General features: G+C 46.1%; 1 protein-coding gene across 1 annotated transcript; it reads left to right on the forward strand.

Annotated features, from left to right (window-relative positions):
- Window positions 1-53,310: 53,310 nt before the first annotated feature.
- On the forward strand, window positions 53,311-90,288 carry LOC309803182 (uncharacterized protein C14orf132). Its single transcript, XM_082619081.1, has 2 exons — window positions 53,311-53,526; window positions 89,313-90,288. Exons 1-2 carry the CDS (start codon window positions 53,500-53,502, stop codon window positions 89,535-89,537), a joined length of 252 nt encoding a protein of 83 aa, XP_082475207.1. The 5' UTR covers window positions 53,311-53,499; the 3' UTR covers window positions 89,538-90,288.
- The last annotated feature ends 53,891 nt before the right edge of the window (window positions 90,289-144,179 follow it).

The raw sequence follows: 144,179 nt of genomic DNA on the forward strand, positions 1-144,179 counted from the left end.
AGGAGTGCTTTCAATGCAAACTGAAGCATGAAGCAGGAGTAAGAGTTTGATTCTTACACCTGCTCTGTGGCAAGGACTGAGGCATAAATTTTTATTCATTTATTCATCCAACCACCCAAACTAATGTTTAATAGCTTCCACCAAGTGCCAGACCTCACATGAGTACTAGTGAGTACCCAGCACATCGCACCAGCCTGGGGATCTCCCCTTGAGCTCTCGGCTCTCCGAAACTCCTCCACCAAGAAGTCATCTGCTTTCTGAGGCTAGCCTCAGACCCTGATAGGGCACTTCTACCACCTGGCACCATCTCCCTCTGCCTCCGAATATTAGTGGATTTCCCAGACTCGTCTGATTTTCCAAGGGGCCCTTGTATAACCAAAGTACCACAGTCTGACCTCTGAAAAATTACTGGAAAGTCTCTCCCTCCTCCTCCAAGCATGGAAGTTCATGCAAGGTCATACAGAAGATGCTCTGATGAAGTAGCTAGATTGTGTGGAATTCATTGCTGATGACAGCCAAGTCCAGAACACATAATCCTGGAGGAAGCATCGGAACTGATTTGAATCTCTCTTCACAAAGAGGGGATCCAGAATTGAGAGTGTGACCTTGAACAAAACTCCAGTTTGCTCCTGGACTGAACATCCACTCTGCGTAATTAACTGAGAACATTGTCCTTATGACTGACAGGCTGGAAGTGATTATTTATCTTAATATTTGCTCCAGGTTCTGGGGATGTGCAAAGCGATTAAAGAAGGGGTTTTGGAAACAGTGACTTGTAGGTTCTCTATCCCTAATTGTTTGCTAACTGATTCACCATAATTACATGTAACATCTCCATGCTCCCTCAGGTAATACTTGCATAATATGGAAGCAAAACTGAAATTCCTAAAGTACAAATTCTGTGGGAGTTGAAGGCAAGCTGAGAAATTCCAGAAGGCATCACATATGTGACCTGTCAACCCAAGGCTCCCATCTCTTATATTACCCTGATTTGTATACTAACACGAGAAAAAGCAGCCCACATGGAATTTTTGAGCTGGGTCATTTCACTGTAGGATATCCATGTGTGGTTAAGAGGCAGACATGTGACAGTGGGTGAGGCAAAGAGTTAACTCAGTTCCATCAGGAAATCTGGGTTCTAAACGTGGTATTGCCACATCGTCCCTGAGTGTAGGAAAGGAATCTGGGACACAGAGAGTCTGACTGAGTCATCATGGATCTTCCTGAGCCAAGTGCCCTGACCCATCCCTCAGGTCTCTCGGATGCTGGACCCCAGGTTACTTGCAAGAAGAGGAAAACAAAGTCCTGGTGCTGCTGTCCTCTTCTACTAGGCAAAGGGAGCCACAGCCTGGCACTCGCCATTCAGCTTCCACAGCTCGCCCCTCCAAGCAACTGCTGAGCTTGGAATAGGTCGGTTGATTGGTATGGGGAGTAATAGAGAGCCTCTGAGACACATGTTGGGACTCTCAAATTCCCAGAAACCCCCATTCTGATTTGTCTTCTTTATGACTCAGCACCACGGAGAGCGACAGCTCTGGTTCTGGAAAACAAAGGACAGGAGCTGTAATGACCTGAAAGGTCATGAAGTCTAGTCCTTTACACGTGAGGACTCTGTGGCCCAAGAAGCAGAGGGGATTTTCCAGCATCAAGCTAAATCCAATTGCCCAGGGCAAGCAGTATTCGGCTGTTCCTCTGCCTGGATTCTGGGTTCCCTGGAGGCAGGGGCTGCCCCTAACTCATCTGTATCTCCAGAATCCAGCACAGGCCAGTCACAGAGGAGGTGTTCAATGAACACAGTTTTAACTTCTCTGTCGATCCAAATCCTCCCAGAAGCATCACCATAGGCCAGGCCAAGGAATGCCTCCCTGGGGCTATGGCCCAGCCATGGTTGAGATGGTGTCGTGCTTAGAGTTGGCTTTACTATTTCACATGACAAACCTTCTGTGTGTTATTGTGGCTTCTTCCCAACTATGTAAATTCTCAGCAAAAAGACTATAAGTTATAAATTCATATCCCCTGAATCTTTATTAATGCTTGACACAGATATTTGTAGGGTATCCACATGAAATGCTGCAGAGAGGGAGACAGAGGGTCAGCTGGAAAGACAGAGACTTAGAGAGACAAAGATACTAAACAGAAAATAAGCAGAACACTGTGCATCACTGAGTCACAACAATTATTCAATGGCCCACAAAGCAAAAGAGGACCCCTTTGAGCAGGTAGGGCTCACAGGTCAGAATTAAGACTGTTCTTTATTTAGTCTCATCAAGAGGAGAAAGTAAACATCATGATTCACTGTTGGCTTAAAATCAATTCCCCCAAACCCATACGCAAGACAAGTATTGATTCTATTAATCTTCTCTCCAGCGTACGCTCTGGGCAACACCATTGAGTCCACACATTAGTCACTGGTTGTCACTTGCCTGCAGTGGAGGAACATGCTACTAAGTAAAGCCTCACAGCAGAAAGATTTACATCAGGTTTGCAGAAGCACGCATGTGAGTCCCAGCCCTTGTGCCTGGGCCTCTCCTGCAGATAAGCTATTTGGTTGACACGTGCCAGAGTTGACCAGCCGAAGGATGACAAAATCAGGAGAGATGAGCCTTCTTCCACCTTTAGGAGACTCCCACCTGGAGGGTCAAATAAGGGTCTTCAGGCTCCCACAAGGAAGCGTGGTTTTGTAAAAACACTGATCTGACTGTATTTGGTTACTATTGGAGTCCACATGGCTCTGCTTGGCTCACCAAATCAAGCCCAGGCTGCTTAACCAGAATAGCAAGGCACCAAGGTCTGAGTCATCCTGCCACTTTAGACTTGCCTTCTACTCACCTTAAGCCATATCCTTGCTCTGTGCTCAATGAACTTCTCAGGCATACGCAGCACGGCCATTCACACCTCTGCACCTTTGCCCCTGCTCTTCCTTCTAGGAATGCCTTTCTACTCTTCCCTGGCCCCCTTCAACTCCCTAGTCAGCTGGGGACTCTCAGGCATCTTTCAGGACCCCAGTCTGAGTCACACATCACTCCCCACCCCAGAGGTGAGCCTCATGTGTGCCCCCACCATAACTTCCTAGATTAGATGAAGTTACTCACTGCCTCCATTAAGTTGCAAATCCTGAGGACAGAGGGTCTGTGTACTGGCTGATTGCCGAATAGCTCCACCATCCCCTATCCCCCTGTTTTACAACAGAATGAAATCTTAGAAAGTGATTCCATGTCCAGGGATGGGCATATATTAGTCCAAGCTGTTGTGGTAACTTCATCCTCATTAGTGACGATTGGTCGTAAACCCAGGGCTAACCTCCGTGCATGGCATGGCATTGCCCTGGAGAAGGTTGCTGGTTCAGAGGCAAGCACAAGAGCTTGCCCAAGAAGAAGGAAGACAGGATCTTTACCTGTAGAGTTGGCAGGGAATCTCTCTCTCTCTCTCCCCTTCCCTCTCCCTCTCCCACTCCTTCTTCATCTCTGTCTCCATCCCTACCTCTCCCTCTCTCCTCAACTCAGATTGGCCATGAATGAGGAAAAGCATTGGCCCAATGGCTCCCTGACCATGAGGAAAACCAGCCTCAACGTGTATGCAGCTTCATGGATGCCAGAAGACAGAGATGGGAGAAACCACATCCTCCATGACACTGTGAAACCTCTTGATCTTCCACACATGGGTTTCTAATTCTGCCAGCAATGCATTTCCTCACTATGTGAACCAGTCTGGGTTGGGTTGTCCATCACTCATAGTTGAAATCCCTGAGTGATCCAGTGTAGTCACCTTTGTATCCCAGTGCCCAGCACCCTGCAAGAAGCATGGTAACTGCTCAAAAACAGAAGTGTCAGCATCGCATGGTCAAGTTCTGTTGCTGCTTAAGGAAAGGAATGAATGAGAAAGAGGAGATAAATCAGCTGAGTGCAGTGAGTCCATCAACCACCAGGCTGGGATGGATCAAGGGCAGATAATAACAACGTCCTCACACAGATTCAACAGTGGAGCTAGTGCTCACCATGGGTTCCAAGTGCCTGGCTTATTTCTACCTTTGGTCCCATCTGGGGGCCCGGAGCACATGGAGGGCATTATTGGGACACACTGTGTATTCCATACTCGAGGTTCTTTATCAGGAAATTTTTTAAAGGTATATTTTAGTACTTGCCCAAAGAATATTATTTTGTATTCTTCTTTGTGCATCAGAGTTACAAAAAAAATAAAATAAAACTCCATTATCTTAACAAAACAACCAGTCTTATTTCTCCAGAGTCTCTGTTGATCATTATCAAGTGTCAACATTGTTTTAATGCCTTTATGTCTTTGTAATCAATATCTCTTCCTGCTTCCTAAGTTTTTTCACTTACCTCTTTCATTCACAGGGAGGTGAATGAAATCACTGTGATTTATCATATAAATATGATAATCATCATTTTTGATGTCTTGTAATAGCTTGACTTTGCAACCTCTGCTGTTGGGCATATGGACTGCCCCTGGTTTGTCACTGGAACAATCCAGTACTGATAGAACAGCTACTCAAGATGTTAATCCGCCAGTATTTTTTTTTTTTTTTTTTTTTTTGGTGACTGCCAGAGGATAGAATGTAAAATAGGGATCTTGCGTCCCTGCCACCCATTGGTTTCAATCAGGGTGCATTTGTTTGCAAGGACTGAAACTCACTCAAGTCAGCAGAAGTAAAGAGAGGGGAATTTTAGTGTAGGGATAGAGGAGGACTCTTGGGAACCAAGCCTCAAGGGAGCAGCTAGGAACCTTCTTTACATTTTTTTCTGTTCTCACTATGTCCCTTTTTCTCTCTCTCTTTGTTTTCTCTCTTTCTCTACCTGTCTGTCTCTCCTTATCTGTCCCTCTGTCTCTATCTCTGTGTCTGTCTGTCTTTGTGTCTCTCTCTGCCTCTCTCTCTCCTCTCTTCTCCCTGTATCTCTTTATCAATCTGTCTCTCTGTCTCTATCTCTATCTGTCCCTCTCTCTGTCTCTCTGTCTCCTCTCTTCTCTCTCTGCTTGTCTCTCTCTTTGTCAATCTGTCTCTCTGTCTCTTGAGTGTCTCCATTACCACCAGCTCCCCAATCCACACTGCCCTTCTGATCCAGTCCCATCATCAACTGACCCGGGGCTGAAATTCCTGGGGGATTGTGCTCATCTGTGGCGGACATGTAGTGAGGGGAGTCATGTGTTATAAACCAGCCCACCAACTTCTGTCTCTTCAACCTGTACTAAAGGCGGGGCAGTTTCCTTCCAAGGCTGGACCCTCGGATTTGAACCTGGCTCTGCCACCCACTGCTCTCTGACCTTGGGTAAATTGTGCCTCGGTAATGAGCTCCCTGTCACTAGACATAATCAAGCTGAAAAACATCCACTGACTGTGCTTATCGAGCATTTACTATATGCCAAGCATAGTATAAGCACTTTACATGAGTTAACTCAGTGAATATTCACCACCTCCTAAGATGAGGAAACTGAGGCCTAAGTAACCAGCTCTGGACCAGACAACTAGTGTCCAGTACTCAAGGAGGTGCAAATCTAAATGAAGTACCACTTCCACTCCTCAGACTGGCAAAACAAGAACATTGGGTGATATAAGTGCAGGCCTGGATGTGAGCAAAGTGATGCCCTCATGAGGCGCTGATGTGAGTGGGATGTGGAATAGTCCTTCTGTGGAGCAGAAGCCTGGAGTTGTTCATCCTCGGGAGTTTCTATTCAGTGACCCAGCAAGTCCACCTTCATGCTCAAATCCCAGAGGAACTGTCCACAGAGACTCAAGGAGGCAAATTCAAAGATGTTCATTGCACTGTTGCTTACAGTGGCAAAGGGCTGAAAGTAGCCCAGGCTCCATCACTGGAGGATGGAAATGAACTTGTATTGTACACATTTACGTAGGAGTTGGCTCGATTTCTAAACCAGAAAGTAGAGTGAAAAGCGTGGACTGGGAATAGAGGATAAAGGAGGAAGAAAACTTGAAATGGGATGAAATAAAAATTTAAAAACTAGGAATCATCCTGAAAACTCAACTGCCTAGGGCTTCTGAGGATCACCCTGGGCAGGTGCAGAGAACTGCTGTGGATGCCAGATCGTTCCCTCTGAACTGGAAGAGAAGGAGCCATGCAAGGCCTGCCATCCCTCCATCCTTCTCTGAAAGAGGCATCTCCAAATCTCTTTGCTGTGCGTGCGTGGATGCTGCATCACATTCGTTCTGGACTTTTATCCATGTTTGGAATATTTACAAAACACTTAAAAATCTTCTTGGTACTTAGGAAAGGATGGAAACAGCTCATTTTTCACATTTTATTTTCTCTGTTAGGTCTGGTGGGAATAAAAGCCTAAGGGGAAAATGAGATGGGTTGAAAAAGAACCTTTGGGGAGCTCTGTGCTGCTCACACCCAAGGGACCCCTAACACTATGAGAAACATTGTCTGCAGGATGCACTCGGCTCTCTTCCTGCAGGAGGCAAAGCCAGGCCCTGACCCCAGGTCCGCAGCATCTGTCAGCATCAGCACCTGGTGCAGCCCCCATGGCACAGTTGGTGGAAGTTGAGGCCCCAAGAGGGGATGGGAGTTGCAGTGGGTTGAATGGTGGTCCCCTCCCTCAAAAGCTATGTCTACTTGGAAGCTGTGAATGTGACCTTCTGAAGCCCATTCATGATGACTAGTTAAGACGACCTCAGAAAGCAGAGAACAGAACGCCGGGGTAGATGGTCTCACTGAGCCCAGTCCCTCCTTCTGTGGACAGAGTTCTCATCACAGGGCCGTAAGGATCCTGCTGCCTGCAGCAGAGTCCAACCCTCAGCCTGGCATGCAAGGCCCTGCTGATTCAGAGACCCTGCAGGTTAATACCCACCTCCCTGCAGCTTCTCTCGAGAGGATCACTGGCCACCCTCTGGCCCCAAAGACAGCTCCGTCTCCACTGGTCTCTGGTACCCTGTTAAAGGTCAAATGCCCCAGAAAGGGAGCATGGACCAAGGCTAATGCAAGTGGAGAGTGTTACCAGATTTTATGAGCATTAGGACCTTGAAGCTGATTAATTACAGAGAGAAGAGAAGGCGTCTGCTTAATTCCAGTTGGTTTTGCCCATCCCCCCTCGTGAATCAAGCTACCACAGACATCTTTGTCTACATGAGCTGCCATGCTAGTGGCTTTATCATTATGAAATATATTCCCCGGAATGGGGTTGCAAGGTTAAGGTTCATATGAATTTTTAATTTTAACAGATGTTGGCAGATTGCTTTCCTGAAAGGTTGTAACAACTCACACTTCCACCCACAATGTATGAGAGAGCCTTTCTTCCTGAATGCCCTCTGGCAACAATTATCACTCTACCAGGCTTTGGGGGATAAAGTGCTATATCACTGTAACTTTAATCTGCATGTTCTTGACTGCCGGTGAATTTCCATACAATTTTTGGCCATTTGGAGTTGCTGTTGTAGACATCATTTCTTCATATAGGTGGTTCTTTTTTTCAACTGTGTTGTTTGTTCTGATCAAATTTTAAAGCACTGTGTATATATTGTATATATACACCTGTGTTACACATTTTTTTCAAATCTACCTTTTTTTTTTTTTTTTTTTTCGGTACGCGGGCCTCTCACTGCTGTGGCCTCTCCCCATTGCGGAGCACAGGCTCTGGACGCGCAGGCTCAACGGCCATGGCTCACGGACCCAGCTGCTCCGCTGCACGTGGGATCTTCCCAGACCGGGGCACGAACCCGTGTCCCCTGCATCGGCAGGCGGACTCTCAACCACTGCGCCACCAGGGAAGCCCTCAAATCTACCATTTTTATGTCTACTTTGTTCACGAGAACTTTCTTACCATATATGTTTAAAATTTTTATGTACCCAAATACGTCTACATTTTCTTTTATAGCATCCAGATTTCTGGTCTTTGTTCGGAAAGTTTCTCCCACCCCTAGATGATACTTAGAGTTTATCTTACAAACTTTTAACTTACCTTTTGAAACACAGTCTGTAACTGTGTTTCAAAAGGTAAGTTAAAATGTTTTGTATGATCTAAAATGTTTTGTATGATCGAAAATAGCAATTCAATTTTGTTTCCTTCTAAATGGAAAGCCAGTTGTGTCAACATCATTTGTTCGAAAAATCATTCTTTCCACCATACTGAGACACCGTTTTTATTATATATTAAGATCTCATACTAAGTGGGACCTATTTTTTGCATGCTCATGCAAGATTCTGTTCCCCTGTTCTATTGATGTAATCCTAACCCAATATCAGATTGATTTGGTTACAGTGGCTTTGTAGATATTCTGACGTCAGGTAAGATGAGTCATTCATTCTTCACCTATACCTTTGATATATCTGGTGGGTCTTCTTTTCATGCCTACATCCACGTTCTATATGTGTGGGGACAACTATTAGGCATTTATTTTTCCACAAAAATTTATATATTATATTATTCAATAATGTACCCCAGGGAGGGAAAAAGACTTTGACATTCTAATTGAAATTTTATTTCATTTACATATTTACTTTAGACAAACTGACATTTTTATGATAAAACATCCTTTTCTAACTCACAATATTCTTTCATTTGATCAGATCTTGACTTTATTATATATCCCTCAATGAGATTTTCTAATGTTCTTCATATAGATCCTGTCCTTTCTTATTATATTTATTTCAAAATATTCTAGGGCTTCCCTGGTGTCACAATGATTGAGAGTCTGCCTGCCGATGCAGGGGACACGGGTTCATGCCCCAGTCCGGGAAGATCCCACATGCCGTGGAGCGGCTGGGCCCGCGAGCCATGACCGCTAAGCCTGGGCGTCCGGAGTCTGTGCTCCGCAACGGAGAGGCCACAACAGTGAGAGGGCAGCGTACCACAAAGAAAATAAAAAAAATCTAGAGGTTTTTTTATCACTTTTGCAAATGAAATATTTCTTCTTATTTCCATCTCTAGATGCTGATTATTGGAAGAGACAAAGCCTACTGATTCTTGTATTTTTATCTTGTAACCATTTCATCTTTGCCATCTACTTTATTTTAAATATTTATTACTGGTTAGATTTTATTTTTTTAACCCAATATGAAAGCCTTCATCTTCGAGTGTGAAAATCAAACCATTCAAACTTAGTGTAATAGCTGATAGATTTTATTCTATTCCTTACAGTTTATTTTATGCTTATTATTTGTTTCACCCTGTTTCATTTTTCCATTTTCTTATTTTATTTATTTTTTGTTTGTTTGTTTGTTTTTGTTTTGTTTTTTTTTTTGCGGTACGCGGGCCTCCCACTGTTGCGGCCTCTCCCATTGCGGAGCACAGGCTCCGGACGCGCAGGCTCAGCAGCCATGGCTCACGGGCCCAGCTGCTCCGCGGCATGTGGGATCTTCCCGGACCGGGGCACGAACCCGTGTCCCCTGCATCGGCAGGCGGGCTCTCAACCACTGCGCCACCAGGGAAGCCCCCCATTTTCTTATTTTAAGTCACATGAATAAAAAGCTATTATTCATTTCTCCCATTGTTAATTTGGAAGCTCTCTTATTCTTTTCCCTTCCATCAGTGCCTACTTATCCTTTGCCTGCTCTCTTCACCATGTACATATTTGCTACAAATATTTGGAACTAAAATGTTAACTAGTCTCCTTCCCACCAAAGATGCACAATGTCCCCACCAAGATGCTCTGTGTCACCCATACTTCCTCCTCACACAGTGAGATGGGTGCTGGAAATGTCTTCAGTTTCCTCTTCTATTTTTCTTTCCACTTCACATAAGACTGTGAGGGTGCTTTCACTCTTCCCCCTCACCCCACTGCTCCCAGCTCTTAGGTTTTGCTGAGTTGGTTTTATATACTCTCAGTTGAGTAACATACATTTATGTACTCTCACCTGAGTAACATACATAACATACACACATACAGGCATAGCCTGTCCTTTCTATTTCAGAAGTCTTTATTCAACAAACATATTACATACCTCAGATAGTTTAAACTTATTTATTTATATTTAACTACACACAATTGTATATATAATATATTTTATTACACATCACTGTTCACCATTGCTTCCTTTGTCTTCATCTCCTCCACCCCGAGGTCTCTTTTTGAGTTCATTTATTATTTAATGAGTGTCATTTTTCAGATGGATCATGTGGGTATACACTTCTGGTGAAGGATGTCTTTGGTGGAACCTAGGATTTGTGTCTCCATCCTTTGCTCTCAACTGTCTGTAGATGGTACTCCACTGTATTTAATCTTCTTGTTGATGCAGAGGAGAAGTCCGATGTCAGCTGGATTCTTTTTCCCTTATAGGTAATTTGTATTTCTGCCACAAAGCTTGTAAGTGTTCTCTTTATCTTTAGAGTTGGAGGACTTTAGCAGGATATGCTTAAGACTGTGTCTTTTCTTATTAATCTGAACTGGAACTTGGCAAACCCTTTCAATCCACAGACTCAGGAGAGTTTTTTTGACTCATAGAAGTTGTCTTCTGTTATTTGTTCATTGATTATCTTTTCTTCATCTACCCCTTTGTCACTTTTTGAAGTTCTTACTGTTCCTGTGTTAAGTTCTCTGCATCTCTCCTCCTAGTCTTTTATCTTTTCTCTCATGATTTCCAAGTCTTTATAATTTTGTTCTGAGAATACAAATATTTTGAACACCTGCTCCTCTGAGCCTCTAACTTGGGTCTCAATCTTAATCAACATCTCCTATTTGTTTTTCAACCTCAAGATCACATTTTTCAGTCCCAGAGAGTCTTAGTCACATTATCACCTACATCTCATTATGTTACTTTTTGTTTTAAGATTCAAGTTGTCATCTGTCTCCGCCAACCCTCCATTTCACTAGGCATCTGCTCCATGTATCATGACTTACCTCCCTCTCTCTGGCTCTGGGTCCCCTAGATAGGTTATTTTTTGTCACTCTTTAGAACTTCTGTTTAGTTTGATTATTAATGTGTCCTAAGCAGCAGAAGTTTTGCAGGTGAGAAGGTAGAGCTGGCAGTAGACCAATGAGCAGCCCCCTGCTAAGTAAGGCTCCTGGATAGAGGAGCCTCCCTGACCTCAAGCCTTCATATGCTGTCCCAGCATCAAGGGCAAGGGGCGTTAGTCCATTGTTCTATTAATTCTTCAGCACTTGATTGCCAAGGGGACCAAGCCCATACAAGTAGGTGAATGTTGGCCTTTCCTTCATCCTCCCAGAGTCCTCAGGTCTCAAAGGGCCAAGCTCTTCCCACTGGGCATCTTAAAATGTCCAGTTCTCACCCTGGAATTCCCATAAGGGGGTCTCTACGTCCTTGCTTGATCCCACAAGGCATAACACGTGTAATTGCCACAAAGCCCAGGGCCCCATTGGAATTCAGCTGTCTCTGGACTCCACAGGTGAGGCAACTAGAATGGAGAAGGGAGAGAAGGGCCCCGTCAGGTCACATATTTCCTGATTCTACCTCTTTATCATTATTTGTATTAAATATTAGGAGGAAGGATGGCACAAAGATATTAGCAGAAGGGAGGAGCATTTGGCAATTCATCAAGATGTGAAGGAGGACTTCCCTGGTGGTGCAGTGGTTAAGAATCCGCCTGCCAATGCAGGGGACAGGGGTTCAAGCTCTGGTCCAGGAAGATCCTACATGCCATGGAGCAATTAAGCCCGTGCACCTAGAGCCCGTGCTCCACAACAAGAGAAGCCACTGAAATGAGAAACCTGTGCACTGCAATGAAGAGTAGCCCCCACTCGCCTCAACAAGAGAAAGCCCATGCACAGCAATGAAGACCCAACACAACCAAAAATTTAAAAATTAATAAATAATTTTTTAAAAAGATGTGAAGGAATTTGGGACTAATATTTATTGAGCACCTACTATGTGCCTACAGGCAGACATCAATGCTTTTGTACATTATCTCATTTCATCCTCCCATCAAACTTAGAATTAAATACATTCATCCCTAATTGTCTCAGTCAGCTCAAGCTGCTATAATGAAATACTACAGACTGAATGGTTTAAACACCAGATGTTTATTTCTCACAGTTCTGGAGCCTGCACAGTCTGAGATCAAGGAGCCAGCTGATTCAGTTCCTGGTGAGAACTCTTTTCCTGGCTTGCAGATGGTCATCTTCTTGTTGTGTCCTCACATGACAGGAAGAAGCTCTGGTGTTTCTTCCTATTCTTATAAAGGCACTAATCCCATCATGGGGGCCCCACTCTCATGACCTCATCTAAATCAAATTATCTCCCAAAGGCCCTACCTCCAAATATCACTATATTTAGGGTTAAGGTTTCATCATGTGAGTTGAGGGGGTGGGGGGAAGGGTACACAAAGATTCATTCCATAACACCATTATAGTGAGAAAAGTTATGAATAAAAGATTCAAGTAGATTAAATATTTTGTTCAAAGTTCAGCAGCTAGAAGTGGCAGCGACAAAATTGAAACCAAGGTCTCCCTTATTCCAAGGGTCATGATCTTTGTGCTACACCATGCTGAGCACAGACTTTCTTTTTAAAATTTTTCTTAAAAAAACAAACCAAAAAACCCCAAAAATGCTCTGTCCAGGACTGCTGGTTACTTTGTAAGGCTTTATAGCATTTGTTTCTCCCTGTGGTGATGCTACTTGGAATGAACTTGCTGTTCCTGAGCAGAGACAGAATTCATTTTCCTCCTCTGGAATCTGTCAGAACTAAGAATAGGCCAAGGATGATCTGTGTATTTAATAACACTCTGAGCCGAGAGCATCAGCCTGGTGAAGCATCACCTTGGCTAATGGGATGAGACTGTCAAGGGAGGCAGAGAGAGGCCTATGGCCACTTTGCTGAGGCCGGGCGGGGGATCACCTGGGCTTGCCTCTCAGAGGTGCTGGTCAGGCACACACTCACATATACACACATATACATACATGCGTGCACATACATGCATACATACACAAATGCACATGAATTCACACACATATGCACATATCCTCATGCACACATACATACACACATATGAACATATACACACACCATACACACACAACACACACACACTATACATTTTAATACCTTCTGCAACGTGAAGTATGCTAGACTCTTTTATGAAACAGCTTTAATATGGAAGTAAAAAAAAAAGCACTTCCCAGTTAACGCTTAAAAAATTGCCTTTTTAAAAAATTCCTGATTTGTATATATTGCACAAGCAGCTTTATGCTAGCAATAAAGGAAATGAGAAAGAAGGGGAAACATTTGGTCAGAAACCCTCTAGTCCAGCCTAACACTTTGTCTTAATTCCCCCATGTTTCTCTGCATATCTTCCTCAGATGGAGAGTATTTTGGCAAAGCTTCAATCCTTTCTTGCTCAGTCCTTTCCTGCTTTGCAGATTACTTTCAGAGTTATTTTTGTTATCATCCAGAGTTTAATCCCACAGCGTGGGATTTCCTAATTTGCTTTGTTGTATAAATATCCCTACTGCTGTATCTTTTTAGTTTGCAAATTTTTGCCACCATATATAACAGCACAGAGAATACTTTTGTGAAGTGGGGTTCTACTGTTTTTAGAATATGTCTTAAGGATGAATGGATGGTCACTGGGTGGGTGATGGGAAAGGTTGGGTTAAAACTGTGTTTATAAACTTCATCTTTGTGGGACCCTCAGGGAAATCAAGAGATGGTATGCTTGCTGCATACAAGAAAATGAGAGGTCGAAAGATGGGCTGAGCTGGGAGAGTCTAGGCAACCCCACCTCCACTTGAGGTGGAGCCTTGCTTTCTTCTTCTATGTGTTGGACTCCTGCAGTCCATCTTGTTTCAATAAAGGGTGGCACTGCTAAACACATGTTTGAACATTGGAGGTCAAAATTATTCCTAAGAATATTCCTATTCAGCTTTCATTTGTTCATTAATGCATATTCTCATTCATTTAATAATCCATGAGTGGGTATTTTCATGTATTTAATCATTCAGCACTTTTTGAAGATCCTTTATGTGCCAGGCTAGACATCAAAGGTAAAACATGATTAGCAAGCCCCTGCTATAGGGCCCACAATTTACTAAGAGAAAGAGAGAGACACCAGATACTGATTATGATGAGGAAAACTCAGGAGCCACCAGAGCATTAGCTTACTTAATTCTCACAAATGCCTTCTGGGGTAATACTTGTGATATCCCCACTTTATAGATAAGGAGAGTGAGGCTTAGTGACAAGTCAGAGATCACACGGCTGATAAGTGTCATGTGGGACTCAAACTAAATCTCTCGGACCAGAGTGGGAGCTCTCTACCACCATGCAGCCCTGCATCTCTTAGAGAGATGAATAATCAAACCACGTGACAACTACTATACAGTATAAACCATGGGCTATAAGAGCTCCAAGAGAAAAGGGGAAAGTTGGGGAGGCCCAGAGAGGGTAAGTGACTCCAGCGAAATTGCGCAGCTAAGTTGGGAGAGAGCTGAGGTGGAACACCAGGCTTCTTGACTCCCAGTCCAGTGCTTCTTCCTCATCAACCAAAGGACAGGTCCTCAGCTCTTTGCCCTTAGGTGGGGTGGGAGAGAAGCCATGGAGCTTCCTGGGAAGTGATGTGCTGTCCAGGGCAAGGACAGCAGAAGCGAAAACAAGGGGAAATTTCCCTGGCAAGGGACAATGGAAATGCAGGCTTTTAAGCACATCAAATCCTCTCGGGCTCTTTGAAAAACTGGGTCAGCTCCCAATGCCGCATGCCCTCTTTGCCTGGAGTTTTCTACCTGGAACAGCATTTCATGCACCACAGACATCATTACTGTCCCCCAAGGGACTGAACAGTCTGACAATGCTCCCCAAAGTTAATGACAAAAATTATTCAAAATCTCAGGGAGAATGTTCCTCACCTTGCACCACCCTCCTTCCCTCTGGGGCTGAAGTTCTAAGGCATGAAAACCAATCTACTTTAACACACACCTCATCGCTTCTGCACAGGATGAAAGGGTGCACTTGAAAGGGATGACAGAAGGCAGTGCAGGCCTTCTGGGGCTCAGCTTTATCACTACTACAGGTCGCAGAAAACGTTTCATTTAGGGAACAACAGTGCCCAGGACTGTGGGTCTGGATTGCTGAGATCCAACTGCCAACTCAAAGTGTGACTTTGGACATGTCACTTCCCCCCAGTGGCCCTTAGTCTCTCCTCACTTGTCAAATGAAGGCATTAGACCAGGTGTATCAGCCAGGGTTCTCCAGAGAAACAGAACCAATAAGATACATGAATCTTTATACATGTATACATGTTTATAAATATATCCTTACATAGAGCAGAAGCAAGAAGAACTACAGTCCTGCAGCCTGTGGAACAAAAGCCACATTCACAGAAAGATAAACAAGATGGAAAAGCAGAGGGCTATGTACCGGATGAAGGAACAAGATAAAACCCCAGAAAAACAACTACATGAAGTGAAGATAGGCAACCTTCCAGAAAAAGAATTCAGAATAATGATAGTGAAGATGATCCAAGACCTCGGAAAAAGAATGGAGGCAAAGATGGAGAAGATGCAAGAAATGTTTAACAAAGACCTAGAAGAATTAAAGAACAAACAAACAGAGATGAACAATAAAATAACTGAAATGAAAAATACACTAGAAGGAATCAATAGCAGAAAAACTGAGGCAGAAGAATGGATAAGTGACCTGGAAGACAGAAAAGTGGAAATCACTGCTGTGGAACAGAATAAAGAAAAAAGAATGAAAAGAAATGAAGACAGCCTAAGAGACCTCTGGGTCAACATTAAAAGCAACAACATTCGCATTATAGGGGTCCCAGAAGGAGAAGAGAGAGAGAAAGGACCCAAGAAAATATTTGAAGAGATTATAGTCAAAAACTTCCCTAACATGGAAAAGGAAATAGCCACCCAAGTCCAAGAAGCGTGGAGAGTCTCATACAGGATAAACCCAAGGAGAAACACACTGAGACACATAGTAATCAAATTGGCAAAAATTAAAGCAAAGAAAAATTTTTGAAAGCAGCAAGGGAAAAATGACAAATAACATACAAGGGAACTCCCATAAGGTTAACAGCTGATTTCTCAGCAGAAACTCTACAAGCCAGAAGGGAGTGGCATGACATATTTAAAGTGATGAAAGGGAAGAACCTACAACCAAGATAACTCTACCTGGCAAAGATCTCATTCAGATTCGATGGAGAAATCAAAAGCTTTACAGACAAGCAAAAGCTAAGAGAATTCAGCGCCACCAAACCAGCTCTACAACAAATGCTAAAGGAACTTCTCTAAGTGAGAAACACAAGAGAGGAAAAGGACCTACAAAAACAAACCCAAAACAATTAAGAAAATGGTAATAGGAACATACATATTGATAATTACCTTAAACATGAATGCATTAAATGCTCCAACCAAAGGACACAGGCTCGCTGAATGGATACAAAAACAAGTCCCATATATATGCTGCCTACAAGAGACCCACTTCAGACCTACAAACTGAAAGTGAGGGTATGGAAAAAGATATTCCATGCAAATGGAAATGAAAAGAAAGCTGGAGTTGCAATACTCATATCAGATAAAATAGACTTTAAAATAAAGAATGTTACAGGAGACAAGTAAGGACACTACATAATGATCAAGGGATCAATCCAAGCAGAAGATATAACAATTATAAATATATGTGCACCCAACATACATAAGGCAACTGCTAACAGCTATAAAAGAGGAACAGTAACACAATAATAGTGGGGGACTTTAACACCTCATTTACACCAATAGACAGATCATCCAAACAGACAATTAATATGGAAATGCAAACTTTAAATGATATAATAGGCCAGATAGATTTAATTGATATTTATAGGACATTCCATCCAAAAACAGCAGATGACACTTTCTTCTCAAGTGCACATGGAACATTCTCCAGGATTGATCACATCTTGGGTCACAAATCAAGCCACAGTAAATTTAAGAAAATTGAAATCATATCAAGCTCTTTTCTGACCACAACACTATGAGATTAGAAATCAATTACTGGGGGAAAAAAACGTAAAAACAGAAACACATGGAGGCTAAACAATACATTACTAAATAACCAAGAGATCACTGAAGAAATCAAAGAGGAAATCAAAAGATACCTAGAGGCAAATGACAATGAAAACATGATGATCCAAAACCTATGGGATGCAGCAACAGCAGTTCTAAGAGGGAAGTTTATAGCAATAAAATCCTACCTTAAGAAACAACAAATATCTCAAATAAACAATATAACTTTACACCTAAAAGAACTAGAGAAAGAAGAACAAACAAAACCCAAAGTTAGTAGAAGGAAAGAAATCATAAAGATCAGAGCAGAAATAAATGAAATAGAAACAAAGAAAACAATATATCAATAATAGATCAGTAAATCAATAAACAATAGATCAAAAAAACTGAAAGCTGGTTCTTTGAGAAGATAAACAAAATTGATAAACCATCAGCCAGACTCATCAAGAAAAAGAGAGAGAGGACTCAAATCATTAAAATTAGAAATGAAAAAGGAGAAATTACAACAGACACCGCAGAAATACAAAGCATCCTAAGAGACTACCACAAGCAACTCTATGCCAATAAAATGGACAACCTGGAAGAAATGGACAAATTCTTAGAAAGGTATGACCTTCCAAGACTGAACCAGGAAGAAATAGAAAATATGAACAGACAAATCACAAGTAATGAAATTGAAACTGTGATTAAAAATCTTCCAGCAAACAAAAGTCCAGGACCAGGTGGCTTCACAGGTGAATTCTATCAAACATTTAGAGAAGAGCTAACACCCATCCTTCTCAAACTCTTCCAAAAAAATTGCAGAGGAAGGAACACTCCCAAAGTCATTCTATGAGGCCACTATCATGCTGATACCAAAACCAGACAAAGATACTACAAAACAAGAAAATTACAGACCAATATCACTGATGAATATAGATACAAAAATCCTGAACAAAATACTAGCAAGGAGAATCCAACAACACATTAAAAGGATCATACACCATGATCAAGTGGGATTTATCCCAGCAATGCAAGGATTCTTCAATATGCAAATCAATCAATGTGATACACCATATTAACAAATTGAAGAAGAAAAACCATATGATCATTTCAATAGATGCAGAAAAAGCTTTTGACAAAATTCAACACTCATTTAATGATAAAAACTCTCCAGAAAGTGGGCATAGAGGGAAGCTATCTCAACATAATAAAGGCCATATACGACAAACCCACAGCAAACATCATTCTCAATGGTGAAAAATTGAAAGCATTTCCTCTAAGATCAGGAACAAAACAAGGATGTCCATTCTCACCACTGTTATTCAACATAGTTTTGGAAGTCCTAGTCACGGCAATCAGAGAAGAAAAAGAAATAAAAGGAATCCAAATCGGAAAAGAAGAAGTAAAGCTGTCATTGTTTGCAGATGACATGATACTATACATAGAGAATCCTAAAGATGCCACCAGAAAACTACTAGAGCTAATCAATGAATTTGGTAAAGTAGCAGGATACAAAATTAATGCACAGAAATCTCTTGCATTCCTATACAATAATGAAGGAAAATCTGCAAGAGAAATTAAGGAAACACTCCCATTTACCACTGCAACAAAAAGAATAAAATACATAGGAATAAACCTACCTAGGGAGACAAAAGATCTGTATGCAGAAAATTATAAGAGACTGATGAAAGAAATTAAAACTGATAAAAACAGATGGAGAGATATACCATGTTCTTGGATTGGAAGAATCAATATTGTGAAAATGACTATACACAAAGCAATCTACAGATTCAATGTGATCCCTATCAAATTACCAATGGCATTTTTTACAGAACTAGAACAAAAAATCTTAAAATTTGTATGGAGACACAAAAGACCCCGAATAGCCAAAGCAGTCTTGAGGGAAAAAAACATAGCTGGAGGAATCAGGCTCCCAGACTTCAGACTATATTACAAAGCCACAGTAATCAAGACAATATGGTACTGGCACAAAAACTGAAATATAGATCAATGGAACAGGACAGAAAGCCCAGAGGTAAACCCACGCACCTATGGTCAACTAATCTATGACAAAGGAGGCAAGAATATACAATGGAGAAAAGACAGTGTCTTCAATAAGTGGTGCTGGAAGAACTGGAAAGCTACATGTAAAAGAACGAAATCAGAACACTCCCTAACACCATACACAAAAATAAACTCAAAATGGATTAGAGACCTAAATGTAAGACCAGATACTATAAAACTCTTAGAGGAAACATAGGAAGAACACTCTCTGACATAAATCACAGCAAGATCTTTTTTGATCCACCTCCTAGAATAATGGAAATAAAAACAAAAATAAACAAATGGGACCTAATGAAACTTAGAAGTCTTTGCACAGCAAAGGAAACTACAAACAAGATGAAAAGACAACCCTCAGAATGAGAGAATATATTTGCAAACAAATCAATGGACGATGGATTAATCTCCAAAGTATATAAACAGCTCATGCAGCTCAATATTTTAAAAAAACCCAATCAAATAATGGGCAGAAGACCTAAGTAGACATTTCTCCAAAGAAGACATACAGATGGCCAAGAAGCACATGAAAAGCTGCTCAACATCACTAATTATTAGAGAAATGCAAATCAAAACTACAATGAGGTATCACCTCACACCAGTTAGAATGGGCATCATCAGGAAATCTACAAACAACAAATGCTGGAGAGGGTGGGGAGAAAAGGGAACCCTCTTGCACTGTTGGTGGGAACGTAAATTGATACAGCCACTATGGAGAACAGTATGAAGTTTCCTTAAAAAGCTAAAAATAGAATTACCATATGACCCAGCAATCCCACTCCTGAGCATATACCAAGAGAAAACCATAATTCAAAAAGACACATGCACCCCAATGTTCATTGCAGCACTATTTACAATAACCAGGACATGGAAACCACCTAAATGCCCATCGACAGATGAATGCATAAAGAAGATGTGGTACATATATACAGTGGAATATTACTCAGCCATATAAAGGAACGAAATTGGGTCATTTGTAGAGACGTGGATGGATCTAGAGACTGTCATACAGAGTGAAGTAAGTCAGAAAGAGAAAAACAAATATTGTATATTAATGCATATATGTGGAACCTGGAAAAATGGTACAGATGAACTGATTTGCAGGGCAGAAATTGAGACACAGATGCAGAGAACCAATGTATGGACACCAAGGGAGGAAAGTGGAGGGTGTGTGTGTGTGTGATGAATTGGGAGATTGGGATTGACATGTATACACTAATATGTATAAAATGGATAACTAATAAAAACCTGCTGTATAAAAAAATAATAAAATACAATTCAAAAAACATATGGGAATTATGAATATAATAACTTTATTGTAAAAAAATTCTTTTTACTCTAAGGGTAAAGATTTTAGAGACAGATTTTGATTTTTATTCAGTAACCCCAATATGGTAGGTATAATAATAATATATATATATGTATCTCCTTATATATATCCTTACATATATCTTTATATATCTATCTACATATGTGTATATATATATATCTTTATCCATACATATATCCATATATCTATATCTTTATATGTACCTTTTATATATATATATGTCAATATTGATATATAAGGAGATTTATTTTAAGAAATTGACTCAGATGGTTGTGGAAGTTGAAATCTGTAGGGCAGGCCCGCAAGCTAGAAACTCAGGCAGGAGTTGATGCTGCAGTCTGAAAGCAGAATTTCTTCTTCTCCAGGAAACTTCAGTTTTACTCTTAAGGCCTTCAAATGATCGAATGGTATTATGAAGATGATGGCATGATGGTGCTGGTGGGATGATGCTGCTGATGATGCTGATGATATTGATGGAATGATGAAATGAAGATGATGGCATGATGGTGGTGCTGGGATGATGATGATGATAATGATGAGATATGATGATGATATTGATGGGATGATGAAATGAAGATGATGGCATGATGGTGGTGCTGGGATGATGATGTTGGTGGTGGTAGGATGATGATGATAATGATGATGATGATGACATGATATTGATGGGATAATGACGGGATGATGAAGTGTGTGCGTACCCATGGATGCTGCTCTAATAATACACAGTTTGGACAGAGACAAAGATGGGCCGAGAAAGGATACAAACTTGATGTGATCACGTCTGAGTTCTCATCCCAGTTCTATCACATTATAGCGAGTAGTTTAACCTACCTGAGCCTCATTCTTCCAAGATATTTAGACAATATTTACCCAAAGAGCCAAGGGATAGTCAAATTCTGCCCCTGACTGGCTGAGACTCCCCAGGAAGTCTTTGAAGAAAATTTTGGCTCAGAGAAGAAGCAGACAGAGAAGGCTTTATGACCAGCTACACGAAGAAGGCAAACAGTCACCTACACCCAGTGAACTTCTTTCCTGAGCTAAGCTGACTTGACTGACCTTGAGCTGATGTGGGTTGAGAAGCCTGCCCTGCTCCTACACCTCACAAGCTTGTGTCTGGTGTCACCTCCCTGCCTCCCCTGACTTCCCCTCAGACTCCTTCCCTCTGAGATGTCACCTCCCCCAATTCTTTCTCTGCTTCCACCAGCCCCTCAGTTTCCAAATACAGCACCCACACCTTTATAATGGCTTTAAAATTTTTTTCTCTTTCTGCATGGTTTCACGTGCATATATACTTTAATTATTGAATTACCATGAGCTTAAGAGTTTGAATTCTGCTTTTCCACTGATATCATGTCCATTTAACATCAGCACTTGTGTTTATTTGGTGCATGTTATTTCTAATACCAACAAATACCCTGGCATGAGGGCTGATTGAACTGTGTATCCACACTCAGAGTGTCAGAGGTGGGCACCATGCCAGGTCCATCTCAGCTTCCAGGGAGAGTGCAGCCTGATTTTACAATTTCATGCCCACACTTACTCAAGTATTCACTGACATTGGATGCTTGGGTTCATTCAGATTTCCCCTTTTGTAAATGATTCTAGGATTAATATCTTTGGGCATGGAGGTTTTCCCAATTTTGGGTCATTTATTTCTTGGACCATTTATGGAGCACCTCTGCACCATCAGGTGGTCTATTTCAGCTTGGCAACACCTTCTTCTGGTTTCTCCACTGCATCTCAGGGGAAATGCACACAACCAATACTCCCAAAATCCTCTTCCAAGATGATTCCTATTTAGTTTCTGCAAAACAGAGGCCCTCTCGAGAATGAAAGGGAAAAGAGAAGAATCCATTATTATTTGATACAGTTGGGATCATCAGTACCAAATGCTCTTCACTTCAGGTGTCCACTGGAGTCAGCCTGCTCCAGTGCTGCAAGCAGCTAGAGTCAGGGATGGTGCCTTCCCTGTAACACCAGAACCTTCATATCATCTCAGATGGACAATATGGTGTCCCCCGTATGTCGCCTCTTCAAGGATGATAAACACATCCCCTGGATTCGGATGGCTTACAGCTGTGTCCTTCACTGGGAACTGCCCTCCAAGTTGGGTAAAGCCATACCCAAGTTTTTGTCCTCTCCAACGGATGGTCAGTGCCTAGATACATAGGCCCTACTCTCTTGCTCCAGTTTGGGACAATGAAGGGCCATCCCAGCTCCAGAGTTCCCCATAGGACAGGCTGAGGCCTCCAGGTAACCACATTACAGGTTAACTTCTCCCTCCACCTGACCCTTCCTTCCTCACTTCCTTACAGGAGTATCTCCCCAAAACATCCTCCTATGGAACCTCACATACAACTCCTTCTCAGAGCCTGTTTCCAGGGAACTCAACCTAAGACATTTGTCTTTGCTGCCCAAGACTTTATAATGGTCATGTAAGTGGAGCAACCTCAGGGTTGGTTTGTTGTGGCAACGGGCACTAATTATCCTAACTACAAAGGAAATTGGGACAGGAAGTAGACTTCTGCTGGAGCAACAAACCTAAAATGTGTGACTCTTCCTTAGTGGTAGGGTGACGGGCATTGCGGAAAACTAAGGCTTAGGATGGAAATATATCAATTCATCATATTATAAAACAGCACAACATAGGGTCAAACTGTTGCTTGCAGTTACCTGGGAGGCAGACCATGGGCTTACTGAAATGGCAACTCCAGGGCAAGGATTGGAAAAATAACATTAGTGATACATGTTGGTTGCTACTGACTGGATTTGACAAGATATTATAAGAAGAGATGAGCTCAGCCAAAAAGAGGGCAATAGAGAGTCCAGAAAATTGGGGCCTTTCAGGGATGAAAAAGCCAACTCTTTCTAGATCCAAAACAGGAAGAGATGGGATCAAAAGAGCCTTTAAGGTACAAAGTCCAGCCAAACGTCCCAGGAAAGGTCAATCCACAGCAAAGATCAGAGTAAGGGTGTGGGTTGCCAACCTGCTGCTCCAGATAACCTCACTGGGGCCTCTATTAAGTTGGGTGTAGCATGGGGCAAGGGAGCAAAGGAATAATGCAGACTGGGAACTAGTTTCAAAACAAGCTCTAGGTGCAATTACTGATTCATGGACCCAACTGGAAGCAAATATATCAGTAATGTACTGTCTTTGAGGATCATATTACCAAAGAACTCACAAACAGCCAGGCTGAGGAAGCCTTTCACTGTTCAAGTCTTAAAACAATCCTTATGCCAAAACTTCCAAAACACCAAGTGGGCCAGGGAGCCAAGCAGTCCCCAGAGAGGGCTTATTTCTCAATGACCACTTCACATGTTACCAAGAAGGCTCATAAGAAAAGAAGAGCCTCCTAGAAGGTTCTTCTAGGACTAATAGAGAACAATGAACAAGGGAGCAGCTCCCAAAGAGCAGAGTCATTAAAATAGGGGCTTTGATGGGTCTTCCCAGTGGGATTTCAGAGCCATGATGGACAGAGACTGCTGGGTACCTCCCATCCTCCTTGTCTTCTGATGGAAGTGCTTATTGAGGTCATATTTTCCCAGTTCCAACATGATATCCTGGGTGTGGGATTGGCAAGTGACTAGTTTTTTCAGTTCAGAGATCCCTGGACCAGGAGGAAACATGTAGACCTGATGGGAAAATGGCTGAACATTTTCAGGAAATCCTGGGCTTAAAACTGGATGTAGCAACTGGAAGAGATTTTGGAGGAGGGGTTAAGCGGGTTGTGTGTAGGAGGGGAAGAGACCAAAGGGGTATTTGGAGCCCAGAGAGCATACTCAGTAGAGACAGTGCTCACCATGTGTTTTGTGTGCTTTCCTACACTCCCCAGCTTTCTTTGCAGTTAGACTGGGGCCATGTGACTAGTTCTGGCCAATGGTTGGTGAAAGAAGTGATGTGTGTCTTTCTTGCAGGGGAGTATGCACCAAATGACATAGCTACAAGGTGCAAGAGGGCCCCCTGAGCACATTGAATTTCACACAAGAAACAAATAGACCTTTATTGCATTAAGTCATAGAGATTCCTAGGTTTATTTGTTTCTGCAGCGGAGCCTAGGCTGTCCTGACTAATATTCCTACAATGTGCTATTTTCCTCAAGTCACTGAGCAGTAACAGTAGGTAAAAAGGTAATGCATTTAAGTAGTTAAGAAATTTCCAAAATCTGATGCTGCTGGTCCCTGGACTTCTGGAACTTCTTCTGAACAAGTCCACAGGTTTGTTTGGATTCATTTTCTCTGTTGTTATTTCTGAGGAGTGAGGGGGGCTGGAGGACTCACTGATACCCTCCCTACTCTTTCTGACTCCAGCCCTTCCACAAACTGTGTGGCCCAGACTCCCCTGTGAAGGGCCCTCTCCCACTGTTTGTCTCACCAGAAAAGAGTGACAGATTCCCAGACAATGATCATTACCCTTTCTGAAGACAGTCAGTCTAGGAAATAACCCACTCCTTGGGTCCGCAGCCCCACCCAGAGCCAGACTTCTTAGGGCCTTTCTCTCCACACTGTTATAGCTTTGTTCCATTGCATTTAGACCAAGAGACTCTGAACCTTTTTGGGACATAGAGCTCTTTGAGGAGCATCTGTTCCCCATTCTAAGGATCTCTTTACCTAAAGTTAAGAATCTCAGGATTTAGAGCCTTAAACATGAAAGCCTGAAGGTATTTCTTCTTCCCAACTCTGATATTTAGGAGTGTGGAAAGTACAGGGGAATGATCTAGGCTTAGCTCCAGAAAGTGTCCAGGTCAGGATCCAGGCTCTGCAGATACCTGCCATATCTGGATTGAGAAGCCTTATCCATTTCTGTGAAAGACGGTTTCCCCCTGAAGCCAGCCATCAACTGGCATGTGGTTTAAACAAGACTTTCTCATTCCTCCCTGAATAAACTTTGGCTTTTGAAAGTACAGAATCATCTAACTTATCCAGTAGTTCTTAACCTGTGTGTAAACCTGCCTTTAGTTTCAGGATGTTCAAAGGTTCCCTAAAGCCCTATCATGGGCCTCGTAGGGAATAAAAGGTTTTACCTAGAGAGGAAAAAACCCCCTCATATTTTAGGCTTTTTGTTAAATATATAAAAGGTCCTCCAAAGACTTTCTTGATGATGCCAATTTGGACCTTCTTTATTATTAAGCACGCAACTTCAATCCATTAAACTTGGAATCGTAGTGTTTCAGCAGTAGGGATGCTCTTAGGGATCAACTATCCATGAAACAGGAGAGTGTCTGAAGGAGTTGCAGTGACCTCAAAGCCGTAATGAGGTACTAAGTATGCTGGGAGTCTCATCTTCTAGTTATTTCAAACAACTGATTCATTTTGATCTCTTTTATATTATGGAGGACCACATAAGGTTCTCTTGAGGCGGGGGTGAAAATATAGTTTAGCTGCTCAGCAATTAAATTACTGATCTCATTTAAATGACCTTCAACTTACTAATGGAGAAACTGAGGCTCAGACTGGGCTCTAGGATAAAGTAAGCCTTATTTTTTAGGTCTACTTTGTTTTATATTTTTTATTTATTATAAACAATATTTGTTTACATATAAATACATTTATAAATGTATTTATAAATAGTACTATTTTCAAAGACAAACTCAACCTAGTTTTCATTGCACTCTCTACTCCCACACTGGGTTACAGTCAGGTTTGAGGTTTCCTGTGAAACCAGGTTGTCTCATTTCTAAACTTTTGCTACACTATTTCCTCTGTCTGGAATGCCTTTCCTGACATGTGCTTGCTTCCCTGCCTCTCCATCCCCCAAACTCACCTGATGCACACGAGTCCATTTTTTCAAATGGGGCTTTCTCTTTGCTTCCAGATAGAATAGACGACCTCTACCCTGAGCCAATGGAGACTTCTGTCCATCAGCTTCTCATAAGTACTGCCTTGCCTTCTCAGCTGTGAGCTCTCTGAGCCCAAGATCTGTGTTTCACCGTTTCTGTATCCCCTGAACCAGAATATATATCATTTTGAGTTATTCACGAGCCTTGGCTTGTGTGACTTTGGATTTAGGAAGAAGAGCCCTTTTTACTTGAAGATGCCTGGTATGTTGAGAGACCATGCAAAGTGGGCAGCTGGGGCTACACTGGTCCTCAGGTCTGGGCAACCAACCACACCCTGCTGCAATTCCTTGCTCTCAGGGAGTCTTGTCCTTAAAAGTAAGGAAGCCTAAACCGCACACTTCTAACATAGGTCAAAAATGAATCTGAAAAGAAATTTTTCAATATTTTGGATTAAATGAATTAAATATTAATATTAAACTTAATATTAAAATATTATTTTTAAATATTTTGAATTAAACTTATGAAATTTATGGGATGCAGGAAAATCAGCACTGAGAGAGAAATTTATAGATTGCATACAAATGTTAAAAAAGAAGAAAGAGGGCTTCCCTGGTGGCACAGTGGTTGAGAGTCCGCCTGCCGATGCAGGGGACGCGGGTTCGTGTCCTGGTCCGGGAAGATCCCACATGCCGTGGAGCGGCTGGGCCCGTGAGCCATGGCCGCTGAGCCTGCGCATCCGGAGCCTGTGCTCCACAAAGGGAGAGGCCACAACAGTGAGAGGCCCGCATACCGCAAAAAAAAAAAAAAAAAAGAAGAAAGATCTAAAATCAATAATTTATGTTTCCACTTTAGGAAACTAAAAAAAGAAGAGCAAATTAAGTCCAAAGTAAGTGGAAGAAAAGAAATTATAAGAATTAGAGCAGAAATCAATGAATTTGAAAACAGGAAATCAACAGAGAAAATCAATGAAACTGAGAGCTGGTTCTTTGAAAAGATCAATAAAATTGATAAGCCTCTAGCCAGCCTAACTAAAAAACAGAGACAGAGAGAAGACACAAGTTACTAATACCTGAAATGGAAGAGGGGACATCACTACAGATCCCACATATATTAAAAGGATAATAAACGAATACTATGAATAACTCAATGCCAACAACTCTGATAATCAAGATGAAATGGACCAATTCCTTCAAATATACAATCTGACAGAATTCATACAAGAAGAAATAGACTATCTGAATAGCCATATATATATTATAGGAATTCAATCAATAATTAATAATCTTCCAAAACAGACAGCATCAGATCCAGATGGGTTCACTGGTGAGTTCTACCAAACATTCAAGGAAGAAATTGTACCCATGCTCTACAATCTCTTTCAGAGGATGGAAACAGAGGAAATACTTCCTAACTCATTCTATGAGACCAGCATTACCCTATTACCCAAACCAGACAGAGACATTGTAAGAAAACTACAGACTAATGTCTCTCATGAATGTGGATGCAAAAATCCTCAACAAAATATTAACAAGTTGAATCTATTACAATATAACAAGAATTATACTCCACAACCAAGTGGGATTTATCCCGGGTATGAAAGCCTGGTTCAACATTCACAAGTAAGGGAGCCTAGAAAGAAAGCTGGGAAAAGAAACCTAAGAACTAAAAAGGAAGGATTTCCTGAATGAGCTCTCTCTTTGGAAATCCTCATGGAATAGGACAGACCCTGGAAGACACTAATTCTGCCAAGGTTAGACATCTGAATATGGTGGGCAAACTAGATTTATACTCGAGCTGTTCCCTGTCGTTGCCCCTCGACATTCAATGAAATCTTTGGAATTTCTTATGGTCTCAGCTCAGGAATTCAAGAGCAGGGGCTTGGTCTTATGCAAGCTCCAATATTCAAGGGTGAAGGCATCCATATGGGAACCTTAATCAGAGGGAAGCAATCAGGGATGGAGCGATGGCTGCAAGGTGGGATGTCACCATCCTGCACTTCGGTATGTTTCAATAAGAATATCTTTCCCCCAAAAGGCTCTTACTAAAACCAATATGAAAACAGAGCTTGGATGTATACTGAGCTGTGGCCATCTCCCTTACATCCACACAGACAAAGGAGGCTCTTCATATACTAAAGGCTACAGTTTACTGAGCACCTACTCTGTGCCAGGCACTTCATAAACATATTCCAATCATTCCAGCAATGGTTGAGGTCCCCAACTCTGATTATGGAGGAGAAATCTGAAGCTCAAAGAGGTTAAGTGACTGGCCTGAGATCCATAGCAAATAGCAGAGCTGGGATTTGAACCCAGGTTTGTCGGATTCCAAAGCTTATGCTATTTCTATTTCCAGTTTCGCTTTGCACCTGCTGCTTTGTCCCCTCCCTGTTAAAGACAGCTCCACAGTATTCTAATTTCCCCACTCACTCAGCCATTACCCCACTGCCTACTGTGTACCAGGCACTGTGTGCCATCAAAAATCTGGGACAACCAAGGCATGAGAGACAAAGGGCAAGAGAACGAACTTCCTGAAATTTGCACCATCCAAATTGCCAAAGATGGTCTCAGTTGAATGTGAGATAAAGGCCAAGATGGTCAGGGTCCCCTTCCCATTTCAGCTTCCCGCTTTCACTTGCCTGCAGTTGCAGCTTGTGTCTGCCAGTGGAAGAACTGGGGTTAGAATCCACACTCCTTCCCTGCCCACACTGCCATGGCCACGGCCATTTATCTACAAAAGTGTGACGGCAGAAAAGTCATCTCTGGCTCTAAGCTCTAATCTGACCTTCAAGGCCCGGGACTGGTCAGCTGGTGGAACCCCTGCTGTTCTTCCTGCAGAGCATTTTAACTGAATAAAGAACCCTTGGGAGCCAGTAGAATAAATCCATGATGATGTCAAGGCAGGTGCTACAATAAGGTCCTTCTGCCAAGCATCAAATTACTGGGTCACTGCTGAGAAAATTTCATCAAAGAATGTCATTAAGTGCTTTGCATTTTATAAACTCAAGTACAGTAGCTTATATAAAGGCACCCTGGAGTGACACTGATGGTGGGACTTCGGGTCTCTGAAATGCTAATGGAAACATTTCTGGAACCTCTGTCTGAGCCCTTCCAGTAACAGGAAACTCACTATTTAACACAGACTCTTCTGTATAGGGATGCTTGGGAGTGCAGTTCCATCTCCTTCTCCACCAGACTCTTTAGGCCCTGGTCTTTATACCCCGGACAGCAGAAAGAGGCCTCTTTCCCTGGGCCCCAGCCAGAAGCTGGAAGAGTCTAGCTCCTTCTTCATCAGAGTTCATTTTGTTCACCGAAAGCAAACTCTTTATTGGGGAAATCTAGCTGGTTAGCAGAGGCCCATTTCTTATGCACTAGAGCTCCCTGCTGGCTACATATGAATCTTGCTGGTCCTTGAACATTCTAAGTTAGAAAGCTCCCAGTTTAAGATGTTCAGACTTTTTACTTGTGAAATCAAACCACACGCCATTCAAACTCCATGGAGAAGAAGGTGGTTTATTCCATAATGAGTGCTGAGGGTGAACAGTATGGAGGGGAGTGGTGGAGAGGATTTAATTAGATTCCACATTACACTGGCATGAATTCCAGATGAATTAAAGAGTGACATATAGGTGGGAGGGAGGGAGACGCAAGAGGGAAGGGATATGGGAACAGATGTCTATGTATAACTGATTCACTTTGTTATAAAGCAGAAACTAACACACCACTGTGAAGCAATTATACTCCAATAAAGTTGTAAAAAAATAAATAAAAATAAAAAATAAAATAGAAAGAAAAGAGTGACATATAAAAATATGGTCTACTAAAGAACTAGGAGAAAATATGCACATTATCTGATTCATGGTGGAAAATGCTTTATAAATACAGAACCAAAATAAGATCTCACAAAGGAAAATATTAATAGATTTGACAAGGAGAACTATGCTCGTTTCCTCATGGCTGTTGTCTTGGATTGAAACAGACATAGGACCGAGATTTGGTTTATTGCGAAGGGCTCTCCCCTGTCAGGGAAGGAGTGAGACAAGCAAGACTGGCAGAAAGAAAAGTTGAACTGCAGTGTAACTGCAACAGAGATGACCACACAGGGAGTTCTAGAAGTAGGAGGGAGCCTCCAGCTGTCCTGAATCAAGGCAAAGGGCTCAGGCTTCTGTGCTCCCATATGGACCAGTCACTGGATGTGAGATGCCCTAGGAAGTCAGTTCCCAGGTGGGACAGAGCTGTGAGCCATCCATCAGCAGCCCTCCTAGCAGCTGGGGAAACGAGTGCCTCTATCCTGCCTTGGGAATCTGGGTGGCACACTACAGCATCCAATACACCAATATTTGACTTGTCCATTTCATCCTACCCTTGGCAACATTAACAATGGATATTTTAAAATCATTGTCAGTTTCATGGGTAAGAAATTGAAGAGTGTTTTAATTTACATCACCTTTTTGTTCCTATATTTACTGATGTTCCCCATCTGATGTGACATGCCTAGTCAAATGCCTTGCTCTTTTTCTACTAAATTTGGCTTCCCTATAAAGTGGAACAACCAATCAACAGAGGTAACGTGAGAGCAAACTATGAGTGGAAGAAGGCATGTCGTCTTCCGTCATCATTTGTTGTAAAGCTTTAAGTGTATTCTTAAGAACAGAAAAAATTTACATCCACATTTATTCTTACCCTCCATTCCAACCAGCTGTATTTCTTTTTGATCCTATTCTCTTCCTTTTTGTTAAAAGCCCAAAGGCAACAACTTTGATGAATCCTGGCTGTCAACTGCTAAAATGATAATCAAGTTCTTTTGAGAGAAATTTATCTTCTAGCAAAAAGGCACTTAGCTCCTTTCAGATATTCCAAAATCTAGATTTGATTACCAAATTTTTGTAGCCCCCAAAATTGTATGTGTGTACTAGCCTCTTAAAAAAAAAAAAGTTTTGGTTTTCTTTTTAAAGGCTTACCTTCTGAGCAAAAAATATTATCACATTGTCAAGATATGAGACTTTTCTTTATAACGAATATAAATTTCACATGTTGGTATAGTAAAAGTGTTTTGAGAAGCGCTCTTGTTAAAATAGGCTTGGTGAAGTTAAAACTTTGAAAATCACCTCTCTCTGAGAAAGAACAATAGACAATTCCAGATAGAAACAATGACACTTCCTGTTGTCACAGCAATTTAATTCAATTTCACAAGTGACTGCTGAGTCTCTGCCATCTGGAAGGCACCTGGCTAAGTTTGGGTGCTTTATGCCCACACTCCTCTATACAGCAACCAAGGACCTTCCATGCTCCCGCACAGCCTACCATTTTAGACTTTTCTCCAGCCACACCCACCATGCCCCATAAAGTGCAGCCACATAGGACCCTGATATGGTCCCAGACGTGTCTCCCTGTCTCCCACCCTCCATATTGTGGATGAGGTTCCCTCTCATATCCTCTTTCTCTACACAGTGAACTACTGAGACCTCAGACTGCAGCTCAGATCCTCTTTCTGTGTAAACTGTTCTCTCGCCCTCTGTCCCCAACAAAGTTCCTCTTCCTTCTCTAGGTTTCTGCGGTACTTTGTACAACGCTGACCACAGTCTTTCTGCAGTTTTTGACAGTTGTTCTTTCCCACCATCTATAAGCCTACAGGTTCTTCAAAGGAATGAGCTGTGCCCTCCAAGTTGTGCAGACATTGTTAACACAAGTTTGTGAATGGGCACATGAAGACATTTGGAAAGCAGTTAGTATTTACAAAACGTTTTCACAGAGTTGAAGTGATTTAATCATTAAAACAGACATGCAGGCTTGATACTGTGTTATCCCATTTTTTTTGTTTGGAAATAAAGAAGTTGAGAGACAGAAGGAGAGTGCAGGGATGGGGACAGGGGAGAGAGAAAGAGAGAAAGAAAGAGAGAGAGAATTAAAGAAGTTCCTGCCCTCAAGGGGTTTACAAGCTAGTGGGGGAAAGAGATAATGTAGCACTTAATAGTAATAGAAGCCTAAATAAGATCTTCAGAATGGGTCTTGGAGATCAAGAGGTAAAAGAGAAGAATTCCAATTTAAGGGGAAAATAATGTTCACTTTGATTTCCCTCCGAGTTAGGAAAATCCTAGCAGTAACTTAAAGACACCACACAGGGGCAGAAGAAGCTCATTAGAATTAGGATTTAATCCTCAATCAGTTTGCTGCTGTTCATGCTTCTACATCGGGTAAAGGCATGGAAGGAAGTTAGGTCCCTCACATTATTGCGTGCCTACTACGTGCCAGAAAGCTTACAGTTAATCATCTAGGGCAACTAATCCTGTAAGGGACTCTTATCTGTGCCTTCAACCCCCAATTCCCTCCACATCCCTACACACCCTTCAGCCTCAGGGCTGATGTGACTTGTCTAAAGTCACACATATGGTCTGCAGGGGAGTTGAGCTTCAAACCCATGTTGGATTCCAAAGTCTGTTTTTATTCCTTTCCTTTCCTTTCCTTTCCTTCCTTCCTTTCTTTCCTTTCCTTTTTTTCCTTTCTCCTTTTTACACTTTCTAGATGACACAAATAATACAAAAAGACATTCTCACTGTTAACAAAGATGTTCAAGATAAAACATATGTCACTCTTGACTCCCACCCAATCCCACTCCTCTCTCAAGGATAAATGCTTATATCAGTTTGTTGTGTCCCTTTCCAGAATCCTGTCCATGCATCTGAAAATATAGAGATATTTATTTGAACACAAATGAGTTCACACTGAATTGTTATTTCACTGATGTGGTATTTTTATTGATTTAAAGTGTATCTTGTACTGACATATTATACTTGAAATTTGATGATTTATAGGATTTGCTGCAAAATAATCCACTGGAGTGGAAGGAAACGAGATGAAACAAGAGGGGTCTTGAGTTGATAATTGTTGTAGTTGGGTGATGAGGTTCACTGTACTGCAATTTATCATGCTAAACATTTCTTATAGACTCATAAACTCTCAGGCTCCACTTAGGATGTAGGAGAAGGGAAAGAGCGCTGCTTCCACCTTAACAAGAACAAAAACATGTAAGACAATCTGTAAATTCATAGCTTTTCTCGAGCCCTCAGAGCACTGAGGTCAGACGGTGACCATTTATTGTCACAGGGCAATAAACCCTGTCACCCTCAGGGCACTGGTGAAAACCCATCATCGCTAAGGGAAGGAGACCAAACAATGCCCTCTACTTTTGGGGAAGGTGCATGGTGACTGTCCATTGACCAGACCTACAGCTGGAGGTGGGTGGGATGACTGAGAAGGCCATATCTCCAATACCAAGGGACGGAGTCTTGCCTAAAACTGAGGCTTAGTCAGAATAAGAGCGAATGCCCCCCCAATTCCCACCAGAGGCAGGGATGACTTTATGGGCATGTGACCTGTATAGTCACGTGGCCCATGCTCAGAGTGTCCTGCACTTTGTTTAACACTTTGCTGTTGCCATCTTAAAATTTTTGATAGTTTTTTGTTTGTTTGTTGTTTTTTGTTTTTTTTTTTTTTGCGGTATGCGGGCCTCTCACTGTTGTGGCCTCTCCCATTGCGGAGCACAGGCTCCGGACGCGCAGGCTCAGCGGCCACGGCTCACGAGCCCAGCCGCTCCGCGGCATGTGGGATCCTCCTGGACCAGGGCACGAACCCATGTCCCCTGCATCGGCAGGCGGACTCTCAACCACTGCGCCACCAGGGAAGCCCAATTTTTGATAGTTTTTGACCAGGGTGCTCCACATTTTTATTTTTCACTGGACCCTTCAAATTGTGTTGTTGATCCTGCCACCAAGTGTCAAGTATCAAGTAACCAGCAGAAGAAACAGTAAACTTCAAGATAGTTTCATAGGCATTATCCATTCTGAGGAACAGAAAGAAAAAGGAGTTTTAAAAAAGACTAAGGTAAATGAACAGAGTTTCAGAGACTTATGAAACGTCATCAACTGTGTGTGCCAATATGCACATCCTGGGGTATAAGAAGAAGAGAAAAGAAAGAAAAGGACAGAAAGTGTATTTGAAGACATAATGGACTAACACTTGCTGCTAAAATTTGATGAAAAACATTAATATGCCCATCCAAGAAACTTAACAAACTCCACATAGGATAAACTCAAAACTTTCCACACCTAGACACATTACAATCCAACTTTCAACATCCAAAGACAAAGAGAGAATCTTGAAAGCAGCAAAAAGAAGTGACACATCACATGCAGGTAATTCTCAATAATATTAGCAGCTGATTCCTCATCAGAAATCATGGATCACTAAAGGCAATGGGATGATATACTCAAAGTGATGAAAGCAAAAAACTGTCAACCAAGGATTCTGTGTCCAGCAAAGCTATGGATATAATTTTGCTATAAAATCCAAAACTATGGATATGAAAGTTAAGATATTATCATATAAACAAAGACTTAGACAATCAGTCACTAGCAGCACTTCCTTATGAGAATATTAAAAGGAATCCCACCAGCTGAAAGGAAAGGACATTAGACAGTAATTCAAGTCCACATGAAGAAGTAAAGAGCTCTGGTATAGGTAACTGCATAGTAACTAAAAAGATGGTATAAATTTATTTTTTTATAATAACTCTTTTTTCCCCTTCTATCTGATTAAAGAAACTGCAGAAGAGCCAAAATTATAAATCTGTGTTTATGGTAATAAAATGTATAAAGATGTAATTTGTATAATAATAGCACAAAAGTGGGGGATGAACAGAGCCAAATAGGAGCAAAGATTTTGTGCGCTATTAAAATTAAACTGATATTAATTTGAACTAGATTATTATAAATTAAGATTTTAGTTATAATTTCCAGGACAGAAAATATCTATTTGATACAAAATAATGGAGGAATAAAAAAGACCTAAGACATATAGAAAACCAATACCAAAATGACAGACATAATTCTACCCTAACAGTAATTATATTGTAAATGGATTAAACACTCCAAACAAAAGGCAGACATTGGAAAATGAATAAAAAACATGGTCCAAGTACATTCTATCCGCAAACAATACACTTTAGATTCAAAGACACAAACAGGATAAAAATAAAAGGACGGAAAATGATATAATATGCAAAGAGTAACCAAAAGAGAGCTGAAGTGGCTATACTAGACAAAATAGACTTTAAGACAAGAAATTGTAACTTGAGACAAAGAAGGACATTATGTAAGAGGGTCAATCCATTAAAGAGACATAAAAATTATAAGCATATATGCACCTAAGAACAGAATCCCAAAATACATAAACCAAGAAATGACAGAATTGAAGACAGAAATAAATAATTCAGCAATAATAGCTGAAGACTTCAATATCTAACATTCAATAATAGATAGAACAACTATACAGAAGACCAACAAGGAAATAGAAGACTTGAATAATACTATAAGCTCTACTGGGTCTGTCCCTGAGAAAGACAAATGTTCCATGTAACATTTTTCAGAATAAATCATAAGTTTAGGCCATAAAATAAATCTTGACAAATTTAAAAGAATCGAAATCATACAAAGTACTTTCTCTGACTAAAATGGAATGAAATTAAAAGTCAATAAGAGATGGAAATTTGGGAAATTCATATATGTGGAAGTTAAACAACATGCTCCTAAATAATTAATGGAGTAAAGAATAAATCACAAGGGAAATTAAGAATTATTTTGAGATGAATGAAAATGGAAACATAATATACCAAGATTTGCAGGATGCAGCTAAATGGTGCTAGAGGGAAATTTATAGCTCTAAATGCCTAGATGCAAAGCAAACTAAACCCAAAGCAAAAAAAAAAAAAAAAAAAAAAAAAAGGAGTAAAAATTAGAGTGGAAGTTAATAAAATAAAGAATAGGGGCTTCCCTGGTGGCGCAGTGGTTGAGAGTCCGCCTGCCGATGCAGGGGACATGGGTTCATGCCCCGGTCTGGGAAGATCCCACATGCCGCGGAGCGGCTGGGCCCATGAGCCATGGCCACTGAGCCTGCGCGTCTGGAGCCTGCACTCTGCAACGGGAGAGGCCACAACAGTGAGAGGCCCGCGTACAGCAAAAAAAAAAAAAAAAAAAAAAAAAAAAAAGAATAGAAAAACAATAGAGAAAATTAATGAAATCAAAAGGGTTTTTTTTGATGAGATTCACAAAGTTGACAAACTTTTAGCTAAACTTATCAAGAAAAAAGAAGACTTGGATTATTAAAATCAGAAATGGAAAGAGAGGGAACATTACTGCTGACCTCTGAGAGATAAAAAGAATTATAAGGGAATACTATGAACAATTGTATGCTAACGAATTAGATAACCTAGATGACATTGACACAGGTCTAAATCTTTGTGGTCTTGGATTAGACAGTAGTTTCTTAGATATGACACCAAAAGCATGAGCAATAAAGGAAGAATATCGGGACAGGGGAGGGGACAAATCCCTTTTCACTCTTCCTGAAGTGTCCTCAGCAACCAAAGAAGCCCGACACCAGCTGATTTCTCAGTCACCCTGTTACAAATGTTTTACCCATTGGGTTTTTTTTTTTTTTTTTTGAGCAAAGTACCATGCTAGAAATAAAATGGTTAAATCAACTGGAAATTGTCTGCATTTTACATATGAGAGACCAAGCGTTTCCCCAAGATCTCTGAGCCCCAGAGAAGTTCATCAGAGTTTCCAGTGTTGTCCCACTTTAGGTTCAAAAGCCCAACAATTGCTAGATCTTGATTTAAACATCAGTCCCAATGAAGGAAACCAAGACTTCTTTGAAAAATGTCTGGTCCCCAAGCTGGTCCAAAAAAGTATGAGATGGGTCCATAGCATCAAATTGTATCTTAAAAGTAAGTAAGTGCTAAAAAGAAAAAAATGAGAACATGTAAAAAGGACACAGAAACCAACTTGAACTAACCTGAAGGGGAGGGGCTCCTAATGACCAAATCTGAGACAAGGTGAACATCAAAATAATGTAGTTGCTTTGGATTAAGTTGTATCTCCCCAAGTCCATATGTTGAAGTCCTAAACCCCAATGTAATGGTATTTGGAGGTGGATCCTTTGGAAAGTAATTAGGGTTAGTTAGGTCATAAGGGTGAGGCCTTCATGATGGGATTAGTAGCCTTATAAGAAGAGACACCAGAAAGAGCTTGCTCTCTTTTCCACTGTAGTAAGGCAGCCATCTATGAGCCAGAAAGCAGGCCTTCACTGGCCACAGAATATGTTGGCACCTTACTCTTGGACTTTCCAGCCTCCAGAACTGTGAGAAAAATATTTCTGTTATTTATAAGTCACCCATTCCATGGCATTTTGTTATAGCAGCTCAGAAGAACTGAGACACCAACTAACAAATATTCTACACTGTAAAAAAAAAAAAAAAAGCCAATGTCAAGAAAAACAAAGATAACTGACCTTCCCCCCTACCTCTTTGGAGCAGTTTCTCAGAGCTATCTGAAATGCTGTCTCCTGGGCTATAGTCCTCATTTTACCCCAAATAAAACTTAACTCCCTGCCAAAAAAAAGAAAGAAAAGAAAAACAAAAATAAGCTAATGAACGATTCTAGACTAAAGGAGACTAAAAAGCACAAAAATTAAATGCAATGCTTAATCCCAAAACTGAATCCTGGATAAGAATACAAATGACCATAACCGGCATTATTATGGGACAATTGGTGAAATTTGAATAAGTCCTAGAGATTAAATAATAGTATTATATTAATGTTAAATTATCTGATTTTGATCATTGTACTGTAAGATGAATATTCTTGTTCTTAAAAACACACAATAACTATTTATGAGTAAAGATGTATGGTATCTGCAACCTTAGTCTCAAATGGTTCAGGAAAAAAAAATTTTGTATATTTATATACGGAAAGAGAATGACAAAGCAAATGCAACAAAATATTAGTAATTGGTGAATCTGGGTGAAGGAGTTATATATATATAGGGAGTTTTTGGTACTATTGCAAATTTTTGGTGTTTGAAAATACATATCAGAATAGAGAGCTACCCAATAAAGTCCAAATTTAACTATATTCACCTATACACCTCCAACATGTAAGGGGGAAAAAGCTAAATTCAGTCAAACTAAAGATTTCCACACTTCAGTAGCTAACTAGGTCCACATTTCTGTTGGGTTCACACAGCTGTGGAAATACTACAGTTGGCGATGGGAGTTTCCCAAGTCATTTACATGTAGTTGGAGGCAAATGCTGAAAACCAAAGTCTTGCAAAAATTCCCAGTGTTCTTATATGCCAACCACTCCCACTCCAAGAATCAAGTTGAGTTCTTCTTTGTCAAGACTCTTACAACTGCAAATAGCAGAAACTCAGTTCAAACTGGCTTAGCAGGAGAGATTTATTGGCTCACTTAACAGCAAGTTCTAGGGCTCCAGAGTGCCAGGAGTCCAGAGGGTGTTGTCATAAGTCTGCCTCACTCAGTCTTTCAATTCTGATACTTCTGTTTCCAGGCAGGATTTCCCTTCATAGGAATGAGATGCTACCAGCAAATCCAGACTTGCCTTCTACCACCTTCATAGCCTCACGGGAGAGGGAATCTCTTTTTCCCTGGTATTTCCAGAAAATGTATTTGCTTGACTCTTATTGGAATAACATGACTATCCCTAATAGATTGTGGGATCTATTAGGATAACTGATCATCCAGGTTTGGGTCATAGAGTAATCCTTAAGGCAGAGAAATTGGAAAGTGGAGGAGTTGTAGACCTGGTCTAATCATTCTGTGTGACAGTTGGGAAAGTCTGTTCCCCAAGGTGAAAACAGGGTGTTGAGAGCAAAAAAGGCAAGGGTGGATACCGGGCAAATAAAATAATAGATGTCAATTCTATCCTGTGTTTTTACTACCCACTTCCACATACCACCCCTTCAAAAATGGCTCCACCTACCAAAATGCAACAAAATCATGTACAATCAAACACTGTCCTCTGTCCACCCCAAAATAGAGACAACTTAAAGGCCTGTCTTTATCTAGATCTGAATCCATTGTTTCTGGGTGAATTTCATTAATCTCAATTAGATCTGAGTATAGTTTCTAGAGGTGCAGCAGCATATGGCTGAACGATAAATTAACTCCCTTTCTTTTTTTACTTTATTTATTTATTTTTTTTGCGGTACACGGGCCTCTCACTGTTGTGGCCTCTCTCGTCGCGGAGCACAGGCTCCGGACGCGCAGGCTCAGTGGCCATGGCTCACGGGCCCAGCCGCTCTTCAGCATGTGGGATCCTCCCAGACCGGGGCACGAACCCGTGTCCCCTGCATCTGCAGGCAGACTCTCAACCACTGTGCCACCAGGGAAGCCCCTTAACTTCCTTTCTTAACACATCTCTTATACAACAGTGGAGAAAGGAAAAGAAAAATAACAACAAAACTCCCTTTGGGAAAGAAGATAAGGAGAAACAATATAAGACTGTCACTGTCCATGGTGTTTAGCTTATGGATAATAGCAAGGACTCCCTCCTGGTGATGCACGAGTTCCTTGGTCAGCCACTTTGGGCTGCCCTGCTTCTACTCTCTGAGAAGACCCCCCTCATCTGCTTATCTTCCCTGCTGGATTGTGAAGAATGCTCCTTTGGAAGCTATACGTCTTGGCAATCCAGTTTCTGCTGGTGTAGGTACAAGGCTTCATGATTCCCTTGAGGGTTGAGCAACTCAGGCTTTTAGTTTCCCGGATTGGTGTTTCTCTAGAAATTCAATGACATTGCAATCTCATTAAGATTCTAGTCAACTCAATAGCAAAAAACCCCAAACAATTTGACTAAAAAATGGACAGGAGATCTGAATATACATTTTTCCGAAGAAGACATAGATGGCCATCAGGTACATGAAAAGGTGCTCACTAACCATCAGGGAAACGCAAGCCAAAACCACAATGAGATATCACTTCATACTTGTTAGGATGGCTGTTATCAAAAAGACATGAAATAACAAGTATTGGTGAGGATATAGAGAAAAGGGACCCTTGTGCATTTTTGTTGGGAGTGTAAATTGATGAGGCCCCTATGGAAAATATTATGGAGGTTCCTCAAAAAATTAAAAATAGAACTATGATATGATCCTGCAATTCCACTTTGGGTATTTATCTGAAGAAAATGAAATACTGACCTGAAAAAAATATATGCACCCCTATGTTCATTGCAGCCTTATTTATAATAGCCAAGACATTGAAGTAACCTAAGTGTCCACTGGTGGATAAATGGATAAGGAAAATGTGGTGTATATACATATGAATACTCTCCAGCCATAGAAGAGAAGGAAATCTTGCCATTTGCAATAACATGAATGGACCTTGAGGTCATTAAGGCTAAGTGAAATAAGTCAGAGAAAGACAATACCATATGATCTCACTTATATGTGAAATCTACAAAAAAAACCCAAAACTCATAGATACAAAGAACAAAGTAGTGGTTGCCAGAGGCAGGGGGTGGGGTAGGACAATATGAGTGAAGGGGCTCAAGACGTACAAACTTCCATTTACAAAATAAATGTCATGAGAATATAATGCACAGCATGTGACTATGGTTTAAAATACTGTATTTTGTATTTGAAAGTTAAGAGACTAGATCTTAAATGTTCTCATCACAAGAAAAACAATTCTGTAACTATGTATAGTCATGGATGTTAACTAGACGTATTGTGTTGATCATTTGGCAACATATATAAATATCAAACCGTTATATTGTATACTTGAAACTGATATAGTGTTATATATCAATTATATCTCAATTTTTTAAAAAAAAGATCCTGCTTGTTTCAGGACAACTTTTTGGACCAGCATCCAAAGCCAGAACTCTGTTTGAAGTGGGGTCCTTGCAGCCAGGCTCTGGCTTGGGAAATTCTACAGATCAGAAACAAGTCTCCCTCCATTCTCTGTATACCCCATTTGGCCAGGTAACCTTGCCAACAAAGCCTAGGCAGACAGGTGTGCTCACCTGCTCTGTACTCAGGCTGCATCCCAGGGATATCTCTTTATCCCAGGGCAAGGCTCACCCTTGTCAGTGGCATACAGAGGACATGAAGGTGGTACTTGGGAGGGATTGGGGGAGGAGTGTGAGTGTCACCCATTTTTCCGATCCCTACATGGCTTGCTCTGTTTCTTTCCCCCAAATGAACATGCTTTGGAGGCAGATCTGGCTTTTCTAATCCTATGAGGGGGAAGCTTATCTGACTCAGTCAACTTGGATTATTGACCAGGGACAGAATAAACCTCTTTTAGGAAAGTCAGATTTTATTCTCACTTATCATTTGAATGGGCCAGTTTCCATCAAAGTTTGTCTCTTTCTCGTAAGAACTTACTGAAATCCACAAGAAGCAGCCAACATACTCTAATATCCTTTTTCCTGCCATGTGTCCTAAAGTCCAGTACCCATGGGAACATGGACCCAGCCCCAAGACAAGCAAGTGACTCTCAGCCAGCTGGTGTTTTCCTGTGTCACAGGGCTGCCAGCTTCCCTCATTGCTCCATGCCATTCACCATTCGACTGACCCCTCATTTTAGGTTCTGCCACAACACCCCATTTCTGCTGCTAATTTCAATATTGAGTCAGATATTTTGGCTTCAGGAGATAGAACTCCAATTTATTTCCCCCAGTGACTGAACAGTCCAGAGGTACATGTGCCTTCAGGCACCATTGGATCCAGGTGCTCATATGATGGTACTGGGTACTTTCTTTCTTTGTCTCTAGGCTCTGCTTCCCTGTGGGTTAACTTTGATAGGAAGATGGCTACTGGCAACTCCAGATTTACGTTCTACCAGTTTAGCAACTTCACAGACTGACAGCTTCCCTTTCCAGCTAAAATTCCAGGGCTAACTCTCACTGAACCAACCAGGGATTACATGTCCTCTCCCGAATCAAATTCCTTGGTAGTGGGAGGTAGGAACAGCCCCAGCTGAGCCACATGAACAGAGAGCTGAGACTGGGGGTTGTCCAAGGAAAATTGGGGCACTGTCACTGGAAGAAAGAGAAGGAATGCTGGCAAGGCACAAAGAACACACATGCACTGTAAGTTTCCAGAATTAAATGGCAGCTATTCCTGGAGAGTACAAAGAAAAAGGGAATGAACAATTCTGGAATACCTACTGTGTGTCTTTTATCTGCTTAGTTTTTCAACATAAATTTTTTTTTTTTTTTTTTTTTTTTTTTTTTTTTTTTTTTTTTTAGCGGTACGTGGGCCTCTCACTGTTGTGGCCTCTCCTGCCGCGGAGCACTGGCTCCGGACGTGCAGGCTCAGCGGCCATGGCTCACAGGCCCAGCCACTCCGCGGCATGTGGGATCCTCCCGGACCGGGGCACGAACCCGTGTCCCCTTCATCGGCAGGCAGACTCTCAACCACTGCGCCACCAGGGAAGCCCTCAACGTAAATTTTTGAACACCTATTATGATAAATAATAACAGCTAATTCTTATATAGCATCTATTGTTTACTAGGGTTCACACTTAATTCATTTAAACCTCACAGCTCTGCAAGGTAAGTACTGTAATTATCTGCCCATTTTGCAAGAAACTGAAGCAGAGAGCCAATTATTTAGTTAGTTGTAGAGCTGGGCATCTGTATTAGTTTCCTAGGGCTACTCTCACAATGAACCCCAAACTGGGTGGCTTAACACAACAGAAATTTATTGTTAGTCCTAGCTGCTAGAAGTCTGAAATCAAGGTGTCAGGAGGGCCCTGCTCCCTTGAGACTCTGGAGAGAATCCTTCCTTGTTTCTTCCTGGCTTCTGGTGTGGTCGGTAATCCTTGGCTTTCCTTGGCTTGAAGCTGCATCCCTCCCATCTTTGCCACATGACCATTCTCTTCCCATGTGTTTTCCTTTTGTCTCTTCGCTTCTTCTTATAAGGACACCAATCATATTGGACTAGGGCCCATTGACTTTACTTTAATTTAATTACATCTGCGAGACTCTACTTTCAAGTAAGGTGACATCACTGGTATTGGGGGTTAGGACCTCAACATACCTTTGGAAGGGACACAATTCAACCCACAACAACATCCAAGCCAGGCCTGGCTCCAGAGTCCCTGCTTGCCTCTAGCCTCAAGTCTAGGACACAGCTCCTGGGGTCACAGCAGTGGGAAAGCCGAGTATGTACCTCCCACGGGCATTTGCACTCTAAGGAGACATTGTGTAGCGAGCAATGAGGGTGCTGATGAGGGTGGTCACGGAAACTGACACTACTCTGTCCTGGGCAGGTTCCCAGAGGGTAGGGGGGCGGGGATGACTGCCTGGGGCCAGTGAGGGATGAGGAGAATGCAAGCAGGAGGGCTGGGATGGGAGGGGAGCGGTGTGTTCCAGGCAGAAGGAAATCATGGGCAGAGGCTGGGGGAGAGAGGGCATGGGGCTTGCTTGGATCTGTCCAAAGAGTTCAGCATGGCCAGGGCAGAGAGGTCAAGGAGGGAAGTTGGAAGAGGAAGCTGAAGAGGCCGGTGGGAGCAGAACTGGGAGGGCGGGTGGGTCATGCTGAGGAACCCACACCCTGTCCTGGGCATCACCAGGAGCCGTGCGAGGACAAGCGTGGGGTTCCAATGGACGGGCTGATTTTAACTGAATCCTCACTGTCCTGTGACGTCGGTCACATGAAGCCCATTTTACACAACATAGAAATTGAGACTCCCAGAGATCAAGTGGGCTAGCTAGAGGCGGAGGCAGAACATGGCCAAGCTCTGAGGATCCTCTAACTCCTGGGACTTGGGATACGAGGTGGTGACAGTGGACAGATCACCAGAGTGCTGAGCTCAAGTCCTGCCCTTCTGCTCATTAGCTCAGGACTTTAGGGAAGTTGCTTCTCTCTGCACAGTGACTCTAACATACAGACACTTCCTCCTGGCAGGGCTGCTATCAGCCGTGACCGAAAGGACCTGGGAAATCCACATGCAGGAAAACAGGAGCAGCCTGGCAACCACAAGATGACTCTCATCATCATCATTCTGGTCGTTGTTGTTCCCGGCAGACGCGTGGATGTGGCTGCCTTGGGCAGGCAGAGCTGCAGGAAGAAGCCTCTTCCTGCCCCCAGCCCTGCTGCCCTCCCCAGCAGACCCGCACATCCCCAACCCTTTCCTCCCAACGCAATCAGAGCTTTAATTAAAATGAGTTCATCAGGGCTTCCCTGGTGGCGCAGTGGTTGAGAGTCCGCCTGCCGATGCAGGGGACGCGGGTTCGTGCCCCGGTCCGGGAAGATCCCACATGCCGCGGAGCGGCTGGGCCCGTGAGCCATGGCCGCTGAGCCTGCGCGTCCGGAGCCTGTGCTCCACAACGGGAGAGGCCACAGCAGTGAGAGGCCCGTGTACCGCAAAAAAAAAAAAAAAAGAGTTCATCAGACTCTGGAGGCGCACCCAACAAAGGAAGCAAAAACGACAATTACCTCCTGGGGACGGTGCCTGGAGCTTTGGAAGTTTCCTACAAAGAGAAGCAAGTGTGAGTGGCATGGAAGAATTCACGTGGGTGTTTGGGGAGAGGGAGACACTTTCCTCTCTGTATGGGAATCACAGGCAGATGTGTGTGAATTTCTGGGGGCGGGGCACATGGGATTTCTGAGGCTGAGTCATCCACACCCCAGCTCCCTGTCAAAGTCCCTGGTCTGGGCCTGTGATGCCAGGGTGGAGCAGGCTGTTATCTTCTCCAATCATGAAATGCCTCTCTGTTTTTCTACTTGGGAAACAGGAGAATTATTTTAAATTGTCCCCGGGCTGGAGCACCTTGTCTGTCCCCCTTTCTGCTCGCCTGCCCTAAACCAGCCCATCCCTGAAGGCCACAAAGCTGGTCCAGACCCCTCCGGCCCTCCTGTATCCCACCCCCTGCATCACAGATGAGCTTTTTGCTCTGACTTGTCTCTGCCAGTGCTCTTCCATAGAAATAGAATGCAAGCCACGTACAACTTAAAATTTAAAAAGCCACAATGCAAGCAACTTAAATTTTTCTAGTAGCACGTGAAAAAAAATCCAAAAGAAACAGATGTAATTGATTTTAATAATCTAGCCAATATAGCCACTATATTGTCATTTCAACATGTAATCAATGTCAAAAATCATTACTCTTTTTATACTAAGTCCCCCCCAAATCCTGTATTTTATTCTTAAATCTCAATTCAGACTGGCCATATTTCAAATGCTCAATAGCCACAAGTGGTCCCTGGTTACTGTATTAGATAGTGCAGGTCTGTATTGTGTTGACATTGGGTGATGGCTTTGTCTCCATTTATCAACTTGGTACATTTCCCTCCCATGGAACCATGGCCCAGTGAGGCTGTATTCACCCCTCCAGGGAGCCCTGCACAGGCCTGGCTCTTGCGAGGAGCTTAGTAATCGTTTTGGAGTGAATGAATGATTGTAGGAGGGGGTCTCTCTGCCTTTGTATTAAGAAGGGATGCTAGAGGAATTCCTTGGCGGTCCAGTGGTTAGGACTCGCCGAGGCCAAGCCTCGACGCCCCGGGTTCAATCCCCTGTCTGAGAACTAAGACCCCGCAAGGTGCGAAGCATGGCCAAAAAAAAAAAAAATCTACAAGTGATGTTAGGAGATGTGGCTCTCTAGCTCTCTCTGGGTGTGGCAGTGGCCCAGGAATCCGGCTCCAGGTTTTCCTTCCCATGCTGTAGGAGCTCCACACCAACAAGGAAACAGAGGAGGGCTGGGCAGCTGAGCTTCTAGTATCTGGCGATCCCTCATTTTAAACATCAGACCTGATGTGTGTGCATAGGCAAAGAAGAGCAGGTGAAGGGGCAGAGAGAGACATTTTACTTCCTGCATCCTCCTACTTGATTTCATCCCTTCATTTATTGAACCATAAAATGCTTATTAACTCATTAGTTTGTTCATTCGGGAAACATTCCCAAAGCACTTTATTTAAGCCAGGCATTTGCTAGGTGTTGGTGTGTTTCATGGATAAGTAAGAAACCATCCTTCCTCTCGCTCTGTGATCCCCTGGAGGACCTGTTCTAGCAGAACATGTGTTTAACTAGAATAAACATAAGCAAACGAGCAATCTCTGTATCCAACTAACACCCTCCCCTCTCCCCATGGACTTCAATTTTCCTTCTCTCCTTCCATGGACAACGCACCTACTATGTGCAGGTTCAGTGCTAGGCACCCTTTCCATCATCTCACTCAATCCTCCACTTTTAGAGAAGAAAAAACTGGCTCAGAGAGGTTAAGTAGCTTGCCTAATGTCACCCAGCTAGCAAGTAGAATAGCCAAGATGCAAAGCCGATTCTTCAGCCTCCCCTCACAGGGAGCTTTGGACCCCTTGTCATTGCTGTTGAAGCTCGACACAGCTCTCTCCACCCTTTCCAGACATGCAGTGTGCCCAGCACACAGGAGATGCTCAGGAAACACGTACTGAATGGATGGATGGAATACTTGCTGAATTAAAGAACTAATGAGTGGATGAATTCTTCCTCACTTTATAGTGATTTGGTTTTGCATTGGTCTAACGTATAGGTTCCTTACGGGCAGGAACCATAGTGCAGAAGACATGTGGATTCTGTAATCAGATGGATCTGGGTTCAAATCCTGGATCAGCACCTATTTGCTGACGGGTCAAAAGAAACATGTCTCGCTGTGAGAATTGACAGGGGAGGGAGTGTTGGGGCCTGACTTCAAAGGAGTTTCCTGGGCATTTTGCTGTCCCCACTGCTGCTTTCCATTTTCTCTGCCTGCTAAAAGGAGGGGTGGGTCTTGAGCCATCTCCACCCCTGTGATGTGCTGTAAATAATATATCAAATGGCCTAGTGAGAAGCTCATGAATTCTTTTTTTTTTTTTTTTTTTTTAGCAGTACGTGGGCCTCTCACTGTTGTGGCCTCTCCCGTTGCGGAGCACAGGCTCCGGACATGCAGGCTCAGCAGCCATGGCTCACTCTGAGTGAGCCCAGCCACTCTGCGGCATGTGGGATCTTCCCGGACCGGGGCATGAACCCATGTACCCTGCATCGGCAGGCAGACTCTCAACCACTGCGCCACCAGGGAAGCCCACTCATGAATTCTTAAACCATTTTTAAAGCGCTCCCAGGAAGAGAGAGCATCTGCTCCAGGGTCTCAGTGGCCCCCTGCCCTCTCCATCTGGGTCACAGATGAGGTGAAATGACAGGGTCTACAGGGTCTACATAGCCTATAGGCCGAGAGCCTTTTAGGGAATGGAATTTTCCCCTTCACAGGATCCAAGTTCTCTGCGCACGTGAATTATGCATCCGATACTTAGCAGAACAGCAGTCTGGAGACTGTCCCTGGAACCCAAATCCTCTACGTTTGCAGTGCAAAGACGCATTCCTTTGCCCTGTCCCCATGCCAAGCTGCCAGGACCGAGAGCATGCAGGTGGCCTGAGGCCCAGGACACTCAGAGCGCATGGCAGATTGCCTCTCCCAACAAGTAAATGCATTCAAAAAGGGAAAGATGCTATGGAAAAATAAAATAAGCTGTTTATATTTTAAGGATGGATTAATTAACGTCGGAACAGCTTCCTAAAGGAGGTGGTTTTTGAAGTGAAACCTGAACCATCAAAAGAAAGATCTGGAGTAAAAGAGTTCCAAGCTGAAGGAATAGCAAAGTCTATGTCCCTGCAGGGAAATGTACTGGGTGTGGTGCTGAGACAGAAAAAAAAAAAAGCCTGTGTGGCCAGAGCATAGTGAATGAGCAGGTTGGTGAGCTGAGAGTGGGGTGTAAGGGAGAGAGGACTGAAGGACGACTCCGGGGTCTACTGGGAGGCCCTTGAGAGAATTAGCAAAGGCACACATTCCTCTGGACATACACGACTTTTAACTCACATACCGGATTCCACAAGAGGAGCATGGCTGGATTTTAACCCCACCTGACTCCCTGCCAGGCACCCCTGTGCAGTGTGCAACATGCAGAACTGTACATGGAGGACCTGGGTAGAGCCACTATCTGCTTGTGATGCAGTAGGGTGGAAATCATAGCTCAGTGCTGGCTAGGTTAAATTCGAGATGCCATTAGCCACCCAGGAGAAGTTGCTGAATAGACAGTTGGACAGGCCTGTCTGGAGCTCAGGACAGAAGTCTGAGTGTCCTCATTGGATCATTACATGCCTGGATGCGGTCGCCCAGGGAGAGCTATAGAGTGATATTTCTAACATGCAGATCTGCCTGTGAAGTACTTAGTCAGCGGGTGAGGCCAACAAGGTGCCTAGGAATGAAAGTTTAAGGAGGCACTCTCAAGGTCACACAAGTGCAAAGCTGGCACCTGAGAGTACATGCCATCTTAACTTTTCTGTCTTCTTAAATCTAGTCCTGGTCTGGGATAATGCAATGGAGAAAGGATAGTCAGTGGTGCTGGCACAATTGAAAATTCATTTGGGAAAGAAAAAAAAAGAACCTCAACCTTTATTTCACACCATATATAAAAACAAAAATAGATCACAGACCTAAACACAGAAGCTATAACTATAAAACTTTGGGGGAAAGAAAAACAGAGAAAATCTTCATGACCTTGAGATAGGCAAAGATTTCTTAAATAGGACACAAACGCATGAACCATAAAAGAATAGAAAGATCAAGTAGATTTTATCAAACCTAGGAACTTTCCTTTGAAAAACATCATTAAGAAAATTTAACAAACCACAGACTGAGAGAAAATATGTGCAGTACATATAAGGAACACATAAGGAAGACTTACAACTCAGTAATAAAAAGACAAGTGATCCAATTCTTTTGTGTGTGTGTGTGTATGTGTGTGGTACGCGGGCCTCTCACTGCTGTGGCCTCTCCCATTGCGGAGCACAGGCTCCAGACGCGCAGGCTCAGCGGCCATGGCTCACGGGCGCAGCCGCTCCGTGGCATGTGGGATCTTCCTGAACCGGGACGCGAACCCGTATCCCCTGCATCGGCAGGCGGACTCTCAACCACTGCGCCACCAGGGAAGCCCGATCCAATTCTTTTAAATGGAGAAAGATTGGGATAGGCCCTTCACAAAAGAAAATATACCAATGGCCAATAATGAGCAAGTAAAAGAAAGGTTCAGAATCAACATTAATCAGGGAAGTGCAAATTTAAACCGTAATAAAGTACCACTTTATAGCCGCTTGAACGGCTTAAATTAAAACCGATGAAAATACCAAGGACTGGTGAGAATATGAAGCAACTGGAATTCTCAAACACTGTTGTTGGGAATGTAAAATGTACAAACACTTTATAAAACAGTCTGGCAGTTTATTATAAACATACAACTAAGCAGTTCCACTCTTAGGTTTTTACCCAAGAAAATGAAAACAAAATGTCTATACAGAGACTTGCACACAAATGTTCACAGGTGCTTTATTCATAACAGCCCAAAACTTAGAAACAGACAAGTGCCCATCAACTGGAGAATGGATAAACAAACTGGGGTACATCCAGACATCAATGCTTTTCAGCAATAAAAATGGAACTACAGATATATGCACCAATATGGATGATTCTCAAAAATATCATGCTAAAGGAAGCTAGACAAAGAAAACGTACAATCTGTATGATTCCATCTATAGAAAAATCTAGAAAAGACAAATGTAATCTGTAGTCATGGAAACATGATCAATGTTTGCCTGAGGCTGGGGGCTGGGGGTTGACTGCGAAGTGATAAAAGAGAACTTTTATGGGTGAGTGGAATGTTCTATACTTTGATTATAGTTTTGGTTACACAGGTGTCCATGTGTATCAAGACTCTTCAACTTGTATATGTAAAATGGGTACATTTATGTAAATTATGCATCAATAGAGTGACTTAAAAATACCTCAGTTCAGGCTTTAGCTGACAACCAGTCCTCTGGTCCTCCTTGTCACTCTGAGTGTGGTAATGTAAGAATGTTTTCTTTCTTCGGGACGTGATGACTAAATAGTTCTGTCCACCTGCAGGACATGGTGGGTGTTAAAAACTGGATTCAGGGGACTTCCCTTGTGGTCCAGCAGTTAAGACTCCGCTCCCAATGCGGGGAGCCTGGGTTTGATCCCTGGTCAGGGAACTAGATCCTGAATGCCAAAACTAAGAGCCCACGTGCCGCAACTAAAGATTCCACACGCTGCAATGAAGATCTCACACGCAGCAATGTAGCAACGAAGATCCCATGTGCCGCAACTAAGACCCAGCGCAGCCAAAATAAATAAAGTCATATACTTATTTTTAAAAAATGGACTCAAGATTGGCAGGTTGGGATTTCCCTGGTGGTGAAGTGGTTAAGAATCTGCCTGCCAATGCAGGGGACGTGGGTGCGATCTCTGGTCCAGGAAGATCCCACATGCCGCGGAGCAACTAAGCCCGTGAGCCACAACTACTGAGCCTGTGAGCCACAACTACTGAGCCTGTGCATGGCAACTACTGAGCTTGTGTGCTACAACTACTGAAGCCCTTGCGCCTATAGCCCGTTCTCCACAACAAGAGAAGCCACCGTAATATGAAGCCCGCACACTGCAACAAAGAGTGGCCCCCACTCACCACAACTAGAGAAAGCCTGCATGCAGCAACGAAGACTCAACACAGCCAAAGGGGAAAAAAAAAAGATTGGCGGGGGTCCATGCCTGCCCCTTTATTTAGAGATGAGGGAACTGGGGCTCAGAGAGCAGAAGAGACTCATCCAAGGACACACGGTGTTATACAGGTTTTGACTACAAGGTGTCGCTTGGGGACGTTTGGGTTTAAAACATAAAAACAAAACAAGCCATCAGACAGTTTGCATTGGTCCCGTCTCTCTTTTTCTTCAGAGCTGAGTTCTGGGAGAGGTCTGGATTCCCCTGAGGAAGGCCAGGTCTACAGGCTGGTAACTGCACAAACCTTGTCTGCAGAGCATCTTCTTCTTCTCTGCTCTTCTGCAGAGAAGAGCCACCCGATCCGAGAACACCGTCATCATGAAGCCGTGAGGGTACAGGACCGTGAGCCCTGCTTTTCAGCTGACACCACCTCGTGCTGGTCTCCCCACCTTCATCATTGCCCTCCCTGCCTCCCAGGGTCCATGTGGGAACATGAGAACATGGATGCCTGCCCCCAGCACTCTTACTGAACCTAGACGTCTGGTCACTGCAATAAGGCAAAGCAAGGATGTAACGAAAAAACAGATCAGAAAGGAATAAATAAAATGGTCCCTCTTTGCAGATAACATGATTTCCCACATAGAAAATCCCAAGGAATCTACCAAAAAATTCCAAGAACTAATAAGTTCTAGGTCATAGAATGCAAGACAAACATACAAAATCAATGATGTTTTTATATACTAGTAATGAACACATGGACATCAAAATTAAAAGTGTAATACCTAAAAATTTATAGTCACTAAAAAACAAAAGGAAAAGAAAAGAAAGAAATGTTTAGGTGAGCATTTAACAAACATGTCCAGGCCTTGTATGCTGTAAACTACACAACACTGATTAAAAAAAAAAATCAAAAAAGATCTAAATAAATGGAGGAACATATTGTCTTCAGTATGTCTCTGAACATACTGGATTGGAAGACTCAACATAGTAAAGATGGAAATTCTCCCCAGTTTGATACAGAATAATGTTTAACCAGCTATTTGGGCATCCTGTGGCCCAGTCAACTTGACAGATAAAATTAACCACCATGGTAACTAAGTCAGAATAGCATTACTGTAGAAATAGAGAAACAATCAATGGGCTAGAATAGACAACCCATCAACAGGCCCACACCTAGATTGAAACTTAACAAATTTGGTGTTGCTAATCAACACCAAACAAAAAGGGCTGGACTGGTCAATAAAAGGGATGGGATAATGGATTATTAATATGGAAAAGATGACATTTCTTCCTTAACCTGTACCAAAAAAATAATCAGTAAGAAAAGGGCTGAAATATGAAAAAATAAAATAAAAATTAAAAACTACAGGAGACTATCTCTATGGTCTCAAGTTGAGAAAGGATTTCTTCAACAAGGGCTAAGTGTATAGTTAAATATTAATAAACTTTGACTCAATTAAAATGAACTTCTGTTCTGGTGTCTCTTCTTAAAAGGGCATTAATCCCCTTACCAGAGCTCCACCCTCATGACCTAGTGAACTAATTACTTCTCCAAGATCCCACCTCCAAATACTACCAGACTGGTTTCAACATATGAATTTTTTTTTTTTTTTTTTAGTATGCGGGCCTCTCACTGTTGTGGCCTCTCCCGTTGTGGAGCACAAGCTGCGGACGCGCCGGCTCAGCGGCCATGGCTCACGGGCCCAGCCGCTCCGCAGCATGTGGGATCTTCCCGGACCGGGGCATGAACCCGTGCCCACTGCATCGGCAGGCGGACTCCCAACCACTGCGCCACCAGGGAAGCCCTCAATATATGAATTTTGAGGGGACACAAACATTGTCAGTAAGGTACCGGTCCCATTTGCTTAGGTCAGCGCTGCCGCCACAGGGGGGTTCGGGGACGCCTGCTCGCTGCATGGCCTTCTCCCCGTCAGCTGTGCAGGCTGCTGGACCAGTAGCAGCAGTGAGGTTTCTAGCACAGGCAGCAGTAGGGACATATATGGATCTGTCCTTTATGGCCACACAGGTAACGTACAACCCAGTCCCTACCAGTGAGCCCTTCAAGATGGACAAAGCTCCCACCCGCTCTCCTGGGGGCCAGTCACCAGGTCTGGGGTGTCACACACACACACACATGCACAGATGGGAACAGGCTCCTTCCGGCATCTCTGCCATTGTCCTCACTTTAGCTATTGCAGCCTTAAGTTTGGGATCCTTGTTGGAGGTAGGGAAAGACTAAAACAGGGCCATAAGGTACCAGTTGTGCAAGTTACGCACTGCGCAATTCTAGAAGGCACCATTCACAGTTTAGTCTCTGTTATTAGCCATGTTAGAGCTCACATTTATTGAAAACACTATGTACCAGATTCATGATCTCATTAAATTCTCTGGCTCTGTTTTCTTCATTTTACAGATGACAAAACCCAGGCTCAGAGAGCCACTACCTTGCCCAAGCCGCAAGAGCAGAGCTAGGATTTAAACCTTCTTCTGCCCAGTTCCAGAGCCCCGAGGACACCGGACTCTGGGCGCAGTGTTGGCGCAAAAAGCCTGTTAACCCTGACCCTGGCAGGCCAGCCCCACAAAAGCACCGCTGGCCCCCTACGGAACTGGGCTCAACAGCACGGGGCAGGGCGCCACCAGCACTGGAATTGGGTTCTGGGTTGGTTCTTGCACCCACCAGATAAGCGACCTCGTGTCTCAGCCCCTCCCTCCAGCACGCGAAGGGAAGCGACTGTGAGCCGTCCCGGGTTCCACCGAGCCCCGCCCTCGGGGGTGGGGCAGGGAGTGGTCACGTGAAGGGGCGCCTTGCCCCCTCCCCACCCCGAGCCCCGCCCCGCCCCGCCCCCAGGCTCCAAGCCCTCCATCCCGTGAGCGCAGAGGGAGCTGAGGGCGCCGCGCGGGCTCGGGAACTGCCGCCCCCGCTGGGTTGCCGAGGTCGGCGTCGCCGCTGCGGGGTTTCGGGGAGGCCTGCTCGCTGCGTGGCCTTCTCTCGCCAGCTGTGCGGGCGGCTGGACCAGAAGCAGCAGGGAGGACTCGAGCGCCAGCGGCAGCAGCGACACCATGGATCTGTCCTTTATGGCCGCACAGGTAATGGGGCTCCTTCCACGCGCGCCCCGGGCCGCCAAGTTTGGGCAGGTTCGGGGCCACGGTCTCGCCCTCCCCGCCGGGGCTTAGCGCACCGGGAGGGTTCAGGCCGGGCGGTGGCGCCCGCCGGCGATCCGAGCGCGGGTCCTTTGTCCGGAGCTGGCATCCCCACTGGGTGCGCGCGTCTGGGGCGGCGAGCATGGCTCCCGGGGGCGGGGCAGGCTGTGCGCCCAGTGTTCCCCGGATCGACCTGTGCGAGGGGCCTCGGCAGGGGTCCCCTCCCTGCCCATCCCCCACCTGCGGTCCTCCCTCCGTTGCCCCGCAGCCCTCCAAGGCGGGGCAGCCCGGATCCGTGCGTACCCGGGTGGGCAGGCAACCTCGCTCTTCCCCATTCTGTATCTTCCCGAGGCGCCGGGTAATCTGTCACTTGCTGCTGACCTCGGACGCCTCCCACCTCACTTTTCTCCCGTTTGGTGGAGACCACAGACTCTGTAGCCCGAGGAAGGCGGCGAGACCCTCTCTGTGACCAGCCAAGAGCCAGAGCACAGCAGTCGTTTTCTCCTTTTTCTGCTTTGTGCTGAGTCTGTGGCCATCAGTGCCCGGCGCGACCATAACTCTTCTCTCGACACAAAACAGGTTCCCAGTGGCAGACAGAACAGATGACCTCTCATCGCTTGCATTTTTTCTCCAGGGGAATCCCTGAAGCTCTGAGCGTGGAGTGATCTTTATGTTTGGTGCCTTAACTCTGGAGCCAGAACAAAGGCAAACGCCTGCTTTCCGGAGCTGGAGCTGTCTGTGGCCTTTTGGAGTTACAGTCTAGCTCCAGGGAAGGGCCACCGCATTTGGGCTAGGAGAGTAAGTCCCCGTGTACCAAATTCAGACCTTGCACCTTCTATCGAGTTGGTTATGTTGGGAGCCCAGTGGTAGGAAGGCCCCCCAGGTACCCTCTGTCCCCTGGGCATGTGGCAGGGGCTCCACTGGCTGCTGTTTACTTTTCCAGGGAATGGCGTTTCAGGGGACGCTTTCCTTTTCCCCCAAACTTCACCATGGTGGAAATCTGTCTAAAAAGTAACAGCAAAATCTAGGCTGTAGGGACAGCGAGCTCCCAACGCAAGCACGAATGGGTGCAGAATCCCCAAGTTGGCTCAAGGGAACCCAGATTCCAGGTCTTGGCAGTCTCTTAACAGGTTTTCCATAATGCTAATTGCTCCCATGAGCCATGCTGGTCTTTTTTTTTTGCCTAGTTTTCTGTCTCCTGTTCCTAAACCCATGTTTATAAATACTGTCATATGGACATCATTTTAGATAGTGCTGACTGTAACTGCGTGATGACAGAGGAGGCTTCACCGGATTTTTTTCTAGAGGGGAAAAGAGCTCACATGATATCTACCTCTGCCTCCCAGCTCTGGATCCCACCCAACAGCTGGCATTTCCATGGTTACAAGATAAATTGATTACTGCTAATCCTGGGGCTGGCTGGAGCATCAGGAGTTGCTATGGTAACTTGACAAAATAAATATAGGGCTTTTCAGTACCTATAGGCAGAGCCTGTGCAGAGATGGAGTTCTGGTTTTTCTTTTTCTTTTTTGTTTACAATTCAAGTTTAATGTGGTCAATTTATTACTGTGGACAGATGTTTGGGCATTGATTACACACTCAGTTCTGGGTTAGCTGCAGGGACAGAAACGTGAAGTGCCACCAAATGGGGAGAGAGGCTGACGTTTTGCTGAGCATCTGCTGTGTGCCAGACACGGGCGCTTACACACTTGATTACAGTAAACACTTACACGTCTGTGACATTGGCACTGTTATCCCCATATTACAGATCAGGATACCAAACTTCAGCGAAATGAAACAGTTTGCCCAGGACACACCATTAGCAAGGAGGAAAATGGGTTTCAAGTCTGGGTCTGAGGATCTGCAAAGCTGCTGGGTTTCCACCTTATTGCTTCCCCCTGAGACAGACACAAAATAAGGGACAGGAAGGACATATTTAAAGATGACCCGTCTCTCCTCCTCCCCCCAGGAAGTGCCCTCCTCGAGGTGCGTTGTGATCCAGTGGATTTCATTCTCGGGCTGCTCTGTCCCTGTTATCCCCACAAGGGCGGGAACTTTTACTGCTTTGTCTGTAGCACTTAGCAGTGCTTGGCTCAGTGAGTGCACAGCATATGCTGTGGGTGTACAGTGCCTGCTGCACGTGACCAAGTCGATGTCCCCACCCGTCAGCAGACGGCAGTTTGATAGAGACATGTGAAGGCCTCCATCCACGTGTTCAGCCAATGTTGAGTGCCTGCCTTGTGCCAAGCTCTGTGTCAGGCACTGGGGCAGGGATGCTGGGGGACAAAGTTGAACGGGATGTAGATTTTCTTTCTGGATGCTTGGAGACTAGTGGAGAAATGATGGACCAAGCCATTCCTAGAAAGGGCGACCACAATGCCTGGTATAAAGTAGGCCCTCCACAAGCATCTGTTAGATGACTGGATGAGGGTAAGACAAGATGTATGTGCAGGAAAAGCCATTAACAGGAAAAGATAGTGAGTTTGAGGTGTCACATGCCCCCACCCCAAACACCTGTTCATCGGTACTTGAGGCTAGGGGTTCTGATGGATGGGAACTAGAGGCAGATTTCCCCTAGCGGGCCTGGGAATAAGGGCATTCTAAGCAGAGAGGTATGGAACTTCCCTGGCGGTCCAGTGGTTGGGGCTTGGCGCTTTCACTGCCATGGCCCCGGGTTCAGTTCCTGGTCGGAGAGCTAAGATCTCGAAAGCCACGCGGAGCGGCCAAAAAAATTAAAAAAAATCAGAGGCATGGAGGTAGGAAAGCCCAGAATATATTCACAGAATCCTTCAGGAAACTGGAGGGTAGGGAGCACAGGAGAACTGGGAGACAGAGGCCAGGGCCAGGTTGTAGAAGGTACTAACTGCCCAGTATGAGAAGTTCACATATAATCAATAGACAGTGGGAGCCATTGTAGGTGACTGAGCAGGAATAGTTTATAATTGAAGCAGTGCCCTGGGAAAACCCCAGCCCCCCGCAGAGGCCAGAAGCCAGAGGGATGGCTGGAGTCGGAAGTGCACACCTGTTTGATTCACTGATGGAGTAAAAGAAACCATATTCTTGTGGCTCCAAAACCCAAGTCTCTTCAGCTTCACCAAGCTGTGAAGTATGATTCCTCTTCATGGCTTAAAAAGACCTGGAGGATATATGCCATTTTAGATAGATTTCTCTCTCAAAAACTAAGCATCAAAAAGACACTCTTGGGCTTCCCTGGTGACGCAGTGGTTGAGAGTCCGCCTGCTGATGCAGGGGACGCGGGTTCGTGCCCCGGTCCTGGAAGATCCCCACATGCTGCGGAGCGGCTGGGCCCGTGAGCCACGGCCGCTGAGCCTGCGCGTCCGGAGCCTGTGCTCCGCAACGGGAGAGGCCGCAACAGTGAGAGGCCCGCGTACCGCAAAAAAAAAAAAAAAAGACACTCTTCTTGGATGTACAGAGTAGACATCAGTTATCCAAAAAATCCTCTTATGCAGATGTGCCCTCCCTGGTGCGGGGACACCATGCTGTGGGTTTGGGCTTGGAAGAGGCTGTGGCTGCTGAAGATGTAAAGACTCAGCTCGACCCTGAGCCCTGGAGGCACTCAGCCTCTCTTTCCCCCACCCTGGAAACACCCCAGCCCCACTCTACACAGTCCCTGAGTCCCTGGAGATTCTGGAGGGTTGAATAGTAAACAGGGGCATGCATTTCCCTATGGCCAGAGCTGGCCAGGAGGGCAAGGCTACCCAGACCCCCTAGGAGCTGGAGGGGAGGGGAGAATCACAGATCTTGAAGACTGATACTCAAATCCCTTTGTTGTCGGTGGGGTAGCCTGTCTCCAAAGACGGCCCCATCCATTCCTTCCCTACCTACTGGAGGTACATGTTGGACCCCATGAGGGAGTTTAAGATCTGATTCCCCTCCCCTTAATGTGAGCTGGCCTTAGTGATTTTTCTGACCAAGATAATGCAGTGTGAGTGACATTCTGAGATTAGCTTGACATTCTGAGATTGATTTGTAAGAAGCCTGCAGCTTCCACTTGGGACTTTTGGAGCTCTTGCTCTGGGGAAACCCAGCATCCTGCGTGAAATTCAGAGACCCTGAGACCTCGGGAAGGGAATGAACATTTAAGAGACCTACTGTGTGCTGGGCCAGCGCATGGAATGAACTAGAGGGACAAGGAGCCCCGTTGCCATGTTTCTAGGTTGTAACTCCCCGTAGAACAAGCATGCCTATGGCATAAGAGCTCGCTCTTATTTTTGTCTTGCATTGTCCTTACAGTGACTAGTTTAAACCCAGTAGTTCCCCAATGTTGCCGCCACTAGAATCACCTGGGACCTTTTAAGGGTCTTGCTGCCTAGGTCCTGCCCCAGACACTGCCATCTGAGTCTGGAGCTGGGAGCCAGCATCAGTGTTTTCTTTTCATCCCCTAATTGATTCCAGTGTGCGATCAAGGTTGAGACCCGGACCCTAAACCCACACTGTGGCGCTGTTCCCCTCCCCCCTCTTTGGATGGAGCAGGTCCTTGGTCCCTTTTAGGTCATAAAAAGTCATGTCGTCCCTGGAAGTCACTCCAATATCAATTCAGCAAATTAAAATATTCAGGCCCAAAATAATGTAACCTGGGAGCTTGCTCCAAAATTGAGGTTCTTGTTTGGGATTAGCAGATGCAAACTATATAATATATATATATATATAATTTGGAATTATATAATATATAATATGGAATGGATAAACAGTGAGGTCCTACTACATAATGCAGGGAACTATATTCAATATCTTGTGATAAGCCATAATGGAAAAGAATGTGAAAAAATATATGTGTGTGTGTGTGTGTGTGTGTATAACTGAATCACTTTGCTGTACACCAGAAACTAACGCAACATCGTAAATCAACTATATACATCAATAAAATAAATTTTAAAAAGAAGAAAGAAGATTGAGGTTCTCCCTTCCTCCCGACCACACCTGGCACAGGTGGGAAAACTAGAGTTGGAATGGGTGCCTATATGACTGTCATGGTACAGACAGGGAGGAAATGGAGAGCCCAGGTGGTTCGGCTGACAGGCTGGGGAGCCATGAGTGGGGCTGACACAGGAGCATCCTTCACATCATCATACCACCTCCCAGAGCAGTCCAAGTGCTGGGGGACGGTGGGAGGACCCGGGACCCTTCCATGGATCAGCTTCAGGGAATCGTTGAGCCCCCGAGGTACACAAAGTAGCATGTTTATGTACATTTTGAAACAAGTTTTTAAAGAAATCTCTATTCATTTCCTATGGCTGCTGTAACAAATTACCAAAAACAGTGACTTAAAACAGCAGAAATGTAATCTCTCCCAGTTCCGGAGGCTCCAAGTCCAAAGTCTCTCTTTTTGGCTTTCATTTTTGAATGTTTATTTTTTACTTGGCATAGAATTCTAGATTGACTATTTTTCAATACTTTAAAGATATTATTCAACCATCTTCCTGCTTCCCTTGTTTCCACTGAGAAATCTGCTGCCGTCCTTATCTTGTTCCTTCGAACATAATGTGTCTTTTTTTTCCTTTGGCTGTGTTTACAGTTTTTTCCTTATTGATTTTTGAGCCCTTTGATTATAATGTACCTTAGTGTAGTTTTCTTCCTGCTTCTTGTCCTTAGGGTTTGGGAGCTTCCTGTATCTGTGGGTTTATACTTTTCATCACATTTGGAAAATTCTCTGCCATTCTTTCTCCCCCCTCCAGTTTTATTGACATATAGTTGACATATAACATTGTATAAGTGTAAGGTGTACAACACAATGATTTCATACATGTATATACTGCAAAAAAGATTACCACAATAAGTTTAGTTGACATCTGTTACCTCACATAGTTAACAATTCTTTTTTTCTTGGGATGAGAACTTTTAAGATGTACTCTCTTAGCAACTTTCACATATGCAATACAATACTTAGCTATAATCACCATGCTGTACATTATATCCCCAGAACTTATTTATCTTATAACTGGAGGTTATAAGATTGACTACTTTCACCCAGTTCCCCACCTCCTGCCTCTGGAAAACACCAATCTGGTCTGTTCCTATGAGTTTATTTTTTTTAGATTCCACGTATAAGTGAGAGTATCTTTCTCTGACTTATTTCACCTAGCATTACGCCCTCAAGTTCCATCCAGTATGTCTCAAATGACAAGATTTCCTTCTTTTTCATGTCAATCTTATAACCTCATCTACATGTATGTAGATATCAATATACCACATTTTCCTTAAGTATTCATCTGTTAAGAGACACTTAGTTTGTTTCAGTGTCCTGGTTATTGTACTGTGTGTGTGGATGTCTCTTCAGGACAGTGATTTCATTTCCTTCAGATACATACCCAGAAGGGGAAATGCTGGATCATACGGTAGTTCTGTTTTTAATTATTTAATTTAATTTTTGAACCCCCATACTGTTTTCCATATTGGCTGCACCAATTTACATTCCCATCAACAATGCACAAGGGATCCTTTTTCTCCACATCTTCTCCAACACTTGTTATCTCTGTCTTTTTGATAGTAGCCATTCTAACAGGCATGAGGTGATATCTCACTGTGGTTCTGATTTGTATTTTTCCCTGATGACTTGTGATGTTGAGCACCTTTTCATGTACCTGTTGGCCATTTGAATATCTTCTTTGGAAAAATGCCTATTCAGGTCCTCTGCCTATTTTTAATTAGATTATTTTTTATTGTTGAGTTCTATGAGTTTTCCATTATTTCTTTACAGATTCTCTCTTCCCCTGTCTCTCTCTGCTCCTTTGGAGATTCTAGCACGTATATCAGGCTGCCTGACATTGTCTCACAGCTTCCTGATTGATGCTTGTTCATTTTTTTGAGGCTTTTTTTTTTCTGTGTTTCATTTTGGATAGTTATTATTGACATATCTTCAAGCTCAGCAGTATTTTTTTGAATATCTAATCTCTGCTGATCCCATCCAGTGTATTTTCGACCTCAGACATTGTAGTTTTCATATCTAGACGTTTAATGTGGGTCTTTCTTATACTTTCAGTCCTCTTCTTAACATGTTCAGTGTTTCCTCTAGCTTTTTATATATGGAATACAGTTATAACAACTGTTCAAAAGTCCTCATATACTAATTCTAAATGTGCATCAGCTCTGGGCTGGTTTTGACTGAGTGCTTTTTCTCCTCATTATGAATCATATTTTCCTGCTGCTTTGCATGCCTGATAATTTTTGGTTGGATGCCAGACATGGTGAATTTTACCTTGTTGGATGTGAGATATTTCTGTGTTCTTATAAATAGTCTCAAGCTTTGTTCTGAGATGCAGTTATGTTACTTGGAAACAGTTTGATCCTTTTGGGTCTTGTTTTTAAGATTGTTAGGCAGGACCAGAGCCATCTTTAGTCTAAGAGTAATATTTTCCCACTACCGAGGCAAGGCTGCGCTGAGTATTCTACCCAGTGCCCTGTGAATTATGAGATTTTTCAAAATGGCTGGTGGAAACTGGTACTATTTCTGGCCTGTATGGATGCCAGGTACTATTCCCTGTCATCCTTTAGGGTGATTCTTTGCTGCCTCGGGCGTTTTCCTCACGCACATGTGCTCACCAGTCCTCTGCTAACTATCTGAGCGGTCCTTCTGCAGGTTTCTGTTTAGCTCTCTCCTCTGCATCCTCTCCCTCATGGTCTCCAGCTGCCTTGGTCTCCCCAGACTCTCAGTCCCATCTCCTCAACCCCAGAGTCCACTGGGCTCTATCTGGGTTCCCCTTTCCTGCTCCACAGCCTGGAAACTCTTCCCAGGCAGTAAACAGAGTCAATTCCTTGTTTCCCATCTCTCAAAGGTCACTGTCCCTCACTGCCTGATGTCCAGTGTCTTGAAAACCATTTCCCTGTGTTTTGTCCATTCTTTTATTGGTTCCGTTGGGAAGGTAGATCCAGTCCTTGTTACTCCATCTTGGCCGGAAGCAGAATTTTCTTAACCCTGTGTTTTTAAGAAGTATGCTTCCACCCCTGCTCTTTTCCTCCCGTTGTGGGAAGAGGAATATAACATTAAGTCTGAACCTGGCCCACTGCTTCTCCCTTCCCTCTGGAACCTTGACCTGGCATTTCTCTGCCTCTTCTGAATGTCATAAAATGTGGGTAATGCATGGAAGCTCACAGCTGAGTCTCTGATACCAGACTTAGAAAGCCAGACAGTGCACGGACTGCCCAAATTCCTTTCTACGCTGCCATTGTCACTTGAGTTCCTTCAGAGAGTCTTGTGACAGGATGCTCCATGGGACATCGTGAGAGCCAGGGAGTGATCTGGGTGTCAGGTTTGGCAGCCAGACGTTGGGCAGCCTATTGAGTAGGGCTGGTTTCCTTGGGCCTCCATCCCAGGCACCTGGACCCAGGGGAGTCTCATTCCCCAGGAGGATGAAGGTGAGGGGGTGGGGAGCAGGTTGCTCCAGCCTCAGGCCCACCCAGGGCGGCAGCCAACAGCTGGGACCCTGTTTGTCCTTTCCAGACCCCATTACAGCCCCTCATCCAGCGCCTCAGCACGGAGCTCTGGGGGCTGATTAGAGATGTATTAAGACTTGGCTTCCAGCGGCTTTGAGGGGACCTGAGGGAGGTGACGAATGCGCTCCCCGGGCCCCCTGCCCCCTCGCCTCTCTTGGCTGAGCCGTGGCTGTGCTGCCTGCCTCTCCTGCCCCCTCTCTGACATCCTGCCAGCCTTTCTTCACTCCCACTGGAGATCCCACCTAGGCCCCGCTGTGTATCCCAGTAACCAAATCAGTCAGGCAGGGAGGGCCATGGAGTCTGCATGCCATGGGACGGCCCCCGTGCTATGTTGGGGGATGTCAAGGAACCAGAAAGAAGCTATCACCAGCCTTCGTCATCTTTGTCACCCTCACCAACATCACGTGAGCACAAATTACATACAGAATATCAACCTCAAGCACACAGGTGAGGCAGGAGGCATCCTCGGGTGGAAGAAGAAGGGGGCGGATGGTGTAGACGAACTTGAGCACCTGCCGAGGGGCAGGCTCTGTGCTGCACGACCTCCCCTGGGAGGGCAGTGCTCTCGCACGCCCATTTTAGAGAGGAGGATAGCGAGGCTTGGAGACCCTGAGGGTCTGGCCCGAGGTCACCCAGGCAGGAAGGGCTAAGACAGGCTGGGTCTGAGCCCAGGGCCCGGACACCAATGCTGAGTAACAGCTGACAGATTGCAGAGCGTTGAAGTGGGAATGGAGGGGGACCTGAGCCCCAAGCAGGTGTGATTCTGTGTCACGAACCTCCGCAGCCCAGCCCTCTGTTAGCCTGCGTCTTCCTCCCTGGGCCTGTGTGGGCAGAGTGGACTGTGGCTGAAGCAAGTTGTTCCAAAGCTCAGACAGGCTGTTGCCAGAGGCAAAGGCAGAGCCCACAGGAGGTTGCAAGAACCGGGGAGGGGTCTGGGGGAGCGGAAGCTTGCTCCCTTTGGAAGTGATTGGCCCTCCCTCCTCCTCTGAGCCCCCGACGCTCCGTCCTGCTCGCTCTCAGAGCATTCCTGTGTCTGAGGTTCCTGGAAGGCAAAGGTTCATGTCTCATTTATGCCGGCATTGCTGCTGCCCAGTCCAGGGCCAGAGCTGGTAAACAATTAATAAAGGAATCAAAGAGCAGGGAATCAATAAAAGCATGGGAAAAGCTGAATAGAAAACCATGGGCTACGTCAGCTTGCAGGCCCTTCCTCCTTGGCCTGCATCGTACCTTCCCCGAAGGCACCAGTTACACCGAGTCCTGCCGGCACACCCCGCATCCTGTCCCTCAAACTCGCAGGCCCCAGCACCCTCCCTTGCCCTCTGCAGGGTATCTGCCACGTGTGGGACCCAGGACTAGGGCTTTCCATTCAGCACAAGACAGCCTGTCTTAGCCCTTCCTGCCTGGGTAACTTTGGGCCAGACCCTCAGGCTCTCTGAGCCTCACTTTCCTCCTCTGAAAAATGGGTGTGTAACAGCACCGCCCTCACAGGGGGGTCGTGCAGCACAGAGCCTGCCCCTCAGCAGGTGCTCAGGTTCGTCTACACCCTCTGCCTCCTTCTTCTACCACCTAAGGGTGGCTTCTGCCTCACCTGTGTGCATGTGAATTCTGACTCACGTGTTTGCATTGCTCTCGAACCCTGGCCACATCACCTGGGCAGATCTACCCTAAAATGCCAGAATCCCTCTCCAGCATTCCTGTGAAGGCTGAGTCACTCTCTGTATCTTTACCGATGGGGAGCTCACACCACCTCGCAAGGCAGTGACTTCCACTAGAGGCAGGTAGCCTTGGACTCAGACACGGCCCTGCCACTGTGCATCCGGGGAAATCACTCCATCTCTCCAAGCCTTGGCGTTCGTACCTGTGCAATGGGATGATGGTCGTGGCGGTAACTTACGATAACTCAGGATTTTGAGGCTTAAATATGGTAACGTGGCACCTTGTAATGGGTCAGTAAATGGGAATTACTCATTCTGAGCTTCCTCTCTTGAGTCAAAAATCATCTTCCCTTTAACTCTGCCCATTGGTCCTCGGAAGCAAGTCTAATCCAGCTTGCATGTGGTAGCCTGTCCTGTAATTGCCTGGGGCTGCAGAAAGCACCTGAGATGGGGAAGCCGGATGCCCAAGTCCCAGGCCTGGCTCTCCCCCTCATGACTTGGAGAAAGATACTTAACGTTTTAGAGCTTCAGTTTCTCTGTTAAATGGGAGTAGTAACACCTAGCTCAGCACGGGCAGGAGAATAAAATGAAATGATGGATGTAAAAGTACACACTGTACAGGACTGCACAAATGCCAGTAACAATTGCTATGTTTGAACCATCATTCTGCATCTTCCTGCATCATCCCCCTTTTTTTTTTGGATTAAATGTGGCCATTTCCTTCAACTATTTTTCCAAATGCCTCTTCTCTCTGGAACCAGGCCAGGCTCTGGTCTGTCAGTCTTCTTGTAAATCGGTTTTCTCAGAACAAGACATGATGCTCCAGAAGAACCTATCACCTCCTTGGATCTAGCCCTGATATACCCACCAATATGGCCGCTGGGAGCTGAATCTTGCCCTGCGTAATGCCGTACCTTTGCCTCATGCTAATGCGAGGTCCCTCTTTCCTGAGTGCTGCTGTTCAACCAGTTCTCCCTTCCAGGACTGGGGCAGCTGATTCTTGTGAACCTTAGCACAGATACGTCAAGAACTGTGAAGGGTGTGAAATTTTACCTGCTTGCAAGCTAGCCTGCCGTGATGTAAAAGATGCTGACCAAAGACCCTAGATGCTGACCAAAAGACCCTATGCCTTTTCGTTTCGGTAGCCTGAGACTCCTGAATGCAGTGTGGGGTTAAAGACAGGAGCTTGCTGCCTGGTGAGGAAAGTGGCCATTCTAGCTGCTCCCTGGAGGGAGCTGATTAGGAAAAGCAAAACAAAGAAGGCTGTGGGGTGTGACAGAGGGCTTTATTGCTCACAGCACGGTCAGCAGCATGAACTTCGTGTTCACATCAGTGCCCCTGACCCCGCAGGTCCCACGGGGACCAGGAAGAGCAGCCCAGGTGGATTCTGTGAGTGCAGTGGGTTTGTGTAACGGTGAGGAACCCCGCAGTTAGGAAACTCCGCTCCTTCAAAGGGAACTGCTAGCAAACCTGCCCAGCCTTTGTCTCAGAGGGAGATATTATCCCAGAGGGAGATAATCACCCTGGTTGGGAAATAAATGGGCCGTCTGCCCCAGAGGGGACGCTGTCTCTTTCTTAGGAGACACAGTTTGCTGTACAAACATCACTGTTGTACAAAGATAGTCTGGAACAAGCGCTGTTATGCCTTTACTCAGAAGGTGTGCAGAACACAAAGACCCATGAAGGATTGGCTCCCAACAATGTGTTTATACTTATCCTTCGAAACTGCACAGATCTGGGCTTGCATCTCCCTTGGCCATTCCAGAGCTGTGCCACCTTGGGCAAACTCCTAGCCTCTCTGATCCTCAGTTTCTACAGTCTGCAAAAGGCATAATTCCTACTTTCCCAAAGTGCTATAAGGAGTTCTTTGTAGTAGTGTCCTTGAAGCCTCCTCACTGTGTCTGGTATAGAGCAGACCACAGAGAAGGCAGCAGAACCGCAGTCACCGTGATCTGGAGGGCATCCTTCCGATACCTGATTCTCTCCCGTCTGTCTTCATCCCTCCCTGACCGGGTCCTCGTGGCTCCTGTCAAATGGTGTAGAGTTGCCATCCTGGCCCCGAGCCCACCAGCCAGTGGTGAGGACCTGGGAAGCGGGTGTCGGGAAGCCCAGAGCCGCGAGAGCAGAGCCTGGTTCATCGGGGCTCCGGGACCCGGATGAGTTAGTTTCTGAGCCTCAGCTTCCTCATCTGTAACACAGAACCCACCTCCTAGGGTTTAAGGAAGAATGAAAGGAGATGCTAAACAGGGACTGTTTGGAACGCATGTGACAGATGCTCGGCAAAGCCATTATGATGCCTTTTATGCCTTTTCGTTTCGGTAGCCTGAGACTCCTGAATGCAGTGTGGGGTTAAAGATGGGAGCTTGCTGCCTGGTGAGGAAAGTGGCCATTCTAGCTGCTCCCTGGAGGGAGCTGATTAGGAAAAGCAAAACAAAGAAGGCTGTGGGGGTGTGAGCTTGTTTTGCAAGCTTCTTGCAGATTGCTCAGCATGCTGGCGGCACTCGGTAGCGGTTTATGGGCATTCGGATGGCAGGACCCTCTGTTCTGCCTCCTGCAGGGAATACAGATCGAACTGCCCAAGGCCTCCTTTGGGGTCCAGAGATGAGGAGCTTGGAACTCTGCAGATCTTCTCTCTGGCCTTGGCAATGGCTGTTTACTTATTGTTTGACCTTGGAGGGGGGGGTGGTGACTAATATACCCTCTCCGGGCTCCATTTAGGAACTCAGTGTAGCTTGATGGTTAAATGTGTGAGATGCAGAGTCAGACAGACCTGGCTTTGAATCCTGAGTTGGAAACCAGCTGGAAGACTCCAGCATGTCATACAGCTTCCTAAGCCTCAGTTTCCTCATCTCTCAAGTGGAATAATGACCTTTCCCGCCTCGCAGAGCTGTTGGGAGGACCAGACAAGGCCATGCGTGTGCAGAGCCTGCCCAGGAGATGGTGCCTACTGTGATGCTGCATTATTTTCTGTTTCTTGGTCTACAAAATGGAGTGGGAGGGTGGGAGCACAGAATCTCTTACTGCTTGGAGCAATGGAAGACTCCTGGAATCAAGGTCAAAGAATCCTGGTCCAAATTCTCTTTAGCCTCTTCCTGGTTGTCTGGGACCTGAACAAGTCGCTTTACGTCTCTGCACCGCATCATCCATGGGTCCAGCTCATCACGTCTCCTTTCACCATGTATGGTGAAAACATGGGTCACCATGCCTGGCCTGGGACCCTGGTCAGTGCTCAGGGCCCCTCTCAGCTCTGAGCTTGTCAATCTGCAAGGCTGCCAGCTTCAGAGAGCACCCTGTGTATTCAGGATGTACCGAGCAGGAAGGTAACACACACGGGACAATGGGGTGGGGGCGCCGAGGAGCACACAGGGCTGTTAAAGTGGGCTACAGGCAGGTCCCAATGGCTGGAGCTGCCCGTTGCCCTGACCCTACCGAACGATTAGTCCTTGGGATGTTTTTTGGAGCCACTGGAGTGGCTTAGGCTGATGGTCCCTGCAGCTCGTGGCACCCCAGTGGCAAGCAGGGTGGACCATCCCATGGGCAGACGGGGAGGAGCGGCATCTTCTGCAAAAGGAAAATCTGCTCAGCCTTCTCCTGGCAAATGATGTTCCTGGGCTCTCAGGGAGTGAAGTCTATTTTTATACTTCTGGTCAGGAAATTTAATTGGCACTCATGGGTGTTCTGGCGGGAGGAGCATGTGGCTCCATTTCCCGGATCCATTGCAGAGAAGAGGCTCCTTCTGTCTGTCAGTTCACGTCACGTGGATTGGAGGAATGGACCTTCCAGGAGCTGGCGGTCCCTTGGGTCACTGTGACAGTGCCAACCACGATAACTCCCACCATTTGCTGGGCGCCAGGCTCTCTTCTGAGTGCTTTACCTGGATCAACACAGCCAAGCCTCACCACCACACTCTGAAGTAGAAATTCCAATTCTGCCCATTTTTCAGACGAAGCAACTGAGGCTCGAAGAGATGAAATAAGTAGCACGGTTGGGTTTTGAACCGGCCACCAGGCACCCACGGGCTCTTTCCCATGGCTTCCCCTCTGAACTCAGTGGCTCTGCAGTTGGGCTGCTTGGTTTTTCGACCTGAACTCAGCCTGAGCAGGGAATCGGAGAGTGGCAATAATTGGCCACCCTTACATTTCCACCGTGATTTGCAACACAGAGCTTTGAGTCTAGCGAGTCTGAGAGGGGAGCAGGGGTTACCACCTTCGTTTTCAAAGCAGAGACCAAGGTGCAGAGGGGAGAGATGGGCACCATCTAGCCACGTGGGATGCCACCTCCATGCCAGGCTGGATCCCGGCCATTCCGAAGGGGGCAGACAGGGATAGAAAGGGAGGCAAGTGGGATGTGCAGGGAGCTGCTCCGTGGGAGCTGAGGAAACGGCTGGTGAGTGGCTCAGGGAGGTTCCTGAGCCGCATCTTCTGCAGAGAAGAGCCCTGCGGTGAAGGGGCAGTGGGGGCTGGTGGGAGAGAGCTGCACTGCTGGACAGAACACAGGACACGTGCTGGATCCTTTGGCTTCGGGGCTCACTGGGGATGAGCCCCCCAGACCACAGCATGAGCCGACCGTGCCACTCAGGGCTTCCTGCCAAGCCTTGTTTTCGTTCCTTAAGCCACTTAATTCATTCATCAGTGGTCCCCTGGGCCCGGCTCTGTGCTGGGTATTGGAAGAAGAGGTGACAAGGACAGTCCCTGCCACCCAGGCGCCAGCCATCCGGAGGGATCGCAGAGGGGCCAAGAGAGCTGACGATACTCGGGGAGAAGGGTGGGGCTGGGCCACAGAGGGGGCGTCTCCAGCAGCGTGCAGGGGCAGGCTTTGTAGGAGGCCTTCCTGGAGGAGGTGTCCCCTCAAGCCTGCCATTACAGGGCTTCCTCTCCTGCTGCTCTGCTTCTGCACACTTGACCCCTCCCCATAGGTCGCGGCAGCTCTGGTGTGGCCAGGGCTCTGGAGGGAACAGGCTGGCAGGTCCCTGAGTTCTGTATTCTGGATTCCAGCCAGTCCAGGTTCTGTCTGGCTTGGGGCACCCAAATTTTGACATTGGGGCCCTGAGGGCCGCTCAGGAAGGAAGGCAGGCCGGGGCAGAAGTGAAGTCTGGGTTGTCTCTCCCATCTTCTCCCACCCAGTGAGGCTCAGAAACCCTGCCTGTACCCCACTCCTCATTTCCCCCCGCGTAATATACAAGGCCCACTGTCAGAGGCCAGCTTTGAGCCCAGGGGGCCCCATGCCTGCCAGGTTCACTCTGGACTTGGCCTGGCTCCTCCCTGAGACCCCTGTGTGTATGCTTGGTCTCCGGGTGTCTGCCCTGGGGCTTTGGCCACCTGGGAACGTTGGTTCTCCATTCAGGCAGGAGACGCTACAAGGGAAAGCGAGTCGGGCTCAGACCGCCAGTCACACACTTGCATCCTGCCGCCCTTAGGAGGGCCTTGGCCTGAGGTGCTGGGGTCTGCGTCCGCACAGAGCGAGTGCAAGTCCTGCGTGCGACAGCATTGGGGGTGCAGGAATGAACCTGGGGCAAGGTCTGCACCCTGGGTTGGAGCTGGCCTCTAGAAGAGGTGCCCTCTTAGGCCACCTGCTCTTTGCTACCTTCCTTTCACCAGCTTTAGCAACTGTCCCATCCTCACAATCCCCTAGAAAGCCTCCTAGTTCGGGGAAACAAGCTGCTCACCTGTGACCCCTGCCCCAGCTGTGATTCTGCCTTTGGAGGAAGACATACCTGCCTTCACATTCCGTCATCCAGGCTGGTGCATGACTTGAGCCAGCCACCTGACGCTCTACAACTGTTTCCTTGCCTGCAAAACCGAGAGAATGACCTTGGTCTGGAAGATTGGGCGAAGATGAGGAAGATCACGTGTGCAGTGCCTGGCACAGGCCTGGCACTGAGCCTTATCTAGATGCAAGGAAGGGAGGCCCAGGGAGGGGAAAGGCTGAGTGCCATCGCTGGTTCAAGGTCACAAGCCCATGGCATTGGGGTTGCCTGTCGCCCACACTTGGGTGTGCTGACTGCCCTGTGCTCCCTCTGACCAGCCTGGCGCCAGCTGGCGAAGGCTCCTCACTCAGGCCAGCCCCTTCTCCCAGGACTTCGTCTCAAATATGATGATCAGTTCCCATTTTTTGAGCTCTTTCTGCAGGTCAAAGGTGGTACTGGGTGGTAGGCTAAGAATCGCATTGCATTTAAAAGCTCATCTGTCAGCCACATTGTTTTACTTGCAAAACAATTGTGTGCAAGGAAGCAAAAAGCCTTGAGCTGTGATCCTGGTTTTTAAGAAAATTAGCGCCAGCACTATTGAGCTGATTCACATCAGTTTAGAGAATTGGCTGTCATCAGGCTACTTACAGCCAGGGTGGTGGAAAAAATCCTTCTGAAGCAAACAGTTCATAACCTCGGGTGGCCAAAGAGTTTTCTACAGCAGATATTCTAACAAATGCTAACACACATTCATAGACTCAAGGTTATAAGTCAGCAGCCCTTAGAATTGTTAAAACAAAGTAGTCATTATTATAACAGCAAAGCTGGTGGCTTTTCTTGGCAAATAGAAAGAAGCTTGACCTTTTGAGGACAAGATGCAGAACTGGTACAGCTTTAACTTAAATGTTATGGTAACTTATGTAAATATTCAATAATCTTTTATCTGTTTAAACGATGATAAAAAGCCCAAGTGTGTCTCAAATTTCACACAGACATACTGTGGATTTTATTTTATTGTTTGTTTCTGGGTTTATTATTTTAATCAAAGGATAACTTACAGACAATACAGAGCACAAATCTTAAGCGCCCAGCCCAACGAATCTGCATATTGTGCAGATAGTTTACATAACAAGCCTGGCTGCTATCCTGGAAAAGCCCTGTTTACAAGGTTGGCCCTTGGCTGGGGTCCCCTCTATCCTGACTGATAAGGATGGTTCTCTGTGCCTACACTGTTCATGCAAACAGTCCAGTTTATGTGGAGCACCTGCTTTCCTTCTGGGAGTCTGGGTTTGGGTATGTGCTGGGCAGTGGGTACCTACTGACCAGCCCCCAGTAAAAACCCTGAGTGCTGAGTAACCTGAGTTGGCTACATCTTAGAGGTTGCATCACAACCTATTGCTGGGGAATTAAGTGCATCCTGTGTGACTCCACAGGGAGGGATCTTGGAAGCTTGTCCTTGGTGTCCTGTGACCTCTTCACCCCACATACCTTTTCCCTTTGCTGGTTTGGCTTTGTGTCCGGTGTTGTGGGAGCCATGAGTCCTCCCAGAGAATCTCCGAACCTGGGGTGGTCTTGGGGACCCCAACATACATATGTAGACACCCCGATAACTACCACCCAGATCAAGAAGTGGAACATTTCCTTATGTCCTGCCCCAGTCAGTGTCCTCAAGGACTGGATCCTTGTCACCCACTGCTCTGACCATCCCCCTATCCCTGCCAGTAGTTCTTGGGGTGCATCTTTTGTCTCCTGGAAATAGCTGTGCCCTGTCCCATTATCCACTGGAAGAATGTTTCTTAAGGACACCATTTCTGCCTGCCTCTCCTCTGACCCCCAGCCCTTAACTCCCCCTTCTGACTTTTAAAAGCCTTGTGAATATTGGTTTATTGAAAATGAAGCACCTTATGAAAATGCCGTCAGGGGTTTTAAAAGTTTGCCTTCTTGCTTGAGGCTTCTTAGAAGACTCTAATCCTTCACCTGCTCTGAGAATATTTTAAAGCAGAGCAGGATTTATCAGAACCGTCTTTAATTGAAGTTAACTTTGTGGTTTTTCCCACACAGCCAGACACTCAAGCACATTGCAGAGGTTTACACGCGACCCTGGGAAATGCCAAGTGAGTCTGTTCTCTCAGGCAGAGAGCTTTGTGGGGTGAGGACCAACAACCACCTGGCTCATCCAGACACATGATGGATCAGACAGAATGGACGTAAAACGGAGCCGGAAGGACAAGCCTTCCCAGAATTCTGGGCGCCTCTGGAATGCACCCTCAGAGCTGCCAGCAGCATTCATCCTCCATGCGGAGTGGCCACAGATTGCTCAAGGAGTCCCAAGTCACAGTCCCAGCTCAGCCACGGTCCTTGGGTACCTGAGCAAGTTGAGTCCATTCATATGTCTGAAAACGGGCTCAGTACTACCTGCCATCCCACTTTATTCTGAACACTGATGCGCTAATGTATGCAAACAGCTTTGCAGATATAACAGTGGTTTTATGTGCTAATCTTCACAACACCTTGGAGCAGGAAGTGCTTTTACCATCATTCCCATTCTGCGGGTGAGGAAACTGAGACTCAAAGGTTACATCCCTGGCCCAAGTCCTACAACGAATGAGTGGCAGAGGGGGTTTGAAGGTCTGCAGTTGGACTTCCTAGCTCTCAACCCCTGTGCCATCCTCACCTGTCAACTGCCGCATAACTTGTAGGATACTGTCTGCCTGGGGGCGGCCTCTGTTGAGGGGGTGCTAGCAGAGTGGGATGTTTCCTGACATGGGAACGTTCATCCCCAAATTCCCATGAGGCTGCCGCAGCTCTTGGCCAAGCCTCCTCTCCTCCCGGGACCATTGCAGGTGCTTCTCAACTGATGGGCTGTGTCTGCTTCCTTCCTGATCCATTTTCCTTTCCTCACCCCTGCCAGAGGAGCTTTATCCTGCTAAGGTTCCTCCGTGACCCTCCGCCCGCCCCCCGGCCCATGGGATAACATGGGCTGACCCTCCATCCCCGTGAGCAGACCCAGGCGTCCTCTCTAGACCTGGGGCCCCACGTGCACCTTCCTGGTCCCCGCTTCCGCCAGGTGCCGCCCGAGTCCTCCGTGCTTTCCCCGGAATGCCCCCTCCCCCCCTTCAAGGCCAGGTTCAGGACCCCCGCTCTGGGAAGCCAGGTGCCTTACCTTAGACCCCTCATTCCAGGCAGTGCTCTTCTGTACCAGTATCTCAGCACTGCCCCCTCCCATCACTGGGCTGGCATTGGTGCAGACGGACGTCAGGTGCAGGTCCTGTGGCCCAAACTGGGTCATTCTTCCCAGCTTCCCTCAGCGGGGAACATGGGGCTGTCGTGAAGGCAGGTGGGGCTGAGTGGCAGGCCCAGGTCTGAGCTGGACCCCCATACTCGGTGCGGGACCTCAGGCAAGTCCTCACCCCCCAGAGCCACAGTCTCTTGGCCGGTATGGATGGATAGTGACCCTGTGTACACAGCGAGCGCTGAATGAGCAGGGCCAGTGGAGATGTGCTCTGTGGGGTGTAGAAGTTTCCAGCGTCGTGCGTGTTTCTTGGGCCCGTGGATAAACGGTAGGTTGAGCTTATCCCAGCGGATGGTTTGTGTTCCCCACACTCTCTTTCTCTTGCTCTGAGCTGGGGACTCACCCTCCTTTTGCCTCACCCACTCGCTTGCTTTCCTCCTTGGCCAGGCGCCTCTTGCCTCTGCTCACCACCAGCCAATCAACAAACACATATCTGTCCAAAAAGGGATAAGCCCTACATCCCATCCATCCCACCAAACATCAGAGGGTCCAAGATGCTACCTGGGAAGGGGGTGGGCAGAGGATTCCCTGATCCCCCTACACACCCCTCCAGACCATTTCCCAGCGCATTTTTTGCTACAGATTATTGAGTTGGAAGGAAAATGCTGAGCTCCTAATTCCAGAGTGTGAAAAGGTTCTCTTCAGAGATGCACCACCTTAAAGTAGTAAAAATAAAGTGGAAAGAACCACCAGCTACTACGGCTAATGATAACAGAAGTAGCATTGGTTACTAGAAATATGGTAGCTTATTAAATGATTATCCACGCAGTGCCAGGCCCCGTGCTTAACACCCTGTTGCAAGCACTGAGCTCAGGTCTTTATATCTGTGGGCTTATGAAGTCCTCACAGCACCCCAAGGAGGGAAGTGCTGTCATTGGTCCCATTTTACAGGTGAGAAAAGTAAGGCTCAGAGAGGGTGAGGGATTTGTCCGTGGTCACACAGCTGCTTGGTAGCCAAATCAGATGTTGACATCAGATGGCCCAACTCCTTGTCCTGCGCTTTCTGTCTGTTGGAGTAGCTGGGGTTTGGTATAACTTGCTGCTGTTGGGCATGTGTATTTGTTGCCCCAGATTTCAGTCCGTAAATTCACTCAAAGAGCTGCCTGTTTTTTGGTTAAAAGTGTTTGACAAATAGCAAACAGGGCCACCAGGAGAGCCCAGAGTGATTGCTGGCCTGGATGTGATGAACATCCAAGCTACAGTAGCAGATATGATGTTTGTGGGTGTCTGTTTCATTTACTGTGTTTTCTTTTAAGTAGAACTTGTTAGCCACGGTAGAACCAGTATGTAACAGATGACACCTGCGGGTGAGCAATATTTAAAGAAATAAACGCCTCAGCCTAATTCCCTAGCTTTCTCACTAGTTCTCAGTGAGATAATTCCTCTAATACTGAGTCTCTCGGTAACCACATCCCTTCTTAATGAGGAGTTAATCAAAATTCCTGATGACAAATCCTCTATCCAAGGGGATAGAGGACCTTCAGCACGTTTTGAAGTCAAAAACCCTCGCAGGCAGCTTTCTTATCTGCTGACTGCTTTTCTCCAGCAAGTCGCTTCACTTATTGAGTGCCTGCTGTGTACACATCATCTCTAACTTCCTCACGGTCTGGAAGTCGGGGTGTTGCCCCACAGATCAGGTGAAGCAACTGAGCTTGGGGTGAAGTGGCATGCCTGTGGCCACACCATCCGTGGGTGGCAGAGCCTGAATTTGCACCCTGACCTGAACCCCATCCCTTCTTTCCACTTCACTTATGTTATGTGATGAGCATCATGGTCTTTGATTGCTCCCAATTCATCAGGACAGAAAGCCAAAAGGACCAATGGATCTTTGTCTTACCCTTATCATTTATCTGCTCTTCTTTCTTTTTCTTTTTTTTTTTTTTTGCGGTACGCGGGCCTCTCACTGCTGTGGCCTCTCACGTTGCGGAGCACAGGCTCCGCACGCGCAGGCTCAGCGGCCATGGCTCACGGGCCCAGCCGCTCCGCGGCATGTGGGATCTTCCCGGACCGGGGCACGAACTCGTGTCCCCTCCATCAGCAGGCGGACTCTCAACCACTCTGCCACCAGGGAAGCCCTGCTCTTCTTTCTTGCTTGCATGTTGCAAAAGCTGACATGGAGTTTACAGCCACCCACGTGTGTCTTTATATTATTTGAAACAACAGGACTTTTTCGATTGGAAAGGAGGCGTTTTCTGCCTCGTCTTAGAGCAAATTCCTCCTCCCCCATCCCCACCCTGTTCCCTCCAGCTGCTGGTAACAATCAGATACTCTTAACACCAATCCTCTGAGTGGCATCATTGTCAGACCCCTTAGGGAACAGGCCCAGATTCCTTTTCAGCTTAAACTGGACCAGGGTTTTTCCAGAGAGGATTGAAGTGCTTTCTTTGCTCTTGGCTGTCAAACACACCCTCTCTTGGGGTGCCCTGGGCCTCGTTTGTCTTCGAGTGTTTTTAAATACTCTTGGGAAGACTACAACCTTGTTTCTAAGATGATTTCTCTCCAACAGGCAGGTTTCCTATGGTGCATAATACAGATTTGATTTTGCCCAAACAAGCCAGTGAACATTTATTGAGTACCTGCTGTGTTTCAAAACACTCAGCATCAAAAATATCACAAGTGCCCCTGCCCTGAACCTCAAAACAAGAGGGTGTCAGTACACAGTAAACCCATGACTCATCACATAAAAAGAAAAATCTTTTCTTCTGATGCGTGAAAAAACCCTGGGAGGTAGATGAGGCAAAGATGAGAAGGTGGGAGATGTTTGTTTGGTAAGCTGAGGCCAGAGAGGTTCTTAAGCAGCTGTTGATTGGCAGCTGCAGACAAGGTCTCGGCCCTCCTGGTCCCTGCAAGACCCCCAACAGTGGATGGTTACCCTCGGGGACGGAAGGAGTAGCTCTCAGTGGCCATGCCAGCTGAAAGGGAATTAAGGTTCCTTGTAAGCAGTTACTTCTTAAAAAGGCCTCTTGACCCAAGAACAGGACTGTGGGGACTTTGGGGGAATAACAGAAGTCACGGCCCGGTCTTTATTTGCTTTCCTGGCACACTGAGATGCTGTTCGTGCTGACTCGAACCACCATGCTCTCTGGCGGGGATTATGTATATGGCACTGGCCTTCTGACTCTTCTGTGCCCTGTTGTCTTCACAACACACTGGGCTCTCTTTCCCTCCTGTGCTCAGGCGGGGGCTTTTTTTTTTTTTAAATTAAGCTCCGCCTCTTTTTTTTTTTTTTTTTCTTTTTGCGGTATGCGGGCCTCTCACTGTTGTGGCCTCTCCCGTTGCGGAGCACAGACTCCGGACCCGCAGGCTCAGTGGCCATGGCTCACGGGCCCAGCCACTCCGCGGTATGTGGGATCTTCCCGGACCGGGGCACGAACCCGTGTCCCCTGCATCGGCAGGCGGGCTCTCAACCACTGCGCCACCAGGGAAGCCCCAGGCGGGGGCTTTGACAGGGCTTCTCAGTGGGCGAGAACAGTCTTTGGATTCTGACCAGAAACACCTGTCAGCGCGGCTGTACGTGTCCTGAGTGGGCTTGTGTGAGCCAGAGCCAGCTTTCCAAGATGGTACCCAGCGCAGCCAATGAAGGATGGGGCGAGATTGCCACTAACCAGGTCCCACCTCACACTATCAGAAGGAGTTGGACAGACCAACCCCCTCTCTCTGCCCGACAGACTCCTTCCTGTCCATCTATCAAGACCCTTCTCAAGGGACAGCTCCTTGTCGACTTAAAATATATCTCCACAACGTGAGAGTTGCGAGTTAAGTTTTCTGTGGGCAAAATGAGGACTGCAGCCCGAAGACAGCGTTTCAGATAGCTCTGAGGACCTGCTCCAAGGAGGCCAGGGGAGGAGGAAGATTTATAGGAGTTTTTGCAACAAAGGGCAGGTAGTCAGGATGTCACAGGATTATTGTTAATTAAAGACAACCAGACATCTCAAGTTAAGGAATTTAGCGCTTTTCTGTGTGTGGGAGGATGCAAGCGTCTGGGCTCACTGAAATCATTCCTTTGATGCGCGCCTCAGCTCTCTGGGTCCAGTATCCTGACACATCCTGAGTTCCCTCAGGGCTCTCCGCAGGGCGTGGCTGCATCTTGATGGCTGCTAGAGGGCAGGCACCCTTTTCAGCCCTGACTTTCCCGGGCTCACTGGCTCACGTTGGAGGGCTGCAATCGTCGATGACTGTGACATCCTTTGTTTACTGATAAGGCAAGAAATAGTCCATTTCTCATCCTCATGGAAACCTGGAAGCTTCCTAGTCATACCCTGCCTCGTGCTGTGTCCGCCCGTTCCTCTTCCTGCACACACAGGGGAGGAGGGGTGTGGCGACTCGCTGGGACCTTTATAGGCTGGAGAAGACTGGTGTCTTAAAAACGTCCCGTGGAGATCCCAGTGTCTCCTTCCAGTGTTGTTATTTGTTTCATGTCATGATTACTCCTGAAAATGATTTTGTCGTTTTGTCCTATAGAGGCGGGGAGATTTTAAAAATGATGCAAAAGGATCCACTTGGGGGTAAAGATGCTGGGCGTGCTGTCACTCCATCCTGCCTTCTCTCTGGGATGCACACACTCGCAGATGCAAAACGCACTGTTTCCATTTTATTTCATTGGTAAATTCTGTCCCCACCCTCTCCCTTCCTCTCTCTCTCCCTCCTTCCCTCTCGGTCCCTTTCTCCTTCTCTCTTCCTCCAAAATAAAGATCACATGGCTTTTCTCTTTGCACCTCTGGCTTCCACACCGCCCCGGCTCCGTCCCCCTCCCCCACCACCACCAATGGAGTAGACGCCTGTTTAGCCAATGAGTGAACAGCGGAACAAATTTCCCACCATCACCCTAAGGCCATGGGTCCCCACAGGGGACACTCATTTGGTTACAGTGATGCTATTGAATCACTCCAAAGATGCTACTGAATTCATTGGGGCAGAATAGGTACTAATTTATGACAGCCTTTGCCAACTATTCCCTAAGGGAGAACTTCAAAACTCCTCTTTGTTTTGTGTTTGCTCAACTGCAAGTAGCCAGTGAAGGCGGCATCATCCCAAACTGGTCTTGGCCGTTTCTCCTTGAGGTTCTCAGCCTCAGTCCTCTAAAAACAAGTGATGGCCCCTGAATTCTCACTGCGGTCCATGTGGATGCCCTGTGAAGGATAGGGTCCTGGGAGCCCGGGACCACCACACTGATGTCTGGCCTTTCTCTCTCCAAGGCAAGTGTTCCCTTTATTCCTGGTCATCAAAGATGATGTGTTCTGACGAGACAGCATTTTCTCCTGCTGAGTTCCTATGGCAACAGTTTCAAAGATGGTGAATTTGATTTTTCCTCTTAATTCTGTAATGCTCTCAGGCTTTCCAAAAATATCCTTATCTTTCTGGGCCTTGTGTGGGTCTAGAAATATTCTGCCACAGCAAGTAGGCCCACCTCATCCACCATGTAGATAGTGTATCAAAGAGTGCAAGGTGCAGCAAGTAATTGAGAAAACATTTAAAATATCTATCTATATTTAGCCTCTACTTTGTGTGAGTTGATGTGCTAGGCATCAGGGATACAAAGAGAAATTAAACTCAGCTCTTGTCCTTAAAAAGCTCACAGCCCCTAAAAAAGATAAACAAGTACACAGCTAGCCATAATGCAATATAATATAATGTAACAACATAACGTTATATACTCTAATGTAACACTAGTACATAGCAAACTATAATATAATGTAACGTGACATGATGTAATGTTAGTACATAGTGAACTATAATATGATGTAATGTAGCAATATAATGCAGTATGATATAATAAATATAATGTGATGTAACATAAGAAATATAATGTAATGTAACATAATAAATATTTCATCAGTTGTAGGAATAAATTAGTGGAGAAAGCCGTTCAGCGTAGAGTGACAACAAGGGTTAGGAGCTGGCAGACATGAATGTTGGTTTCTGATCAGTTACTTGTAGCTGCGCAAGCTCAGGGAAATGACTGCCCCTCTCTGAGCCCCCTGTCATCCCCCTGGTGCTGGGCTGGTGTGAGGGTGAAATAGCACCCACCCAGCCCAGAGCAGCTCTTCCTTGGGACTTCCTGCTCATCCCTGCTGGGCCCCTGGGTGCTCAGGAGAGCCTCAGGAGAGGAACACAGGTGGAGGACCCACAGGCAGCAGGGGGGCAGGTGAGCAGCCTGAGCCGGGAGGTGGCTTTGTGAAAATGCCTGGCGAGTAGAGCCCAGGGGGAGGTAAGAAGGGCCGTGTGGCCCACGCAGGTGATGGGATCTGACCCGTCACCATCCCTGATCAGGAAGCTTTTTGAGAGTCACCGTTGCACGAGGCTGATATCACAGTGGTTCCGTGCTGCTGAGGGAGGTAGCAAAATAAACACGGGAGTTGTGCCAACAGTTCTCGGTGTGCACTCAGCACTGGTCCTGAGGGCATTGTGCCTTGTCACATCTGGGGGTGCTGCAGGCGTGATCTCCACCTCTCTCTTTGAGGGAATGAAGCATCTCTCCTCTTGGTCCAGTGCAGCATTGGCACACGAAGGCATGTGTGTGCCACATACAGCGGCTCTGGAGATGGTTGTGGGGCGATGCCTCACCACACTCTCCCCTCTCAGCACGTGCCTCCGTTTCCTCTCCCTGCCTGTCCAACAACTGTGATGATGGTACCCAACCCGAGGGATCGTTCATGGCAAAATACGATCGTGCACATAGATGCCCAGTGCATACCTGGCGTAGAGCAGGCTCTCAGTAAATATTAGCTTTTATTTTTATTTCCTCCATTTTGTTTTTAATTAAAAACTCTTCAGCGTGTAAACACTAGCCAACAAGAGTGGCAGGTATTGACATTAGGAAGCAGATATTGCCATTAACTTCAGCCTCCATGGAAGAAACACACAGCAGGGTGGGTAGCTGGCTGTGTGCTGTCAAGTTTGATAAAAGGGCAGAATTGTTTTTCTCCTTGTGCTTTTTCAACAAAATAGCCAAGTTTGGAGGCCAGTTCTCTGCCCGGATATCATCCCCAGGTATCATGTGACTTCATGAGAAGGCCTTCAGGATTGGTGGTCTGGAGGCCCGGAAGCCATTCTCTCTCTCTCTCTCTCTCTCTCTCTCTCTCTCTCTCACACACACACACACACACACTTCTGACTCCTGCCTCTTGCTAGCTAAGGGACCGACCTCAGGCAAACTCCTTAACCCCTTCCGGAGGCAGTTTCTGCATCTGTTTTTGTTGAAGGCCTTAATAAAAGTGACCCGCGCCAGGCCCATTAGCAGTTTGAAGATCCAGACTGAAGGCGTGCGGGGAAGTGGCCACACACCCCACACCCGGCTCTAGCCTCTGCCCTCAGGATGCCCCTGTGTCATCTTGGTATCTCCATCAGCCTGGAGGTCCCTAGCAGGCAGCCGAATGGGTGTGGGTGAATGACTGCCATCCTGCGATGCTCTTTGCCTGCCGTTTGCAGGGACAGGAGAGCTCATTCTGAGCGTCCTCTGATCTGTTGAGAAAGGGAAACAACATCCCATGAAGTGTGAATTGTCTGAATAGAGGCTCCATCTCAAAAGTCATTTGAATCAAATTCAAGATTCGTGTACAAACTTCACTCTTCCCACCTTCTTAAAGGACAACTTTTGAAGTAGGATAGACACACAGGAAAATGGACAGCTTGCTGCATCTCCTCCAAGTGAGCATGCCCATGTGACCAGCACCCAGATCAGAACACAGCCAGCCCTCACCCCCCACCCCAGGAGCAATTCTCACTCTGACACAGGATATTAGTTTTGCCTGTTTTTGACCTTTATAAAAACCACAATTTCCCAGCCTGGACACGTTGACATTTAGGGCTGGATGATTCTATGTTGTCAGGGGCTGTCCTGTGCACTGTAGGGTATGGAGCAGCATCCCTGCCCACAACCCACTAGATGCCAGTAGCACCCCCCTCTCCGCCAGCTGTGACAATCAAAAAAGTCTGCAGACATCACCAAAAGTCCCCTAAGGGACAGAATCACTCCCAGTTGAGAACCACTGATAGAAATGGAATCACATTGTGCGTTCTTATTTGTGTCTGGGTATTTTGTTTTGTTTTTGTCATCATTGTGTTTGTGAGATTCATCCATGCTGCTGTGTATAATTGTGGTTCATAATCATTGCTGTGTAGAATTCCATTGTGTAAATATTGCCACAATTTATGTATCCTTCTACTGTTGATGGGCACTTGGATTATTTCCATCTTGGAGCTGTTCTGGATGGTGTCACTATGGGCATTTGGGTACAGGTGTTGAGCACATGTACACCTTTCTCTTAGGTGTATAGTCTGTTTTGTGATGTCTTTTTGCCTCTCCTGCCAGCCTCCATGTGGGTTCCATGCCTCCATCATAAGGGAACTTCCTCATATGGTGAAATGCCCTGGCTAAACCCCTGCCGCCTTCAGCCTTCTCCTGGATGTGGTGGCATAAACTCTGGTGTTCTGATTGCCATCACAGCTGGTGCATCCCTCCAGTTAAGCCACTAACACTCACCACACTGCCCAGCAGGGACCCCCAGCCTCTGGCCCACTCATCACCACAACTGGGTGCTCTCTCCTGATGGGGTCTGGGGGAAGCCTGTTGACCAGCCCTGTAGCCCCAGGGGATGGGACCACTCAACCTTGGGATCCTGTACTCCAAGATGGGCCCTGGGGGGAGGGTGATGGGCAGCAGTTCCCATTCTGATGACTTTTCACATGATTGTCACTTTCCTTGATCAGACTGTTCTTCTGACCCATGTTATGTGCTGACCAAGGTGGCAGGATTTGGATGTTAACTTGCCAGCCCTCGCATCAAAGTCTATGTTTCCTTCCTCCCTCCCTTCCTTCCTTCCTTCCTCCATCCCTCCCTCCCTCCCCTCTTTCCTGTGTGCCAGATCATGTACATATTTTGTTAGATTTATCGTAGTGTTCTGTTTTTGGGTACTCTTGTAAATGAAACTTCTAAAATTTTCTATTCCAATTGTTCATTGCTTGAATATAGAGATATAATTAATTTTTAATATTCACCTTGTATTCTGCGACCTTGTTAAACTCACTTATGAGTTATATGATCGTTTTGTAAATTCTCTGGGATTTTCAATGTAGACAATCATGTCATCTGCAATTAGAGACAACTTTATTTCTTCATTTCCCGTCTATGTCCCTTTGATTTCTTTTCCTTGCTTTACTGCACTGCCTAGAACTTCCAGTACGACATCCTTGCGTATTCCTTAGATCTTAGAGGGAAAGCATTCAGTTTCTCACCATTAAGTACGATATTAGAATTTAGAGATGAGAGACATTATCTTTATAATGTTTGTAGTCTGGCTGGAGGCGTCCCTGGAATTTTCCGATGAACTAGGTCACACAGGAGGCTGGGCCACAGATGGCAGGCTTCTGCAGAGACAGAACCGAGGGGATGGTTCCTTGTAAAAATTCTGAAATTGCAGCTCTTTCTCAGATTGCATGGAGGTGCCAGATTTAGCAAATAAAAACACAAGACAGAGGCCCAATTAAATTTGAATGTCAGATAATTTTTTAATACAAATATAAATTTTTGCTGTAAGTATGTCCAATGCAATATTTGGGATACACTTATATAAAATTACTTTACTATTATTATACTAAAAATTATTTTGTTGTTTATCTGAAATTCAGATTTAACTGGGTGCCCTGTATTTTATCTGAGGATTTTTTTAAAATTTTTATTGGAATAGAGTTGATTTATAATGTTGTGTTCGTTTCAGGTGTACAGCAAAGTGAATCAGTTATACATATACATATATCCACTCTTTTTTCGATTCTTTTCCTGTATAGGCCATTACAGAGTACATAGTAGAGCTCCCTGTGCTGTACAGTAGGTCCTTATTAGTTCTGAGGATTTTATCTAAGGGCTTATCTGGCAATCCTCACCACTCAGGCTCCCACTTTAGGGCCATTTATAACTGACTCTGGTCTTCTTAGTATCTGGCAAGCCTTCTGAGCACTGGGGTTGACCTTGGCGGTCACTCATCTGAGCTGCTCCCTGGTAAGTAAGGCTCAGAGACGGAGGCAGGGCTCCAGCAGGGCCAGAACCCAACTCTCCTGGCCCCAAAGGGACGGGACAATACGAATGTTTTTACTGCGGTACAACTTTGAAATCCACAGCCCAGGAGCAGTGAATGTAGCTGTGGCTCGGCCAGGATCCTGCAGTGCCAAGGACCTGAGGACGGCCTTCTAGGGAAAAGAGTCTGGTGGAGCCCAGGGTACAGCCAACAAGTGCTCCTTCACAGAGCCGCCACCAACAAGTGCCCATTCTCTCTCATTTCCCCTCCTCTGAAAGGTGCCCATTATTCAGGGAAGTGTCTGGCTGGGCCACCTCTGGTGACCGTGCTCTGAAGATTTCCTTTTGAAAGCATCTTCTGTTCCTTTCCCCGCAGGGGCCCAGCTTAGAGGAGATTTATGTAACCTCCGTCTCCTCAGTGGGACCAGATGGGGACCTGGAGGGCCCACCTCCACGGAGCTGCGCTTCTGTGGGGGGCAGGGTGGGCACCCTGGAGGATGGTGCCGCAGTGTCCATGACAGCCACGCCCTCCTGGAGCCCCTCCACATCGCGCTTGGCCACACATGCCATGCGGTGACCCCAACACTGAAGGATGGGGACCCGGAGCTCTGGGTACCATCTTTGCTTCCGAGAGTGGCTGGTCCTACCGTCTCGTGTGTGATGCTCTCCAGTGTTCAGAGAATTGCTCTTAACGTTATAAAGTTTAAAACACCAAAAAGTGACAGACATCCATATGCTCACTAACCAGAATAGACCACTTTTTAATATTTTGTCACGTTTATTCATCTTTTCTTATAATAAAATATTACAAACAAAATCAGTCTCTTTCCCCCCATCTCCCCCTTTCTCAGAGGCAGCTGCTGTTGTAAATCTGGCTGATGTATTTACAATCCATGTCTGTACGTTTACATATATGTGGATCCATGCATAATATATAATATGACTCTTAGGCGTGTTTTTAATTTCAGGGATGGCAACTGAGTTTATTTTGTGACTCGCCTTTCTCCCCAGAAAGCATTTTTTTACGTAGTGTAAGGGTCTCCCAGCATCTCCCTTCTTCTCTGAAGCAGTCTATATTATTTTCCCCATTTTTAAATGAAAAACCTGAGCCTCAGGTTAAGAAATGGGTGTCGGTCCCACAGAAAGGAAATGTTGGCTCCGGGCCCAAATCTCAGCTTGCCCTCAGGATTCTTGGCCGATGGTCCAAGAATTCATTCATTCACCAAGTATGTTTTGAGTGTTGGCTCTCTTCTAGGCTCGAGGATACTGTGGGAAAGAGGGAGGGTCCCTGCCTTCCTGGCAGCTATAGTCAGGAGGCCTGTATAGGTAACATTGAGCTTGAACACTGGCCATGGACCTTGACCCTCTGTCCTGGTATCCCCTCTTCAACAAGCCAACCAGAGTTTTTCTGATCTTGACAAGATCATCTCTGGTGAGGAGACGAGTCCCCCACCCTGTGACCTTCTGATTGTTCGTGTCTAACTGAGCCAGAGGAGACTTCTTCTCTTGTTCTGCCTCTCGGGTCACACTCTTTTCTGCATGGTGGACTTCCGAGTGTTTGAAGTGAGGAATCATCACCTTCACATCTCCTCTGAGCCCTAACCTCATCCAAGCCACTCATCCCCATCCTCGGGTCCAGTGACTACACCTGCCCACGGGGTTGAGAAGGCCCAGTTGCTCATCTCAGTAAGGGCGTGACACCCAGAGGTCATTTCCAAAAATGGCTTAAAATTAGACCTGGCCGGCGGGAGGGCCTTTCGGAAAGACCTTCCAGAGGCTTCTGCCATCACCTGCTTCTGGAGTGACTTCAGCCATCATTGCTTCGTTCTTACCATGAGTCAGTTTCTGATCAAACCTTCCCAACTTCCAAATGGCAGAGTTGAGGCTGACCTTTATTGGTTTTCTATTTGTGGGATTTTGCTCTGTAAAGTTATTTTCATGTGTAACCCGGCACTGTGAAGTAGAATCTGTTTTACAAAGGAAAAAACATCAAAACCAACAAACCTGAGGAGTTGGATTGAGCAACAGTGCTGGCTGAACTCAACAGAACTGCCGCCTGTATGCAGATGAGTATCCGATTAATTGATGGCACAAAAGCACACAACCGGAAATGCCAGGTTCCCGATTCCCTCACCTTAGCTTAAGCAATTGGATAAGAGATGCATGTCTCTCGGTTTTGAATCACTACACGAACAAGAGGAAAGAACATTAGGAAGGACTGAGCGACAGGTGCCACGTTTTATTTATCATATATGATCTGATTCCCTCCTTGCGAGAATCCTGCTGGTTCCGCTGTATCATCTTCATGACTTACAGGGAAAGAAACGGAAGCAGGTTGGTTGAATGATTCGCTTGGCTGTACTATCGGTAATGAAGCAGGATTCACCCCCGAGTCTTTCGGACACTAGAACCCACTCCATCCCTCACACTCTGAGGCGGCAGAATCAGACGCCACCGGCTGTGACCTCTGGCAGTGCTGAGCTGTCCGTCAGTGAGGTGCAGGGCAGAGAGGGGCTCAGCGTGGAGAATGAGCTATCTCATCGCCGGGGAGCTCTGAGAGCGGGTGTACGAAGTGCAGCCGATGGGGGGTGCTGTCTGCTGATTTCAAGTTCATTAATTCCACACGGTTGTACTTGTCACTCTTTCTGTGTTACAAATGGGGTTGAGGGAGCACGAGGTGAGTGGGCCATGGCTTTGCCTTCAAGAGTTCCCTGTGTGGTGGGAGACCTACCTCCAGTTAACCGAGCCTGTGGTTGTCACCTTACGTGGCCAGAGACCTTGCAGACGTGATGAAGGTGTAGGATCTTGAGATGGGAGACGATCCAAGTGAGCCCAATATAATGAGCGCAGTCAGACTTCTGACCTCCAGATCGGTAAGATAACAAATGTGTGTCATTTTAAGCCACTGAGTCTGTGGCAATTTATTATAGCAGCCATAGGAAACTAACACAGGGCATTACGTACCCACAGGGAAGCAGAGAACAGGAGGGGGGCGCAGGGGGAGGGCAGCTGCCCCCGTGCAGGTTGGCAGCAGGGCTGTGTCGGCCTGGGGGCTGCTCTCTCCTCCCCCCACCAAAGGCTCTGTCCAGTGCCCCCTTTTTCTCCCCCCAGTGAATTGGATGAAAGTGCTCATCGAGCCCACACATGTCCTGAAGAGAGGAGAGGGAGGCTGCGCAGGCTCACGTCCAGAGATCTCAACAGGATGGAGAGCGGAGTCAAGGCGGGGGCATCTGTCCAAAACCCCAGTGCCCTGGGGGAGGGAGGAGAGGCTGAGGCGGGCCGCTGGGCAGAGGACAACAGGCATGGGATTAATTCCGGGGAGGGGGAGTGCAGCAGGGGCGCCAGGGGAGGGGGCTGTGGAACCAGCAGGGGAGGGAGAAGGACAGCTTCCTGTCTGGCCTGATCCCCACTCTCTGGCAGATAGTCTCCATGAGCTCACCTGAGTGATGCTTTTGCTGTGGGTGGGTCAGATGAAGATTCTGCCGATTTCCCCTAGAGAAGGGTGGTGCCGTCTCAGGGCAGCAGGAGGAAAGGGTACCCGCCAGGTAGGGGTGGGGTCCGTGGGGGGCTGCTGGAGAGGCAGAATCAGCCAACAATGTTGTTGGTCCAAGTTGAGGGTGGGTGTCATTCATCCATCACTCAACAGGGGTTTATCAGGCACGACTGTGCTCCCGACCTGGGCAAGGCTCTAGGAGCCCCACGGTGAGAATAAACTCATCTGCTTTCCCCTCAGAGCTCCAGGCCACTGGGGGACGCAGATGGGAACTGCATCTTGGGGTGGGTGCCCCCAAGGAAAGGATGTGGTCTTGGGGGTACTTGGGAGGGAAGGCTATAGTGGACAGGACCATTGGCTGGGATTCGAAGGATGAGTCGTTTTAATGGGAAAGCTCGGGCCCCTCCCTGCAGGCCAGAGCATCGCTGCCTCTGCTGCCCCCTTAGGACGGATGTGCCTGATTCAGCTGTAACCCATCTCATCTGCATCACCAGCTGGGGGACAAAAGGAGGTCACAGTTCTCCTATTTCAACTCTCACTTGTATTTTTAATAGAATATATGTCAATTGTCATTCTCATTTGTGTTTGTCATCATATGTCTTTAATATATACTAAATATGTTCAGATACTGTTTACTATAAGAAACATATAAGAAGGACGCATATATAAATGCAGCCCTGGATGAAGTCTCACAAAGTGAGCTCACCCCTGTAACCAGCAGCCCCATCGAGGATCTGCACGTGGCCTATCCTCAGCGCCCCCTGTTGGCCTCTTCCTGTTACTACAGCCCCAGATTGACAACTGCCAGGTCCTCACCGAACTAAAGGACCAAGCTGTGTTACTGATGAAATGCCAAGCTCCTCTCAGCACGAGTCTGTCAAAGGCCGCTCTTCTCAGCCCGAGCAGGTGCTCGGAAGCACCCACTGACACAGTCATGGGCAACCTTTAAAAAGAGGCTATTGAGATTCAGAGCAGGCCACACATGGAGCTGCCTGAAAGTAGCCTCTCTGTGTGCATTCTCTGATGGTTCGTGTTCCCTTCAGATATTCTTTCTTTTTTACTCCTTCCTTCCCTCCCTCCCCTCTTTCTCTCTCCTTCTCCTTCCTTGCTCTCATCCCCACCTGGAGCGTGACCCTCACCTGTCTGCAGAGTCTAGGACTGAGGCCCCTAATTAATCATCCCTAATACAAGTCAGACGGGCCACTGAGTGAGGCAGACCCCACTCTGCTCCCACCACCCCCCAGGGCAGTGCACATGTGCCCGGCTGGAGCGTGGCCCCTGGGGGTAGTAACTGGTACATCTCCGGGGCCCAGTGCTGAGTCTGACCTGGGAGTCGGAGAGGCTGTGGGCAGAACAGGAAGCACCCTGGCTCCACAGTCGGACGCACCCGACTCTCAGCCCTGACCCCAGCACAGACGAGTACAGTGGCCTTGACCTTTGCTTACCCATCTGAAATGGGGGTACCGTGGTATGCTCCAGCAGGATGGTTGAATGATTAAATGAGACTGTTTTAAACTCTCTAGCACATTCCATGGCCATAGCTGGGCCTCCAGGCTGGTAGTAGTAGTAGTAACTCAAGAAATGTGTATTGAAGGAAGGCTCAACTGTTTAGCGCTCACTCGTTCATGTACCACTAAAAAAACACGTTTATTATGGGCCTCATACCTGCCAGAGCCAACCCTGGGGCTTAAGTCGTGTCAGCCTCTGGACAGGTCTGGAAGGGCCTGGACGGCCTGGACATTGGTCTTCTGGACTGTATCCAGGTCCAGGCCCTCCCTTTGAGCAGCTCAACTCACCCCTACCCACGCACCTGAGTCTCAGGAATAAGGGGCTTTACAAACGCAAAGAGGAAGCCCTGATCCCTGGAGTGCAAACCAGCCGCTTCTTGTGCAGCAAAGCAAGGCCTTGGGAATTAGCCAATCTTCTGGGGAGTTTGTCCTTGTGCATTAGAAGCTCTGAGGCATCATAACTGCTAACTGGGAAGTTCTGTATCTGGGTCTGCCTAATAAATAAAAATGCACATGAAGGGCTTCCCTGGTGGCGCAGTGGTTAAGAATCCGCCTGCCAATGCAGGAGACATGGGTTCGAGCCCTGGTCCAGGAAGATCCCACATGCCATGGAGCAACTAAGCCCGTGTGCCACAACTGTTGAACCCATGTGCCACAACTACTGAAGCCCGCGCGCCTAGAGCCCGTGCTCCGCAACAAGAGAAGCCACTGCAATGAGAAGCCTGCACACCGCAAAGAAGAGTAGCCCCCGCTCGCCACAACTAGAGAAAGCCCGCGTGCAGCAACGAAGACGCAACACAGCCAAAAATAAAATAAAATAATAAAAAAATAAATTAAATAAAATAAAGATAAGCAACTGATATTTAAAAAAATGCACGTGCAAGCATGTATGCATACCCAAATGTATGTACAAGGATGTTTACCAGTACATTATTTATAATAGGAAAGCATCAAAATTCCTAAATCTCCAATTCTAGAGAAACAGTTAAATTATGGCTTGTATTTATGATAGAATATTATACAACTGTAAAACAGTATCTTGATAGGCTTTTAAATACAGGAATATAAAGCCACATGTTTAAAACTTCTCTCTCTCTCTCATACACACACACACACACACACACACACACACACACACACACACACACACACAGAAAAAGATTAGAAAGGAAGATGTGAACAGTGATTATCCCAAAGTCGTGAGATTATGATTCTCTTTCTTTTCCTCCTCTTTTGTATTTTCTTAATGCTCTATGCTGCGCCGATATTACTTTTACAATTAGAAGAATAAAGACATTTGAGGATGTGTGCTGTTACGGAGGCCCTGGCATTTAGAGAGGGAGGGTCTGTAAGTCCCAGTGAGTTGCCAGCTAGCCTTGAGATAGTCTGCTGAGCTGCTCGGGGCTTTAACCTCTTCATCTGCAAAGTGGGCATGAGTGTCTGCCTCAAAAGGTTGCTGTGAAGGCTAATTTTTCTAGATGAAAATATGCACTGTCATTTATTTAAAAGACCCAAAGCAAAGCCCAGTTCGGTGCTGTATCTTCGAGGGGCCTGCTTGACCAGGCAGTTGCCCCTCTGCGGGCAGCCTCCCAGCTCCCGAGGGCTCTGGTTAATTCTCTCTCTCCTTCTTCTCAGCTGCCCATGATGGGAGGCGCCTTCATGGACTCGCCCAACGAGGACTTCAGCACCGAGTACTCTCTCTTCAACTCCTCCACCAATGTGCACGCAGCCTCCAACGGCCAAGGTCAGCCAGAGGAACCGCCAAGGTCCTCCAACGATGCCGTGTTGCTCTGGATCGCCATCATAGCGACGCTGGGGAACATTGTCGTGGTGGGGGTGGTGTATGCCTTCACCTTCTGAGCCGCGGGAGCTCCGGGACGGCCCAGCCCTGTGCTGGGCTCACCGCGGGGCGCTGTCGCTGTTGGCCTTTGGCTGCGCCCGCGTTCTAGAACCAGGAGTTCTGACCAGGTGCGCGGTCTCTCCAAGAGGAGCCACCATGCGTCTGGGATTTCCCCAAGCGGCCCTGATTTCAGATACTCCAGGCTGTGGTCCAGCTGATCCAGAAAAATATGGGATCCTGGGCTTCCAGCCCCCAGAGGCACGCCGGGGCAGAGCCTTCGAGGAGTAGATTGGGGAATTCTTGAAACTGCATTCCACGAACATGAGACCAGAGGGAACAGCCAGTCAGTTGAAAATACAGACATGGTTGGATGATCCTTTGCTGGCACTAAATAATCACTTCCGTGTCTTGTTTTTCTGCCAGCTTACCTGAGGGCAAGGGCAGCCCTCAGAACTTGAGTGTCCCCACCCCAATCTGGTTTCCCAGTCAGCCCCTCGGGATACTGGTGGTGGTCACTTGAAGGGTCATAGAACGTTCCTCCTTTGACTTGGAAATGGCATCTTTGTTACCAGACACCTGGCTCCTTATGAAACCCAAGGATGGGGGATTCCTGGTGATGTGGATTTCAGGGGTGTAGTGATGGTGGTTTTTATCTGCTGGATGAACTTTCTCTTCTTTGTGAAAAGAGGAGAAGGTGCCTTTAAAAATTAGGTCTGCCAGGCAGTTAACTCTTTAGATCACCCACGGAAGATGCTCTTTCCTCTCTGAGAAATCATGGAATTTTAGGGATGAGGTGTGTGTACCTCATCGATTGGCGGGTGGGAGGGAGAGGGATGTGATTTGCCCGTGGTCCCAGGGTGTGTAAAGGCAGGGGTCAGAGCAGGAGGGACATTTCCTGACCAACAGTTCTGGGCTGTCTCTGCCCCAACTAAGCACTGTCTTGAGCAGATTTCTGCCTTCTCAGCTGCCCTGGGTAGAATATCCAGAGGGTCTCGAAGCTGTGTGCAGGGTGGGCAGGGAGTTAAGACACCCACACTGTAAACTTGGTTTGGCTACCATGCACTCTTGCAGGTGTAAATATGCTCTGCCTGAGTCAGTTTCCTTACAAGCTTAAAAGGCAGCAGCTGGGGGGCTGGCAAACCTGGGAGTCCCTCATCAGGACCAGAGTGCTGTTGACCTTTGGGTGCCCCCACGTGCTGGGGGGATCAGTATAGGAAAGGGCTCACTTTTCTTCATGGCACAGTGCCCCCCTTCCTGAAACAGCTCTCCCTGTGCCCCCAAGAGTGGAACGAGCTCAGACACGGGCTTGCTTGCCTACAAGCCAGGAGTGGCTTTCTTCTTGCTTCCTCCCTGCACTGTACAAAAGAAAATAGATGGCATAAACTCCTCCTCTGTGGTTGAGAGACTTAAAAGACTGGTGCAGAAGCCCTCATGCATATTTGGGGACAATTGCAAAAAGGCTGAACTTGTCACTGTGGTCTCAGGAGAAATGAGTGTTTTTGATAAGCAAAACGGCATCTGAATTGTCCAGAGGCAGCCACTCGTCTGTGGGAGGTTGGCACTGAGCTGCCACGATAACAGGATTACCAGCCCACGCTGCAGACAGCGCCGGCCGCCAGCTCGTATTGGCCACATCTGTCACTGCCGCCTGGCGTCCATCCACATGTGCTTCAGTTCAAGTGGAGGTCATGAGTACAGACAGCCGGCGTGACCTTTGCAGAGCGGGAGAAGGGCTGTGGTACCTTTTGCCTGGACTACTGGAATCGCTGACCGGGCCCTGCTGTCTGGAGGCAGGACCAGCCTGGAGGCGGGGCTGGATGGTGGCCATTGTGAGCACATCATTCCAGCTGCTTCTCCAGCAAACTCCTCTCTATCAAGGCCTGGCTTCTGCCCCGTGAGCAAGGTTTTCCTTAGACACGCGGCTTTATGAGGGAACCCAAGGGGGGAACTCCAGAGCCAGGGTGGGGAGACAAGGTGTCTTCATGGGGGCCATCCAGCCCAAATACCCTGATTCTTTGCCTTCTTACCCCACATCCCCAGGGAGCCTGCAGCCCTGTAAGAGGCAGGTGGCAGCTCTCCGTTCTCAGAAGGCCTGTGGAGATGGCTGTGGGAGAGAAGGTTCTATGTTTGATAACGGCGGGAGGAGTGGGGAAGAGAGAAAAGGTTGGCTTCTAGCTCTAAGAAGACCGCCAGCCTCCCAGGGCAGCCCTGGTGGGCCCTGTGTTCTCTGGGTATTTCTGGGCACAGAGGTCTCCCCTATGAAGGCTTTTTTTTTTCCCTGACATGAAAACTGACATGCTGTCAGTTAAATTCAACTTTCAATTCTTTCTTTTCAGTGTCAGGGCCGTAGATGGTCAAGAGCTTTAAGGAGCTTCTTGTCTAAACCGTGCATCATGCGGATCACAGTGACTTGCCCAGGGTCACGCCATCTCCACCTCCTGTTAATTTTTTTCCCACCTTCACTCAGTTAACAACAGGGATCGATGCGCATGATAGATTTCTAGCCAGAGTGCACTGCCCTTTCCCTCCTGCTGCAGTTGGGGTTCTGTCTTTGATGTTAAGTAAAGGCCAAGAGATCTGACATCATCGCTTGAGTCTTGTGTCCAAGCCTTGTGACAGATTCATAGGCACAGATTTAACCCCTAGGGTTACCTTAGAGCATCATTGCTCCAACACACAGATAAGGGACCAGAAGCTCCGAGGAGTAGAATAACTTGCCCGAGCCCACACAGCAGGAAAGTGAGGATCAGGCTGAACTTGAACCATCTGGCTTAAAGTCAGGCTCTTTCGGGAACACCATGCTGCCTTCAGTGGCTGGCTGGCACCTCCAGGGCACATTTAAACCAGGCCCTGAGTCTCCAGAGGCCGTTTCCCGAGCTCCCACATCATGACCTGGCCTGAGCTGTCTCTGGCTTCTGCAGGTTGATGTCTCTGACCATCCTTGGAATGGGGCCTGCTCATCCCCCCGTCTCTGCCCAGGCTTTGAGGGGGGTGGTCCCTGTTGCCTGCCCCCCCCCTTTAAGTTGAACTCAAGTCTCTCTGCATGGCCAGAGAAGTTTCAGAGAGCAGCTTTCTCGGGACCCATGAAGAAGGCCCTGGCCCAGACCCGGAGCCCCACAGAGGGACCCACATGAGGAGTGAGGCTCACGCAGCCAGAATTGATAAGGAGAGTCATGGGATGGTCTATGCAGCAAGCTGGGCCCCAGCCCAGACTCAGGTCTTCCGCTGAGCCCCAGGGTTCTCCCGAGCAGCTGGGGATGGCTGCTTCTCTCTCGGACCCCAGCCTGGGGCTCCCGTTCTGGCTTCTCCCACGTGAGGCTGGCCCATGAGCCCACCCTGGCTTGATGGGTCCGTGCTGAGGAAGGAGAGGTTGCCTCTTCAGTAGCTGTTCCTCAGAGAAGGGGTCCTACCATTGCTGGAATGCCCCCCTGCATGCTCCTGCATTTCCCCTCGGCCAGCCGTGGGTGTCGCACACCTGTGTGTGTTTGCGCTTCACTGCACAGAGCAGCGCTTGCTTCATGAGGTTATGAGGTGCAGTCCTTGGAGCTTTGGAGGAGAGGCCAGGCCAGGGGACACTTAAGCTGGGCATGTCCTAAGGGGATTCCGCCTCCTACAGCCTTGGGAGAGTCGACCGCTCTGCTGGCCCCTGCTCTGTCTTTGCTGCCCTTTCTATGGGATCGAGAGACAAAAGAGACTCCCTTGACCCCGTCTACCCCCCAGAGAAAGATGCTCATATTTCCTTTCAGGGGTCCCCCGGAATCCGAGGGAGAAAAGCAGGGAGGACAGGCTAGTACCACGGGCCTCGAGAGACAGCAAGCCATTTTCCAGCTTGTTCTGAGCGGAAGGACTCGCTGCCCGCCAACCCGCTGGCATCTGTCGGAATCCCTGCCTGGAGACTGGAGACACTTGGCTGCCATCTACACGGCCGCCCGATTCCTCCCGGACAAATGGCCCTCTCCTTCTGCAGGAACTTGACCTTCCCTCTTTATTAGTAGTGGTATTGTTAACAATGATTATTGCTGTCATCACACACCTTCCTTGTGCTGTGTGCTGTATGTATCTCATTTACTTCTCAAATCACCCCTCGGGGGCAGGAGTGAGGGTACAGAGAGGTGCACAGTAATTATTGTCACATTTTTCTGTTGAGAAAGCGGAGGCCAGGCTGTGTGCCCGAGAATCCATAGCCGAGGAGCTGTGATTCAGACCCAGGTCTGCTGGCTCTGCAGGCTGGGCGGTTACCTTGCGTCTCCGTCTCCCTGCACCCGCACCCTCCACGATGAGCCCTCTGGGATGGACCAGCCCAGGATGGGCCTCTGAGGCTAGGCTGTCCTGGTCCTGGAGAAGGGATTTGGAGTGTACGTCCTAGAAAGGGGCAGGCAGCACTGCCCAGGTATTTATCAGCTGCAGAACCTCATGGCAGCAAGAGGCTTTAGACAGCATCTGATCGGGACCTTAACTTTCGGGAGGTCAGCTGGGGCCACATCATAAATCGGTGGAGAGCTGACAGATCCCCGGATGGATGCGTGGAGAGCTGACAGATCCCCGGATGGATGCGTGGAGAGCTGACAGATCCCCGGATGGATGCCTGGCCCAGGGCACTGTGCATTCACTGGGGAACACAGGGGGGCCCTGGATTGCCAGTCCCAGCCTTGGGACAGGCATCATGTTCTCTGCCAGTTGTCATCTGGCCCCCTTCACCCCTTTGACTCTCCCCAGAGCAAGTCCTGGGTGGGCGGGCTGGGCTGCCATGATGGAGACGCCCAAGGAGCTGTGCTTCTGGCCCAAGGGAGCAGTTGGAACCTGAATGTCCCGTGTTTGCCGGGCCCACCTCTCCTGCCTCACCTGCTCCACAGGGCCCTGACCTCAGTCATGTGGTGAGAGGGTCACGATAGGGATGGAGGGGAGGCCGGGTGGCTGAGCACTGAGAGCCCACAGGGGTGGAGTCTGTAATCTCCAAGCGGAAAAAGAAGCCACTCCAAGAAACCCAGGTAATCAGAATTCAGTGGTGGCCAGGTGTCCCCAGCAAGGCACTTCTGAGATCAGACCTTGAGTATTTTCTTTCCTTCTGTTTTTTTTTGGATGGGAGGCTGGGGGTGGACAGGGGACAAAACAGTGCAAACCATGGTGATTAAAGGTAGGAAAGTTCCCCCCAGAGTGAGAAAACAGCAGCTATCAGGAGTGCAATGGAATTGTCAAAAGTACCTAAAAAGGACTGCGTAAATTTTGGAAAAGTCTGCATGGCTTGTTCTGAGTCTTGGTAAAAAGTCATACTTTTTTTGTGTCAAGATAGAGAATAAAAGCAGAGAAAGCCCTTGGAGGGGTTGGTTGGGCTGCACAGTTCCCGGGATGTGCTGGGCACCTGCCTTTTGATCATCGTGCACACTTGTACCTGCCCAGACCTCTCCAACCAGCTGTTTGATGAGGTCCATCGTCTGCTCCTGGGTCCTTTTGCAAGCTGACTTCCTGCATTCCCAGGAGGAGGTTTGAGACCCGTGCTGCCTTGGGTATAAATCCTGACAGATGTACAAGTCACCTTCGCAGGAATTTGTGTGCCACAGCTACTGGGGGAATCCAGAACCTTCCCTCCCCACCGAGCCCTCTCCATGTGGTTGAGCAGCCACCAGTGGCCCCAGCATCGGTCTCATCAGCTGTCTTTCCCCCAGTGTCTTAATGAACCAGAGAATCACTGCATTTATAGTTCAAAGCATTGTCCCAGCAACCCAGATGGTTCTGACCTAGGCTCTGTAAGCTGGCAGGAAGGGAGCTTCCAGACTTTTACACTTTCCTCAAGGAAACTGAGTCTCCAAGAGTTTCGGGAGAGTTGCCAGGTCCTGTTTGGGTGGGCAGAAGAGCGGGGTCTTGAGCCCAGGGCATCTATCAATGAAGTTTCTGAACCACTAGGACTGTGGTTCTCAACTGGGGGCGATTCTGTCCCCCAGGGCACCTTTGGCAATGTCTGAAGACAGTTTTGGTTTTCATGAGCTGGAGGGATGTGTTCTGCTGGCATCTAGTAGATAGAAGCCAGGGATGAAGAGCCCCCAGAACAAAGAATCACCCATCCCCCAAATGCCAATAGTGCCGAGGTTGGGAAACCCAGGTTTAGGCCGTGCTATCTCTGACTCCAAAACTATGGGTATCTTCCAAATCTCCACCTTTCCCCATCTGTGAGTTATTGAATAAATCAAAGGTCTCCTGAGCTACAGAAGTGAACACGGTTGCTGCCTCAAGTTCAAATAATTCCAGCCAAGGGCAGTGATCTGGAATCTAGCAAGTTGTTTGGAGATCCAAGTCCTCTCCCTTTCCATTGTCTTGGGCTTTCATGGGGAGTCACCCTGGATGGAGAACTGTACAAAGTGGATGTGACAGTGGACATGAACTTGTCCCACGTCCTCCCACCCAGTAACTGTGGGTCTCTGGGACCTTGAGGGACCTGGCTTCTTACCAATATATCTGAGAGATGCTTCTTGGGGAAAATCTTAGATAGGGTGGAGGTAGGGGAGCTGGTTCACAGCCTTTGGGCAAATCTACATCTTCTCTTGTTCTGACCTTTTCCCACCCTATTTCTCCCAGTTGAAAGCATACTAACACGCTTTCTACTATTTAAACTTTCTACTATTTAAAGTTTTAAACCTTATTCTTGTAACTAGCCACAGTCCAGATGCCAATTCTTCATGCGGAGAGAATCGGAAATGTTTCTGTGTCTTACTAACGTTTGCATATTCAACTTGTAAGTGTAAGCAGTTTACTTAATAAAAAGGTATTTTAACTATTCTTGTAGTCCTTTGCTACCGAAGCCCCCAGCTTTCGCGATGAGGTCACTAACTTTTACTACAGTGAAAAGGCTATTTCTTTTTTTTTTTAACGTCTTTATTGGAGTATAATTGCTTTACAATGGTGTGTTAGTTTCTGCTTTATAACAAAGTGAATCAGTTATACATATACATATGTTCCCATATCTCTTCCCTCTTGCATCTCCCTCCCTCCCACCCTCCCTATCCCACCCTTCTAGCTGGTCACAAAGCACCGAGCTGATCTCCCTGTGCTATGCGGCTGCTTCCCACTAGCTATCTATTTCACGTTTGGTAGTGTATATATGTCCATACCACTCTCTCACTTTGTCCCAGCTTACCCTTCCCCCTCCCCATATCCTCAAGTCCATTCTCTAGTAGGTCTGTGTCTTTATTCTCGTCTTACCCCTAGGTTCTTCATGACCTTTTTTTTTTTTCTTAGATTCCATATATATGTGTTAGCATACGGTATTTTTTTTTCTCTTTCTGACTGACTTCACTCTGTAGGAGAGACTCTAGGTCCATCCACCTCACTACAAATAACTCAATTTCGTTTCTTTTTATGGCTGAGTAATATTCCATTGTATATATGTGCCACATCTTCTTTATCCATTCATCTGTTGATGGACACTTAGGTTGCTTCCATGTCCTGGCTATTGTAGATAGAGCTGCAGTGAACATATTGGTACGTGACTCGTTTTGAATTATGGTTTGCTCAGGGCATATGCCTAGTAGTGGGTTTGCTGGGTCGTATGGTAGTTCTATTTGTAGTTTTTTAAGGAACATCCATACTGTTCTCCACAGTGGCTGTATCAATTTACATTCCCACCGACAGTGCAAGAGGGTTCCCTTTTCTCCACACCCTCTCCAGCATTTATTGTTTCTAGATTTTTTGAGGATGGCCCTTCTGACCGGTGTGAGATGATATCTCATTGTGGTTTTGATTTGCATTTCTCTAATGATTAGTGATGTTGAGCATCCTTTCATGTGTTTGTTGGCAGTCCGTATATCTTCTTTGGAGAAGTGTCTATCTAGGTCTTCTGCCCGTTTTTGGATTGGGTTGTTTGTTGTTTTGTAATTGAGCTGCATGACGCTATTTCTTACTGTAGGGTTTCAATGTGCTCTTTTGATTCAAAATCTCTAACCTTAATGGATGTAAAAATGTGGCCGTGTGGAATCATGCCCCTTTGACTCATGGCACTGTTGCTGTTGTCGTCATTTTCTATTATGATAATTAAAAAAAGAAAAGAAAACATTAACTCCTTTGTGTCTGAATCCAAGCTGTGCTTTGTCTAAAGGTTGCTGTCGACTCACCTCGGTGAGGCTTGGTGCCAGCGTTACCTCCATTCTTGTGCTCCTTCTGATAGGGACAGAGTAAAGGGACAAAGTAGGTGATTAAATAGTTAATCCCACTAAAGGATCATAAGTAAAGGAAAAAGTATGGGAGACCCCTGTAAGTTAATGATCGCTCAAGAAAGCAGGTTTGCTTAACCACAAAACCAAGCAGGCTTGCTTAGCAACAAAACCATGCAACAGAAGCATGAGACATGCCCCCAAAACAATAAAACAATGGTGGCAGGAGACCCACATCCTGCCCAGGGAGGTCAGTAAGTTAATGATTCCTAGGACACGCTTCTCTGCGCACACTAAAAATAAAAATATAAGGAAAAGGTGACATTATACTGAAACCGTATGATTTACCGTATTTTAGTATACGTTACCGCCTTTTTGCTCATTTCCATTGTGCCACGACAGTCCCAGTTTGACCATATAGGGGCCCAGGAAACTCCCACGCCCAACGTGGAGGAGGAACTGATCATGGAAGCGTGACGTCTGCTCAAGAACGAGGAAGAAGGGCTTCCCTGGTGGCGCAGTGGTTGAGAGTCCGCCTGCCGATGCAGGGGACACAGGTTCGTGCCCCTGTCCGGGAAGATCCCACAGGCTGCGGAGCGGCTGGGCCCGTGAGCCATGGCCGCTGAGCCTGCGCGTCCGGAGCCTGTGCTCCGCAACGGGAGAGGCCACAACAGTGAGAGGCCCGTGTACCGCAAAAAAAAAAAAAAAAAAAAATGAGGACGAAGGTGGTCTCCTTCTCCCCACTTTTCCTTCGATTATAAAACTGTAGCCCACAAAGTTCTCAACACAGCACTCCCTTGCCTGCCCGCTTGTAAACCTCACAAGCGTCCTGTTCTAATAAATCACTTCTTACCTATCACTTTGCCTCTAGCTAACTTCTTTCTGTGCTGAGACAAAGAACCGGAGCTCCTTGGAGCACCTCCTCCCCCAGACGCATTTCTGCAGTGTCACTTCTGCCCCCCTCTCCCAGGCAGAACAGATGCCCTCCCCGCTGTGCCCCTCATGCACCCCCCCATCATCACAGTGCCTGCAGCAAATCACAGAAGCTACACTCACTTACCCATCAGTTCCCCACCCTCTGAGTCATCTCTGAGCAAAACTCATCTTACTCAACTTTGTATCCCCTGCACCTAGTACAGTGCCAGGCTCATGGCAAACACAAAACAGACATTCAGGGAATGAATTGAATGAATGGTATCTGAAGGACCAGCCCAGTGAATTTCAACATTACATGGTACGGTGAGTGTGCAGTTATAGCTTTATTCAGTCACTCACTGCTAACAGCAAACATGGCACTGACTAGGTGTTCAGGGCACTTCTGAGCTCTTTACATGTATATTAACTCGCTTCATCTCCACAGCGGTTGTATAAAGTAGGTGCTATTGTTACCTTGTCGACTAAGCAAAAATGCATAACCTAAAAGTTGAGAATTATGTTTTGTTTGGCAGACAAAACTGAGGACTCAAGCCTGGAAGACAGCCATTCAGATAGCTCTGAGGGACTGCTCCGAAGAGATAAGGGAGAAGCCAGGATATACAGGAGTTTTTGTAACAAAAACCAGGTAGTCGGGGCTTCCCTGGTGGCGCAGTGGTTGAGAGTCCACCTGCCGATGCAGGGGACGCGGGTTTGTGCCCCGGTCCCGGAAGATCCCACGTGCCGCAGAGCGGAGCCGCGTCCGGAGCCTGTGCTCCGCAACGGGAGAGGCCACAGCAGTGAGAGGCCTGCGTACCGCAAAAAAAAAAAAAAAAAAAAAGACACACACAAAAAACAGGTAGTCGGACATCAAAAGATTACTGTTAATTAGAGAAAACCAAACATCTCAAGTTAATGAATTTAGAGCTTTGCTATGGACTGCAAGGTGCAAGAGTCTGGTCTCACTGAAGTCACTCCTTTGATACGCACCTTAACTATCTAGCGTCAGTATCTTGGTTTTTTTCCCTCATGATTCCCCTTGGGGTGCACAATTGGGAGGACCTGCAGTGGCTGCCAGCTTGATGGCTGCAGTACCCTTTGTCTTCTGATGTGGCAGGCAGTATTTTTCATCCATACTCTCCTTCCTGTTTTTATAAAGGAGGAAACTGAGGCGTGGAACAGTTTCTTGCCCAAGGCTGTGTGGCTGGTGAGTGCAAAACCAGGACTGGAACCTAGAACTGGCTCACGGTCCATATTCTAAAGGCTATAAAATGCCTCAATGTTTGCTGAGCATCGATTGTGTTCGAGACCCCGTGCCAGGGGGCAGGGATGCTGCCCTGGAATGCACTAGGATCCCTTATGAAGGGTCCATATGAGGCCCTAAAGGAGGCCCGCCATGATGGCCAGGACCGCAGCGAAGCAAGGGATTGATCGGATCAGTGGCTTATAGAATAGTTAACAGCTAATGGGAGATTGGACCCAAAGCTCTGGGTCCCAACTGAGAACCTGGTCATCCTAAAAGGTGGGAGGGGTCTACCCATGGGGCAGGTGCAGGAGGGGGCAGGCCAGTCAGAAGATTCATGGGTTGAGTGCCAGGCTTTTATGACCAGGAAGCCTTGGGCTGCGAAGGTTTTCCCCTCCCCCAACTACAGGCTTGGACTGGTTCCAGCTCTTCTAGTCCCTGTCAGGCAGGAAGATTCCGGTGCTCAGGGCTCCTAGAGCAGGGTCATTCTGGGCTGGGCAGATAACCAACATCTGCCACTCTCAGGTCCAGCTACCTAATTTGCAGGTCCCACTGTAGAATGAAAATGCAGGGCTCTTGTTCAGGATTATAAAGAATTTCAAGATGGTGATCACAGGGCATTAAAGCAAGTGTGCGGCCCTCTGAGCACGGGGCCCCGTGTGACTGCCCAGGTTACCTGCCCACTAAGCCAGCCCTGGCCGCCACTGCTCTGAGCCGTGCAGCCAGGGAAAGAAAGGGGAAGATTAACTCACTCCACACCACACCATGCAATTTGCTCCCCTAGGCTGCTCTTCAGGGAAGTCCATGTTGACTGTGGGAGAGGTAGAAATGGCCAGAAAATATTCCCATGCTTACATGCAAGCTCCTTTCCCAATGTGACTTTGCAGCTCCATCATCCAGAGGGGGAGCCTGTCTCCCCAGAATCTGACTCTATGGACTGGCTTTGTAACATGCGTCCATACAGAGGGATTACTAGGACCGACGATGGGCCAGTCTTGGGTGTTGGGAGGGCTTGCAGCTTCCTCTGTTGATGACCTTGGAACCCTGTGGAGCCGAGGCTAGCCGGCCCGAGGAGGGGAGCCCAGGGCCTGACTGCCCCTCCCTCACAAGCCCACAGCCTGCCAACTGCCCCACAGGTGAGTGAGCCAAGGCAAAGAAGGTTTTCCACAATGTAAGTGCTTCACAGGGCTCCTGAGGCACCAAGTAAAGCTAAAGAAATCATGGAAGGCTGCCTGGAGGAGGCAAAATTTAGCCCTGCATAAAATCTGGAGAAGCAGGTGCACAGCAGAGGGGTGCATGGGCGCTGGGTGGTGGGAAGCCAGGCTGGAGCCTGGAGGTCAAGGCAGTGATGGGGATAAGGCTGCTAAGCCGATCAAGCCAGCTTGAAGTGGTCCCGAAGGACAGGGTGAGGGTCATGGTAGGTAGTGGGTTGCCATCAGCAGCACCCAAGCAGGGCTGGTCCTCAGAGGGAGGAGCACAGTGTCTGGAGCAGGGAGACAGCAAGGAAGCTAGGAAGTGACTCCTGACTTTGCCTCTCAAACCTGCCCCTCTGGTCATCTTCCCGGCACTGCCCCTGCCCCCAGCTTGGACCAATAGTCTTGAGTCTTCCTCCCCATGATACAGCATGAGAAGCTGGCAGAGGCGGTCACACAGCCCAGCAGACTAAGTTCTCAAGACTGATGTGCATCATTTTGAAATAACAAAGACAGCAGGTGGCAAGATTGTTCAAGCCAAGGAGACAGCTGCGGTCCAAGCTGCTATGTTTCCATTCTAAGAGGCTTCAGCCAGGTGAGCCCTGACCCCAAATGCCCCCACTGCCCCCCTCCCTGCCAGCACTTATACTAAATCGTCGGTTTTACAAATTTGGTTTGTAAATACATACGTTCACATTCTATTTGCCTGCTACGGATCATCCTTGATATTTTAATGGTCTGAAATGGGTTTCCTGGGGCAGAATATCCAGAGGTAACATTGGGCCCGTAAAAAAAATAATCATTCAAACAACCACAACTCTTCACTTTTGTCCAAGAGCCGTGTGCTTTGGCGGGGGGTGGTCGTGCCCCAGTCTCCTGGACAAGCATGCCTCCCCCATTAGCTGTGCAGCCCGGGAGGGCAAAGGCTCCTTTGGGCTCCCACTGGGTCCCCACAATGCCCAGTGGGGACAGTGTTGTGCTTCCACACAAGTGGGCGGATAAAGACTGAAGCTGGGCAGCGGCACTTCGGTGCCTGGTGGGCTGACCGCTCCCCGCATCACCTCTGGAGCCATCCGAGCCTTGAGGATGGGGGAAAAGGAGGGGAGGAGAGGGAAGGTGATGGGCCCCCTCGTGATTCTGGGAGCCCAGCCTGTTTACAGAGCTCCAGAGCCCACCCTCCGGGGGCACCTTTCCCTTTGACCCAGCCAGGCCCTTGTTGGTTCAGGGTCCTGCACAGAGCACTGGTCTGACTAGGGCAGCAGAAATGGTCCCATGATTAATATTTATACCAGCCAGGTTGCTGGGGCCGTTTCTGCAAACTAAACAAGTAACACTAACTACCACGGCAACCAGCACCGGTGGAGGTGCTGCCTGCAGGGTTTGCAATACACTTTCCAATCCAGCTTCGAGCCTCTGGACAGGCGTCTCCCAACCAACGCATACCTGGCCCCTGCCACACCACCTGCCTGGGCTGGAACAAGGCAAGGCCCCTATTCTTTTTTTTTTTTTTTTTTTTTTGTGGTACGCGGGCCTCTCACTGTTGTGGCCTCTCCTGTTGCGGAGCACAGGCTCCGGATGCGCAGGCTCAGCGGCCATGGCTCACGGGCCCAGCCGCTCCGCGGCATGTGGGATCTTCCCGGACCCGGGCACGAACCCGCGTCGCCTGCACAGGCAGGCGGACTCTCAACCATTGCGCCACCAGGGAAGCCCAGGGTCCCTATTCTTTGTCTTGGGAGGACGGGGATACAAAGGATCAGCTGAAGACAACAGTGTGTAAGTGTGGACAGTGGGAAGCCTGGGGCGGCCAGAGGAGGGGCCCCTCACGAGGCTGGCAGCCCAGGCCAGAGGCCGAGGCTCCAGTTTTTAGCAAGGAAAGCTGAAGTTCGTGTACTTGTTCATTCAATAATTAATGATTGAGCACCTACTCTGTTCCTCTCATGGTGATGGGAGATACGAAGCAAATAAAGAAATAGTTAAATAATAGAGCTGTGACATCATAAGAAATATTTATATCACAGTGTCTGTTGCTAACAATACTGCACTGTGTACTTAAAATTTGCTACCAGGGTAGATCTTACATTAACTGTTCTAACAGTAACAACAACAAGAATAAAGGGGGATGGAGGAAACTTCGGGAGGTTTGGATTTGTCTGCATCATGGTCATGGTTTCCCTAAATGATGGGGATGGTGACACTTATCCCCAAACTCATCGAGTTTTGTACCTTAAAGGTGTACAGCTTTTTACATATCAATCATACCTCAATAAAGTTTTTGTTTTTAAAGGCAATATATATTTGGTCTCTGACACAGGATTCCTAAGACCCTTGTCCTTTCCTGAGAGGTGAGAGCATCTCACAGAGAGCTCCTAAATCCCTTGGGACTTCCTGGGTGACAGGAGCATCTTTTGTTCTAATGAGGTGACTGTTAGTGGGCTCCTGGATGGGGGCTGGTCACCAGAAAGACCAAGTCATGCTCAGAAGCTTGGAACTTTCAGCCGCCTCCCTCATCCTCTGGGGAGGTGTGCGCGCTGAAGACTGGGCTCGTTATCCATCCTGCCTATGCGATGAAGGCTTCATAAACATCCCCAAACTGTGATGTCAGGAGAACTTCCTGGGCGATAGACACATCCACGTGCCAGGAGGGGAGCACACCCCAGACTCCACCGGGACCGAAGCTCCTGTACTTGGGACCCTTCCAGGCCTTACTCTATGTTCCTCTTCATCCGGCTGTTCATTTGTATCCTTTATAATACGATAAACCGGTAAATGTAAATCAAGTGTTTCCCTGAATTCTGTGAGCTCTTCTAGCAAAGTATCAAACCCGAGGAAAGGATGGTGGGAACCCCCAGTTGATAGCCAGTCAGAGAGAAGTGTAGGGACCCTGGGGACCCGGTACTTGTGACTGGCGTCTGCAGTGGGGACAATCTTTGAGACTGAGCCGTTAAACCTGGCGTCTGACGCTAACTCCAGGTAATTAGTGTCAGAACTGAATTAATTACAAGACTGGACACCCAGTAGGTGTCCAAGAGTCGGTTCGTGTGGGGAAAATGGCCCCTCATCTTTGGAGTCAGAAGTATTGTAAGTAGAAGAACAGTTTCCTTTTAATACCAAACGGTGCTAAGTGTTACGGGAACAAAAATAAAGCTCATGATGGGCTAGGATGAAGAGGCACGCTGTTTGGAGAGGGTTGACAGGAAAATGGCAAAGACAACGCGGGCAGGAGTTGAAGCGGTGAGAACAGAGCTTATTCAGTAACAACGGACAGCTGATTTGTGCAGAGATGACAGCTTCTAAAGTGAGGATGAGGGAGGGAAGAGAGGCGAGGGGTGAAGTGCGGGGAGCTCAGGGAAGTGAAAAATCACAAAGGATGGGTCCATGTGAATGCACTGAGGCCAGCTGTGTCTGCTAGCTGGCAATTCTATAAATACAGTCTTTCCCCCACCACCCAGGAGACTGGGAGACAGAGGCCCCCTCCTTCCCGAGGATCACAGTTCAAAGCAATGGCTTTCAGGTCCTTGAGAAAGACCCTCCTGAGCTGTAGGATATCCCTAGATGTCTCAAAGGGACAGATTCACAATTGTTAACCACTTTTTAGTCAATAATCTAAGAAAAGGCGGTCAGGGGTCTGTGTTGGGTTAGCTAGAAAAATGGTAAATTCTTCTGACAGCCGGGAGATTTTCCAGACAGGAACTCACTCGAACAGGGCTGTGTCATGCCAGGGACACAGCCTCAGGCTGCTAGAAGCCTGCTAGGGTTGGTCAGGTGTCTTACAGTCGGGGTTTGGACGGAGCTGGCAGATGCGAAGAGAGCCCTTTGCAGTTCTCAAAACTTCCGCTCCATGGTAGAAGTGGCAGTGCTGGCCAAGCCCAGGATGACAGCTCAAAGCGATGATCCAGCCACCCCGAGGAGCTGGGTGGAGAGGAGAGTTTTGTACCCAGTTCTTACAAAGTGTTGTCTTGTCCCAAAACTGCCTTTGGAAATAGCATCATTCATTCATTCATTCATTCAACCAACAAGCATTCACTGAGCTTCCACTCTGAGCTGGACAGACAAGAAGACAGCCTGGTTCCTGCTCCTGAGGGGGCCACTGTCTAGGCTTGAAGTCCCACCCAGAGATGATCCCATGACATGATCCAGCTCTCCCCTGAGATGAAGCCTCTGAGGGCATCTTATTCCCAGCAGGAATCTACATGTGGGTGAGACAGCAGCAGGGGACTCTGTCCTTGGGGCATGCCCAGGGGGTGCCCTTTATCTTGTTGGTCCCTTTTTCTAAGTGGAAAGCGCACCTCTGCAGGTGCCCCCTGGGATCCAGCACCTCTAGCAATCAGGGTGCTCTGGCTCTGAGGCTGATGTGTGTTGGTCTTGGGCTACCCAGCACACATTGTCCCCCCTTTTGCTACAGCATCCATCTTCTATTGGCGAGCCACACCCCTCAGTTATGTACTCGGTCCATCCCAGGCTCAGTGGTCACAGTGATATGTGCAGGGTAGGCACGGGGCCCTAGCCCAGCCACCTCTGATATCCCATCCCCCTGGCACCAGTGATGGGGCCAGGGATGACTGATTACATGACCAAGTGGGTGCAGGCAAAATGATCCCCTGACTTGTACAGGAGCACCTCAAAGAGACGCTTTCTGTTTGATGTGAGCCTGCAGTGGCCAAATGCCATGTTGCCCCTGTGAGAGAGGAACCAGCTAAGGATGGAGCCACAGAGGAAGCAGAGCCCAGGGGTGGAGAGGAAAAGATTGCTTCTTGATGGGGCCGACTGGACTCCTGGATCAAGCCACACCTGAAGGCCTACCCATGGGATTCTCAGCCATCTGAGCTAATACATTCTCTGTACATCTGAACCAGTTAGAGTTGGGTTTCTTCCCCTTGTAACAGAGAACCTTGATTGACACGCCCTCCATGCACTCTGACATTAACCTCTATGAGAACTGGCCCAGTGGGAGCTCCAGGGGCCCTGTCTCATGCATCATCAACCAACCCGGGCTCTTTACCTGGCTGCCACCTCAGTCTGTTCCTGCTCCCACTCCAGCGCCCCCTGCCCCCAGCATCTTGTCCTCTGAGTCTGACCACAGGCTCAGCTTTTCTGGCTTGATACATAGCCCCTGCTCCTGGCCTTTTTTTTTTTTGGCCTCTGATGGCCCCAGGTACAGCCCAGCCCCAATACAGACCTGTGTAATTTTTGTTGCTTTGGGGAGCCTAATATAACCAACACATGCATGGCACTTTATATTTTACAAAGTTCTTTCACTTATGTTTTCTAACCTGATCTGGTCGCAGCCCCTCCAGGGCTCTGCCACAGTCCCTCCGAGGACTTGCACATCTCGGCTTGCCCCACCACAGCTGCAGCGTGCTTTTGCCTCCAGCTTTGACACCGCGAACTGCCCTGTGGCTGTGGGAGCAGCAGCTTTGCCCACGTGGCAGGAACAGCCAGAAACGCCTGGGTTTGCTCCTCGTTTCCCACCGCTGGGGTGGCCCCTAACCAGTGACCGACAGGTGCCCCTCCTTTGCCCTCAAAGGGATGCAGTGTACACTCCAGAGCTCCCTGCGGGATCAGGCTGAGGCTGCCCTCTGCAGGACGTTTCCTGAAACTGCTCCCCCTGCGTTGCTCCTGCCCCTGCCTCTCTGCTCCCCCGATATCTCCCAATAACACCAGAAGCACTTCCTTAATAAGCCACTTACTTGCACATGAACCTTGTCTCAGGCCTGTTTCTGAGGAACACAGCTCAAGCAATCATCCTAACTGCCCTGAGAGCTAGACACCTTCATCTCCATTTTACAGATGGGGAAGCTAAAGCTCAGAGAGGTTAGGTGACTTGTCCGATGTCACACAGCCAGTGAGTGACAGGGTAGGCTTCAAATCCAGTTCTCCTGTACCCCACAACCCAAGCTGCCCCCTCCCCCACTGACTGGTTAGCTACCCAAGGTTGCCACCAGCCATGAGGCTACCTGAGCCAGGCTTCAGCATGCTCTCTCCTCTCACACCGTGGCGTGTGCTGCTTTGGACCTGCAGGCACTGGCTGACCTCCAGTGTCATGGTCAGGACCTTAGGGAGCTCTCTGCAGCCTGGAGTCCTCGTTCAATGTGGCCATGCAGCCACAGACCTGAGTCTGGTCCCTCTCTCACCTTAACCGTGTCCATCCTCTTTCATGCTTTGTGAGTCAATAGTGTCGATCCTAGGATGGAAGCCATCACCTGGCCATCCCTAGTAGCCCTGAAGGTGATCAATATGGAGAAGTTCCTACAAGATCCAAACACAGCTGTGACTGCTTTCCAGTCAGAAAGATGTTTGCTACGAACATCAGTCCTGAAACCTAATCTGTAGCTACCATCTTGTAGGCATGAATGAAAGTTCACCAAGCACGTGTTTTGTTGTGCTGTACACTGCAACTGAAAGCCAAGGAGTCGGGCTTCCCTGGTGGCGCAGTGGTTGGGAGTCCGCCTGCCGATGCAGGAAACACGGGTTTGTGCGCCGGTCCGGAAGGATCCCGCATGCCGTGGAGCTGGGCCCGTGAGCCATGGCTGCTGAGCCTGCGCGTCCAGAGCCTGTGCTCCACAACGGGAGAGACCACAGCAGTGAGGGGCCTGCGTACCGCAAGGAAAAAAAAAAAAAAAAAGCCAAGGAGTCAACGTATATTAGGTGCGTGAGCTATTTCCCCAAACCACAAACTAAAAATAATAAATTGTCAATGTACTTTAGAATTTGCTAATTTTATTACACTCTTTTGTTGTGTATAGGAAGGGAAGTCAAGGGATTATAAATTTGAGTAAAATTTAAAACCATAATTTTATTTTATTTTTATTTATTTATTTTTTTCGGTACGGGGGCCTCTCACTGTTGTGGCCTCTCCCACTGCAGAGCACAGGCTCTGGACGCGCAGGCTCAGCGGCCATGGCTCACGGGCCCAGCCACTCCGCAGCATGTGGGATCTTCCCACGGGCACGAACCCGTGTCCCCTGCATCGGCAGGCGGACTCTCAACCACTGTGCCACCAGGGAAGCCCAAAACCATATATTTTATGAGAGAGGGCCTTTGATATAAGATGGACAAAGCACTGATAATATATATTTGATGTAAAGAGAATTATAATGAGTTTTGATTTTCTGATATTAAATATTACTTAATAAAGACTTGTTTCCATTAACTTGGGGTGGGGGGCGCTGGGAAGATGTTTGACACAAAGCCACTTACAAAGATTTCTTTATGTTCAGTCAAGACTTCCCCCTCCTTAGGGTTATTTTATTATGACTGGAGTAGGGGGAAGGAGAGCTGGAGCATTATTTGGCAAATATTAGAACGAAACTGCAGCTTGACTAATGATAGGTCAGCTGTGGGCACATGAATGAATATGTGGTGACCCTTGTTAATTCCACTGGGGCATCAGGCCCTGCTGGAGGGCCCTGGGGACATTTGGCAAGAGCCATGACTACATCTCCCCCCTTCCCCACTTGTGGGGCTCTCTTACAGGAAAGGAGTATGTGTGTGTGTCTGTACGTATGTTAATACTCACTTTTCAACCCCCGAGAAACCCATTCAAAATCCCGCCTTGCCCAGAAAACTCCAGTGCATTTAATTCATTACCCAAATTTGCCCCCAGAGGGCACCAAGACTTGCGGGGCCTAGGAAAAGACAGACAGACAAAAAAAAAAAAAAAAAAACCACAGTAGGACAGGACCAGCAGGGGACAGTGTGGCTCTAGGGATGTGAACAGGTGGAAATGGCCAATTGGGCAGGTGGGTTCCAGGCCCACATCTGCCACTTAGTGGGTAAGACCTGTGTGAGAAATGTGCCTACAGGAAGCACCAGCAGAAGCTCTGAGACAGTATGTTTCAGCAGATTATGTTCCCACAGGGAGTAGCCCTAAAACGTGGAGGAAACCGATCAAAACCTTGTGTGCCGAGACCCTGACCTCCGAAACAAATGCCAAGCAGACATTAAAGCTGGGGTCCAAACTGGTGGGCCCTGGGCCAAACCCAGCCCTCAGATCTCTTCTGATGAGCCTGGGCATGGCTCTGTTTTGATAAAGCTTTATACTGAAGTATGACACACAGACAGAAAATGCACATGCCCTAGGCGTATAGTTCAATGAATTTTCAAGGTTATCACAAGCATAAATCAAGGACTCGGGTCCCATAAACTAAACGTTCTCAGCTCATCCAGAAGCCCCTTCAGCCTGCACAATGCTGTAAAGTTCGTTTTACTTAGTTGCCAATGACAACAGCAATAGAAAATCTGAATTTCTTGACAAAATGGAATGATTCGCCTGCTGCTGCCTGCCCACAGGTAGAGGGAGCTGAGGTTGGCTGCCAGCTTTAAAGGAGGCGGGAGCTTATCAGTTCTTGCCTGCCCCACTCCCCCTGGCCCAGGCAAGAGGGGACCCAGCTCTGAGCCCACATTTTAAAGGACCCGTCCCTAAATCAAAACCATAATGAGGGGTTCCCTGGTGGCGCAGTGGTTGAGAATCCACCTGCCAATGCAGGGGACATGGGTTCAATCCCTGGTCCAGGAAGATCCCACATGCCGTGCACCACAACTACTGAGCCCGTGCTCTAGAGCCCGCAAGCCACAACTACTGAGCCTGCATGCTGCAACTGCTGAAGCCCATGCGCCTAGACTCTATGCTCCACAACAAGAGAAGCCAATGCAGTAAGAAGCCACGCACCACAACGAAGAGTAGCCCCCACTTGCCGCAACTAGAGAAAGCTCATGTGCAGCAATGAAGAACCAACACAGCCAAAAATAAAATTAAAAAAAATAATGAGATATTACTTTATACCTGTCAGAATGGCTATCATCAAAAAGAACACAAATAACAAATGTTGGTAAGGAAGTGGAGAAAAGAGAACCCTCATATACTGTTGGTGGGAACATAAATTGGTGAAGCCACTGTGGAAAACAGTATGAAGTTTCCTTTAAAAACTAAAAATAAAGTCACTGTATGATCCAGCAATCCCACTCCTGGGCATATATCCAGAGAAAACTCTAAATCAAAAAGATACATGAACCTCAATATTCATAGCAGCACTATTTAGAATAGCCAAGATATAGAAACAACCTAAGTGTCCAACAACGGATGAATGGATAGAGAAGATGTGGTACGTATATACAATGGAATATTACTCAGCCATAAAAAAGAATAAAATTTTGCCATTTGCAGCAACATGGATGGACTTGGAGGGCATTAAGTGAAATACATGAGACAGAGAAAGACAAATACTATGTGATATCACTTATATGTAGAATCTTAAAAATATAACACATTAGTGAATATAACTAAAAAGAAACAGACTCATAAATATAGAGAACAAACTAGTTACCAGTGGGGAGAGGGATGGAGAAGGGGCAATATAGGGTAGGGGAGTAAGAGGTACAAACTATTAGGTTTAAAATAACCTACAAGGATATATTGTACACCACAGGGAACATACCAATATTTTATAATAACTATAAATGGAGTATAACTTTCAAAAGTTGTGAATCACTATACTGTATTCCTATAACTTATATAATATTGTACAGCAACGATACTTCTGTTTGGCTGGCCAGGTGGCCCTATCTACTCTTTAGGAAGAGCTAACACTCAGTCTTACCTTCTAGGGCAGTGTTGGTAAACTTTTTTGTAAAGGGACAAATAGTAAACATTTTAAACTTTCCTGGCCATGAGGTTTCTGCTACAACTGCTCAACTGCTCTTGTAGTACTTAAACAGCTCTAGACAAGATGTAAGTGAGGGGGCACGCTGGGTCCCAATAAAACTTTATTTACAAAAACCGGCAGTGGGCCGGACTTGGCCCCTGCCACCCCCAGAGCAATTTCTTTTCTCTTGCCTCCCCCCAGCACACTAACCAACCAGACAGGTGCTTCCCAATGAATTTTAAGGCAGAACAGGCCCTGCCTCAACTCTTCCAACCAGGAGAGGACAGGTTTTAAGGGGTAAGGGGAGGCTGGGTGGATACATTGAGCAGTGAGCCCGCAAAGTGGTATTACTGGCTAGGTCTGGGAGTACGCGCCATGCATAAGGCCAGCTCCTGACATCATCTCATTAAGTCCCTAGGACACTCCTGCATTCTATTACCAGGAAATGGAACTGTAACAACCTCACTTCCCTGGCTGAAACACCCGACACAACAGGGAGGTGGGAGGGGCTTTTATGGAAGATCATACATCCTCACGGAATAGAGCCAGTCTGATATGAGCAGGCAGGCTGCTAATTCCACCCTCCTCACCCCTTTCCAAACTGAGGCTCTGTTTGTTTGTTTCTTTGTTTGGTTTTTTAAATTTATTTCTAATTGAAATATAGTTGATTTACAAGGTTGTGTTAGTTTCTGGTGTATAAACTGATGCTTTTTAAATCCAGCGTTGCAAACCCAGTTCCTACAGGAGCCAGGTGAGTCAGGTGGGACTGATTTCGGCTGCTATAAGACAATCTGGAGTTATAGGTGGGCTGCCTTTAACCTGTGCCAGGCCAGAGCACTTGTACAAACAGAGGCCCACATAACATGTGTCCATATGTGTGTAAAAGCCCTAAATCAGCTACTGATTGAAATATTCTCCTATCTCCTATTCTCCTTTCTTGACAAATACACCTTCACAACAAGCTGGATTCGGATATAGATTTCTTGGATTCTATTTTGGTTAGATTTCTATGTCAACCTGGGTAGGCTACAGTGGCCCAGTTGTTTAGTCAAACGCTAGTCTCGATGTGGCCAGGCGGGTGTTTTGCAGCTGTGATTAACATTTAAATCAGTAGACTCTGAGGAAAGCAGATTGCTCTCCATAATGTGGGTGGGCCTCATCCAGTCAGTTGAAGGCCATAAGAGAAAAGACTGAGAGAAACTATTCCCAGAAGAGAAAGGAATCCTCAAGACTGAAGCCTAGAAACTCTGTCCGAGTTTACAGCCTTGCTGACCTGCCCTACAGATTTTAGACCCGCCAAGCCCCACAGTAGCGTGAGTCAATGCATTAAAATAAATCTCTCTCTATATATCTATCTGTATACCCTTGGTTCTGTTTCTCTGGAGAACCCTGACTAATACAGACCCTGTGGGGCTCTGTGCTGAAACATGGTCTCCAGGGAGAGTGGACTCTAGTCTGGGGCCTGCACCTGTTTCCTGCCACCCCCAGAGCCTGCACATCTGAGCTCCATCCAATTCCCCTCTTTCCATCTCACAAACAGTTGCCCTGGGGCTTCCCTGGTGACGCAGTGGTTGAGAGTCCACCTGCCGATGCAGGGGACATGGGTTCGTGCCCCGGTCCGGGAAGATCCCACATGCCACGGAGCGGCTGGGCCTGTGAGCCATGGCCGCTGGGCCTGCGCATCCGGAGCCTGTGCTCCACAATGGGAGAGGCCACAACAGTGAGACGTCTGCATACCGCAAAAAAAAAATTAAAACAACAACAACAAAAAAAAAACAGTTGCCCTTGGCACCGCCCTGGGGCCTAAGTGCAGACATCTATGGAGTCAGCTATTAGAAATACTCACCACCCAGATCTAGCAGAAAGCACAGAATCCTGGGGTCTTGAGCCTGAAGTGTGGTTTAGGAGGGGGAATGAAGGTGAGGGGTCCAAATGGACATGTCTTCTTGGCTCTTTGGACCGTTTGTCCTACAGGGCATGAAGAGGAGAACAGGGAAGTGTTACTTTATTATTTTATTTTATTTTAATTGACCTTTAAGGATATAACACTTTTCCATCATATAGAGATAAAAAGTTGCAGAACAGAGAATAACATTTGTGTTGTTGGAGGTTTACAGGAACATCGTGACCTGATCTACGCGGTCAGCTGCAAGAACAAAGGATTCTGACACCAAGAAATTTGTAACAACAAACCACGCCCCTCGCTCACCTGGCCTTTAAAAATGCTTTGCTGAGGGCTTCCCTGGTGGTGCAGTGGTTGAGAGTCCGCCTGCCGATGCAGGGGACACAGGTTCGTGCCCCGGTCCGGGAGGATCCCACGTGCTGCGGAGCAGCTGGACCCGTGAGCCATGGCCGCTGAGCCTGCGTGTCCGGAGCCTGTGCTCCACAACGGGAGGGGCCGCAGCAGTGAGAGGTCCGTGTACCGCAAAAAAAAAAAAAAAAAGCTTTGCTGTAACCCTTCAGGGAGTTTGGGGGTTTTGGGGCACGAGCCACCCATTCTCCTTGCATGGCCCTGAAATAAACCTTTCTCTGCTCCAAACTCCAATGTTTCATTTGCTTGGCCTCACTATGTGTCGGGCACACGACCTTGTGTTTGGTAACACTGAGAGCTTAAGAGGAGGCGGTTCTGTGTAAGCTGGCACAGGGAAGACAGACCTACATCCATCTGCTCCCATCTCCTCCATCTTTACCTGCAGTAGCCCACCCATCAGCCCTTGGGTTAAGAGGGGACATATATGGAGCCAGCCTTGGTGGCCACATAGGCTGCATAGGTTATCATAACACTGAGGAATTTGACCCAGGGGGCATCTGGTGGATTAAAATCCAGCTCATGCCACTCACCAAGCCATGTGCCTGGCATGGGCTATATCCGCCCAGAGAAGAGGGCACCTCCTAATTCTCATAACGAGCTAGTGTGGCAGCTTTGGTGGTAGTCTGGATTTTGATTCCAAACCTGACCCTGACCTTGAACAAGAGACACAAATTGTCCAAACCTCAGTGTCCTCATCTGTCAATGGCAACAAGAGTAGTGCTATGACAGGTGGAATAAAGGCCCCTCAGGGATGTGCTCATCCAATCCCTCAAACCTATGACTATGTTACCTTGTGTAGATGTGACTAAATTAAAGATCGTGAGATGGGAGATAATTCTGAATTATCCAGGGTGCCTAATATAATCTCAGGGGTCCTTATAAAAGAAAGGCAGAGGGTCAGAGTGAGTAGTAAGGGATTTGAGGAAGGAAGCAAGAGGAGGGAGGGATGCCAGGAAGGGGGGACAAGCCAAGGAATGTGGGCTGCCTCTAGAAGCTCAAAAAGGCAAAGAAAAGGACTTTTCTTTGGAACCTCCAGAAGGAACCAGCCCTGCCAATACCTTGACTTTAGCCCAGCGAGACTGGCTTTGGACTTGTAGTTCCAGAATTGGCTTTGGACTTCTAGTTCCAGAACTGTAAGAGAATAAATGTGTGTTGCTTTCAGCCACTAAACGTGTGGCCATCTGTCACAGGCAGCAGAGGAGACACACAAGCACCTGTCTCAGGGGTGGTTTTAAGGATGGGACCACTGGTCACCCGACTCAGCCCTCAGCAACAAGACAGCCCCCCACCACCCAGGCTGGCTTCCACAGGGTTCCACCCCTCCTCCAGCAGGATGGCTTTGTTTGGGGGCAGTGGGGAGTCCTGTGAATGCAGAGGGTCTGCCTGGCCTCAGGCCCTCCCCATGCTGTCCCTCTGCCCAGAATCTTTTTCCTTCCGGTTTTATCCAGAACCTTCTTCCTTCTGGTGTATCACGGCTGACCCTGTTCAGGGACCCTGACCACCTCGTCTGTAACAGGCCTGCTTTGTAGGTGTCACCACTCCTGTGCCTTTTCTGTCACAGGCCGAGGACCACAACTATATACGATGTTTGTCTCCCCCACTAGGTTTCTGCTTTATCCACCTGAATCCTCAGTACCCACCCTAGTATCGGACATACAGCTGGCATTCAATAAATATTTTTTGAAGGATGGAGGAAGGAAGGAAGGAGAGAAGGAGGGAAAAGGGAAGGAGAGGAAGAGGAACCCCCAAGGGGTCAATGTCCTTCAGGTTCACAGCCCTCAAGATGACGGATTCACGAAAACATACTCCAGGCAGAAGACAGGCTACGTGGTGTCTAACTGGTGTGGATGGAGAGTGACCAGGTTGCCGTGTGAGTCTAACTGCTGAAGAAAGGTGGAAGAGGTGGGACTCACCAAGTGCTCGCAGGAGTACAGGCTGCCTGGTTTCAGGTCAGGTAGACATCATCTGGTCTTCAAAACCGTATCAGGCCCCAACTACGTGTGGACCTAAACCAGAGCAGCTGAGATGTCCCCAGCCCAGACCTGGACAAGGCAGAGCAAAGCTTTGATCCTCCGAAAGCGAGCTCCCCACCATCCCAGAGTCCCCTCCCCCGAGTGCTGAAGCTGTCCTTCTGCTCCCCTACCCTGTGCAAGCACATTCATCCTCGTGTCCATGGCAATGACCGTGGGCGAAAAGTCCTTCTTCCCATTCTCCCATGAGATGCCAGGGCTGTGTGCAGAGGACTCCTCTCAGGAGCTCTCGGCGGGGCTCACCTTGCAGATGTGAGCCCATGGGAGGCAGCCTGAACAGGTGCAATTCAGGCCGGGATGAAGATGCCATGGGAGTCCCATCCGCAAAGACTTACTGAGCATGCGCCGTGTGCTGGGCCCTAGCCGGGGAGATGGGCAGCATACAAAGAAAGAAGCTCACTTTGCCGTGGGTGTGATGAAGAAGAGAAAAGCAAGACTGGTCCACTTGTGCCACTTGGTAGACCAGGGAGATAGCAGGCCCATTTCCCCCATCGTTCCCCAAGGCTTCCTCCCATGCCTTGGATTTGAGCCAAAAGGGTGACTAATCAAAGATTAGGGATAATATCATATATTGTAAATGGAGAATGAGACATGAGTATAAGTAGAGAGTCACCTTTGAGGTGAGATTTGAAAGAGCTATGAAACTTGTAAACATGTGTACACCCCCATCACCCAGAAATTCCACCTCAAGGTATATCTACTCTGGAAAAAATCTCTACACTTCAACACAGAAGATAAGTACAAAGACTTTATTATAGCATTGTTTGAAGCAGCTATAAACTGGAAACGATGTCTACTGATCCATAATATAGGAAGAGCAGTTTAAAAGGAGGAAGAGGGTTTAGCTGCACTGAAGTGAAGATTCTCCAAGATATGATCATTTGAAAGAACAAGTTGTAGAAAATTAAGTGTGACATAACGGCATTAGTTCAGTCTTCTTGGGTCCATGGTAATGAATGTAAATGCACAGAGGATAGTAACCATGGTTACCTCTGGAAAGAAGGCTAGAGGGAGGGTGTGGTCAAAGCCTACAGGCTTGACTCAAATATTCCAGTTTTTACACAGAGAATTATGTATGGATTGTCTGCATAATTTTTACATCTGTATAATTAAACATTTGACGGAAAGGAAAACAAGGTGATAGAACAATTCCCAAGTTCCACACCTCAATGCCAGCTCAGATGTCACTGTCTAGTTTGACAATAAAAACGAATGCCCTGATTGCTGTTTACAGAATACACACCCACACACTTCACTCAGATGGGATAACAGCGCTATTACTTAGCTTTTGTTTTATTGGGTTAAAAAAAAAAACACTCCAAAATGTCGTGCTTAAAAGCACAATCGTTTTATCTGGCTCACAAATCTGTGGGTCAGTTGAGTGATGATTTGGATCTGGGCCAGCAAGGCTCACGTTTGCTGGGTTCGCCCATGAGTCCCTGGTCAGTGGGCAGCCAGACAGTCTAGAATAATCTAACTCATGTATCTAGAATGTGCCACTCTCTTCTCCTTGGCCTGGCTCTCATCCTCCAACAGGCTAACTCAGGCTTATTCATATGGTGGTGTCGGAGGTCCAAAAGAATCACAGTGAAATCTGCAATGCCCCTGGAGGCTCTGAAATTCACAGTGTCACTTCCACCACCTTCCACTGGTCAAAGCAAATCCTGAGACCAACCCATGTAAAGTCTTGGGAAATAGACTCCACTCCATCTGGCTAATAATAGGAACCACTACTGTGTGCCAGGCCCTGTGCTAAGCACTGCGGGTATATTTTCTCATTATCTGCTGATAGTAACCCTGCAAGGAAGGAGACTCCAGGAGCCTTTACCCCACCCACAAATTCTCCCCTGCAGATGTCTAAAATGCCACCATTCCTAGTTCTCTTCTGCTATGAGCTGAATTATGACCCTCACCCCCAAGACTCATATTGCGAGTCCCTAAATCCCAGTGTGCCTGTATTTGGCGTTAGGAAGTAATTAAGGTGAAATGAAGTCATAAGGGTGGGGCCATGATCTGATAGGATTAGTGTCCCTGTAAGAGGAGACTCCAGAAAGCATCCTCTCTCTCTCCGCCAGATGAGGACACAGTAAGAAGGTGGCCAACTGCAAGCCAGGAAGAGGGCCCTCACAGGGCATGGAGGTAACACTTTGATCTTAGACTTCTCAGACTCCAGAACAGTGAGGAATATGTTTCTGTTGTGTAAGTCACCCAGTCTGTGGCATTTCTATGATGGTGGCCTGAGCTAAGACACTCTCTGCCCCCTTCTAAGATATAACACCCCTTGAGCTGATGGCCAGACCCCCTCTATAATTCCTCAGAGGCACGTGAAGTTTGTTGTTCTGCTGTCCTTCCCAGTGAGACAGACTTCAAGGTGAAATCCCCCAGGACACCATGTTTCTGTGTAGAACTAGTCCAACCCCCCTTTTTCTCTGCTTTTTGTTTGTTTGTTTGTTTGTTTCTCTGCTTGGAAGACACAGGTTTGGCAATGACTGCTTGAACCCAACAGGTGTGTCCTGAGTCGAAAGAGAACATCTCAGGAAGAGAAATAGGTCTGAAGGCACCTCAGCTGTTAGTGAGTATCTGCTGTGAACTTGCCAAGGATAATGAGAATAAAGGAAGAACAGAGCTCCACCTGGCAGTGCACAGGCTCCCCCCATTCCGACACTCCCCCGCCCCCCACAGGGCTCAAGCCCTGGCACCGAGCATGAAGGTCAAGGTCAGTGATGCCGACACCAGACCACCTGAACCCACATCCCATCTCTCAGCTTTTAGCTGTACCTTTGGGCACATCTCCCAACCTCTCCAGCCCTCAGTTTCCCCACCTGTACAATAGAGATAACAGTACCCTTCCTCATGGGGTTGCTGACAGCATTAAATGGGTTAATGCCCATCGAGCTCTCAGGGCAAGCTCTGGGCCACAGGAAGAGCCAACACATATTAGTCACAGTGTAACCACGGTATAGACCCTGGAGGGAAGGGCTGGAGGGGAAGGGGCATCCCAGGGTTACCCACCCCCAGTCCAGGCACAGCGCTTGCCTCCCTGCCCCTCCCTGGGGCTCCTGGAGGAACTCTCCTGCACAAGGGCACAGACCATGTGTGTGGGCTTCACACACATCTTACTCCTTCACCTTCACAGCAGTGCTCAGAGGAAGGTGTGGGGACCCATGTTAACAGGTGGCAAAATAAGGCTAAGAAAATTCAGCATCTCGCCCTACATTACACACTTGGTGAGCAAACTCCAGATTCCCCACTCTGTTTCTGACTTCCAGGAACAGCTTAGCACACTTTGGATGAGAGGGATGGATGCTGGAAGGTCCCCCAGAGTCACCTGACCCCGTGTTCGCATTTAGAACCTACCTCCACGCATGCCCTTCCTAGCGCTTGCAATGAGGAAAAGCAGGCAGACCTGGGTTTGAATTCAGGCGCCACCACCTATGATTTAGGTAAGTCACTTAGCCTTTCTGAGCCACCATTCCTCAACTGTAAAATGCGTAGATTAAACAAGCTGTTAAAAACTAAGTGACAAGCCTAAGATAGAGTCATTTGTGCTAAAACCAAGACTTAATATTTGACCTTATTGCGGTTATAAATAACCCTCCCCAGGAATGTAATCCTAACCAGTCAGTGTGGAATTTTCTGGTCAGCACCAATGAGGTCATCCTTTCCATCTCCCAAAGGAAGATGAGGTCATCTACCACATAGACCCCATCCGTCCCCCATGGGTAGGTTACCCAAGCCTGAAATAATCTTCTTTGTTTATGACGTCCTTGTATTGCCTTTAAAAACCTTTCCCTTTCTGTAGCCCTTTGGAACTCCCTTCTATTTTCTAGATGGGATGCTGCCTGAATCATGAATCATTCAATAAAGCCAATTAGATCTTTACAATTTACTCAGTTGAATTTTGTTTTTTAACAGATTGGTGGCAGTGATAGAGGTGTCCAAAGCAAACTTCTGATGGCATTCAGGGACAATGAGAAACACAGGCATGGTACTCACAAAGCCTTTTTTGAGTTCACTGTATTTCTCACCATTTCTGAGGGCTATAGGTAAGTTCCTCTTGGTTCTGAGCTCTGGTCCCTTTGCATTGAGCTCCTGATACAATTGGCTTTCCAGCCAGTTCACCATTTGTCTGGAATCACTCATTCCACGTTGGGGGTTGCTGCCAGTTCAGACCACAGTTTCCCATTTGATTAGAAATCTCAGGCTTTGGCTCTGTTCCCAGGTACCACATTGGGCACCTCTGGTGGCAGCTGTGGTGCCTCATTCGAGGTCCCCTGGTTCAATCCTTTCCCCTGTCCCAGGTTCCACTGGGAACTAGGGGATTGTGGCTGGTGCGCACAGGGCCTTTTTCTTGGCCAGGCTGCAGTGACTGGTCACTGCTGGGGGTTAGGGCACACATGTTTGTTTTGTTTTGTTCTGTGCAGGTAAAGTCTAACTGAAAGAGATGAGATATTTAATTTCTAGAGTCAAGTACATAAGAGTTCTGGCACACTTCTTATTTTATGTCTAAGAACTATAATACTGGAAGCTGTAAATATCTACATAAATGGCCAAATCTTACTAAAAACAACCTGGAATTACAATGGCCATTAGAAGGAATGTTCCAATTAGATAAGATCACATGAGAAGTACATTTTATATATATATACTTACATTAAAGTATAGTTGATTTACAATGTTGTGTTAATTTCTACTGTACAGCAAAGTGATTCAGTTCTATATATATGTATACACACACACACACACATTCTTTTTCATATTCTTTTCCGTTCTGGTTTATCACAGGATATTGCATATAGTTCCCTGTGCTATACAGTAGAACCTTGTTGTTTATTCATTCTAGATATAATAGTTTGCATCTGCTAATCCCAAACTCCCACTCCATCCGTCCCACACCCCCCTTGACAACCACAAGTCTCTTCTCTAGAACTGTGAGTTTGTTTCTGTTTTGTAGATAAGTTCACTTGTGTCATAAGAAGTGCATTTAAAAGTAAGAATTCCCAAATTAAACAAACAGAATGGAATACCTATTTTATTGGTATACAGAAGCTTCCAAAAGTCTTCAAAATTCCAAAATAGCTTCATTAAAAAGTTTGTTACAAAAGGTTAAGGAAAGTTTAGAGACTACAAAACCATAAACAAAAGTCCACCAAGTTGATGGCCTTACAGACACCACCATGTTTACCTTTAAGGGAAGGCCTTCATTTGGGCCCCTCTCAGAGCTGACAGTACTCTGAAGAATTTTCTAGTAAACTGCTACAATATTCCCTTAAGCAGCCAAGGGGAAACTAAAATTAAGTTTTTTTTAAATCTTGCCAAATTCTGAAATTCATTGAAACTGTGTTCTCCACTTAAACCTCATTCAGAGCAGGCAGATGGGATCCGGGGAGAGCTGGCAGAACCTGGCTAAGGGTGAGAATTCTAACCAGAGTCAACTTTCCCAGATCTCTGTCTGTAGCGTCCAGTCAGGAAAGGAAAATAAAATTTCATATTGTCCCTTCCTTTCCAAATCCAGATCCATTGGTTATTGATCCTTTCTCTCCTGGGGATAGCTCTTGCCTTCTTGCTTTTCTCATTTTGTGTCCTAAGAGCTTGGCTTGGATTTCCACCTTCCTGGGACATGCAGGCTGTGGTTTCTTTCTTTTGGCTATCTTTGAGGGTGACTCCAGATCTTGGGAAGCTAATAACTTTTACATCCTCTTTGAGAATGCCTCTTTGGTCCATGGACTTGTTTAATACTGTCTGAAATATTTACTCTTTGTCCCAACTGAAAACTGACAAGGTATATATTTAAAAGAATTTTTTTGTAGCTCTGTAAGTCAAAAGGTGGCCAGATTAGAAGCTGATATTCAGAGTTTGCTAGGAAAAATTTTTTAAGCTTTCTCCCCTAAGCTAAGATAAAACTATGTACCCAGAGGGAAAGAAGCAGCAGACTTGGGAGAAGATCTGAAGGAGTTACACTTTTGTAAGAAACATTGACATTTATAAAGGAAATCTCCATTTGTAAGGGTGTCTCCCTCTCTGTACCGGGAAAATCAGGATGACTCTAAGTCTCTAGAAACTCTTATCAAGGGAAAGGGCCATGACCTACATCTGCATCACAACCTTGCCCTTGTCTACTGTGTGTTCCTGGTCACCTCCCGTGACTGACTCCCCACCCCGACATCTTCTTTTGTCTTTCGCTGAAGATGGTATTTAAGGTGAAGGCTTGGGCCAGGTGGGAGAGTTACCTCAGTTTTTCTGGATACGTCCTGGGTACACAGGAGGTATACCTGTTATTAAACTTTTGTGTGTTTTTCTCCTGTTCATCTGTCTTATATCAATTTAATTATTAGAGCAGCCAAAGAATGTAGAAGGGAGGAAGGGAAAATTTTTCCACCCGTACCTGTGGATTAAATTCGAGACTGCAGGTAATAATCCTTATGTAGTAAATGCTCAGCAGAATCTAGTGTCCTTCTCCCCTGACAGACACAGAAGGTGGTGGTACCAAACAGAACTTGGGTCCACTCGCCCACCAATGTACTGACACTGCATTGTGGTGAAGGAAAATACAGCATTTACTGCAGGGCCCAGCAAGGAGTATGGGCGGCTCATGCTCAAAAGACCCTGAACTCCCTGGTGGTCTTCAGGGAAGAGTTTTTAAAGGCAACATTTGGGGTGAGGGCTGCAGGGTGCATGACTTTCCTCTGATTGGTGGGGGAGTGAGATAACAGGGTAAAGTTTCAGGAATCTTGATCAGCGACCTTCCGGTTCCAGCCCTTCTGGGGTCTGCATGCTTGGGTTCAGCATGTAGTCACCATCGACCACCTGGTTGGGGGCCTTAGTTTCTGCAGAACAACTCAAAGACATGCATCATATTATTAAGTATATCCCTTGAGGAATAAGTAGGACTCTGTTTTATTGCTGAACTATTTTTTCTTGACTGCTTTTCCTTTGTTTCTGCATTGCCTCACTCCCCTAATTAGTGACAGCTTGAATCTGCTCTTTGGAACTCAGGGAAGGCCTAGGAGACTGAAGCATTTTTCTACAAACAAGAAATGGGGATCTCAGAGGAGCTTTTGCAGCCAGGAGGGCCCCACAGGATCCTGCTTGGTGTCAGGGGGAGAAGAACCCCAAAATCATGGGGCCTCCAGCTGCCCCTGGCCAAAAACTTCACAGTTTCTGGGCTCTCTCCCAAGCTCCCAGGTGCTGACTGTGGGATTCCTCCAGGAATTTGCTGGTAAACGTCTTAATCTGCTCTGAGAGGCACTGAGTCAAAGAGGGAAAATTAACATTTTGGCAGCAAGTGCATCTGCCGTGGGTCTGATGGAAGATATTTGAAAGCCTCTTTATTAGCCCAACTCTGTACTTTTCCAGGTCAAATTCTTCTCAATTTCCAGAGATCCTGAAAAATCATTCTTTCAGCCTTCCACTGAATAAGCATTTCTTGAGCACCTACTCTGCACAGAGCCCTGCACTAACCACTAAAGAGATGACAGTGCCTGCTTTCTCTCATTTGTTCAAAGGACATTTCCTGAGTGCCTACTATGCACTGAAAAATTCATTTTTCTTCTACACTTGTGAGCTCTTGGCTGAGACCTCCTGTAATAAAGACAGATGAATAAAAGAATAAAAGAAAAATAAACAAGTTTATTAACATGTATACTTCATGTGTCCATGGGAGATATCCAGAGAAAAATAAGTAGTTTCCCAAGGTGACCTGAGCGAGCCGTTTAAATACCATCATCTTCAGCAAAAGACAAAGGAAGATGTAGGGTGGAGACAGTCATGGAAGGTGACCAGGAAAAGCACAAGGGTAAGGTTTGTCATGCAGATTGAAGTCAAACCTTCTTCACGGATAAAAGTTTCTAGAGATTTAAAGCCATCCTTCTTTGTCTGGTACAGAGAGAGAGACGTGCTTACAAATGGAGATTTCCTTTAAAATGTGAATGTCCCTTACAAAAGGGTGACCACTCTTCTGTTTTCAGAGCTTCTCCTGTATCTTCTGTTTCTCAGAATAACCTTTATGTCAAAGAGGATTGTTTTGGGGTGGCATATTCTCCTACCCTTCAAGTGCAAGACCCAGTGGACACAAAGACGGAACTCCTCATCCCTGACCCTGAAGGATTCCATAGTTCCAGGATTCCATAGTTCCAAGTACAGACAGCAAGAAATACAAACAAACACAGAAAAATTACTCCTACCACCTGTCCTCCAGAGCCTTCCTTTACACTGAGTGCTAGTAACATGAGAAAAGGAGCAACATTTTAAGCTATAAGCAGTCATGGAGGAATTCCAGGCTTCCCAGTAAGGGTAATGGAAAATTTGGGAGAGGGGAATGGACCTTCCTCAAAATCTTTGAAATTGGACCATATAGGTGATACCTAAATGCTGATTCGTCCAACCATTTGACAAATATTTACTGAGTGCCTACTATGCACTAGGCACGGTATCTAACTAGTGCACAAGTCTTACTTCTCTTTTCTTTCACTTCAGACAGAGCAGAGGCCATGACACTGGAAATATACAGGCACAGCCCAGCATTATAAACATGGGTGCCCAAGAAGTATATTGGATACCCTTTTAAGAAAACAACTGCCTTCCTCTCAGGAGAACCATTGCCATTATTAATTCAAGAACATCTTAGAGAAATCACTCCCTGTCAGGGATGTCAGTGTAGGGGTGGAAAATTTTCCCTATTTTCCTTCTAGCTTCTTTGGCTGGTCTAATAATTAAATTGATGTAAGACAGATTAACAGGAGAAAAATTAATTTAATTTTGTATGTACAGGAGCCCCATAAATATATGAGACTCAAAGAAATGACCAAAGCAAGAAACTTTTATACCTTTTAGACAAAGAAACAATAAATTTGTGATGAATTGAAAAGACAGATGGGTTTGGGCTTGGGGTGGTAAACTGGTAAATAAGTGACAAGTTTTGTTTATATAGCATTCTTGGCCCTAAATTCCCTGTATCTGGTGATAAGGTTGCCTCCTACCCTCCTGCTATAGGAAGGGTACCTTCACAAGGAAGATTTATCCCTGCTTTGGGGACACAAAGGAAGGTCAGAGTGCCCTTTTGTACTGGCTGTTTTTCAAGTACCTATAATTCAAAATAATCAATATGTCAAAATGGCATTTTTTGGGGGTGGCATATTCTGCTCCCTTTCCTCAGTTTAGGAAGAAAGTCACTCCCTCTCCTGTCAAAAGCCAGACTGTGCTGCACGGTCATCTCCTGCTTGTCTTTACAGCTCTTGGATAAATAAGCCCCAAACCAGCTTGGCCTCCATTTTAAACTAATGAGGTAGGCTAACTAAAGAATGCACTAAAACCAAGCAAGACCCTGAAGGGCCCTCCTGGGTACAAAGGCCTCTCCATGCCCCCTTGTCTCTTGTTTCTAGAAAAAGGCTTTATTTATAGTCTCCTAGGCTTTCCCTGAGTTCCAAAGAGAAGGCTCAAGCAGTCACTAATTAGGAAAGTGAGGGAATACAGAAACAAAGGAAAATTAGTCAAGAAACAATACTTCAGGGACTTCCCTGGTGGTCCAGTGGTTAAGACTCCACGCTCCTAATGCAGGGGACCTGGGTTCAATCCCTGGTCAGGGAACTAGATCCTGCATGCCGCAACTAAAAGATCCCGCACGTGGCAACGAAGATCCTGCGTGTCGCAACTAAAACCTGGCACAGCCGAATAAACAAAGTAAAGTAAATAAATAAATATTTTTAAAAAAGAAACAATAGCTCAGAAATAAAACAGAGACTCCTAGTTCCTCCTCAAGGGATATCCTCAACAATCTGATGTGTATCTTTGAGTTGTTCTGCAGGAACTAAGGCATCCCCACCGACCCAGGTGGAGGATGGCGACTACATGCCAAAGACAAGCACATAGACCCCAGACTGGCTGGAACCAGAAGGTTGATGATGAAGATTCCTGAAACACTACCCTGTTACCTCACTCTCCCACCAATCAGAGGAAAGTGATGCACCCTGCAGTGCTCACTCCACATGGTGCTTTTAAAAGCTTTTCCCTGAAAGCCATGGGGGAGTTCAGGTCTTTGGGGCATTAGCTGCCCATTACCTGGCTTGGCCCTGCAATAAATGCTGTACTTTCCCTCACCACAACACACTGTCAGTAAATTGACTTTGCTGCATAGCAGGCAAGTGAGTGAACCTAAGTTTGGTTCAGTAACAGTTAGGACTTCTGATCTATAGCCAGTTGGCCACAAGCACAGATGACAACCTGGACTTGCAGGTGGTGTATGAATTTGGGGTGGGGTGGGGTGGGGTGCGCGGGTGTGATAGTATTGTAGAACTGAGCCCTTATCCTTTGGGATCTGATGCTATCTCCAATGTCAGTACTGAGTTGAACTGTACGACATCCAGGTGGTGTCAGAGACTTGCTCGGTGGTGTGAGGAGGAAAAACCCACACACTGGAATTGGTGCAGAATCCTAAAATGACATCTTTTTTTTTTTTGACTCAGTTCTTGCCCAGCCCTACCACATAGCCAGGCTCAGTGAGTTTGCTAAAACAAAAATTGAAAAGACAGAATAAGGCAGCCCACAGTTGCATGTCAAGGCATAGAGTCAAAGCACAGTATTGTACAGATGCCAGAGACGGGAGCAGACAGGAAAGGCAGTCTTCCCGGGGCTCCTCCCATCTGTCCACAACGGCTCCCTGCTTACCTGGGTTTTGTACTGGGATTCTTTGTTCTTTTTATCATAGAATTTTCAAAATAAACATAGAAGTAGGGAGAATCATATAGTGAACCCCCCCAACCATGTATCCATCACCGGCTTCAATAATTACCCACATTTTGGTCATCTAATTTCACCCTCTTTTCTTTTCCCAGAATATTTTAAAGCAAATATTTCACCATATCATATCATTTCACCCATAAATACTTGTTTGTATTACCAACAGATAAGGCCTTTAAAAGTATATAACCACAAAATTATTATCACGTGTAATAAAAATAAAAGTAATTCCTTCAAGGGCCAAATTTCTCCAACTGTCTCAATTTTGTTCTAATCAGGATCCAAATGTAGTCATTGCATTTGGTTGATATGTCTCTTAAACCTCTTTGAATCTGTGACAGTCCCTTTCTCCCCTTTTTCCTCTGGAAAAATCAGGCTATTTGTCTAGTAGAATTTCCTACCTCCTTGTAAAGTCCTTTAATGGGTTCCTCTAACCTTTAGATTTCCTGTGAGCCAGAAATTCAGTCTGGATGCTTGATTATATTCAGGTTGAATGATTTTGGCAGAAAGCATTCATAGGTGGTCCTGGGTATTTCCTATTGCATCACACACCAGGAACGCATAATTTGACTGGGGTTATGTCTCCCCATATAAAATCCCTCATTAACCTTTTACCTGTTGGTATTAGCATCCAATGGCAGTTCTTAACTAGGTCGTGAGAGGTCGCAATCTTCCAGCTGACCTTTAAAAGACAGGATTGCTCTGAGCTGAGTCTCAGGGCCTAACTTTGTATATAAGGTTAGATATCGGTGTCTCACCCTCTGAATACAGCCTGAAGATGTATTTCATTTAAAATTAAGTGTTTTGGGGGACTTCCCTGGCAGCCCAGTAGTTAAGACTCCACGCTGCCACTGCAGGGGGCACAGGTTCAATCCCTGGTTGGGGAACTAAGATCCCATATGCCACAAGGAGTGGCCAATAAATAAATAAAATGTTTAAATAAATAAATAAATAATAAAATAAAATTAAGTGTTTTTTTAAACAGCTGAGCCAATATTTTATGTGGGGATATCGCACATTTTAAACATGCATATTTCCAGACTCTTTTGAAAAATCAGGAATCCAGCAGTGCTGGGTCAGCCCTTCCACAGGGTGGCAGTCTACAGTATCTGACTAGTGGCCGACACCCTAGAAGTAGTGTGTGCCCCTGGGTCTCCATGTCCCTGCCACACCCTCCTGTATCCCCAAAGCTGAGATTGAGACTCAGAGGCTTCTACTTGCTGTGCTGTTTTCCTTATGATAGAGAAATTGTTTTCTGTGCCAAGGCCTCCATCAAAAGTTGTAAACCAAAAGATATACCAAAAGGGAAGCTGGTTTCAAGAAAATTAGTAAAAAGAACATTTTCTTGTGAAAATGACTTTTTATTTTTTTAATGAGAATAGTCAAATAAAGCATATCTGTGTTAAAAGAATATGACTTGAGATGCTATTGAGTTTCTGCCAGCCCAGTTTGTTCATTAATTGAGTTTTTTTTTGTTGCGGTACGTGGGCCCCTCACTGCTGTGGCCTCTCCTGGTGCGGAGCACAGGCTCTGGACGCGCAGGCCCAGCAGCCATGGCTTACAGGCCCAGCCGCTCCATGGCATGTGGGATCTTCCTGGACCGGGGCTTGAACCCGTGTCCCCTGCATTGGCAGGTGGACTCTCAACCACTGCACCACCAGGGAAGCCCAGCCATTGAGTTTTCACACCTGTTTACTCTCTCCCTCAATAATATCATTCCCATGACATCAGCTACTATCTTGTTATGAACTGAATTGTGTTCCCCCCAAATACATGTTGAAGCCCTAACCCCCCAGTGCAGAATCTGACTGTATTTGGAGACAGGACCATTAAAGAGGTGATTACATTAAAATGAGGTAATATGCGTGGGCTCTAATCCAGTATGACTGGTGTCCTTATAGGAAGAGGAGATTAGGACACATAGAGAGATACCAAGTGATGCCGAAAGCTCGGCCTCTGTGCACCGGTGCCAAATCGAATCTCAGAGATAGAGTTTTGGGTGAAGTAGAAAAGAATAGCTTTATTGCTTTGCCAGGCAAAGGGGGACACAGCGGACTTGTGCCCCTCAAAATTGTGTCCCAACCTGGGGAAATTTGGTGAGGTGTTTTATAGCAATGGTTCAAGGGTGGGGTTTCTGATAAGGATCAGGGTGTGTGCAGGGCCTGCACTCCTTTAATCTGGTCTCAGGTGGTCTCCTGATGAGGTTCTCGAAGAATGAAGAATGCTTCATCAAGTAGTTAAAATCTTCCATTTGTTGGGGGTTTAAATTTTGTAAGGAGCTCAAAGATATTGTTATGTGTATCCCTTGACGCAGAGCCAGGACTCTGCCCCAAGGCTGCACTATTGTTTCTTGACTGATCCTCCCCTGTTTCTGCATCCCCTCCCTTCCCTGATCAACAACTGTTTGAACCTGCCCTTTGGAACTCAGGCAAGGTCATGGAGGCTGGGGTCTATTCCCTACAAACAAGAAATAGAGGACACAGAAAGGCTATGGTGCCCAGGAGCCCCACAGGGTCCTGCTTGGTTTCACAAGAGTGTATGTTCACAGAGAGATGATCATATGAAGAAGCAGCAAGAAGGTGGCCGTCTTCAAGCCAAGAAGAGAGGCCTCAGAGGAAACTAACCAAGTGGCACCTTGATCTTAGACTTCCAACCTTCAGAACCATGAGCAAAAAAAATTTCTGTTGTTTAAGTCACCCAGTCTGTGGTATTCCGTTATGGCAGCCCTAGCAAACTTATACACATCTCTATGATGAAGATCCCCAATCCATGTCCCCAGCTCACATGACTACCCTAAGCCCCAGACCAGAATATCCAACAGCCTGCATGGTAGCTACAAGCAAAAATCTCACAGATTTGAGCCAAGATGCAGAGGCAGGAATTGACTATGTTGCGAGGATACAGGGGTAGGTAGATTAGAGAGTAAAGAGAAAGAAGTCTGGACAAGTAGGTTGCAGGGAGATTGTGAAGTGCCAAGAAGCAGTAGGTTTTCTGTAGGCCACCAAAGATTTCAAAGTGCCTTTTGTGTGATCAAACAGCTGGGGTACTGCTGCTTGCCACTTACAAAATCAATACTCACAGGTATTAGTAGAAAGGAAAGGTGCCTTTAATCAGAATGCTGGCAATCGGGGGAGATGGTGGACCCAACGTCCCCCCAAAACCACCTCTGAAGATTCTGCTCAGGCATGAAAGTTTTAAAGGGAAGAAGGGAAGTATCTCAGTTAATCATTGAGATACATGGTCAGAGTCGTCACCATCCCCCACTGCGTGCAGGCTTTTGTGCAGGCTCGTTGACTTCTTGTCCATGATCTTCCTCTAGTTGTTATCTTGTTCCCACAGTTTGTTCGGGAGATTACTGAAGGGGAAGTAGGGAAGAGGTCTGGCCATCTCTTAATTACTTATTCATCATTTCTACTCCTTTGATCTACAGAAAGCACGGAAAGGTAGGCAAGGTATTTTATGATTAAAAGATTTGAAAGGTGTGCTTGGGTCAGAGATGAGTAGAGCATGGGGGTAACTAGTTTAAAATTTAGTTACAATATAGCTTTGCTAAAGTGACAAGAAAAGGGGCTTTCTGCTGAGGGCAGTTTCTTGCAAAGAGCTGCTTATATTTGGACAAGATTAATCATGTAACTGTTACCTTTCCTTATTAGGAACTGTCTGACATGCTTTAAAAGAATGTTTTGCTGTGTTTTAATCCTCAGTCCTGCCAACTGAACATAGCAGCCTACAATACACATTTCTTGATTTCAACTGACTGAAGTCATCCCACATGCAAACAAAAGGGCAGCACAGCCCTGAATTAGCATTTTGCCAGGCTGTGCAAACAAACGCCATTTCATGTTCTAACTGCCCCAGGGAAAAAAGGCCTGGGTTTGGGCCCAAGACAGGGTGGGGATATAGCATACAAGCCCAGGGGAAGAATCAGTTCTACCTGGGTCAGGTTAGGCATTGGGCCACGGGTGGAGATGGAGAAGTTCATACTTGAACACCACTCCCAAACGGGTAGCAATGAGAAAAGAAAATACAAGAAAGAGATACCCAAAGAAAACATAATGAGACTCAAAAGCAAGGGAAGCATCTTTGTGAACTAGAAAGAGAACAGAAATGCAAAGCACTGAGTGAAATTCAGTGTAACAAGGAGGACGCCTAGAACTAGAACTAGACACAGATTAAAGCCAGCGTTCGGGGTCGGGGGTGATGGGATGAGGGAGAAGACGAGGATGACTCAATTTAGAAAAGGGGTAGGGGAAGAAATGGCCCATTGCCTGTGACTATAGCTTCATCAGAACTTCTGGGGTTAAGGAGTGTCAACTGAAAAAAATGCACAACCTGAAAGCTGAGAACTATGTTTTTATTCAGCAGATTTTTCTGAAGACCTAAGCTCCGGAGACAGACTCTCAGATACCTCTGAGGGACTGCTCCAAAGAGGTAAAGGAGGAGCCCGGATTGGTAGGAGTTTTTGCAAGAAAGACCAGGTAGTTGGAGCTTCAAAAGGTTACTGTTAATTAAAAAAAACCTAGATATCTCAAGTTAATGAATTTAGTGCTTTTCTATGTATGGGAAGATGCAAGAGTCTGGGCTCATTGAAATCACTCCTTTGATGTGCACCTTAGCTATCTGGGGCCAGTATCCTCTTCTTTTCCATCCTGAGTCCCTTCAGGCTCACCATAGAGGGTGGTTACAGTGGCTGATGGCTTGAAGACCACAACGTCTTTGTTTGCCGATGCGGCAGGCGGCACTCTTGGTCCACAGGAGGTAGGATGGTAGGGGGACAAAGGCTCAGTGGCTTGCCCCTCGCTGCCCCACTGCCACTATCTCAGTTGGCTTCAATGGTGAATTCTATTAAATATTTTAAAAGGAAATAATAACAGTATTGCACAAATTCTTTCAGAAAATAGGGGAAGAAGAAACATTTCTTCACTTGCTTTATAAGGTTAGCATTACCTTGATTTCAAAACAAGCAAAGACATTTCCAGAAAAGAAAAGTACAGATCAATATTCTTCACGAATGTAGGTGCAAAAATCCATCCTCCAAACAATAGTGATTGATCAAATGAACAATATGTGTAAAAAAAAAAAAAAAAATATATATATATATATATATACTACATCATGACCAAGGAGGGTATTTCCTAAGAAATCAAGTTGAGTTAATAGTCAAAAAAATCCATCAAAGCAACACTTTGAGAAACAGCTTGGCAGTTTCTCAAAAAATTAAATATAGTACTGTCATGTAGTCCAACAATTCCACTCCTAGGTATCTATCCAAGGAAAATGAATATGCTCACACAAAAATGTGCACATAAATGTTCATAGCAGCATTATTCATAAAAGTAAAAAACTGGAAACAACCCAAATGTCCATCTACTAGTGCATGGACAAAATATGTATATCCACACAGTGGAACATTATTTACCAATTAAAGAACAAACTATTGACACATGCTACATTATGGATAAAACTAAAAAATAGTACGCTAAGTGAAAGAAGCCAGATGCAAGAGACCACAGGTTGTATGATCCCACTTGTATATGAAAGGTCCAGAAAAGGCCAATGTATGTATAGAGAAAGTAGATTAGTAGTTCCCCAGGAATGAAGGGAGGTCAAGGATTAACTGAAATGGGCATGAGAGATCTTATGAGGGGAATGAAGATGTTCTAAAAGTAATTTATGGTGATGGTTGCACCACTCAGTAAAGTTATTAAAAATCACTGGGTTGTGTGAAATTCACTTGAAAAGGGTGAATTTCATGTAAGTGCAAATTTATTTATAACTTAAACTTATTTTAAAAATCAATCAAAATAATTCACATTAATAGATTGGAGAAAAACCATGTGATCTTAAAAGATACAGAAGAAGCATTTGACAAATTTCAACATTTATTCATGGTTTAAAATGGAAAAAAAACAAAAAACAAAAAACACCTCTCAGGAACCTAGTTCTTCAACCTAATAAAGGGCCACCAAGAAAAGACTACAGATTGCATTTTATTTCTGGTAAAAGATGGAATGCTTTCCCCCTAAAATTTGGAACGAGGCAAAAGTGTCCATTCTCTTCACTTCTACTCAGTTTTATACTGGCAGTCCTAGCCAATGTGAAGAGACAAGCAAAATAAATAAAAGGCATAAATCTTGAAAATGAAGAAGTAAAATTGCCTCTTTTCACAAATGACATTATTTTCTATGTAAATGATCCTAAGAACTCTACAAAATGTCTACTAGACTATGTAAATTTAGCAATGTCACAGAATAAAAAGCCAATATACAAAAATAAATTGCATTTCTATATACTAGTGTTGAATAATTGGAAAATAAAACTTTAAAACATTATTATAATAGCATCAAAAAACACTTAGGAACAAAATATGTGCAAGACATGTACAAAGGTGAAAGCTTTGCTGAAAAAAGAAAGAAAGAAAGAAAAAAGATAGAAATATACCATGGTCATGGATTGGAAGACAATACTGTTAATGTGTCCATTACCCCAAAATTGATCTATAGATTTGACTCAGTGTCAAGAATATTCCAACACGGTTTTTTGGAGAAACTGACAAGCTTGGTCTAAAATCTATAAAGAAGTGTCAAGGATATAGGATAATCAAAACATTCCTGAAAAAGAATAAAGTTGGAGGACTTGCACTCCCTGATATCAAGACACACTGTAAAGCCACAGGTAATCATGATAGTGTAGTACTGACATTAAGTGTAAACAAGTAGGTCAGTGAAACGTAAAATAAATGCAGTGGGTTGAATAGTGCCCTTTCCTCCAAAAATTCATGTCCACCTGAAGCCTCAGAATGTGACCTTATTTGGAGATAGGGTCTCTGATGATGTAATTAACTGAAGGGTCTGGAGATGAGATCATCCTGGAATTAGGTTGGGCCCCAAATTCAATGACTGGTGTCCTTACAAGATGAAGAGAGGACACATAGACACAGGGGAGAAGCCCATTGAAGATGGAGACAGAAATTGGAGTGATCCTGCCATAAGCCAGGAGCCACCAAAATCCAGAAGACACAAGGAGAAATACTCCCCTAGAGACTTTGTAAGGAGGTTAGCTCTGCAGCACTTGATCTCAGGCTTCTGGTGTCCAGAACTGTGAGAGAATAAGTTTCTGTTGTTTGAAGCCACCAAGTTTATAACAATTTATTGCAGCAGCCCCAGGAAACTAATTCAATAGTGAACCAAAGTAGCACCACATATATATAGTCAATTGATTTTCAACAATATAATTCAATGGGGAAAGAATAATCTTTTCAAGCGATGGTGCTGAAACAACTAGATATTCAGATTTTTTTTAAAAAAACCCTCAACCTCTACCTCACAGCATACATAAAATTTATTTGAAATGGATCATACACCTAAAAGCTAAAACCATAAAATTTCCAGAAGAAAATAGAAGATAAAATATTTATGACCTTGTAGTAGGCAAAGATTTAACGCACAAAAAGCACTAGCCATTAAAAAAATATATATATATATATTGATGAACTGGACATCTTAAAAATTTAAAAAACATATTCAAAAGACATCATTAAGAAAGTAAGAAAACAAGCTACAGACCACAAGAAAATATTCACAGCACATATATCTGACAAAGGATTTTTATCCAAAATATGCCAAGAACTCTTAAAATTCAAAAGTAAAAAAAAGGAAGATGGCTCCTCAGGACACGAGTCTACCATCTTCTGAAGCCAGCTAGGAGCCTTGCTGCTTGTGGCCTGCGGGCCCCAGTTTGGGGAATTTTTGGGTAAGGCCTGGGCAGCTGCTGGGACCACTTGTCTTCAGACTCTTCCCTTCCAAATTCCCTGAAGCAGCACTGGCTGCCACTTGGCAAATGTAGCACAGAATTGACATCTGGGAGCTGAAGGGCTCGATACAGTAGGACTGATGTCAAATTGAGGAAAAGAACCAAAAAACCTGTCTGCTCTTATCCAAAAGCAGGACATTCCCAGGGAGAAGAGAAAGTTTCCACTTGGTTCCTAAAATAACCAAAAGCCCCATCCCAGAATTCAGCCCAGTTGGTTGATGCCAAGGCAAAAAGGCATCCTTTTAATGTTTAGAGATGATCAATTGCTATTTACAGTTTCACGGTGGCCTTTGAATGGCTCTATAGCTATTCTGTGAAGACATGAGGATGAATGATGAAATCCTCTATGTGAAAACATTTGTGCTCTTATATCAGGGTGGGAAAAAGTCAGACAATTGTCACCTTATGGTAAAAGAAACCCAAGGGAAAATCTGTCATACAGGAAGAAAGGAACGGGAACAAGGTTTAGCATATGGTGCTCCAACCTCTGGCCAAGCTGGCTGTCCCAGCTGCTCCAGCTGTTATGCCAATATACACACCCCTCCCACTGCCTCTTGTTCCCATCCAGCCCCAATTCCCGACACTGGGGCTCAGGAAGCTGTGGTACTGGCTCCCCCTCATTGTAAAGTCCTGTGTTAGTTCCTGGGACACAGGGACCTGGTCTGGTGTCGCCATCTAAGACCCAACAGGGCACCCAGTTTGGGCCAGGAGACACTCCCAGGGCAGGGCAATTTCCCTTCCGTCATTGTCCTGTAGGGGGCCTAAATGCAGTGCCAGCTTGGACTCCATAACAGCTACACTAAACAACAGATTTTCAATGTAGACGAAACGCCTTATATTGGAAGAAGATGCCATCTAGGGCTTTCATAGCTAGAGGGGAGAAGTCAATGCCTGGCTTCAGAGATTCTAAGGACAGGCAGACTGTCTCATTAGGCTAATGCAGCTGGTGACTTTAGTTGAAGCCAATGCTCATTTACCATTCCCAAAGTCCTAGGACCCTTAAAAATTATGCTAAATCTACCCTGCCTGTGCTCTATAAATGGAATGACAAGGTCTGGATGACATGACATCTGTTTACAGCATGGTTTACTGACTATTTTAAGCTCATTGTTGAGACCTACTGTTCAGAATAAAAGATTCCTTTGAAAATATTACTGCTCATTGACAATGCACCGGTCACCCATCATCTGATGGAGTCATACAGTGACATTAATGTTGTTTTTATGCCTGTTAACACAATGCCTGCAGACTATGGATCAAGGAGTCCTTTCAACTTTCAAGTCTTACTATTTAAGAAATACATTTCATAAGGCTATAGCTGCCATAGATAGAGATTCCTCTGATGGAACTGGGCAAGGTCCATTGAAAACCTTCCAGAAAGGATTCACCATTCTAGATGCCATTAAGAACATCCATGATTCATGGGAAGAGGTCCAAATATCAACATTAACAGGAGTGTGGAAGAAGCTGAGTCCAGCCCTCATGGATGACTTGGAGGGGTTCAAGACTTCAGTGGAGGAAGTCACTGCAGATGTGGCGGAAACGGCAGGAGAACTAGAATTTAGAAGTGCAGCCTAAGGATGTGACTAAATTGCTACAATCTCATGATAAAACTTGAATGGATGAGGATTTGCTTCTTATGGATGAGCAAAGAAAGTGGTTTCTTGAGATGGAATCTGTGAAGATTGTTGAAACAACAACAAAGGATTTAGGATATGACATCAACATAGTTGATAAAGCAGTGACAGGGTCTGAGAGGATTGACTCCAATTTTGAACGAAGTCCTACTTTGGGCAAAATGCTGTCAAACAGCACTGCAGGCTACAGAGAAATCATTCATGAAAGGAAGAGTCAATGGATGCAGCAAACTTCAGTGCTGTCTTATTTTAAGAAATTGTCATGGCCACCTCAGCCTTCAGCACCATCACCCTGATCAGTCAGTAGCCTTCAACATAGAGGCGAGACCCTCTACAAAAAAAAGATTGTGATTTGTTGAAGGCTCAGATGAGGGTTAGCATTTTTCAGCAAGAAAGTATTTTTTTAGTTAGGGTATGTACACTGTTTGATTTTATTATTATTATCTTCATTTTTGGCTGAGCCGCACGGCTTGTGGGACCTTAGTTCCCCAACCAGGGATTGAACCCAGGGCCCCGGCAGTGAGAGCGCAGAGTCCTAACCACTGGACTGCCAGGGAATTCCCTGTACATTGTTTTAGACTTAATGCGGTGGCACACAAAACAGACTGCGGTATAGCATAAACGTAACTTTTACAGGCACCGGGAAACAAAAAAATTCACGTGACTCACTTATTACAGTATTCGCTCTATTATGGTGGCCTGGAACCAAACCCACAGCGCCCTGAAGTATGCCTGTACTAGTTTTTGTGTCATTGGTTGCTCAAAATGTAGTTAGCGATAGGCAAAAGCACTAGACCTGAGACCCAGGGCTAAGTTTCAGTTCCTGCTCTTCCCCTGGTTGCTGTGTCACTCTACACTTTGAGCCTGGTTATTGTCCTAGTCAATTCAGAATCAATAACAAGGATACCATAGATTGGGTAGCTTACCCAACATTTACTTCTCACATTTCTGGAGGCTGGAAACCCAAGACCAAGGTGCCAGCAGATCCAGTGTCTGGGTGAGAGCTGCCTTGTCACTGTGTCCTCACATGCTGGAGAGAGAGCTCTGATCTTTCTCCTATGAGGACACTCAACCCATCATGGGGCCCTCAATCTCATAATTTTATATAAACTTAATTATCTCCCAAAGACCCCACCACCTAATACCATCCACTGGGAGTATGGACTTCAACATATGAATTTGGGGGGTGGAGGGAGGAACATAACAGTTGTCTTTTTTTTTTAAATAGCATGAAAATACTACTTGCCTCACAAGTTTGTTTAAAGGGTCAAGCGCGTACAGAACACCCAGTGCAGGGCAAGGCCCAGGGAAGAGACTTAATAAATAAATGCCAGCCTCTTCTCTGGACACACTTTTCCCACCCCATTGTCCCACCTGGCAGTGGACTGTCCCCAACGTCAGATGGACTTGGAGTGGCTGCCCGCAGGGTTGCTGCAGGAATCATATGGGAGTGTGTCTGGGGAGGCTTTGTAAATCAAAGCACCACGTGAGGACTGTCATTAGCGGGTCAGGGCCTGTCTCAGGACAATGTGCACTATGGCTTCCTCTAGGGAGGCTCAAATTGGGGCACCCCAGGAGTCACTGCGCTCACGTGGATGGATAGAGAATGGTGGAAAGACTTGTCCCCACTGCTGACATCAGGCCCACACGTTACCTATTGCCAAAGAGTTGGGGCTTTATAAAGCTCAAACTTCAAAGTAGAGAAAGGCATGTGACTCCACAGTTAGGAGACACTGAGGTCACTGCATGGGCCAAAGATGTAGAGAGGAAGCAAAAATGCCAGAAATAAAAGACCCTTCCTAACCACTTCCGAAGAAAGCAGCGGAGTTTAGCTGCGCCGTGAGGTCTGCTCCCTGCCCTGAGCCGTCCAGGGGCTCTGCCCTTGGGTCCTCCTGAAATGGGAGCCGGGCTGGGCAGGCTCAGGTCCAGTAAGCAAGCAACCCTCTGAAATCATGTCCTGGGAGCAGGCAAAGAAATACGCAAACCGGGAGGGAAAAAATAAAGAAAACAACCATGACTTGGTCAAATTATGCCACAAGTCCCTAATTGCAAAGTTTGGCTCTCTGAAAATTTTGTCTCAAAATCTGATTTTCCTTTTTCCCCACCTCTATTCCTTTATTCCCAAATACCTGGACAAAGCCAAGAATGAATACACTTTAAGCAGGCTATACAGCAACAAAACTGAATGAAGAACAACTATATAAATCAATATGGATCAACGTTAGGCATATAACATTGAACCAAAAAATATGTCACAAAACTAGGATGTACAACCCATTCTAATAAACCTCAAAATAAATAGGACTGAACAATTATTATTTACAGATTAATATTCACAACAATACTATTTTTAGAAAGGTAAAATAGTGATATAAGTTCAACTTTGAATATTTGTTACCTCTGGGAGGGAGGGGGTAGATAGGGAAAAAGTATACAGGTGATGTACTTTCATGGCTAACACTGTTATTCCTGGGTGGGTAGTGGGGTCACAAACTCACTTCATTATCATGTTTCATAACCTACATGTTTCACATACTCTCTTAAAATCTGTATTCCTGTTATGCAATTTTCCTATAATATTTTCCATAGAAGTGAATATAAACATATTAAAGAATTTTGAAAAAAAAATTTAACAGAGAGATGGCAAAAGATGTGAAGAGAGATGTCAAAAAAGAAAGTATATAAATGGCCAATAAGTCCATGAGAAGATGTTCAGAATAATTAGTCATCAGGGAAGCACAAATTGAAACTGCAATGACATACCACTGCACACCTAATAGAATGGCTAAAATTTAAAAGACTGATAATATGAAGTGTTAGTGAGGATAAGAAGCAACTGGAGCTCTCATTCACTATTGGTGGAGTGTAAAATAGTATAAACATTTGGAAAGCAATTTGACAGTTCTTATAAATATATACTTACCGTATAATCCTGCAATTATACTTTTAGGTGTTTACCCAAGAAAGATGGAAACATATGCACAGAGACACCAAAAAAATACTTATACACAAATGTTCCTACCAGCTTCATTCATAACATATTCATTAAAAAACTGGAAACAGCACAGATGTCCAGCAACAGATAAATGGATAAACAAATAGTAGTATAGCCATATAATAGAATATTACTCAGAAATAAAAAGGAATGAACTACTGATACCACAGCATAGACAAATCTCAAAAACATTATCTTAAGGGAAAGCAGCAAGTCAAGCAAAGGTGTATATTGAATGGTTGCCTTCCTAAGAAGTTCTAAAAACAGGCACAGTTAATCTGTAGTGATGGAAATCAGATCAGTGGGAGCCTGGAACGGTTGATGGGGTGGAATGACTGGAAGGGTGTACAAAGAAAACTTATGGGGTGCTATAAATGCAGTTATCCTGACTGACGTGGTGTACGGTGTATGAAATTATCAAACTCATCAAACTGTATATTTGTGGTATGTAAATTATACCCCAATAAGGTTGATTAAAAGTTGATTTCATCCGTGAGTTTTTTGTTTCCTTAAGGACCCAAACTGGTAGGCACTTTACATAATGAATGTCTTGGATGTCATTTACAGGCAGACCTTGGAGATATTGTGAGTTTGGTTCCAGACCACCACAATAAAGTGAATGTCACAATAAAAGTGAGTCACATGAATTTTTTTGGTTTCCCAGGGCATACAAAAGTTATGCTTACACTATAGTGAAGTCTATTAAGTGTGCAATAGCATTATGTGTAAAAAATGTACATACCTTAATTTAAAAATACTTTATTGCTAAAAAGTGCTAACCATTATCTGAGCTTTCAGAGACTCATAACCTTTTGGCAATAGTAATATCAAAGATCACTGACCACAGATCACCATAACAAACATAATAATTATGAAAAAGTTTGAAATATTTCAAGAATGAGAACAAATGCTATTGAAAAAATGGCACCGATAGCCTTGCTCGATGCAGGGTTGCCACAAAACTTCAATTTTAAAAAATGCAGTATCTGTGAAGCACAGTAAAGTACAGTAAAAAGAGGGCTGCCTGTGTGTGAATTGCTGAAGATAACACGGAGCAGCAGCAAAGCAGAAAAAAAAAAAAAAACCACAGGCAGCATCATGACCTTGACGGATTTTGCAAGTCCTATAAGTCCTGCTAAGGTATTTGAACTTCACCCGATGTTAGAGGCAGTAGTGTGATAGCTAAGTTTTATGGCTTCTTTTTGAAACATTATATTTATATTATTGACAGACATTTTCAGGGAAATATATTTATTTAAAAATATAAGCTATGGACACTGAAGCTGACACATTCTAACCAAGCGGTATGAAATTTATACCCAGCTGGATTAGCAGCCCATCCAAACAAATTCTGCTCTTCAGTGTGTATTGACACAAGTGTTTTATGTATAGTGTCTAATTTTATTTACACAACAGCACTGAAATTAAGTGTGTTATATCAGCTTTTACCGCATAGCAAAACTACCCCAAAACTAGTGGCTTAAAAAAAAATAACCACTTACTTAGCTCACTGTTTTGTAGGTAGATAATTTGGGCTGGGCTCATCTGGGAGATTCTTCTAGCCTCAACTGGGTTTGAGGCAGGAAAGACAGGGCCAGGTCCAAGGACAGCTTCCTCATGCATAGGCATCAGGCAGAAGGCAAAGCCACCTCCTTGTTTTGCACTTAATGAGGCCATGATGCATGGAGGAATAGCATCAAAAACAGAAACTTTGTAGCGCTGAGCAAGAAACTCTGACCTTGAAAACGCTGGAACATGAACAAATAAAAATGCACAGGTTGCTGATACATTTAAGTCCCCTAAATATGAACCTTCAAGTTGCGGACTTTCAAAGATGTGAACGTGCATCTGGTTCCAGCAAGGAACCAGAACCTGTGCCATCAATATCAGGTGTGAGTGAAATTGCAGCTTGCCCTCTGTCTCCTTTGGCTGACGATCCTTTAGCTCTACCATCTCCCACGTCCTCTCCCTCCTCCAGTCATTAACTCTTCTTGCCTGTTCACTTGATGCCAGCCCGTGTGCCAGCTGTTGTACTGGACTACCGTAAGATTAAAAATGTTTTCTTTAATTTTTGTTTGTTTTTTATGTATTATTTGTGTGAAAAGTATTATAAACCTATTACAGTACCGTACTATATAGCCATCTGTGTTAGTTGGGTACCTAGGCTAACTATGTTGGACTTACGAACAAGCTGGTACAAATGCACTCTCAGAATGGAACTTGTTTGTATGTAGGCGATTTACTGTAATTGGCTGAAAGACAAAGCAGCTCACCTCAGCCTCCTCATTCTTGTGGTCAAGGAGACTTCCCAGCCTGACACCCATGCAGAGGAGGTCTCAAGCTGTCTTCTAGTAACCTTGGCCACATTGTCATATCATTATAATATTATCAGCATTGAGGTTTTGACACCCCCCCACCATGGGTTTCACTTAGGTGCTCACAGGAAGGATTCAAAATGCTGCCCACCCCCATTGCACACTCCTCACTAGCAAGGATGCCCACACTCTTCTTCTCCAAGTGTGTAACTTTTGCTTCTTCCCTCAATAAACTGCTTCTTTGTGTGCTCTCCCACATATACTGTGCTTCTAATAAATGCTGTGCCTGCTTTACAATGTCGGTCTCTTTGTGGAATTCTTTCTTCAAAGAAGTCAAGGACCAAGGTCCTCTAGCTGCAGAAATCAGGTTCACTTATGCCTCTGTACTCAGTGGCTGGGTAGACTGAAGGCTGGCTGATCTAGAATGGCCTCCACCTGAGTGGCTTATTTCTGCTCCATATGTCTCTCATCCTCCAGTAGGATATCTTATATTTTCTCACATGGCAGCTGAGCTGAGTTCCATGAAGGAGCAGAAGTGTACAAGCCTTCGTGGACCTAGACTTGGAACTGGCACCCACCATTCTCTTGGCCAAAGCAAATGAAAAGGCCCAACCAGATTCAGAGGGATGGGAAATAGATACCACTTCTTGATCCAAGAACACGCAAAGCATAGTGCAAAGGGTGAGATTTGGGGAGAGGAGGATTGTGATCACTTGTTAATCTACCACAGTTATTATCTCCTTTTTACATAACAAAATCAAGTTTCAGAACAGTTAAGTAACTTTTCTGTGGTCGCATAGCCAGTAAATGACAGAGCTGCCAGGCTCCAGTTCCAAACTTTTCCACAACAAAATGTGGGCTGTCATTTTAAGGAACTTAACAGTATTGCATGCTGTCGAAACCATTATTCCCTCCTTCTGTAATGTTATGGAATCAACAAATTGGAAGAGAAAAGAGCAGGAAGTTTATGTGCAGTAAATATTTCTGAAATGATTTCAAATGTGACAGATGATTTCCTGAGACCTAAACAGAAAGGAATTTCACTTCCTTTGGCAACATCAGGGGCTAAGAATTCCCCCCCCCAAAATATTCCATTTAGCCCCACATTTCCTCATCCTTTAGAAAAAGAGGAACATAAAAACCCGAGCAGTCTATTTACCAAGAGCTGTTTGGGATACAGGAGCACGTGTCCATGGACATGGCTACTATGTTTGTGAGTGGCCACAGCATCAGGAGAGAAGGAGGGGGGAAAAGCCTTCTCTTTGTAACTATGCTACCCGCTCCTGAGTAGCAATCTGAAGATTCAGGCAAGAGAACGCATGGAAAATTTCCCCGTGTTTAGGAACATTATCAGATCTTTGCCAAAACAAGGCAATTTGGGATTGAGCTCAGCAAATAGACATTTGGAGTTGAATGCCAGCACGGGAGCCCACTGTTTCTGAGATCCCAACAATGGGATAGGGAAAGGCAGAGCAATTAGAGATTGAATTGTTGACTTCAATTGAATTCCACTGAATGCCCTGTGGCCACCCAGGCCAGTGCAGGAAGTAGGGCGGGACCGGAAGTCTGGAAATGTACAACATATATATCGACAAAGGGAGGAAGTGCCTGTAGAGAAGTGGAAGTCGTTAGAGCCAGGAGCTTTTGTCTATAAAGTTGTTTACATGTGAGAATTAGAGTTATTTACTGTTGCACCCCCAAATCTGAATGAGCCAGTCCTTCTTACCAAAATCAATGGAATGGCATAGTGATCCCCAAACTTGCCCAATCATGGGACTTGCCTGAGAGTTTGTGCAGGCTACACGGTCCTGGGCCGCTGCCTGGAGCTTCTGATTCTGTAGTAGGACAGAGTGGGTCCAAGAGTCTGTGTTTTTACAAAGAGCTCCAGATGATTTTATTTTATTTTATTTTTTTTGCAGTACACGGGCCTCTCACTGTTGTGGCCTCTCCCGTTGCAGAGCACAGGCTCCGGACGCGCAGGCTCAGCGGCCATGGCTCACAGAGCTAGCCGCTCCGCGGCATGTGGGATCTTCCCAAACCGGGGCATGAACCCGTGTCCCCTGCATCGGTAGGCGGACTCTCAACCACTGCGCCACCAGGGAAGCCCTCCAGATGATTTTGATGTTCAGGCAAGTGAGGGCTAAACTCGGGTGCGTTGTGCAGTTTCCCAACCCTTCTGGAGACGGGAGCATTTTTCCTGGCAGAAAGCAATATGCTCAGGGGCTCTGGGCCCCTGGCTTGGGATAATTAGGATCTTAGTACTTCTCTAAGAGGTGGGATTAGCCAAACCTGAAGCTACAATAGGGCACAGTCTCTGTCTCCTAGGACTGGAGCAGGATCCTAGAGGACCCCTGCTCCAGCCAAAGTCTGCCCTTTGGTTGCTGCACTGTCACAGTCTGAAGGCTTCCAGGGGAGGAGCTGGGGCACCAGGATAAGTCAGGAGGCCTTGGGACATATAGGGTCTTTGTTAATTGTCACCTTATAAGGAAGAAGTTCTGCATTCAACACAGCTGTACTGGGGCATCTGGCTGAATAACAGCCCTGCCTGACATGCATTCACTTGGGAGTTTTTGAGGCTATGGAAAGAGTTTGGCATTTGGATTCCCATGTAGGCACCAACATGTACTAACTATGAGATGCTGGCCTCAGTTTTCTCATCTGCTAAGGGAGGATGATGATGGGCCACCCTCATTAGGTTGTCTTGAGGATCAAACACACAGTGGAGGCCCTGCCTGGTACTCTTGTCAGGTCTAAACCTTTGGACAGGTGCTGGTTTCTCTCTCCGAATCATGAAATTTAAGAATGTCTCAGGTGCCTCTGTTTAAATGTTGTTCGGCATTTTTGTTTTATTTTGTTTTTCAAGTCAATGAAATATTCTGAGAGCACACACATCCACAGTCCCATACCTGCAATGCCCAAGTCCAAAAGCCCTGAATTCCAAAAGACGTCCCATATTTTGTGGGACGATCTGACCTGCTTGGGCTCCTTTCCCAAATCCTGACATGAGTCTCTTCATGGTTTATCTGTCATCATCATCTGGCTGGCTCCAGAAATACAAGCGTTTCATTTTAGGGGGTTTCTCAAGCTCCCCTAAAGGTGTTGCTCAATGTATGTTTTATATACAGTGTTCTCTTTCTGAACATCTGGAAAGTCCTGAGTTCTGGAATCATCTGATCCCTGGGTACACTGTACTGATTTACAACGCTTATGACACCAAATGTGTGGGGTTTCTTCCCCACACCAACCAGTTCTCCACCTGATACCAACTGGGTGTCCTACGGTTCAGTTCCATTCTGACACCAGTGACTCAGAATCAGCCTCAGACCCCCAGTTGAAGAGCACGGTCCCACAGGACTGCCCCCACTTCAGACACCAGTCACAAGTTACCTACACTTCTGTCCATCTTGGCTACAAAATTGAGGGGTTCCCATAACTTCCCCTCCCTTTGAGTTTCAACAGTTTGTTAAAACAGCTCACAAAACTTCAGAAAATACTTACTATTACTTGTTTATTATAAAGGATATTATAAAGGGTACAAATGAACACCCACATGAAGATGTATGTAGGGCAAGGTCTAAAAGGACCTTGGGCACAGGAGTTTCTGCCCCCATGGAGTTTGGGGTGCACCACCCTCCCAGCATGTAGATGTGCTCCCCAACTCAGAAGCTCCCCCCTGGATCCATCATTTAAAGGTTTTA

This window comes from Mesoplodon mirus, assembly GCF_964341445.2.
Source record: "Mesoplodon mirus genome assembly, chromosome: 4".
Taxonomy (NCBI): Eukaryota; Metazoa; Chordata; class Mammalia; order Artiodactyla; family Ziphiidae; genus Mesoplodon; species Mesoplodon mirus.

What these genes read in the sequence shown, in the direction of transcription:
- LOC309803182 (XM_082619081.1), top strand. Translation starts at nt 53,500, where the DNA reads ATGGATCTGTCCTTTATGGCCGCACAG. An exon ending in TGTCCTTTATGGCCGCACAG is followed by an intron (nt 53,527 to 89,312) that starts GTAATGGGGCTC and finishes CCTTCTTCTCAG; the next exon opens with CTGCCCATGATGGGAGGCGC.